This window comes from Pristis pectinata, chromosome 9, assembly GCF_009764475.1.
Source record: "Pristis pectinata isolate sPriPec2 chromosome 9, sPriPec2.1.pri, whole genome shotgun sequence".
Taxonomy (NCBI): domain Eukaryota; kingdom Metazoa; phylum Chordata; class Chondrichthyes; order Rhinopristiformes; family Pristidae; genus Pristis; species Pristis pectinata.
The window spans coordinates 5448546-5592724 of NC_067413.1; the positions used below are offsets into that span (position 1 = coordinate 5448546).

At 45.5% G+C, this 144179-nt stretch overlaps 1 protein-coding gene across 1 annotated transcript; it reads right to left on the reverse strand.

Moving 5' to 3' along the window:
- Positions 1-16248: 16248 nt before the first annotated feature.
- Positions 16249-65219, reverse strand: dsc2l (desmocollin 2 like). Its single transcript, XM_052023568.1, has 16 exons — positions 64790-65219; positions 57466-57559; positions 55672-55874; positions 53524-53652; positions 52258-52413; positions 49938-50070; positions 47963-48135; positions 44782-44916; positions 43072-43257; positions 38254-38501; positions 34177-34319; positions 28771-29001; positions 27132-27356; positions 24945-25075; positions 22994-23284; positions 16249-20088 (listed from the first exon to the last, which is right to left on the reverse strand). Exons 1-16 carry the CDS (start codon positions 64838-64840, stop codon positions 19903-19905), a joined length of 2715 nt encoding a protein of 904 aa, XP_051879528.1. The 5' UTR covers positions 64841-65219; the 3' UTR covers positions 16249-19902.
- Between the last annotated feature and the right edge of the window lie 78960 nt (positions 65220-144179).

The following is a 144179-nucleotide window of genomic DNA, read 5'->3' on the forward strand; positions in this document are numbered from 1 at the left end:
TGTACCTCAGTACATGTGACAATAATAAACCAATTCATGTATATATAGAGTAAGAGGTTGCAGCCTCTATTTAAGCATCAGAAGGGGCTGCTCCTCAAGTTCTGGCTGCACTTCAGACCCACGCTCCTGATCTTTGGTCACCCAGTGCAGAGGGGGGTGGGTCGGTCAGAGATCTCCCAGACGGTTTGCTCCTCGGCCTGGCCAAGGTGACCATTCACGGGTCCAGGCAGCGGGAAGTCAAGGGTTCTGCCCGAGCCAATTGCCTGCCCCTCTTCCGGGGTTATATCCGTGCCTGTGTGTCCCTGGAGAAGGGATACGCGGTATCCACGGGTACAATGGGGGATTTCTGGCACCAGGGGCTCGAATGTGTTCTGGATAGAGATGACTGTGTTATAATTTGAGACTGTAAATAGTGTGAATCATGGAATATTCTAGTATTGTAATAATGTGATGCTGTAATCACTGAATAAACCTCCTGTGGAAAACAAAAAAAATAAGCCTATTTGTTTCATATGATACTTTACCTGCCTAGATCAGAGTTGTGGGGCTGAATGGTCTCTTGCTCTCCTTCTGTACTGAACTCTGGTTTGTTATGCATAGAACAGAGAACATAGAACATTACAGCACAGCACAGGCCCTTTGTCCCATGATGTTGTGTCGACATTTTATCCTGCTCTAAGATCTATCTAACCCTTCCCTCCCACATAGCCCTCCACTTCTCTATTATTTATTGTGTCTAAGAGTCTCATAAATGTCCTTAATGTATCTGCCCCCACAACCTCTGCCGGCAGTGCGTTCCACGCACCCACCACTCTGTGTAAAAAAACTTACCTCTGACATCCCCCTTATATCTTCCTCCAATCACCTTAAAATTATGCCCCCTCGTGTTAGCCATTGTCACCCTGGGAAAAAGTCTCTGACTGTCCACTCGATCTATGCCTCTTATCATCTTGTACACCTCTATCAAGTCACCTCTCATCCTCCTTCTCTCCAAAGAGAAAAGCCCTAGCTCGCTCAACCTATCCTCATAAGACATGCTCTCCAATCCAGGCAACATCCTGGTAAATCTCCTCTGCACCCTCTCTAAAGCTTCCACATCCTTCCTATAATGAGGCGACCAGAACTGAAAATACTCCATGTGGTCTAACCAGAGTTCTACAGAGCTGCAACATTACCTCACGGCTCTTGAACACAATACCCCGACTAATGTAGGCCAACACACCATATGCCTTCTTAACAACCCTATTGACCTGTGCAGAAAACTTGAAGGACCTATGGATGTGGACCCCAAGATCCCTCTGTTCCTCCACACTGCTAAGAGTCCTGCCATTAATCTTGTATTCTGCCTACAAATTTGATCTTCCAAAGTGTATCACTTCATATTTTTCTGGGTTGAGCTCCATCTGCCACTTCTCAGCCCAGCTCTGCATCCTATGAATATCCTGTTGTAAACTACAGCAACCTTCTACACTGTCCACACACCACCAACCTTCGTGTCATCTGCAAACTTACTAACCCACCCTTCCACATCCTCATCCAAGTCATTTATAAAAAAAATTACAAAGAGCAGGGGTTTCAGAACAGATCCCTGTGGAACACCACTGGTCACCGACCTCCAGGCAGAATACGCTCCATCTACCACCACCTTCTGTCTTCTATGGGCGAGCCAATTCTGAATCCACACAGCCAAGTTTCCCTGGATCCCATGTTTCCTGACTTTCTGAATGAGCCTTCCATGAAGGACCTTATCAAATGACTGAGAAAAACACCATAATGCTGGAGGAACTCAGCAGGCCAGGCAGCATCCGTGGACAAAAGCAGGCAGTCAACATTTTGGGTCAGGACCCTTCTTCAGGGCTGAAGATAGAAAGAGGGAAGCCCAATATATAGGAGGGGAAAGCAGAGCAGTGATAGGTGGACAGAAGAGGGGAGGTGGGGTGGGCACAGGGTGGTGATAGGTAGATGCAGGTAAGAGATAGTGATAGGCAGGTGCGGGGGAGGAGGGGAGAGCAGATCCACTGGGGGATGGGCCAAAGGTAAGGAGAGAGAGGGGAAAAAGAAGGGCTAGGAAAGGGAAGAAGAGAAGCAGCATGGTGGGGGGGGGGGGGGGGTTGTGGGGAAAGGGGGTGGGGATTACCTAAAGCGGAATTCAATGTTCATGCTGTCGGGCTGCAAGGTTCCAAGATGGAAAATGAGGTGCTGTTCCTCCAGTTTGCGCTTGGAATTCTCCTTGCAGGGGAGGAGGCCGAGGACTGACATATCAGTGATAGTGCGGGAGTGGGAGTTGAAGTGACTGGCAATGGGGAGGTGCAGGTCTTCCCGTAAGGTCAAACGCCTTACTGAAATCCATGTACACCACATCCACTGCTCTACCTTCATCAATGTGCTTTGTTACATCCTGAAAGAATTCAGTCAGGCTCGTGAGACGCGACCTGCCGCTCACAAAGCCATGCTGACTGTCCCTAATCAGCCTATGCTTCTTCAAATTCCCATAAATCCTGTCTCTAAGAAGTTTCTCCAGTAATTTTCCCACCACCGATTTGCCTGCAATTCACAGGGTTATCCCTACTCCCATTCTTGAACAAAGGAACCACATTTGCCACCCTCCAATCATCTGGCACTACTCCTGTGGCCAGTGAGGATGCAAAGATCATTGCCAAAGGCACAGTAATCTCTTCCCTCGCTTCCCGTAACAACCTTGGATATATCCCGTCTGGCCCTGGTGACTTATCTATCCTAATATTTTTCAAAAGTTCCAGCACATCCCCTTTCCTCACATCGGCGTGCCCTAGCATATCAGTCTGTCGTACACCATCCTCACAAATGTCAAGGTCTCTCTCTGTGGTGAATACTGAAGCAAAATATTCATTAAAGACCTTCGGACTCCAGGCACGTTTCCTCTTTTATCCCTGATCAATCTTACCCTCACTTTGGTCATCCTCCTATTCTTCATATACATGTAGAACGCCTTGGGGTTTTCCTTAATCTTACTTGCCAAGGCCTTCTCATGCCCCCTTCTAGCTCTCCTTAAGTCCATTCCGAAGATCCCTCCTGGCTACCTTGTAACTCTCCAGAGCCCTGTCTGATCCTTGCTTTCTAAACCTTAGGTAAGCTTCTTTCTTCCTCTTGACAAGATATTCTACATCTCATCACTCGACCATCCTTACCTTGCCTCAATGGGACAAACCTACCCAGAAGCCCACACAAGTACTCTCTAAACAACCTCCACATTTCTGTTGTGCACTTCCCCAAGAACATCTGCTCCCAATTTACACTCCCAAGTTCCTGCCTAATAGCTGTATAATTCCTCCTCCCCCATTTAAATACTTCCCCGTATCATTTGCTCCTACCCCTCTCCAAGGCTATGGTAAAGGTCAAGGAGTTATGGTCACTGTCCCAAAAATACTCTCCCACTGAGAGATCTGAAACCTGATCAGGCTCATTGCCTAGTACCTGGTCCAGAATGGTCTGTCCTCTAGTCAGCCTGGACACTCCTAACAAACCGTGCTCCTTCTATCCCCTTTACACTAAGGAGGTGCCAATCAATATTAGGGAATTGAACTCACCCACAGCAACAACCCTGTTATTTTTGCAACTTTCCAAAATCTGCCTCCTGATCTGCTCCTCAGTGTCTCTGCTGCTATTGGGGGGTCTGTAGAATACTCCCAATAGAGTGATCGCTCCCTTCCTGTTTCTGACTTCCACCCACACTGACTCAGTGGATGACTCCTCCAGGACATCCTCCCTCTCTACAGCTGTGACACTGTCCCTGATCAGCAAAGCCACTCCCCCACCTCTTACCTCCACCCCTGTCCCTTTTGAAACATCTAAACCCCAGAATATCCAGCAGCCATTCCTCCCCTTGTGACAGCCAAGTCTCTGTCATGGCCAAAACATCATAGTTCCATGTACTTACCCATGCTCCAAGTTCATCACCCGTGTTCCTGATACTTCTCGCATTAGACACACTTCAGCCCATCCAACTGACTGCAATTTTGCCCTTTCAACTGCTTATCCTTCTTCACGGTCCTTCTACACTCTGCACCTACTTATACGCTAAATGCACCAACCTCTGACCTATCACTCTGGTTCCCATCAACCTGCCAAACTAGTTTAAACCCTCCCCAACAGTTCTAGCAAACCTGCCCACAAGAATATTGGTCCCCCTCCAGTTCAAATGTAACCCACCCCTTTTGTACAGGTCATACCTTCCCCAGAAGAGATCCCGATGATCAACAAATCTGAAACCCTGCCCCCTGCACTAATTTCTCAGCCACACATTCATCTGCCAGATCATCCTATTCTTACCCTCACTGGCACATGGCACAGGCAGCAATCCAGAGATTACTACCCTTGAGGTCCTGCTTTTCAGCTTCCTACTTAGCTCCCTATATTCCCTCTTCAGGACCTCATCTCTTTTCCTAGCTATGTCATTGGTACCAATATGTACCACGACCTCTGGCTGTTCACCCTCCCCTTTCAGAATGCTGTGGACCCGATCCGAGACGTCCCTGACCCTGGCACCCAGAAGGCAACATACCATCCAGGAGTCTCTTTCACGTCCACAGAATTTCCTGTCTGCCCCCCTTACTATGGAATCCCCTATCACTACCAATCTCCCCTTCTCCCCCCTTCCCTTCTGCACCACACAACCAGGCTCAGTGCCAGAGACCTGGTCACTGCATCTTTCCCCTGGTAGGTCGTGCCCCCCAAACAGTATCCGAGACAGTATACCTGTTATAGAGGGGAATGGCCACAGGGTACTCTGCACTACCTGCCTATTCTCCCTCCTCCTGACAGGCACCCAGCTACTTGCCTCCTGCAGCTCAGGAGTGACTGCCTCCCTGTAGCTCTTATCTAGGGACTCCTCATTCTCCCATAGGAGCTGAAGGTCATCCAGCTGCAGCTTCAGTTCCCTAACACAGTCTGTAAGGAGCTGCAGCTGGATGCACCTCATACAGATGTAGTTATCAGGGAGACTGGATGCCTCCCAGAACTCCCACATCTCACGAGCTGAGCACACCACTGACCCTGGAGCCTTTCCAAGTACTATAGCCTGGCACTAAAGGAAAAATCAAAGAAAAAAATAAAGGAACTTACCAGAGACTTGCCCTTGCCTCTGCCCAATGAAGCCCCTTGAGCCAAAGCCTCAAGTGCTCCACTCTAACGCTGGCCCACTCACACAATGGCCACGCCACCTACCTTCCCTTTATTCGCTGCTGTTAATTAGCCAATCAACGATTAACAATTTGCAAATGTGCCTCTTTTAGACTCTTGCAAGGTGTAACTCACAAGCTCAGGCACAGAGACTCATCCCTTTCCAAAGCTCCCGCTCCAACTCATGATTCTGCAAGGTGAAACGATGTGTCTAGGGTATCTGTTTCATGTGGAATGAATTGAGCTTCAACTGGGTGTTAACCAGGCTTAGCAGAACATTACCAGAATTAAAGGGTGGTGCGTATATGGAACGAGCTGCCAGAGGAAGTGGGTGAGGCAGGTACAGGAGTATCATTTAAGAAGCACTTGGATAGGTACATGGAGGGGAGGAGCCTGGAGGGATATGGGCCGAACGCAGGAAATTGGGACTAGCTGGGTGGACAATGTGGTCAGCAAGGACTCGTTCGGCTGAAGGGCCTGATTCTGTGCTGTTTTGTTCTATGACTCCATGACACTAAACTGGAAATGGCAAGGAAAATGATTTGCAAAGAGTTGCATTCTCTTGGTTTAGCTGCTTAAGGGATGATTGAATTAGTGTGTTTAAGAATGATGAAAGGATTTAATTTGTGTGGCCAAAGAACAACTCTTTCCAAGGTGGAGCACAGTCCAGAACATTAACCAAGGGGCTCAGGGTCAACAAACAATCGACTGACGGAACTCAGCGGGTCGAGCAGCATCTGCGCGGGGAGTGAAGGAAAAGGAACTGTCAACATTTCAGATCGAAGCCTTGCGTCAGGATTGAGGGTGATGGGGACGTAAGAGACTTCAGATGCTGGAATCTGGAGCAGAAACAAACTGCTGGAGGAACTCAGTGGGTCAGGCAGCATCTGTGGAGGGAAACGGATGGTTGACGTTTCGGGTCGAGACCTTGCGTCAGGACTGGGAGCACGGGGGAAGATAGCCGGTATGCAGAAGTGCGAGGGAGGGGTGAGACGGGGGCTTGTAAGTGATAGGTGGAACCAGGTGAGATGACAGGTGATGGGCAGGTGGAGCCAGCTGGGGGAGGGGATAGGAAAGGTGAACCAAGGAAGAAGAACCATTTGGATCACTGTGACCACTTGGATCCTCGCACTAAAATGAACTTTGTTTTTCTGTTCTAATTGGGTAAAAATTCTGCATAATTTATGTTTAATTTATGTTTTTCTTGTGAATGCTGCTTATCTGATGCTCTGTGCCTATGATGCTGCTGCAAGTAAGTTTTTCATCGTACCTGTGCACACATGTACCTGTCCGTATGGCAATTAACTTGACTTTGAAAAAACCCAGGCGGATAGGTAAGTGGGTGATGGGCAGAGGGTGATAAGTCTCAGTAACGAGGTGGAGGGAGGGATGGAACAGCTGAACAAAGGTAGCAGGAACCGAGGTGGACTGTTGGGAGCTGGAAAGGACACGGGGGGGAGTGGGTTACCTGAAATTGGAAAATTCAGTGCTCGTACCATTGGACTGTGGGCTAACCAAGTGGAAGATGAAGGGTCAGGGTGATGTCAGGAACTTCTTCTTCTCAATAAGGTCTGGACTCACTCTCCCCAAAAGCTGCTGAAACTGGGGGTGAGAGAAGAGAGGCAGGGGTGGGGCAAATATAACCGTAAACCTGAGTTGACGGTTTTTTGTAAGGCTGCAGGTGTACAGAAGCTGAGTCTGTCGATGAAGCAAGTACAGAGAATGCTGCAAACACACAGCAGGGCAGGCAGCATCCGTGGGGAGAGAAACTGGTTTAACATTTCACTGGAGCTCCGCGAGAGCATAAATGAATGCTGTAGCAAACTCAAGGGCCTGATGGGCTATATCTGTTCCCACCTTTCCATTTGTATGTCTATGTACATTGATGTTGCCAGGACTAGAAGGCCTGAGTTATAGGAAGAGGTTGGCCTGGCTAAGTCTTTATTCTTTGGAACGTAGGAGAATGAGGGGTGACCATATAGAAGTGTTTAAAATTATGAGAGGCATAGATAAAGTGGACAGTAACAGTCTTTTCCCCAGAGTAGGGGAGTCCAAAACTAGGGGACACAGGTTTAAGATAAGATAAGATAAGATATCTTTATTAGTCACACATATATCGAAACACATAGTGAAATGCATCTTTTTGTGTAGAGTGTTCTGGGGACAGCCCGCAAGTGTCGCCACACGTCCGTCGCCAACATAACATGCTCACAACTTCCTAACCCGTACGTCTTTGGAATGTGGGAGGAAACCAGAGCACCCAGAGGAAACCCACCCAGACACGGGGAGAACGTACAAACTCCTTACAGACAGTGGCCGGAATTGAATCCAGGTCACTGGCGCTGTAATAGCGTTACGCTAACCGCTGCACTACCGTGCCTGCCCTGGGGTGAGAGGGGAGAGATTTAAAAGGAACCTGAGGGGCAACTTTCTCATGCAGAGGGTGGTGAGTATATGGAACGAGCTGCCAGAGGAAGTGGGTGAGGCAGGTACAACAGTATCATTTAAGAAGCACTTGGATAGGTACATGGAGGGGCGGGGCTTGGTGGGATATGGGCCGAACGCAGGAAATTGGGACTAGCTGGGTGGGCACCATGGTAGGTATGGACTGGTTGGGCCGATGGGCCTGTATCCCTGCTGTATTGCTCTATGACTCTATCGCACTACATGAACATGTTTGAGATTACACACAAGGTTTGGGAATGTTGCATATAAAACCAATGTGCAGCCCCCTTTGATCCTGAGCCAGATGATTGCTAGGTGTGTACTTTATGGAACAATGTACTCTCCTCTGTGTGGTTTTAAATGATAGGGTCATATTATGGCTGACAATTAAAAGCAGACTCAGGCACTCCCTAGTGCAGAGCTGCCTTCAGGATGTGGGTTGCAGGCAGAGGAGTTCTTCAAAATGCAAAATTCTGACATGACTCGACAGGTTGGATGTGGAGAGATGGTGTCCTCAGGCTCTAGAACCAGGAATAACAATATCAGGATATAGAGCAAGACAGGTAGCACTGAAGTGTGGAGACATTTCCTCAGTCAGGAGGGGAATCGAGGCCAAGTCACTGAATATACTAAAGTAGGGAATAGATTTCTAGACACAAAAGACATTAAGGGCTCTGGGGAGGGGGCAGGAGTCTGCTAATGCAATGGAGGATCAGTCATGATCATATTGAATTGCTTGTTCTAGCACCTGTTTTCTGTTTCGATGTGACTCACATCCTGATTCAACTGATTGGCTGCATGCCCTGCAGATACAGAATTAGTAATGCAGTCATAAGGATGACAAATTTCTGCAAGAAACTGCAGAGAGTTGTGGACACAGCCCAGCACATCACAGACACCAGTATCCCCTTCTTTGTCTTTACCTCTTGCTGTCTTGGTGAAGCAGCCAGCATAATCAAAGACCCCACCCACCCGGGTCATTCTCTCTTCTCTCCTCTTCCATCAAGCAGAAGATACAGGAGCCTGAGAGCACGTACCACCAGACTTAAGGACAGCTTCTACCCCACTGTGATAAACTATTGAACAGTTCCCTTATACAATGAGATGGACTCTGACCTCACGATCTACCTTGTTGTGACCTTGCACCTTATTGCACTGCAGTTTCTCTGTAGCTGTGACACTTCACTCTGTACTGTTATTGTTTTTACCTGTACTACCTCAATGCACTCTGTACTAACTCAATGTAACTGCACTGTGTAATGAATTGATCTGTACAATCGGTATGCAAGGACAAGTTTTTCACTGTACCTCGGTACAAGTGACAATAATAAACCAATACCAATATATTGGTACAGGTAGTAGAGCTGGATTCAATCCTAGCTCCAGTGTTTTCTGCGTAGAGTTTGCACACATGGGTTTTCCCCAAGTGCTCCAACTTCCTCCTGCTTCTCAAACCTGACTGGTTGCGTCACGGTCTGGTACAGAGATTCGAGTGCGTGGGAATGTAAGAAGCTGCAGAGAGTAGTGGACTCAGCCCAATACATCACAGGCACATCCCTCCCCACCATCAGTTGTATCTACAGAAGGCACTGCCTCAAGGCGGCAACATCTGCATAGAACATTTTGTACTGTTCTATGTTCTTGTACTGTTCTATGTTCTATAGATAAGCATATGGAGGAATTTAAAATAGAGGGATATGTGGGAGGAAGGGGTTAGATAGTCTTAGGTGAGGTTTAAAGGTCGGCACAACATTGTGGGCCGAAGGGCCTGTATTGTGCTGTACTCTTCTATGTTCTATCTACCATCAAGGATCCCCACCATCCGGGCCATGCCATCTTCTCATAGCCACCATCGGGCAGGAGGTACAGAAGCCTGAAGTCCCACACCACCAGGTTCAGGAACAGCTACTTCCCTTCAACCATTCGGTTCTTGAACCAACCTGCACAACCCTAGTCACTATCTCAGTATAGCAAGACTATGACCACTCTGAGCACATTGCACTACAATGGATTTTTTTGTTCTAATTGTGATCTTTCTTATATAATTTTGTATAATTTATGTTTTTCTTTTGAGTGTTCTGTCTCTGATGCCATGTGCCTGTGATGCTGCTGCAAGTAAGTTTTTCATTGCACCTGTGTATACATGTACTTGTGCAGCTGACAATAAACTCAACTTTGACTTTGGTAGGTTAATTGGTCACTGTAAATTGCCCCTGGTGTGTTAATGAGTGGTAGAATCTGGGTGGAGTTGATGGGAATGTGGGGAGAATAAAATAGGATGAGTGTAAATGTGAGGGTGGTAGTCAGTGTGGAATGTAGCACCTGTCTCCATGTTGTACCTCTTTATGAAAACACGCACAGCCTATCCAGTCGCTCCTCAGAACCGAAACACTCCTTCCCAGGGAACGTCCTGGTGAACCTCCTCTGCACCCTCTCCAATACAATCACACCCTTCCTGTAGTGTGGTGACCAGAACTATAGTCCAGCTGCGGCCTAATCAATGTTTGATAAAGTTGCACCATGACCTCTATGATGTTATAGTCTATGCCCCAGCTAATGAAGGCCAGCATCCCAAGTGCCTTCTACACCACCTTACTTACCTGTGCTCACACACAAAACACTGGAGGAACTCAGCGGGTCAGGCAGCGTCTGTGGAGGGAAATGGACAGTTGATGTTTTGGGTGGAGATCCTTCGTCAGGACTGCAACATCGGGTCTTGACCCGAAACGTCAACTGTCCATCTCCCTCCACAGATGCTGCCTGACCCACTGAGTTCCTTCAGCGCTTTGAATGTTGCTGCAGGTTTCCAGCATCTGCAGTCTCTTGTGTCTCCCATTTACCCGTGCTGTCATTTTTAAGGATCAATGGACATATACACCAAGACTGCTCTGTTCCACAATACTCCCAAGCGTCCAATAATTCCCAATGTATGCCCTACCTGTATTAGTCCTCCCAACACAAATCATCTCACCCTTATCAGGATTAAATTCCATCTGCCATTGCTATGCCCATCTCACTAACTGATCAATATCCTTCTATAGTCTAGGACGTGCCTCCTCATTGTCAATACTATTACCATTTGACATGTCATCTGCAAATTCACTAGTCATATCTCCTACATTCACGTCCAAACAACAAAGATCCCAGCCCCAATCCCTGTGGTACACCACTAGTCACAGGTTTCTAATCACTACAGCTACCTGTCATCATCACCCTGTCTCATGTTACTAAGTCAACTTGCCTTGAATGCTAAAGTTTTGTTCCGGGTTTCCGTGTGGGACCTTTCTGCAATGATTCTGTGATTTGTTTTCATTGCAAAGTGAGAGTGGTTATTCAAGTAGATCTTGGGCTTCATAAAATACAGACGTTGAGAACAAAAACAGGTCAGTTATGTGGAACTTTTACAAACCTCCAATACCTTGGTAAAGCAGCCAACATAATCAAGGACCCCACCCACCACAGACATTTTATCTTCTACCCCCTCCAATCAGGCAGAAGATACAAAAACCTGAATGCATGTACCACCAGGCTCAAGGACAGCTTCTATCCTGCTGTTATAAGACTATTGAACAGTCCCCTAGTACGATGTGATGGACTATTGACCTCACAATCTACCTCGTCATGACCTTGCATCTCACTGTCTGCCTGCACTGCACTCTCGGTAACTGTAACACTTCACTCTGCATTCTGTATTGTTTTCCTTTGTACTACCTCAATGCACTGTGTAATGAATTGATCTGTACGATCAGTATGCAAGACACTGTACCTCAGTATGTAACAATAATAAACCAATTTACCAATTTTATGTAGATCACCCCCTGACATTCGATAAGTGATTTCAATAGGCAAGGGAAGCGTCACTCACGAGAAAGAAACTTGCAGGATCATGAGGTCAAGGAAACAGGACTGCCAGGACTCTTCAACAGAGAGCGAGCATAGACTCAATGAGCTGAACGGCTCCTGCTGTGCTTTAGTGGCTGTGAATGACCACAACAGTCCTGTTAAACAGGTTTCAGTCTGGGTTATTCAAAAGTACCCAAGGTCAAGACATGCCAATTTTTGCTCTGTATGTGAAGCAAGGGTTATGAGGAATAAGCAGAAAAGTAAAGCTAATGCCAAGACCTTATTCAATAACAGGGTGGGCTCTGGGATGGAATGGCCTCCTCCTGAACCCAATTCTTCTACTGTAGGACTGTGTGCAGCCAATCTCTATCATTAGTCCTTCCCATTCACGTTTCCATAATTGTGTCATGATTCAGACCGTGTTAGTCATCACCAAGGCTTGCCCTCTCAGCAAGTACATTGCAATCTAACCACACCCAACTCTGGTGAAAGGGTAGCTATAACCTGGCTGAACAACAAATCAGGATGTTAGGATACAGAATGTTAGGATCGGGGATGAGGATGTTCGGATACCGAATGTTAGGATAGGGGATGAGGTCTACACGAACATGTCTAAGATAGTAGGTAGCGAAGATAGTAAGAAGGATGGACAGGTAGAAAGTCAGGATAATCTGCTGATCAATAGAAGTACAATAAAATCAATAGCAGATACCAGTCTAAACGTACTATATTTAAATGCACGTAGCATCAGGAATAAAGTAGATGACCTAGTGGCACAACTACAGGTTAATAAATATGACATCGTTGCAATCACTGAGTCGTGGCTTCATGATGGACGTGATTGGGAACTGAATGTCAAGGGGTATACAGTATATAGGAAGGATAGGAGGGTAGGCAGAGGGGGAGGTGTGGCCATGATGGTTAGTAGCGATATAAAATCAATAGAAAGGAAGGACATTGGGTCAGAGGAGGTGGAATCCTTATGGGTGGAGCTAAGAAATAGCAAGGGTAAAAGAACAATAATAGCAGTCATATATAGGCCCCCGAACAGCAGTCAGGAAGTGGACCATAAGTTGCAGATTGAGATAGAAAAAGCGTGCCAGAGTGACAATGTGAAGATAATTATGGGGGATTTTAACATGAAGGTGGACTGGGAAATGCAGCAAGGCGGTAGTACTCAGGAGAGTGAGTTTGTGGAATGTCTAAGGGATGTTTTTCTGGAGCAACTTATTGAGGAGCCCACCAGGGGATCGGCTGTTTTGGATTGGGTGCTGTGTAGTGAACCCGAGGTGATTAGGGAACTAAAGGTAAAGGAACCACTGGGAACAAGTGATCACAATATGATTGAGTTTAGTTTCAAGTTTGAGAAGGAGAAGCTGATAACTGGTGTATCGATATTTCAGTGGAATAAGGGAAATTACAAAGGTATGAGAGATGAGTTGGCCCAAATTGATTGGAGGAGTAAGTTAGCTGGAGGGACGGCAGAGGAAAAATGGAAGAAATTTCTACAGGAAATAAGGACAATGCAGGACAGATATATTCCAAGAAAAAAGGTTTTGAATGGAAAAAAGGCACAGATGTGGATAACGAGGGAGGTGAAGGATAAAATAAAAGCAAAAGGGGTCGCGTACAAAGTAGCAAAAATTGGTGGGAAAACAGAAGATTGGAACGATTTTAAAAATCTGCAGAGAGAAACTAAGAAGGTCATTAGGAAAGCAAAGATGAGTTACGAAAGGAAGCTGGCGGACAACATTCGGAAGGATTCTAAGAGTTTTTTTAAATACATAAGGAATAAAAGAGAGACACGGGTTGACATAGGACCAATTGATAACGGTGCAGGAGGTATTATAATGGATGATAGTGAGGTGGCAAGGGAATTGAATGAATATTTTGCATCGGTCTTCACCGTGGAGGACATAAGCAATGTGCCCGTTAGTCAGGAGTCTCACGAATTGGAGCTGAGTTCAGTTGAGATTAATAGGGAGAAGGTGCTAGGAAAACTAAAGGGGCTTAAGGCTGATAAGTCTCCCGGACCGGATAAGGTGCATCCCCGGGTTCTGAAGGAGGTGGCTGTGGAGATAGCGGAGGCGTTGGCGATTATTTTTCAGGAATCGATAGATTCTGGCATGGTTCCGGAGGACTGGAGGGTAGCGAATGTAGTTCCGTTGTATAAGAAAGGTGGGAGGCAGCACAAAGGCAATTACAGACCTATTAGTCTGACGTCAGTGGTGGGAAAATTATTGGAGTCTATCCTCAAGGAGGAGGTTACCGAATACCTAGAGGCTCAAGGCAAGATTGGACCTAGTCAACATGGTTTTGTGAAGGGGAGGTCCTGTCTGACCAACCTATTGGAGTTTTTTGAAGAAATCACAGGTAGGGTGGATAAGGGAGAGGCGGTAGATGTTGTGTATTTAGACTTTCAAAAGGCCTTCGATAAGGTGCCTCACAAGAGACTGATTAATAAGATGAGAGGTCATGGAATTATGGGCAGGGTAGCAAAATGGGTGGAAAATTGGCTGGTTGGCAGGAAGCAAAGGGTGGAAATAAAAGGATCTCGTTCTGGTTGGTTACCGGTTACTAGTGGTGTGCCGCAAGGGTCGGTGTTGGGGCCTCTCCTTTTTACCTTGTACATCAATGATTTGGATGATGGAATAAATGGTTGTGTGGCTAAGTTTGCGGATGACACCAAGATAAGTGGAGGAGTAGGGAGCATAGAGGAAATAGAAAGAATGCAGAGGGACCTAGACAGTTTAGGAGAATGGGCAAGGAAATGGCAGATGAGATTCAATGTTGAGAAATGTGCAGTTGTACACTTTGGAAGCAGAAATAAGCGGGTAGATTATTATCTAGAAGGAGAGAAGATTGATAGTGCGGTAGTACAAAGGGACTTGGGGGTACTCGTACAAGATACCTTAAAAGTTAACCACCAGGTTGGATCGGTGGTTAAGAAAGCGAATGCTATGTTGGCATTCATCTCGAGAGGTATAGTGTATAAAAGTAAGGAAGTGTTGATGAGGCTCTACGGGGCGCTAGTGAGGCCTCATTTGGAATACTGTGCGCAGTTTTGGGCCCCACATCTTAGGAAGGATGTGCTGACGTTGGAGAGGGTTCAGAGGAGATTTACGAGAATGATTCCAGGAATGAAAGGGCTTAAGTATGATGAGCGTTTGTCGGCTCTTGGACTGTACTCGCTGGAGTACAGAAGGATGAGAGGGGACCTCGTAGCGACATTTAAAATGTTGACAGGTAAGGATAAAGTAGATGTGGCTAGGCTGTTTCCCTTGGTGGGCGTGTCCAGGACCAGAGGGCACAATCTTAGAATTAGAGGGTACAGTTTCAAGACAGAGATGAGGAGAAATTTCTTTACCCAGAGGGTGGTGAAATTGTGGAACTCCTTGCCACGCACAGCAGTGGAGGCCAGATCAGTGGGGGTATTCAAGGAGGAGATAGACTGATATCTAAATAGTCAGGGTATCAAGGGATATGGGGATAAGGCTGGAAAATGGGATTAGAATAGTTTTTTTTTCTTTTTCTTTTCTTCTTTTTTTCCCCACCCCATTTCTTTTTCCCTTTTCCTTGGAGAAGACTCGATGGGCCGAATGGCCTGCTTCTGCTCCCTTGTCTTGTGATCTTGTGAATTAATAGGCCGTCACTAAATAAATATAGTTTTTAAACAGCGGGAAAGTTAACAGATAAGCATTGGCTGCTGAATCTAGCTTGCAAGAACAGTGGGGAGATTTTTTCTTTAAATCTAGAACATAGAACTCCATAGCACAGAAACAGGCCCTTCGGCCCACGATGTATGTGCCAACTATCACGCCAATGGAACCTTCACATCTTCCTCGTCATAAACCACCCCCCTCCTGCTATTTCCTGTCTGTTCAATGTCTTTTAAACTTCCCTATCATATATGTTTCCACTCTTCCCCTGGCAGTGCATTCCAGGCACCTACCACCTTCTGTGTAAATAAAAACTCACCTCATAAATCTCCTTTAAACTTTCCCTATCTCACCTTAAAGCTATGCCCTTTAGCGTTTAGGACAGGCATGGTAGTGTAGCGGTTAGCATAACACTATTACAGTGCCAGCCACCCAGGTTCAATTCCGGCCACTGTCTGTAAGGAGTTTGTACGTTCTCCCTGTGTCTGCGTGGGTTTCCTCTGGGTGCTCCGGTTTCCTCCCACATTCCAAAGACGTACGGGTTAGGAAGTTGTGGGCAAGCTATGTTGGCGCCGGAAGCGTGGCGACACTTGCAGGCTGTCCCCAGACTACTACACAAAAAAGATGCATTTCACTGTGTGTTTCGATGTACATGTGACTAATAAAGATAATCTCTCTACATTTCCACTGTTAAAATAAGAGTATCTATCCAATCTATGTATCTAATAATTTTATATGCCTGCCAGGTCATCCCTGAGCCACCAACTCTCTAGAGAAATCAATCCAAGTGCATCAAACCCCTCTAATATTCTCAAGAACACAGAACAATAGTCTCAAGAACATAGAAACCACACCCCCACTCCCCACCTTTTCACCTGCTTCAGCCACTCCTTTTTCAGGCACCACTTTCTCCATGTTTCGATCAACAGAAGATTTAGCATTGAACTCCCTCCCAAATTATTAAATATCAACTGACTGATAACCATTTGAGGTTTAATATGCACTATGAGAAATGATAGTTCCTTCAATTTCAGCAATTCATTAGTCAATCCTGAAAGTTCTGTGCACCTTCAAGGTCAATAAATTCACAAACAAATTAACGTGAAATAAAAACTATGCATTACTACAAAGAGCCACAATTTTTATGTACAAGGGCAATTTTATTTTACAAGTATACAAAAATCAGATGTGTGTTTCAATGTACATATGACTAAAAGATATCTTATCACATTAAGGTGAACACCATTGAGAACTAATATAGCATCAGTACGACTCATTTCACTGTGTTTTGATGTACACATGACTAATAAAGATCTTATCTTACCTTCTTATCTTAACAGCTGAAACTCCCGTAGGAAGTTTGCACAAAGTTTAAAATACCTGGCAATATATAAAGGAGGCCATTCAACCCATTGTCTACGCCAGCTCACTGTAATGCAACCCATTCATTCTTTTTTCTCCAGTTATTCACAGTAGCCCTGTAAATTTTACCCAAATGCCTAGCCAATCCTTTATGAATAGCACATTTTTTCTAGGTCATTAGCACATTATTCATACCACATTATGTTTAAAAAAACAAGTTTCTCATATTGAGTTAAAAGTGGTTTGCTAGCAGTTACAGCAAAGAAAACCATGGAAGCCCAAATTGTATTTACCTTCTATTTCAAGAACAACACACAGTAAAGACAAATGTTGCAATCAGAAACACAAGTGACTACATTCATTGACTCTGCATCTACATTAGGTATCACATTTTTAAGCACTGCACCAGTAAATTACATTTTGAAGGAAAAACCAAGGGAAATATTGGGAACCAACATTGAGGGAATGGTTGCTAATGGTGCAGAGTCACAGGATCATACAGCACAGAAGCAGGCCCTTCGGCCCAACCGGTCCATGCCAACCAAGATTCCCATCTAAGCCAGAGACACAAGGGACTGCAGATCCTGAGCAACAAGCAATCTGCTGGAAGAACGCAGTGAATGGAGCAGCATCTATGGGGGAAAAGGGATTGTCGATGTTTGGGTCCTGATGCAGGGTTTCGATCCAAAATGTCGACAGTTCCTTTCCTCCCACAGATGCTGCTCGACCTGTTGAGCTCCTCCAGCAGGTTGTTTGTTCTTCCCATCTACACTAGACCCATTTGCCCACGTTTGGTCCCGTATCCCTCTAAACAGAGGCACAAGTTCAAGTCTCTACTGGGATGCACAAGTTCAAATCTCAGTAACACTGACCAAAGTCATTAAAATAAAATCTGTTTTGCCATCAGCCTTCAAGAGGAAGAATCTCCCCAACACCACGTTCAACTCCAGACCCTCAGCAATGCAGTGGACCCTTAACTGTCTGCTGGAAAGACTCAGCACAATCAGTTCAGGGCAATCAATGCCAGTCTCACCAGTGACATCCACGTCCCATGAATGAATTGGAACAGAAAGCCTACCTGCCTTTGGTGGAATCTGGGAGCACAATATGGGGACCAAGACTTAACAGTGAAACACATTTTATTTCTTAAAAAAGGGAAAGATAACATTTTGCTCTTTAATGTAAAGAATTAAGACAAGTTTCTTGCCCTTCAATAAAACAGCTGCTTACTTTTTAGTTAAGACCCAATGCCATATGCAATTATGTCAAAAAGTTATTGAACTGAAACGTTAACTGCTTCTCGTTCCTCAGCTGCTCCCTGATCTGTGGAGTATTTTTGTAGAACTGTATTGCTAAATGTGCTCATTATATTTAAAAGGCTGGCCTTTTTGCTGATTTAATCTCAACACTTGCATTTATATAACACTGTTAATGTGGTAAAGTGTCCCCAGGCACTTCACTGGAGTGAACTCAAATAGAATGTGCCATTCTGGAGAAATAAACCTTGGACAGTTTTAAAGCGTATCTTGAATCAGGGATAGAGGACAAAGAGGTTTAGGGAGATAACCTAGTTGTACCTCTACTGAGAACTTAGCTATCAGATCTTCCATTAAGAAATTTAAGCTTCCAGGAGCCCATGGCACCAATATGAACAATACTTAGATAATCTTGGTCTTGGATCATACCACAGCAGCTCTCCACTACTTTCTTAGGAACAAACAGTATGCTCAGTGGCAGCACTCACATCGAGAATAGGTAGATAACGGACAAGCTGAACACTCAAATGTGTCCTACAGTAAACACTAAATCCCATTTGACAATCACAGACCTTCCCCTGAACTCTGCTACATTGTGGATGGGAATGGGTCCTCAGGCACAGTGGTTCTTACAGTCCAGCACTCCAAGTGAATGCAAGCAGGGTAGACCTCAGCAGACCAAACTGCTTTCCCACTGAACAGCAACAGAGTGAGTTAGCAGCAAGTGGCAACAGAATGGCAACCAGAAACAGCCTCAAGAGGCTGTAGATGCTGGAATTTGGAACAACAACCAAAATGCCAGAGGAACTCAGCATCTGTGGGGAGAAATGCAACCATTTCTCTTGACCCAAAACGTCAACTGTCCACTTCCTGCTGTGGATTCTGCCTGACCTTGAGTTCCTCCAACATTTTGCTTGTAGCAATCAGGAGGAATTGGAAAGCTCCCACCCTTCACATAACCTGCTCTGGAATCCAGTCCCCAGATCAACCCATTACAAAATAAAACCTGCATTGAAAGCATCACGCTACTTCAAAAAACAATTAAGGTTACTTTGGTGACATTAAGCCAGTTTGGGCATTGAAACATATTGCTAAATCCCTTTGACATATTTGGGATTCTGAAAGAACTCACAGGGTGCATGCTGAGAGCATGTCTCCCCTTGTGGGGGAATCTAGAACCAGGAGGCAGAGTTTCAGGTCAAGACAGAAGGAATTTCTCTCCGAGGGTGGTAGATCTGTGGAATGTTTGATGTCGAAGATCTGTGGAGGTGGAGCCATTGAATACTCAAGGTTGAGATGGACAGATTTTTGGGGAGTGGCCAGTAAAGTGAAGCTCAAATCACCACCATCTTACTGTAAGGGGAAAGAGTGGTTTGAGACCCCTCTGGGCCTCGTTTCTTATAAGCAGAGTCTTACAGCACAGAAATAGGCTCTTTGCCCCACCATGTCTGTGCTGACCATCAAGGACCTGTCAACACATCCCACTTACCAGCTTTTGGTCTGTAGCCTTCTACCCTTTGGCGATTCAAAACGCTTTTCAAATGCTGTGAGTGTCTCTGCCTCTACCACCCTGTCAGGCAGTGTGTTCCAGATTCCAACCCCACCCTCTGGGTGGAAAAAAAATCCTTTCTTGCATCCCCTGCTGAACTTTACACCCCCTTACCTTAAACCAAAACCCTCTGGTTTTAAGAACCACTGCCACGGAGAAATGTGACTTACTATTAACCCTACATATGCCCCTCATAACTTTGTACATCCCAAACAGGTCCCACCCCAGCCTATTTCATTCCAAGGAAGACAACCAACTGAGTATTTCCTCACATTCCCATATAAAAATTCCTTCTATAGAAATAATATTTTACAATAGCTTTACAATTTAACATACACTTTATAGATTCAAACTAAAATGTACCAAGCCTCCTATTGTGCTGGTCAAGAGTAAAACTGTGAGATGCATCTTCATTGCAGGATTTTTTTTTTAAAAACATACTATACAGGTAAGTCAGGTAACTTGGTGAACTGATCGACTGCAGTGAAGGTATCAAAGGAATGCAAGGCAGCAACCAAGATTGCAAGCCTTCTGATTGAAGCATCCACCTGCACCGAACTTCCCCAAATAACATTTGCAAGAGTTTACAGAAGTGAAGCAGTTTGAGTTGGCTAAGGATCAAATGTGTCCGTTATTTCTTTAAAGAAATGCTGGTCATGGTTCCATGCTTGGGTACCAAATTCGGCACGTATTCCAGTCCTCTGGTGTCGAACACATCACTGCCAACGGACCCATGAACCGAATTGCGCCCTTCGTGAATATATTCATGTACATAATCATAAGGTACCCCAATCTCTTCCTGCTCCTCTTCATACACCTTGAAACGAAAAGCAAACACCAGTTAAAAATCTGTAAACACGGGAAAAAATTCACCTGTCCCTTTCCAGACACTCTCTGCTACTTAAAATGAAGTTTTCTCTCTTTGCCCGTTCTGATGAGGGAACTCTGACCTGAAATGTTAACTGTATCGCCCTCCGCAGAAGCTACCTAACCTGCTGAGTGTTCCCAGAATTTTCTATTTTTGTTTCAGATTTTGTGCATCTGCACTTGTTCTGATCTTCATTCAAATAAGTTTACTTGATATGCAAACCCTGCTGTTATGCTGTAGAAGATACAGGAGCCTGAGGGCACGTACCATCAGACTTAAGGACAGCTTCTACCCCACTATGATATGATTATTGAACGGTTCCCTTATACAATGAGATGGACTCTGACCTCATGATCTACCTTGTTGTGACCTTGCACCTTATTGCACTGCACTCTCTCTGTAGCTGTGACACTTTACTCTGTACAGTTATTGTTTTTACCTGTACTACATCAATGCACTCTGTACTGACTCAATGTAACTACACTGTGTAATGAATTGACCTGTACAAATCGGTATGCAAGACACGTTTTTCACTGTACCTCAGTACAAGTGACAATAATAAACCAATAAGAACAGACTTCTTTAATATGATAAAGATGAACTCGATCTCTCATTGTCCCTCCTCATGGCCCTTTCACCTTATTATCTACCTGCACTGCACTTTCTCTGTAACACTATATTCTGCATTCTGTTCTGTTTTTCTTTTGTACTACCTCTATGTACTTATGTATGGAATGATCTGTCCTGATGGCACACAAACAAATTTTCACTGTAACTTGGTACATGTGACAAAAACCTTCTCAGACCCCAAAATTATTTGTTATTTTAACATAATCCTTCTGGCTCTTCCTTTATTCTATAATGCTCATCAATAAGTGGTATTTTCTAAAGAAAATTTGGAAACAGAACCTGATGTGAGGAGCTAGAATTTTATTTCATACAGCAGCTTGTGATTTGGAATGCATCGTCTGAAAACTTCCAAAACAAAATAGGAAATTGGGAAATCTTCCAACTCTGGAATGAATTGCCCACCCCATAATAGAGTTGGGAACACCTTGTTTAGCACATCAGAAATGGAAGTGGAGGAATCTATTGGTGTTGGTATTGGTTTTTGTCACATGTACCGAGATACAGTGAAAAACTTAGTATTGCATGCCATCCATACAGATCAATTCAAAACACAAGTACTTTGAGGTAGTACGAGGGAAAACAATAACGGAGTGCAGAATATAGTGTTATGGTTATGGTTACAGTTACAGAGACCGTGCAGTGCAGGTAGACAATATGGTGCAAGGGTCATGACAAGGTAGATTAAGTGATTAAGAGTTCATCTCTAACGTTAAAGAGGTGCTAAACTGTCCTTGAGGCTGGTGGTGCTTGTTTTCAAGTTTTTCTATCTTCTGCCCAATGGAAAGTGGGAGAAGAGAGAATATCTGGGGTGGGAGGGGTCTTTGATTATGCTGGCTGCTTTTCCAAGGCAAGATGGAGAGGCGGCTAGTTTTTGTGACGTGCTAAGCTACATCCACAACTCTCTGCAATTTCTTGCAGTCTTGGGCAGAACGCTGCCATACCAAGCTGTGATGCATCCGGTTCAGATGCTTTCAAAGGTGCATTTATAACAATTGGTGACAATGGAGGCATGCCAAATTTCCTTAGCCTTCAGAGAAAGTAGAGGTGCTGGTACACTTTCTCAACCATAGTGTCCACGAGGTTGGACCAGGACAAGCTATTGGTGACGCTGACATCTAGGAACTTGAAGCCGTCAACCATCTCCACCTCAGCACCACTGATACATACAGGTGCATGTGCCCAGCCCCACTTCATGAAGTCAATGACTTTGGGCATTAAGGAAATCAGGGGAAATTGGGGATCAGGCAGGAGAGTGGGCAAAGGCCACAGAAACAGCTGGGAGCTTAATGAGCAGTAGAGCACGCTCAAGGGGCTGAATGGTCTATTTTGTTTATACCCTTGATTAGATTGCTACTTCAAGGAGCCAGCACAGACCCAGATAGAAGTGTGTTGCTCTTCTAGCATTCCATTTATTCCAAGTCACTTCAAGCTATTCCTTTGTCTTACCAAAAGGAAAAGGGGGAAAAAAGACAGGGTCCCTTCACAGGAAGTACCCAAGAGTTTCCCCCTCAACAGTCATATGTTCCCTAAAAGTGGCATCGCAGGGAGACAGGGTGGTGAAGGCTTTTGGCACGCTGACCTTCATCAGTCGGGGCCTTATGTACAGAAGTTGTGACGTTATGTTGCAGTTGTACAAAACATTGGTGAGGCCACATTTGGAATATTGTGTTCAGTTTTGGTCACCCTGCTACAGGAAAGATGCCATTGAGCTGGAAAGAGCACAGAGGAGATTTACGAGAATGTTGCTAGGACTCGAGAGACTATGAAGGGAGGTTGAGCAGGTTGGGACTTCTTTCACTGGAACGTAGGAGGATGAGGGGTGATCTTACAGAGAAGTATAAAATCATGAGGGTCATAGATAGGGTGGATGCGCACAACCTTTTCCCAGGGTTGGGGAATGAAGAACTAGAGGGCACAGGTTTGAGGTGAGAGGGAAGAGATTTAATAGGGACCCGAGAGGAAACTTTTTCACCCTGAGAGTGGTCAGTATATGGAACGAGCTGTCGGAGGAAGTGGTTGAGGCAGGTACATTAACAACATTTAAAAGGTACTTGGACAGGTACATGGATAGGAAAGGTTTAAAAGGATATGGGCCAAATGCGGGTAAATGGGACTAGCTTAGATGGGCGTCTTGGTCAACATGGACCAGTTGGGCCGAAGGGCCTGTTTCCGCTCTGCATGACTCTACAACAGTAAGTGCAACGTTTAACACAATAGCATTCACCTGGTCAACTTGAGATCGAAGAATCTCCATCAGACCATGACTCTTCCTTCGACCAAATGTGGCTGTTGTACCATCCACCGAGTCCACGATCATCATACCATGCTGATCATAACACACTCCATCAATTATTTCCTTGATCACCACCTGTGAACCGGAGTTGATGCCTGACGTGCCACCAACTGCAAAGCCCTGGATATCAGTCCCAATTTTGTCATCGTGTCCCGTTTGGAACCTGCCAAATTGTCCGACATTTTCACCGTGATTCCCAGTGATATCCAATGCCGTAAGATTCTGTAAAACACAAGTAAAGAAGTTGCACCTTTCAGTCCGTGGTTAGGAAACAACATTGTGGCTACAAAGCCATCCCAGAAATGAACTTTGTTTTCTTTCTGTTCTAAGATTTCTTTATTAGTCACATGTACATTGAAACACACAGTGAAATGCATCTTTTTTTTGCGTAGAGTGTTTTGGGGGCAGCCCACAAGTGCCACCACGCTTCCGGCGCCAACAATAGCATGACCACAACTTCCTAAACCGTACGTCTTTTTGGAACGTGGGAGGAAACCAGAGCACCCGGAGGAAACACACGCAGACATGGGGAGAACATACAAACTCCTTACAGTGTCCTGTCTTTGTTCTTTCTTGTAAAAATTGTGTATAATTTGTTTTTCTTGTGAATGCGGCTTATCTGAGGCTATGTGTCTGTGATGCTGCTGCAAGTAAGTTTATCATTGCACCTGTGCACACATGTACTTGTGCATGTGACAATGAACTCGACCTTGACTTTTGAATGGACTTCTTACTCCACACCTTTTCGTCTTTACGAAGTGACATGAAAAATTTGTTACGTCTGTGAAGAGGAAATTTAAAAAGTTGGGCGACATTACAAATATTAAGGATTGGGGTCAGTTGGGCTTGATTAATAGATGTAGTTCAGTTTAGTCACAGGACTTTTGATCTAAGCTCCAGTACAGTTAGTGCTAAGCTGTTGAAGAGGCCATATCTCAGGCGAGCTATCAAATAGAGGTTCCACCAGCTCTTTCAGGTAGATGTAAACAACCCACATCGGAGACTATTCAGCCCGTCATGTCCATGTTTGGCAATCCCATTCCTGTTCTCTTTTTCCCTTAACTTATTTTTCTCACGTGTCGATCAATGCTCCTTGGAGCGTAGGAGACTGAGGGGTGATCTTACAAAGATGTAGCAAATGATGAGCGGCATAGATAGTGTGAGCAGTCTCTTTCCCAGGGTAGGGGAATCGAAAACTAGAGGACGTAGTTTTAAGGTTAGAGGTGAAAGGTTTAACAAGAACCTGAGGGGCAAATTTTTTATTTTTACAGTGAGTGGTAGGTATATGGAACGAGCTGCCAGAGGAAGTGGGTGAGGCAGGTACGATAGTATCATTTAAGAAACACTTGGATGGGTACATGGAGGGGCGGGGCTTGGTGGGATATGGGCCGAACGCAGGAAATTGGGACTAGCTGGGTGGGCACCATGGACGGCATGGACTGGTTGGGCCAAAGGGCCTGTATCCGTGCTGTATTGCTCTAGGACTCTATGGCATTGGAACAGAATGATCGGAAGGGACAAACTGGGAGGATAACCAATTTTTTATTCCCAAGAAGTGGGAGATAACTGTTTCAGCCAACGTTTATGATCCATTCCTAATTACCTTCTTCGCCCTGAATACCGGAAGTCCATGTGTGAATTGTCCCAATGCTGCTGTGTGGCTTTTTATTATGGATTACAGACAAGTACTGGGATAAATTACAGTGCCATTGGCTGGGAATTAGGATTAATAGCATTTGAAAAAACGGGGAACACTAAAGCATAAAATCTTTAAGTGGGACCGGAACCACCATCTTCTCAGTTGGGGACATGATTGCTGTCCTGAGCCATGACTATTGCTCAAAACGTCTAGCACAATGCACGGGCTTGGAGAAAAACCCACCATATCTTGCTGACCACCACCCTCTTCATTGGAGACAATGAGGCTCTGCTGATATTGGCTGCTGGGAACGAATGGAGGCTTTCTACTTTTATCTCGCCCGCAGTGCAATGCGAATGCTGCTACGAGTAAGCCTGTTAAGAACAGTGGAAAAGGATTATTAGCATATTCGTTAACACAAAACATGAAATCCAATTAATTTAGCAGATTGTAGACCTGGTTACAGGCCATCCCCAGGCTGTGAACTCCTGATTTATGGACACCCCAACATACAATTGAGCTCCCGTAGTATTATTAAATTCACAATTCTGGTGTACGTACATATATGTTCATTCCTGTGAAGGCAGAACTAGTTTCTTCTCTCTCTTGACTTTTAGTAATTGTTCTCTCTTATCGGTCTTGTGTTTTTTATGCCATTCAGTACAATACAGTGGGGATGTGGTTACCATATCGAGGTACAAAGTCCCACACTTTATGACTGAGGCAGAAGCCTAAAGACCCACACCACCAGGTTCAAGAAAAGCTACTTCCCTTCAACTATTCGGTTCCTGAACCAACTGACACAACCCTAATCACTACCTCAGTATAGCAACACTATGACCACTTTGCACTGGATTTTTTTGTTCTAATTGTGTTTTGTTGTAAAAAAAAATGTGTATCATTTATGTTTAATTTATGTTTTTCTTGTGAATGTTGTGTATCTGATGCTGCAAGTAAGTTTTTCATTGCACCTGTGCGCACATGGACTTGTGCAGATGACTCAACCTTGACTTTGATTTTTGTGTATTTTCCGGCTTATGGACAAAATCGACTGTTTGTTATCCAAGCCTGTAGCTGTTACATGCGAGGGATTCTAAAAGACAATCAATTTACCAAGCCCATCCTAAATGATCCAATTGCTTGGAGCAGCATTACTGGGCATACTATTGTCACCTCACAAGCTACCTACCGCCCCTCTCTGCCAGTCACCAACTGCCCCGTGTGCAGAAGAGTCTGCTGTCCTCTCAGTAGCCACCTCAGAACCCGCAGAACTGGAATGGAAGCAAGTCACTCTCGATCCCCGGGGGGAGGGGGGTGCGGGGAGCAGAAAACATGGTTGCACAAAGGATCTGTAGACAACACTGCCTCAGAAGATGCAATTAAATCAACAGGAGAACAGGACAGAATGCAACAGCAAGGTCACCAAAAGGGTATGCAGCTGGCAAAGGAAATGGATAAGGTGAGCTTTATAAAACTCTGGTTAGGCCACATCTGAAATATTGCATTCAGTTCTGGTCGCCAGAACTGAGGCAATTGGTTTACCAGGATGCTGCCTGGATTGGAGGGTATGTGCTACAAGGAGAGATTGGACAAATGGGTTGTTTTCTCTGGAGCGGCAGAGGCTGAGCGGAGATTCGATAGAGGTTTAAAGGATTATGAGAGGCATAGATAGACAGCCAGTATCTTTCTCCCAGGGTAGAAACATCTAATACTAGAGGACATGCATTTAAGGTGAGGAGGGTAAATTCAAAGGAGATATGTGGGGCAAGTCTTTCCCCCCCCACAGAGTGGTGGGTGCCTGGAATACGCTGCCAGGGGTGGTGGTGGAGGCGTTCAAGAGGTTCTTAGATAGGGGTGAGGGCCTGTTTCTTTAACATAACTCCCTGACTCAACCAGATTGATGGGTCTGGGATCAGATACAGGCCAGACAAGACCAGGGCAGCAGAATCCCTCCCCTGAATATCTGGATTTGGCTGTTATAATGATTCACTATTACTGTGGTTACCACGGCTAAGAGTAATACCCTTGGAGGACATTGGAGACACGAGACTGCTGAAATCTGGTGCAACACACAAAGCACTGGAGGAACTCAGCAGGTTCAGGCAACATCTGTGGAGGGAAATGGACACTCAACGATTCGGGTCGAGACCCTTCATCTTAATCAGAAATGTCGACTGTCCATTTCCCTCCACAGATGCTGCCTGACCCGCTGAGTTCCTCCAGCAGTTTGATTTTTTTTAAAATATCTAACTTCATTCAATTGTGATTTTTCTTTTTAAATGTAGGATTTATTTCATTCATTGATTTTTAAATTCCCAACCTGCCTTAATAGGGTTTCAATTTACATCCCCCATAAACTAACCATCATGTCACGCACTAACCAGAGGGCAGAGCATTTTAAAAGTTAAACAATCATGATTTAAAACTTACAAAGCAGTAGCAAAGCAGCCAAAAACATCATAAGGATTCCCAGACCACCGAGAACAGCCTTTTTTGATGAAAGTCTGCCAGTGCAATGTTGCCCGTTAGGACATTCGCAGATAATGATCTTCAACGTTTCTTTGCTCTCGTGGTGTTGCTGATCCTGGACAATGATGGGAACTTCAAAGTAACCAGGGATCATATCATCCACTGGCTTCATATAAGCAAAGGATCCTGGAAGACAAGAAAGGATGAGGAGTCAGAGGTGGTCAATCAGACTCAAGACTAGTTGACAAGCTCCAATTCATCCTCCAACTTGAGCCAAAGAAGCCAAGCACTGGGCCCTCAAACGAGGAACTCAGTGGGTCAAGCTACATCTGTGGCAGGAAAGCAGTTGTTGCTATCCATTCTGCTATTCCCATCTACTGCCTCAATGTACTCATGCCTGGAATGTTGTTGCTGGTGTGCCCAGCACATCGTGGAAACCACTCTCCCCTCCATGGACTCTGTCTACACTTCTCACTGCCTCAGTAAGGCAGCCAGCATAATCAAAGACCCCAACCAAACATTCTCTCTTCTCCCCTGCACCCCCCACCAAATCGGGCAGAAGATACAAAAGCCTGAAAGCACGTACCACCAGGCTCAAGGACAGCTTCTATCCCACTGTTATAAGACTATTGAACGGTCCCCTAGTACAATAAGATGGACTCTTGACCTCGCAATCTACCTCATCATGGCCTTGCACCTTATTGTCTGCCTGCACTGCACTTTCTCTGTAACTGTAACACTTTATTCTTCATTCTGTTACTGTTTTCCCTTGTACTACCTCAGTGCACTGATATGATGAAATGATCTGTCTGGATGGCATGCAAAAGATAAGATCTTTTAGTCACATGTACATCGAAACACAGTGAAATGCATCTTTTGCATAGTGTGTTCTGGGGGCAGCCCGCAAGTGTCGCCACGCTTCCGACGCCAACATAGCACGCCCACAACTTCCTAACCCATAGTCCTTTTTTTTGGAATGTGGGAGGAAACCGGAGCACCCGGAGGAAACCCACGCAGACACGAGGGGAGAACGTACAAACTCCTTACAGACAGTGGCTGGAATTGAACCCGGGTCTCTGGCGCTGTAAAGCGTTATGCTAACCACTACACTACCATGCCTGCCTAACAAAGTTTTTTCCATTGTACCTCAGTACACATGACAATAATAAACCAATTTCAAATTTCAATCTGTTTGGATGGTACACAAACAAAAGCTTTTCACTCTCTCTCAGTACATGTGATAACAATAAACCAATTACCACAGTTACTGAGACAAGTTTTTTTAAATTCCAGATTTATTTAATTACTTGAGTTCAAATTCCCAGCTGCCATTCGAATTCATGTCCCTGGATCGATAGTCCAGAACACTTGCTGTTATTACATTATCTTAGCCATCTTGTCCTCCTACCCCACAGACACCAAACTGTCTCATACTTTAATTATATGTTATAGCTTACAAACTTCTAAGATGGCAGTCATGAAGATTTGCATTTAGTGCTGTAGACTGATCATGTACAATGAAGTATAATACCCTACAGACAGACACCTCCAAAGGCAATAAAGCCATTGGCACCAATATACGACTTTAATATAACTGTACCCATTTGGTTGAAGATCTTCCACTTGTTTTTAATCTCAGGTGGGTCATCTGCCAGGAGAAATGTAAATGGAGCAGCGTTGGGTGATGCATCAAGATCCTCCGCTGAAATATTCACAAACTGTTGATCTCCATTCTCACAAATGTGCAGGTCTTTATTGGAGATAATTGGCCTGTTGTCATTGACATCGATCAGGTTTATCACCACAGTCCCAGTGGCTGTTCTCGACGGAACTTTTAATGTAACAAGAGAAAAGACCAAGTTGTCATGAAATGTAAGACTTTCAACCATTCCAGATAACTTTTCAAATGTTCTCGTAGAAAACACAAGTGGAAGCCTGAAGTCCCACACCACCAGGTTCAGGAACAGCTACTTCCCTTCAACCATTTGGTTCTTGAACCAACCTGCACAACCCTAATCACTGCCTCAGTATGGTGACACTTTGACCACTTTGAACTAAAATGGATTTTGTTTTTTTCTTTTGTTCTAGTTGTGTCCTTTCTTGTAAGAATTATGTATAATTTATGTTTGTTTTTCTTGTGAATGCTGCTTATCTGATGCTATGTGCCTGTGATGCTGCTGCAAGTTTTTAATTGCATGTGACAGTAAACTCGACTTTTGACTTTGGATCAGTTGCAGAGATTTATCTGGGACACATTGTACTAAGTAGGAGCACCCACCCGGAAAATGGAGCTTTCATTCTCATTGCTATTTCCAGGAATATCCGTTGTACCTGCACCCCTTCCTGCCTTGGTTCCGTGTGTTTCTTTCTCCACAGATGCTGCTTAGCCTCCTTAGCATTGCTGGCATACTGCAGAGGGTAGTGGACACAGCCCAGTACATCACAGGTACGTCCCTCCCTACCATCGGTAGTGTCTACATGAGGTGCTGCCTCAAGAAGGCAACATCTATCAAAGATCCCCACCATCTGGGCCATGCCATCTTCTCACAGCTCCCATCGGGGAGGAGGTACAGAAGCCTAAAGTCCCACACCACCAGATTCAGGAACAGCTACTTCCCTTTAACCATTTGGTTCTTGAACCAACCGGCACAACCCTAGTCACTACCTCAGTATAGCAACACTGTGACCACTGCGTTCATCTTGCTCTAAAATGAACTTCGATATTTTTGTTCTAATTGTGTGTTTTTTCTTGTAAAAAAATTATGTTTAATTTATGTTTTTCTTGTGAATGCTGCATATCTGATGCTATGTGCCCGTGATGCTGCTGCAAGTAAGTTTTACATTGCACCTGCGACTTTGACTGTGTGCAGTTTTGGGCCCCACATCTTAGGAAGGATGTGCTGAAGTTGGAGAGGGTTCGGAGAAGATTTACGAGGATGATTCCCAGAATGAAAGGGCTTACATATGATGAGTGTTTGTCGGCTCTTGGACTGAACTCACTGGAGTACAGAAGAATGAGAGGGGACCTCATAGAAACATTTCGAATGTTGAAAGGACTGGACAGAGTAGATGTGGCCAAGTTGTTTCCCTTGGTGAGTGAGTCCAGGACTAGAGGGCACAGTCCTAGAATTAGAGGGTACCCATTTAGAACAGAAATGAGGAAAAATTTCTTTAGCCAGAGGGTCGTGGATTTATGGAATTGGTTGCCACATACAGCTATGGAAGCCCAATCACTGGAGGTGTTTAAGGAGGAGATTGATAGGTATCTAATTAGTCAAGGTATCAAGGGATATGGACAAAAGGCTAGAAATTGGGGCTAGATGGGAGAACAGTTTAGTCAATGGTGAGGTAGTAGAGCAGACTTGATGGGCCGAATGGTCTACTTCTGCTGCTTTATCTTGTGAATAGATTCATTTGAAATTCCTTTTCTTTCATTTATTTTAAATTAGTTCACTCAGTTGATTCTATTACCCTTAAATTGATTATCAATATGAAATTTCATAGAATCAAAGAAGCGTAGAGCACGGAAATTGGCACTTTTGTCTCACCTTGTCCATGCCTCTCTATGTTCATCCCCTTTGCCTGCATTAGGCAAATCTAATCGTTTCCTATTCAAGCACCTGTCCAAATGCCTTTTAAACCTTGTATTTGTATGTGCAATGCCTCAGTTTTGAGGATTTTCAGTTGTCCTCCACATCTCAATTTTTACCCATGGAATGGGTCAGAGATACTGTAGATGAAGAGAAGGATGATGGAAGAGATTTTCACTCCCCTTGTGCACAGGAGGCTGCAGAGGATTGTAGCTCCATCACCGGCACAACCCTCCCCACCATCGAGGACATCGTCAAGAGGCGGCACCTCAAGAAGGCGGCATCCTTCTCCAAGGACCCTCACCATCCGGGACATGCCCTCCTCTCATTACTACCATCGGGGAGGAGGTACAGGAGCCTGAAGACCCACACTCAATGACTCAGGAACAGCTTCTTCCCCTCCGCCATCAGATTTCTGAATGGTCCATGAACTACCTCATTAGAACATTACAGCACAGTACAGGACCTTTGGCCCACAATGTTGTGCCAACATTTTATCCTGCTCTCAGATCTATCTAACCCTTCCCTCCCACATAGACACATGAATGATAGAGGATAGTGGGGGGGTTATCTAAGACTCTCTTAAATGTCCCTAATGTATTTGCCTCCACCACCTCTGCCGGCAGTGTGTTCCACACACCCACCACTCTGTAAAAAAACTTACCCCTGACATCCCCCTTATACCTTCCTCCAATCACTTTCAAACTATGTCCCCTCGTGTTAGCCATTGTCGCCCTGGGAAAAAGTCTCTGACTGTCCACTCGATCTATGCCTCTTATTATCTTGTACACCTCTATCAAGTCACCTCTCATCCTCCTCCTCTCCAAAGAGAAAAGCCCTAACTCATTCAACCTATCCTCATAAGACAATATCCTCATTTTTTTTGCACTATTTTTGTAATTTATAGTAATTTTATGTCTTTGCACTGTACTGCTGCTGCAAAACAACACATTTCACGTCATACAAGTCAATGATAATAATGCTGATTTTGATGAAATGCTTTCTAACAGCCCTGAAGTCCTCAGAGGAGAGGTTAATCAGAATGGACCAACACTCCATAAAGTTTGGAGGATGAGATCTTGGTGTACAAGTACACAGTTCCCTGAAAGTGGCAACACAGGTAGACAGGGTGGTGAATGCGGCGTAAGGTGTACTTGACTTCATCAGCTGTGACACTGTGTACAGGAGTTGGGGTGTCATGCTACAGTTGTACAGATCATTGGTTAGGATGCACTTGGGGTATTCTGCACAGCTCTGATCACCACACCATAGGAAGGATGTGATTAAGCTAGAGAGGGTGCAGAATTAGGAGAGATTGGATAGGCTGGGACTGTTTTCCTTGGAGCAAAGGAGGCTGAGCAGTGACCTATAGAGGTTTACAAAATTATGAGGGGCATAGATATGGTACACAGGAGACACAAGAGACTGCAGATGCTGGAAATCTGGAGCAACACACAAAAGGAGCTGGAGGAACTCAGCGAGTCAGGCAGCATCTATGGAGGAAAATGGACAGTCGACGTTTCAGGTCGAGACCTTTATCTTATAGGGTAGATGGTCACAGTCTCTCTCTCAGGGTAAGGAAGTCTAAAACCAGAGGGCATAGATTTGAGGTGAGAGGGGAAAGACCTGAGGGGCAAGACCTGAGGGGCATGTTTTTCCACACAGAGGGGTGGTGGGTATTTGGAACGAGCTGCCAGAAGAAGTGGTAGAGGTGGGTACAATTACAATGTTTAAAAGACATTTGGACAGGTACATGGATAGGAAAGGTTTAGAGGGATGTGGGCCAAACACAGACAAATAAGATTGGCAATAGATAGGCACCATGGTCAGCAAGGATGAATTGGGCTCTAGGGCCTGTTTCTGTGCTGTACAACTCTTACGAATCTATGAGAGGTGATCTAATTGAATGTCCAGAGCTCCTATCGAGCTTGGCAGGGCGGAGGTATGCCCAGCTGCAGTATTCAGAATGAGGGCTCACAGTCAAGGATCAGCCACTTGGGATTGAGGTGAGGAGAAACCTCATGGAGTAATAGAGCAATACAGCAGGGAAACAGGCCCTTCGGCCCAACCAGTCCATGCCGACCATGGTGCCCACCCAGCTAGTCCCAATTTGCTGTGTTCTGCCGATATCCCTCCAAGCCCCGCCCCTCCATGTACCTATCCAAGTGCTTCTTAAATGATACTATTGTACCTGCCTCACCCACTTCCTCTGGCAGCTCGTTCCATATACTGACCACCCTCTGCATGAAAAAGTTGTCCCTCAGGTCCCTTTTAAACCTTTCTGCTCTCACCCTAAATCTACGCCCCCCCCCCTCCCCCAGCTTTGGACTCCCCTACCCTGGGGAAAAGACTGTTACTATCCACCTTATCTATGCCTCTCATAATTTTAAGCTCTAAGGTTACCTCTCATTCTCCTACATTCCAAGGAATAAAGACCCAGCCTGGCCAACCTCTCCCTCTAACTCAGGCCCTCGAGTCCTGGCAACATCCTCGTAAATCTTCTCTGCACTCTGTCCAATTTAACCATGTCTTTCCAGTTTAACAGGATGACCAAAACTGTACACAGTTCTCTCAAAGGTTTGGAGCTCTCTACCCAAGAGGACTGTGGAGGTTTGGTCACCAGGTTTAACCAAGACTTGAGGCTGGTGGAGTTTTGGATATTAAGGGAATCAGGGGATATGGGATTAGTGCAGGAAAGTGGTTCTAAGTAAAGATCCAAGGGACGCACCTCTTCCATGGGCACTGATTGAGCTAAACCAGACCCAGTTGGTGCAACCTGTGTACTGGATGGGAAGTACAAGAAGTAACTCTCTGCTTCACCTGGAAGGAGAGTTTGGGTGCCCAGACAACAGGAAGGGCAGGGTGAAAAAGGCAAACGTTGCACCAATTCCTGCAGTTGCAGGAGGAACATATTTAGCATCTGGTTGGAGGTACAGAGCAAGCAGAGAATCTGGCTCTAGTCTGCCTTTTATTTCCTGTAAGATATATAGATAAATCTACAGAAACAGGTCCTTCAGATGACTGAGCCCACACCAATTATACAAATCCTATAATCAGCCCAATTGATTCTTCCCACAAACTCCACCCAGATTCTACAACCCACACCATGGTAATTTACAGCGGCCAATTAACCTACCAACCCCACATATCTTTGGGATGTGGGAGGAAACTGGAGCACCCGGGGGAAATACATGCAGTCACAGGGAGGGACGTGCAAACTCCACACAGACAGCACCCAAGGTCAGGATTGAACCTGGATCACTGGAGCTGTGAAGTAGCAGTTCACTGTGCCCATTACATTGCCATTATTATACTTATCACACAGCACATCTATCCCACAGTATATTCTCTTCTTGGTTCCAGAGATACATTATCTTTAGTTTACCGACAATTGTAATCGTTGAACCTTTACTTACCATCTTCAATGGCGAGCACTGTGACATTGTACTTGTTGTTTTTTACATATGAAGACTCCCTGTCCAGTATGGCTATTGTTTGGATCTGTCCAGTTTTGGAATCAATGGAGATCCATTCTGCGGGGTCACTTAACTTGCGGTACCTGATTAACCAAACGAGATTGAGAGCATTTCAACACTGGGTCATTAGAAGTTCAGCTGAAAGATTACTGATTAAGTCAACTTTCCTCCATTCACCTTAAGTTGATGTCCTCTGGTAGTAGTCATTGCCACCATGGGGAAAAGATGCTGGCTGTCCACTCTATCTATGCCACTTATCATCTTGTACACCTCTATCAAGTCACCTCTCATCCTCCTCCTCTCCAAAGAGAAAAGCCCTAGCTCGCGCAACCTTTCCTCATAAGACATGCTCTCCAGCCCGTTTTTAATCACCATATAAATCTGATATGTGACAGATGTAAATCAAATGTGGCTTCTCTGACACATATGTTTTGGTCTTGTCCTCTTTTGGAAAAATATTGGAAAGATATTTTTAACATTACCTCAACTGTATTGAATATTGATTTACAACCTCACCCTATCACTGCAATCTTTGGATTAACAAGGACAGAGTCTGGCCACTTATCTGCTTCCGCTAACCGTATGATTGCCTTTGTCACATTAATGGCCAAACGATCCATTTTGCTTAAATGGAAGGATCCAATACCCCCTACTACTTTTCAATGGTTCTCTCAAACTATATCATGTTTAAACTTGGAAAAAATTAGGAGTGGTACTGTCAATCCTTCACTTAAATTTGAAGATATTTGAAGTCCATTTATTCAATACTTTCACATGATATAGATCCCTTTTCAATAACTTTTCAGTTTAGAGGAACAGAGTTGACAACATAATATTACTGTTTTTATTGAGAAATTTCAGTGTAGTTTTTTCTTTTTTTATCGTCTTTTTTTTTGAAATTTTCTTTTTAGTTTGGTTTGTTATATTATTTACAATTTTTTATTGATTTGGGGATTTTTTTTCTTTTCTTTTATATATATACAATAAATCTTTTTCTTTCCTTTCTTTTATATTATACTCATCTACTAAGAGATCGTGAGATCTAAAGATTTTTTTTTATATTTTATTATTCTTCATGATTATCTATGCCATGATTGTTCTCTTGTTCTCTTTGTATTACATGTACAATCATCGATGTTCTATATTAATCTGTATTAATTTGGAAACTAATAAAAAGATTGAAAAAAGACATGTTCTCCAATCCAGGCAGCATCCTGGTAAATCTCCTCTGCACCCTCTCTAAAGCTTCCACATCCTTCCTATAATGAGGTGACCAGAACTGAACATAACACTCTAAGCGTTGTTTAACCAGAGTTTGACAGAGCTGCAACATTGCCTTGCAGCTCTTGAATTCAATCCCCCGACTAATGAAGGCCAGCACACCATCCGCCTTCTTAACCACCCTATAAACTTGTGTGGCAACTTTGAGGCATCTATGGATGATGAACGTGGCAAGTTGTGAGGTCATCCAATTTGCAAAGACATATGTAAAAGCAAACTATTATTTAAATGCGGTGAGACTACAAAATATTGTGGTACAAAGATCTAGGGGTTCAGACCATAAAACAGTACAGCATAGGAACAGGCCCTTCAGCCCACCATGTCTGTGCTGACCATGACGCCACTTTACACTTAATTCCATCAGAGAGCACGTGGTCTATATCCCTCCATTCCCTAATTGCTCATTTGCCTGTTTAAATGTTTCTGAAACGGCACTATTGTATCTGCTTCCACCACCAGCCCTGGCAGCCCATTCCAGGCACTCACCACTCTGTGTAAAAAGAAACTTGCCCCACACTTCTCCTTTAAACGTCCCCCCTCTCACTTAAAAGCATGTCCTCTGGTGTTTGACATTTCTACCCTGGGGAAAAGATTCTGACTGTCTACCCTATCTATGCCTCTCATAATTTTAAAAACCTCTATCAGGTCTCCCCTCAGCCTCCAACACTCTAGGGAGAACAAATCAAGTTTGTCCAACCTCTCCTTATAGCTCATACCCTCTAATCCAGGCAACATCCTGGTGAACCTCTCCTGTACCCTCTCCAAAGCCTCCACACCCTTCCTGTAATGGGGCGACCAGAACTGCACACGGTACTCCACATGTAGTCTAATCAAAGTGAAAATGAAACACAAAGAGTTGGCATGCAGCAAGACATTAGGGTGACGGAGGGAACGTTTTCCATTAACGTTAAGGTATATGGAATATTAAAGAAGGAAGGTTTTCATGAAACTTTACAAGAGATTAATGAGGCCACAGCTGGAGTACTCTTCACGCTTTGGTCTTGATACTTGGGTAAGTATATATTTGCATTGAAGGTAGTGTGCAAACGATTCTGGGATGAATTGGTTGATGTGCAAAGAAATGTCGAGCATTGGAGTTTTGAAGAATACAAGATGAGCTGACAGGGTGGATGGTAAGAGTTCATCTTTATCATACAACAGCTCCGTTCATGTAACAGCAGGATAGAAGTTGTCCTCGAGTCTGGAGGTATGAGTTTTCAAACTTTTTTATCTTCTGCCCAATGGGAGGGAAGAGAAAAGTGAATGACCGGGGGGGGGAGGCGGGGGGGGGGGGTGGTCTTTGATTATCCTGGCTGCTTTACCGAGGAAGTGGGAAGTTCCCAAAAAGACATACAGGATAGGAGCTTGTGGGCATCCTATGTTGGCGCTGGAAGAGTAGCAACACTTATGGGCTGCCCCCAGCACATTCTCAGTAATGCAAAAAGATGCATTTCACTGTGTGTTTCGATGTACATGTGACTAATAAATAAATATCTAAAAAATATCTAAGTGTAGACAGAATCCATAGAGGGGAGGCTGGTTTCCGCGATGTGCTGAGCTGTGTCTAGAACTCTCTGCAGTTTCTTGCAGTCCCGGGCAGAGCAGTTGCCGTACCAAGCTGTGATACATCTGGATAGGATGCTTTCTATGGTGCCTCTGTAAAAATTGGTGAAGGTTATCGGGGACATGCTGAATTTCTTCAGCCTTCTGAGGAAGTAGAGGCTCTGGCATGTGAGAAGGAATTTCTTCCATCAATGGTTGTGAATTTTTGGAATTCCCTCCCCCAGAGAGTTATGAAGGCGGAGTCAGTGAATATATTCAAGGAAGAATTTGATAGATATTTAACTGCAATAAGTCAAGGGGAGTGGGGAGAGAACCAGGAAAGTGAGGCCAAGATTGGATCAGACTTGATCTTGCTAAGTGTTGGGGCAAACTTAAGGGGCTGATTGGCCTAATCCTCCCCGTTTCATTGTTTCTTTTTCTCTGGACTTTGCCCAGACATTACCACCTTACCATCCGTGTGAGCTTGCTGTGAACAATTCTGCTGTCTCATGTACAACATTACAACAAGCAACTGTTGTCATGGAAATTCAGCAGGAGGTTGCCTGGATTGGAGGACATCAGTTACTGGACAGGCTGGGACGGTTTTCCCTGGAGCAAAGGAGGCTGAGGGGTGACCAGACAGAAGTGTATAATATAGCCAGGCACAAACAGGGTAGATGGTCATAATCTTTCTCTGATAGAAAGGGGATGAAAAACAAGGAGGTTTCAGGTGAGAAGAGGGAGTATTAAAGGGGATTCGAGGAGTAAGTTTTTCTTTTTACAGAGAGTGGCTGATACCTGGAACGTGCTGCCAGAGGAGGTGGCGCTATGCTTAAGAGGCATTTAGACAAACACTTAAGTAAGCATGGCATAGAAGGGTACAGTCCTAATGCAGGCAAATGGGAGTAGTGTAGACAGGCAAAAAGGTCAGCATGGACATGATGGACCGAAGGGTCTGATTCTGTGTTGTGGACTCTGTGACTGCCTTCCACAAAAACTTAAGAGTCACAGAAACAGGCCCCATGACCCGACTTGTCCACACCGACCAAGATGCCCATCGAAGCTCACCTACGAACAATGAAGTAATCTACCATAGTTCATCGGTTGCAGAGCATATTGTGAGAACACAACATCACGGCAGGGGTTAGACAACCACCTCACCAACCAAACGCGGATACGACGGGAAGACCACACCTGATGCCTTTGCTGCTCTTTGTCTCAGGATCTTTCGCTGTGTAAGATCCCAGGACTCTGCCCAGGGGGACGTTCTCCTCTGTCCACAGCTGCTTGATGTGGGGTTCGAACTCTGGGCCTTCATCCACATTTATCACGTTGACGGTTACCCTGGTGACTTGCATCCCGGTGGAGCTCCCAACCAGAGGTGCCTCATTCTCCACTGCAACTTCCAATTGGATCAAGGAGACTGTTTCTGCATCCAGTGGCTGAACAGCAAAGCAAAAAGTCGAGTTTATTGCCAAATGCACAAGTCCATGTGTGCACAGGTGCAATGAAAAGCTTACTTGCAGCAGCATCACTGGCACAGAGCATCAGATGCACAACATTCACAAGTAAAACATAAATTATGCACAATTTTTACAAGAAACACAATTAGAACAAAAAAAAGTCAATTTTTGTGCAAAGTGGATATCGTTTTGCTAAACTGTAGTGATTAGGGTTGTGTTGGTTGGTTCAAGAACAGAATGGTTGAAGGGAAGTGGCTGTTCCTGAACCTGGTGGTGTGGGACTTCAGACTTCTGTACCTCCTGCCCGATGGGAGCTGTGAGAAGATGGCATGGCCCGGATGGTGGGGTTATGTTTGTTCTTCATCAAGAGACAAACTTCGCATGGGCTTAACATCTGAACATTTTTATTAACCGATACACCAGACTGGTTTGCTTTCCCTCTCCTTTTACAGCCATCTCCTGTTCCCCCATGTGACCCCTTGCATTGCCTATTGGGAACTGTAGTTCTTTATTATAACTACATAATAACACAGTGGGGACCTTTGATGATGGATGTTGCCTTCTTGAGGCAGCGCCTCCTGTAGATACTACCGATGGTGGGGAGGGATGTGCCCGTGATGTATTGGGCTGTGCATTCAAATTGCCGTACCAGTCCATGATGCAACCAGTCAGGATACTTTCGACAGTGCATCTGTAGAAGTTTGTTAGAGTGTTCAGTGACAAGCTGAACCTCCTTAACCTCCTAAGAAAATGAAGATGCTGGCACGCCTTCCTTGTGATGGCGTCTGTGTGCTGGGTCCAGGACAGGTCATCCGATACATTAATGCCCAGGAATTTAAAGCTGCTGACCCTCTCCACTGCCAATCCCCCAGTGTAGTCTGGTGCAGACAGGAGATCCATGAAACATCCAGAGTGTATAGATGATCCCACAACACTGCCTTATGGTGAAATATTGAAAGCTCATTACCAGAAAAGATTCAGAAGGATGTTACCAGGACAGGAGGGCTTTACTCAGTTGCCATGCTATAGGAAGACTGTGATTAAGCTGGAGAGGGTGCAGGAAAGATTCACATGGATGTTGCCAGGACTGGAGGGCTTGAGTTATGGGGACAGACTGGACACTCTGTGGCTGTTTTCCTTTGAGGTTCAAAGTGACCTTACAGAGCTTTATAAAATTATGAGGGGCATAGATATGGTGGGTGGTCACAGTATTTTTCCCAGGGTAGGGGAGTCAAAAAACTAGAGGGCACAGGTTTAGGGTGAGAGGGGAAAGATTTAAAGGGGACCTGGGGGGCAACTTTTTCCACACAGTGGTGGGTATATGGAACGAGCTACCAGAGGAAGTGGTACAATTACAATGCTTAAAAGATATTTAGGCAGGACATGGGTAGGAAAGGTTTAGAAGGGTATGGGCCAAACGCAGGCAAATGGGACTAACTCAGGTGGGCAACTTGGTCGGCATGGACGAGTTGGGCCGAAGGGCCTGTTTCCGTGCTGCGTGAACCTGTCACTCATTGGTGGGGCACCTTGGCAGGTTATTAAGTACAGTAAATGCAGTACATTCATGCAAAGTGCACCTTCACCAACACTAAACATCCATCTTCAGGATGGGATATAAACCAAAGCTTTATTCTGCTCTCCCAGATGAGCAGGGGGTTTCTCCTTGATATTCTACACAATACTAATCCCTTACTTATCATCAGAGCCAGAGAGTCACACAGATACACAGCATGGAAAGAGGCCCTTCGGCCTACCGAGTCCGTGCCAACCATCAACCATCCATTTACGCTAATCCCACCTAAACCCTATTTTATTCTCCCCACATCGTCATCAACTCCCCCCGATTCTACCACCCACCCACACACTAGAGGCAACTTACAGCAGCCAATTAACCTCCTGAACCCGCAAGCCTTTCAGATGTGAGAGGAAACTGGAAGTGCCAGAGGAGCCCCACACCATCACAGGGCGAACTCGCAAACTCCACACAGGCAGCGCCCGAGGTCAGGATCGAACCGGGGTCTCTGACGCAGTGAGGGAGCGGTCTACTAGCTGCACCACTATGTCTCCTTTTTCTGAAACAGATTACTGGCCACGATCGGGTACTGTTTATGGGAGCTTGCTGTGTGCCCACTGGGTGCCACATTTCCCTACATTTCAACACGTCTAGCATACTTCACTGCCTGTAAATGGGAATTGAGACAGACACGATAGAAATTCATGTCACCTTAGCCCAACAGAAAGATGGAAATATTTTCAGCAGAGATGATGAAAGGTGGCAGCTTCATAGAACATTGAACATCACAGTACAGTACAGGCCCTTTGGCCCACGATGTTGCGCTGACATCTTATCCTGCTCTAAGATCTATCTAACCCTTCCCTCCCACATAGACACAGGAATGATAGAGAAATGGGGGGCTATCTAAGAGTCTTTCAAATGACCCTAATGTATCTGCCCCCACAACCTCTGCCGGCAGTGCGTTCCACGCACCCACTACTCTGTGTAAAAAAAAACTTACCCCTGACATCCCCCTTATATCTTCCTCCAATCACCTTAAAATTATGTCCCCTCGTGATACCCATTTTCGCCCTGGGAAAAAAAAATCGGACTGTCCACTCGATCTATGCCTCTTATCATCTTGTACACCTCTATCAAGTCACCTCTCATCTTCCTCCTCTCCAAAGAGAAAAGCCCTAGCTCACTCAACCTATCCTCATACGACATGCTTGCCAATCCAGGCAACGTCCTGGTAAATCTCCTCTGCACCCTCTCTAAAGCTTCCACATCCTTCCTATAATGAGGCAACCAGAACTGAACACAATACTCCAAGTGTGGTCTGTCCAGAGTTCTACAGAGCTGCAACATTACCTCACGGCTCTTGAACTCAGTACCCTGAATAATGAAGGCCAACACTCCATACACCTTCTTAACAACCCTATCAACCTGCATCGCAACCTTGAGGAATCTATGGACGTGAACATAAAATCAAGGACACGTGAGCAGGAGTAGACCACTCAGCTCATCAAGTCCTTACCATTCAATACAATCGTGGCTGATCTGCCCCAGACCTTATCTCCTCTTCATAGCCTTCAATTTCCCAATCATTCAAACACTTATCAACTAAATATCTCCAATGATCCAGCCTCCACAATCCTTCAAGGTAAAGAACTCCAAAGATTCACCAGCTGTGAGAAGTTTTTATACACCTCAGCTTTAAATGACTGGCCCCTTATCTTTAGCTGTATCTCCTCATTTGAGATTCTCCCACGAGCAGGAAGAGAGGCTGCAGAGTAGTGGACACAGCCCGGTCCATCACGGGCACAACCCCCGCCCCCCCACCATTGACGGCATCTACAGAAGGCAGTTCCTCAAGAGGGCGGCATCTATCATCAAGGATCCCCACCATCCGGGCCACGTCCTCTTCTCGCAGCTATCATCGGGCAGGAGGTACAGAAGCCTGCAGTCCCACACCACCAGGTTCAGGAACAGCTACTTCCCTTCAACCATTTGGTTCCTGAACCGACCTGCACAATCCTAACCCTACCTCAGCAACAGAACACTACAGACCACCTCTTACGGCTGTGGACTTGTCTGTGTGCTTTTGCACTATTGTCTTGTTTTGCATGATCTTTTTCTTCACTGTCTTGTATGATTTATGTTCTGTGTGTTGATGGTACCTACGTGCCTGTGATGCTGCTGCAAGCATTTCATTGTACCTGCATCTTACATGCTTGAATAACTCACCCCTCATTCTTCTAAACTTCAAAGAATACAGATCCAGTTTCTTTACCTCCTCACGATAGGACAACCCTCTTTTCCCTGCGATTAACCTATTAGTGAGAACAAACTGCACATGCCCAGGCTCTTGCACAGAGCAGAGAAAGACCAGGCCAGTTGCACAACAAAGGTGTTGAAGGTGTGCGGCTAAATCAACGACTGAAAGGAACACAGTGGGTTCGCTGGAGTAGCTTGGTGCTATGGGCAGGAGCTCAAATTGATCACAAGGACTGGTTCAAGGAAACAAGGGAGAGAAGGAAATGGATACCTCCGTGTGTGCTCTATTCATTGAGTAAATAAACCAGCCAACTAATAAATTAGGGTCTCATTTTAACTCAGTGTCAGTTAGGAGTAAGTACCTATTTCAAAGAGAATCTAGCAAATTAAGATTGGTGTATTATTATCACATGTACCAAAACAGTATTTTGCATGCCATCCACACAGATCATTTCATTACATCAGTACATCGAGGTAGTACAAGGGAGAACAGTAACAGGATGCAGAAAGTGTTACAGCTACAGAGAAAGTGCAGTGCAGACAGACAATAAGGTGCAAGAGACATGACAAGGTAGATTGTGAGGTCAAGAGTCTATTTTGGGTTGAGAACCTTCTTCTGAGATAGAGGGGAGGTAGCCAGCATAAAGAGGTGAGGGGAGCAAGAGCTGGCAAGGGCCATGATGAGGTAGATTATGGGGTCAAAAGTCCATCTTACCGTACAAGAAGGATAACACTGCAAAATATAGCAGAACAAATGAAATACAATCCTTTGCTTACCTTGACAACGTACAAGAGGCCATCATTGGTTTCGGGATCAGTAGTTACGTTGAAATTCTCCTTCTCATCCCCCTTGATGATTTTGAACACGGCTCTGCTCGCACTTGTGTTTTCTACATCCTTGTCCTCAATGGGCAGTCGGAGGACCATTATGTCGCTTTCAGCTTCCTTTACATTAATGGTGTACTGACAGAAGCAAGGGAAATGTTCATGGAACACAGAACAGTGCAGCACAGGAACAGGCCCTAGGGCCTACCATGTTATGCCGAACTAATTAAACTAGTAATTAAATGCCAAATTAGAAACAGAATACAGAATAAAGTATAACAGTCACAGCTCAGAGTCATAGAATTTAGATTTAAAAGGGCAGAATGATTATGATAGAAGTAATGAGTAGATCCAGAGAAATCCACGTCAGTCCTCAGCCTCCTCCGTTGCCGGGAGAAGTCCAAACGCAAATTTTTTTACATCAAGGTATCTTTATTAGTCACATGTACATTGAAACACACAGTGAAGTGTATCTTTTGTGTAGAGTGTTCTTACAGTACAGCACAGAAGGCCCTTCGGCCCATAATGTTGTGCCAAGCTAAACAAACTAGTGTCTGGAATCTAAAGCAACAAGCAAAATGGTGGAGGAATTCAACGGGTCATCTGTGGAGGGAGACGGATAGTCGACATTTTGGGTCGAGACCCTTCGTCAGGACTGAGAGATAGAGGGGAGAGGGATGGTATAAAAAGCTAAGGAAAGGGATGGAGCAAGAGCTGGCAGGTGATGGGTGGATCCAGGTGAGGGGGGGGACGATGGGCAGATGGAGGAGGGGGGAGTGGGAGCAGCGACAGAGGCTGGGAGGTGAGAGGTGGGGGTGACAGGGGGCTGCAGATGGTGGGATCTGATAGGAGAGGAAGTTGGAGCATGGAACCAAGTAAGGGAGGTGGGGAGGGCAGATGGGAGCAGCGGGGGGGGCGGGAGAAAGACGAGATAGAAATTCACATCACCTTCATCCAACAGAAAGATGTAAATATTCCGAGTGTAGGTAATGAAGGGAGTTCTACAGCAGCAACTCCAAGATAGAATAAGGGAACATTCTAGCCTTTCCTGGGAGTATTTACTGTAGTTTCTCTCAAAGTTATGTTTCTGCTGCTATTTGATTTTTTTCAGTAAATGAATATTTCCTATACACATATGACATGAAAATATGACATTAAAAGACATTCGATAAGTACATGGGTAGGAGGGGGTCGGAGGGATAGGGCTAAATGCAGGCAAATGGGACGGACAGCATGGAACAGTTGGGCCGAAGGGCCTGTTTCTGTCCTGTATTACTCTATGACTCGAGATGCAGATTGAAACTGTGTACTTAGAGCAAGGAGGTGGAGAATGTTATTTTTAAGCACGATGAATTTTGTTTGACCCAAGATTCAATTCCCGAAGGAGCAGTGGAGAGAAAGTCAGCAGAAACTTTCAGGAGGGAATTGGATCAAGAGTGAAAAAGGTGCGTTTTTGACCCTGACTGGGGTGTCTAGAGCCAGTGAAACTGGCTGTGTGGAAAGAGAAAGCCAAGGGGTATGTACAGGACAGCTCTCTCAGAAAGCGAGTGCAGGTACAATGGGCAGAATTGTAACCTCCTGACCCACAATCTGGCGCCAAATACAGGCAACCATTTCCTACTCAGCCAAACTTCAATGACACTGCAGAGATATCAGACTTACTCTGGACTCTTTGAATGTTGGTGCGTGATCATTCATATCAGTAACTTCGATGACTACTGTCCCGGTTGAGTGTAGCCCGTAAGGCTCTCCATCCATATCTCTGACTTCAACCGTGAGGGTGTACTTTTCGTGTTCCTGAATGTATTAAACATAACATTTTTTAAAAAGCGTATAGTCCACATTCTTATTACCACACATTTGGCCCCATCAATTCTATGCAGGCTCCAAGCAGAGGAATCCCATCAGATCAGATCAGTTTATTGTCATATACAACAGGGTGTAATGAAGTTCCGTGCTCACAGAGTAATCAGTACACATGGTAACACAAGTCTAACAGTAAATACAGCAATGAGTGCAGAACAATGGAACAGTGTAAAGATGTCAGCACAATCTGAAGTGTCTTTTTCCCAGGGTTGAGGAATCAAGAACTAGAGGGCATAGGTTTAAGGTGAGAGGGGAGAGATTTAAAAATCGACCTAAGGGGCAACTTCTTCACCCAGAGAGTGGTCCATATATGGAACAAGCTGCCAGAGGAAGTGGTTGAGGCAGGTAACAACATTTAAAAGACAGTTGGGACAGGTACATGAATAGGAAAGACCTGTCTCCGTGCTGTGTGACGACGACTTCCCAGTGCAAAAAAGAAATGCTAAATTGACAATATTGGTAGCATTAACAGTCTGAGAACGTGGCAGCACCACCAGGAAGGGGATGTGAAAGAGGCGATTGGTTCAGATCTTGATTCTGATAGCAGTGGGGAAGGAGCAGTTCTGGAATCTGGTCGTCTGGGCTTTCATACCACCAGCCCTACACAGGGGGTCCCCGTTGGCCACATTTTATGCCCCGTCGTCCTGCACATCTTTCTTCCTCACGTGCCCACCAACTGCACCCTTTGGGTCTTTTGCCACCCAACTACACCCTGGGGACAATTTACAGCCACCAATTAACCCACCAACCAGCCCACCTTTGGAACATGGGATGAAATGAGCTCCCCATGGATGAGGAAATGGAAGGATGGGTTAGTAAGTTTGCAGATGACACAAAGGTTGGAGGTGTTGTGGATAGTTTGGAGGGTTGTCAGAGATTACAGCAGGATATAGATAGGATGCAAAGTTGGGCTGAGAAGTGGCAGATGCAGTTCAACACAGATAAGTGTGAAGTGGTTCATTTTGGTAGGTCAAATATGATGGCAGAATATAGTATTAATGGTAAGACTCTAGGCAGTGTGAAGGATCAGAGGGATCTTGGGGTCCAAGTCCATAGGACGCTCAAACCAGCTGCACAGGTTGACTCTGTGGTTAAGAAGGCATATGGTATATTGTCCTTCATCAATCGGGGAATTGAATTTAGGAGTCAAGAGGTAATGCTGCAGCTATATAGGACCCTGGTCAAACCCCACTTGGAGAACTGTGCTCAGTTCTGGACGCCTCACTACAGGAAGGATGTGGAAGCCATAGAAAGAGTGCAGGGGAGATTTACAAGGATGCTGCCTGGATTGGGGAGCATGCCTTATGAAAGCAGGTTGAGGGAACTTGGCCTTTTCTCCTTGATGCGATGGAGGATGAGGGGGGACCTGATAGAGGTATATAAGATGATGAGAGGCATTGATCGGGTAGATAGTCAGAGGCTTTTCCCCAGGGCTGAAACGGTTGCCACAAGAGGACATAGGTTTAAGGTGCTGGGGCGTAGGTATAGGGGAGATGTCGGGGTAATTTTTTTTTTACTCAGAGTGGTGAGTGTGTGGAATGGGCTACCGGCAACAGTGGTGGAGGCTGATACAATAGGGTCTTTTAAGAGACTTCTGGATAGCTACATAGAGCTGAGAAAAATAGAGAGCTATGGGTCTCTAAGGTAGGGACATGTTCAGCACAGCTTTGTGGGCTGAAGGGTCTGAATTGCGCTGTAGGTTTTCAATGTTCTAATGTCTGGGGTGGGAGGGGTCCTTGATTACGTTGGCTGCTTTACCAACATAAGGCAGGTGTAGATGTGTAGACGGAGAACTGTAGTTGGAATCTATGGAGGGCAGGCTGGTTTGTGTGATGGACTAGTACTCTCTAGAGTTTAGAAGAGTGAGAGATGATCTAATTGAAACACAAAATTCTTGAAATGGTTGGCATTGTAGGTACTGCCCTGACTGGGGTTTCTAGAGCCAGGGTTCACGGTGTCAAAATAGGGGGGTGAGACATTCGGGACTGAGGTGAGAAGAAACTCCTTCACCCAGAGTTGGTTGATCTTTGTATTTCTCTACCCAAGAGGGCGATGGAGGCTTGGTTTCTAGGTATGTTCAAGATGAAAATTGATTGCTTTTGAATATTAAGGGAATCAAGGGAGATGGGGTCAATGCAGGAAGGTAGCACTGAGGTAGATGATCACCCGTGATCTTACTGAACGAGACAGCAGGAACAAGGGGGCCAAATGGCCTATTCCCTACATTCTTGAGCTCCCTTGATGCTACAATGCACATTGGCAGATCATCACTCAAGGCTTTATTGGGCTACAAGTCTAGTTGCATGAGAACACAAGAGGAACTGCAGATGCTGGAAATTTGGAGCAACACACACAAAACACTGGAGGAACTCAGCGGTCAGGCAGCATCTGTGGAGGGAAATGAACAGTTGACATTTCAGGCTGAGACCATTCATCAGGACTGGAAAAATAGAGAGTGAGGGGAGGGGGAGGAGCACAAGCTGGTGGGTGATGGGTGAATCCAGATGAGGGGGTAAAATAGGAAGGGAGCTTCCCACAATCATTCCCACTTCCCCCCTTCCCCCACCTAGCTACCCTCCCCCCTCAGCTGGACTCACCTATCACCCACCAGCTCCTGCTCCTCCCCTTCCCCCCACCCTTTTATTCCGGCTTCTGCCCTTTTTCTTTCCAGTCCTGACGAAGGGTCTCGGCTGGAAACGTTGACTGTTCATTTCCCTCCATAGATGCTGCCTGACCTGCTGAGTTCCTCCAGCGATTTGTGTGCATTAAACCTAGTTACATAACCACCATGCTACATTGGCCCTTTGACTAATAGTCCGATTGAATGAGAAAGTCTTCCTGACCAACTGTAATAACAAACAGTCAACAGCTTATGGGAGGTAACCCAAGTTACTCTTTTCCAGGGCACTTAGCCTGCTATTTTTACACTGTTTTTTTTGAGATCCCAGATTACACGGTGGGATGAGAGAAAACTTACCTCTCGATTTAGCTTATTGCTGTTGGTTTTGATTTCGCCTGTCTTTTCATTGACGGAGAACAGCACCCCAAATTTGGAGGAAGGTACCTGGGTCACAATCCGATACCTCAGCATTGTATTTAGGGTTCTGGGTTCATCTCGGTCTGTGGCAGTGAGGTTCAGCACTGATGTACCTATAATTGCAAGTACATGGCTATCACAGTCATATAGCACACTATCATGACCAAGTCAGTACTGGCCACCAGGCACCTATTGACAGCAATCCCATTTTATTCCCCCACACTCATACAGCACAGAAACAGGCCCTTCGGCCCAACAGTTCCATGCTGACCAAGGTATCCATCCAAGCTAGTCCCATTTGCCAGCATTTGGCCTATAACCTTCTAAACCTTTCCTATCCATGTACCTGCCCAACTGCCTTTTAAATGTTGTTATTGTGCCTGCCTCAACCACTTCCTCTGGAAGCTCATTCCACATACATACCACCATTTGTGTAAAAAAATTGCCCCTTAAACTCCTATTAAATCTTTCCCCTCTCACCTTGAACCTACGCCCTCTAGTTCTTGATTCCCCAACCATTTTTGAACAGTCCATGAACCCATGAATTGCTTTGTTACTCCTTATTTTGTAATTTATTGTAATTTTATGTCTTTGCTGCCACAAAACAAATTTCACATCATCCAAGTCAGTGACAATAAATCTGATTCCTACCCTACAAGGAATAGAGTCTTAACCTGTCCAACCTCTCCCTATAACTCAGTCCCTCAAAGTCTTGGTACCATCCTTGTAAATCTTTACTGTACTCTTTCCAGCTTAAAAACATCTTTCTTACAGCAGGGTGACCAAAACAAAACACAATACTCCAAGTGTGGCTTCGCCAGCGTCTTGTACAACCTCACTGTGACTTCCCAACTTTTACACTCAATGCTCTGACTGCTCCGAATCCCAGCGACTTCTCCCAGATAAGATATCTTTATTAATTACATGTACATCAAAACACACAGTGAAATACATCTTTTGCGTAGAGTGTTCTGGGGGCAGCCCGCAAGTGTTGCCACGCTTCTAGCGCCAACAGAGCATGCCCGCAACTTCCTAACCCGTACGTCTTTGGAATGTGGGAGGAAACCGGAGCACCCAGAGGAAACCCACGCAGACACGGGGAGAATGTACAAACTCCTTACAGACAGCTGCGGGAATTGAACCTGGGTCGCTGGCGCTGTAATAGCGTTACGCTAACCGCTACACTACTATGCCTGCCCACACTTTCACATGTCACTCACCTTCACATTTAGGGTAATTAACCTACCGAGCCGCACATCTTTGGGAAACCGGAGCACCTGGAGGGGAGCACAATCTCGACTACAGGGAGAATGTGCAAGTTCACATCAGCAGCTCCGGAAGTCGGGACTGAACCTGGGGTCATTGGAACTTTGTGCTACTGCCGGTGATATTGAATAGGTGGGATGACTTACGAGGGAAGTTGGACAGGGTGGGCTTGTCTCTTGCTGGAGTTTAGAAGAGCAGGAGGACTGACTGAAACACAGATCCTGGGGTCTTGACAGGAGGACATGACGAGGATATGGGAGAATCTAAAGCTAGGGATATAGAAGGCCTGATCATTTCAGACAGAGGCATGGTGTTTTTTTTATTTCTCTCAGAGAGTTCTACGCCTTTGGAACTCTTGACACCAAACAACAGTAAAATGTCAAAACATTATTCAGTTCTAACACTGATACATCTTCAAGGAATAACAGGATGGAGTGGAAAAGTAGACAAGGCGCAGGATTAACGAGGATCTTATTGCACAGTAGAACAAGCAGCTGAAGGCCCTGCGCTCTCCCATTTCACACGTACTCCCTCACACCGCTAGCTTCCATTTGGTTTCTGATGAAATCACAAAACACTGCGTCATGTGGTAATTACAATATCGGTTTTTGCAATAAATTATAGAAGCTTTAAGTCAATGCATCCTTACCAATTGCTGAACACTCAGGCACTTGCGCTATGAACACCCTCTCATTAAATTCAGGGACATTATCATTCACATCAAGGATTTTAATAGTCAGATCGAGAGGTTGCTCAGGGGAAAACCTTGCAAATCCAGTCAGCTGAGGAATTGAAAAGAGAAGCATTTAAATTTAACATTGGTTCGCAAACTAATCGGGTAGATGGTGCTGCCTTCTGGCTGGTAGACAACAACTGGTCATTTGTAGCACGTTCTGAACTTCCACATCTACGCACCACTGAATGTAACAACATTCTATAAGCGCTGAACCAAATGACTGGACGCCCTTTGTATACAGATCCACACTATTTGGATGAAGATGTAGCTGCCCTGATTAGTGAGTTTGCAGATGACATGAAAAATCGGTAGAGTGATGCATAGTGAGGAAGGTTGTCAAAGGACACAGAGAGCTAGATCAGTTAGAGATCTGGGCAGAGAAATGGCAGATGCAGTTTAATCCAGAAGTGTTGCATTTTGGTATTTGTATTGGTTTATTATTGTCACTTGTACTGAGGTACAATGAAAAACTTGTCTTGCATACCGTACGTACAGATCAGTTCATTACACGGTGCATTGAGGTAGTACAGGGTAAAGACAATAACAGAATGCAGAGTAAAGTGTCACAGCTACAGGGAAGTGCAGTGCAGGCAGAAAATAAGGTGCAGGTCATAACAAGGTAGATTGTGAGGTCAAAAGTCCATCTCATTGTATAAGGGAACCGTTCAATAGTCTTATCACAGTGGGATAGAAGTTGTCCTTGAGCCTGGTGGTACATGACCTCAGACTCCTGTATCTTCTGCCTGATGGGAGGGGGGAGAAGAGAGAATGACCCAGGTGGGTAGGGTTTTTGATTATGCTGGCTGCTTCACCAAGGCAGTGAGAGGTATAGACAGTTCCATGGAGGCTGGTTTCTGTGATGTGCTGGGCTGTGTACACAGCTCTCTGCAGTTTCTTGTGATCCCGGGCAGAGCAGATGCCATACCAAGCCGTGATGCATCCAGATAGATGTTTTCTATGATGCATCTGTAAAAGTTGGTGAGGACAAAAGGGGACATGCCAAAGGTCTTTAGCCTCCTGAGGAAGTAGAGGCACTGGTGAGCTTTCTTAATGCAAGGTGAAAGTATACCGTAAATGGCAGAACCCTTAGGAGCATTGATGTACAGAGAGATCTTGGGGTGCAAGTCCACAGCTCACTGAAACTGGCAACATAAACCGATAGAGTGGTAAAGAAGGCGTACGGCATACTGCATTGGTCAGGGTGCTGAGTATAAAAGTTGGTAAGTCATGTTGCAGTTATGCAAGACTTCGGTTAGGTCACATTTGGAGTATAGTATGCAGGTTGCCACATTACAGGAAATATATGGAGGCTTTGGGGAGGGTGCAGAAGAGTTTCACCAGGATGTTGCCTGGATTAGAGAGTATTAGCTATACAGGGAGGTTGGACAAACTTGCATTGTTTTCTCTGAGCATTGGAAGCTGTGAAGCAACAGTACAGAAGTATATAAAATTACGAGGGGCATAGATAGTGGAGACAGTCAGGAGTCTTTGTCCCAAAGTGGAAATACTAGAGGGCATAGCTTTAAGGTGAGGTGGGAAAGTTCACAGGAGATTTGAGAGTCAAGTATTTCCAACCCCCCCCTACCCCCCCAAACACAGAGTGGTGGGTGCCTGGAATGTGCTGCCAGGGGTGGTGGTGGAGGCAGATACGATAGAGGCGTTTAAGAGGCTCATGAATGTGCAGGGAATGGAGTGATATGGACCTTGTGCAGGCAGAAGGGATTCCGTTTAATCTGGTGTCATTAGTTTAATTAGTTCCGAACAACAGTGTGGAAGGAGATAAAATAGCAACACTTGAGTCATAGACAGGCACATGAACAGGCAGGAAATAAGGGGATGCAGACAAGTGGGATTAGTTTAGTCTGGCATTATAGTCAGCACAGACATGATGGGCTGAAGGGCCTGTTACTGTACTATAGTGTTTTGTGGCAAACTGGAGCCTCTGACAAACAGAGACAGAAGAATTTACAATGGGAAACAAGGAAGTGGCAGGGGAATTAAACATTACTTTGTATTTTCTTCACAGAAAATCTGCTGGAGGAACAACAGTGAAACGCCAGTTAGCCTATTTCCATTTTTATTTCATATGTTCTTACGTTAAGTCAGTTAACACAACCTCTAGCAGCAGCAAACTCATGTACTTCAGGATGGACTCTTTCAGAATGCAGTGCAGCTCCCTGGCTAACCAATTCCTTACCAGAACAAAATAAAAAGGCCTCTATCTGATACTTACTTTTAATACTGGATATTCCTCTCGATCCACAGACCTCATCGCCTGAATTTCACCAGTTTCGGGATTTATAGTTAACAGGCCAACTGGAGAAAGTTCAACCCCTTGACCCGATATTTCGTATCTTATTTTGTAATCCTTCTCAAATTCCGACTTTATCTGTAAAAATATAAAGAGCTTTGTGAATTTTTTTTTGAAGAAGTTCTTCACAGCGAACTACTATAGATGCTGCGAATCGGAAAGAAGAGAGAATGTTGGAAATGCTCAGAAGGTCAGGCAGCGACTGTGGGGGAAAGAATGGTTAACATTTCTATTTTATGTTGCGGAGAGAAGTGCGCATGGGGCAGTGGGTGTTGCAGGCTAGGATAGTGGAAAGGAATGTCTCCGATAGAGGGGAGAACAGGAGGAAACTGGATGATACAAGTGACAGTGGTGCTGGTTGAGGGATGATGGTGAAGACTGAGGAATGACGCAAGGCATGTCTGAGGGACGTGTGACTAAGGAAGCAATGAATGAGATCAGAAGTCACCGGAGGAGAGAAACTGAACGTTGGAAATTTAAGATACATGACTGGAATTACTGCTTGTCCGAAGTTAATAAATTCGAAGCTAAGGTTTGAGGCACATAATATGCCCAGTCAAAGATGAGGTGCTGGTTCCTTGAACCGATGGAGGGCTATGTTGAAATAGCGTAAGAGATCAAAAAGAAGTCAGAGTGGGACTGGGATAGAGATTTAAACTGAGGGGCTACCCTCAGGGCCACCCTTGTGGACCTCTCTGCAAAGTGGCCACCTAATTGCCTTTCTAATGCAGAGGAGACCACATTGTTCACAAACACTGCAGTATACAAGAACAAAAAGAGCATGCAGCAGTAGAATTAGGAAGATTCAGCACAGAACACCTCCATCAGGTTTGCAAGGGTATTGGTTTATTATTGTGACATAGTTTGTGTGCCATCCAGACATATTGTTCCATACGTAATTACATTAAGGTAGTACAAAGAAAACAGAATGCAGGATAGAGTGTTACAGTTACAGAGAAAGTGCAGTGCAGGCAGACAAATAAAATGCAAAGGCCACAATGAGGTAAACTGAGAGATCAAGAGTTCATCTTAGGCATGTGAGAGGTCCGTTCGAGAGTCTTCTAACAGTGGGATAGAAGCTGTCCTTGAGCCTGGTGGTAAATCTTTTCAAGCTTTTGTATCTTCAAGGCCAATTTTCTCTCACTTATATATAGATTTATTCAAACTAAAATAAATATTGCAACTTACAAGTTGAACACGCTTGGGGAAAGGACCAATGTCATTCTCAGTGATGGTGAAGGGACGAGGTCTCCAACGTCTTTTCTGACGGCGCAGTAGGACAGCTCGCCGCTTCCGAACCTGCCTCTGCAAAACAGACTGAAACACAGAGAACGCGTTACTGGTAAATTTCCGGAGACACAAGAGACGATCGATGCTGGAACCTGAAGCAAAAAACAAGAGATGCTGGAGGAATTCAGCGGGTCAGGCAGCATCTGTGGAGGGAAATGGACAGTCAACATTTCGGGTCGAGACCCTTCATCTGGGTTGGAAGATAGAGGGGAAATAGCCAGTATAAAGAGGTGAGGGGTGAGGCAAGAGCTGGCAGGTGATAGGTGGATCCAGGTGAGGGGGGTGATAGACAATTGGAGGAAGGGAGAGTGGAGATAACAACAGAGGCTCGGAGGTGACAGAGGGCTGCAGATGGTGGGATCTGATGGGAGAGGAAGGTGGAGCATGGAACCAGATAAGGGAGGTGGGGAGGGCAGGTGGGATTGGTGGGTGGAGGGAGGGGTAGAAAACATTACCTTAGCCACACTCGGAGTATTGCCTGCAGTTCTGCTCACCCCATTGAAGCAAGGATGTGGAGGCCTTGGAGGGGGTGCAGAAGAGGTTCACCACACTGTTGCCTGGATTGGAGTGTATTAGCTACAAGGAGAGTTTGGACTAACTTGGACTGTTTTTTTCTGGAATGTCAGAGGCTAAGGAGTGACCTAATAGAAGTATATAAAATTATGAGAGGCATCGATAAAGGTAGACAGTAAGAATCTTTATCCCAGGGTTGAAATGTCAAATACTAGAAGCCACAGCTTTAAGGTGAGGGGGAAATTTTTTAAAGGGGATGTGCTTTCTTTTTAAAACAGAGATTGGTAGCCTGGAATAGGCTGGTAGGGTTGATAGTCGAGGTAGATATGATGTTGTTCAAGAGGCTTTTAGATGGTCAAGTGAATATGCAAGGAATGAAGTGATATAGGTCATGTGCAGACAGAAGATATTTAATTTAATTTGGCATCATGTTCAGCACAAATACCATGGGCCAACATATCTGTTCCCGTGCTGCACTGTTCTATGTACCTCGATGACCCTGCTAATGTGCAGCCATCAAATTACTGGCCCCTTCACATGCAGAGGAAGGTCTACTAGAGAACAGACCACTGGAGGCTAAAGCAGTGCAAGAAGTCTTTCCACCAGGGAGAAAAGATAGCAACATTTAAGAGGCATTTAGACAGACACAGGAAGAGGCAGGGAATAGAGGGATATGGATCATGATGGATATAGATATGCAGTTGATATTGGTATCATGGTCAACACAGACATAATGGGCTGAAGGGCCTGTTCCTGTGCTGTACTGTTCTATGTTGTAAGTTCACCATTGAAACACTACCTACAGTATTGTTGAAGCAGGCAGCTGTAAATTACACTATATATTGAAATTATCTGAGAGTAAACATACCAGGCAGTAATGTCATAGAGTCAACTGGTCCATGCCGACCAAGATGCCCATCTGAGCTAGTCCCATTTGCCTGCATTTGGCCCACATCCCTCTAAACCTTTCCTATCCATGCAACTGCACAAATGGCTGTTAAATATTGTTGTTGTACCTGTCTCAACCACTTCTTCTGGCAGTCCGTTCCATATCCGCACTGTGTGTGGAAGAAATTGCCCCTCAGGTCCGTTTTAAGTCTCTCCCCTCTGACCTTAAAGCTATGCCCTCTAGATCTTGATTCTCCAACCCTGGGAAAAAGACTGAGCACATTCACCCTATCTGTGCCCCTCATGATTTTATACACCTCTATAAAATCACCTGTCAGTCTCCTACGCTCCAAGGAATAAAGTCCTAGCCTGCCCAACCTCTCCATATAACCCAGTCCCTTAAATCCTGGCAACATCCTCAAATCTCCTCTGCACTCTTTCCAACTTAATGGCATCTTTACTATAGCAGGGTGACCCAAACTGAACACAGTACTCCAAGTGTGGCCTCACCACCATCTTGTCTAACTGTACTTCTGTACTCAGTGTCCTGACTGATGAAGGCCAATGTGCCAAGTGCCTTCTTCACCACCCTGTCTACCTGTGATGCCAACCTTGGAGCAAGATTAAGGGGAGTTGGTTACCCACCTGTAACTGCTGAAACTGCAGCTGGACTTGGATAATCCATGTCTTCAGTGTCACCGAATCTTGGAGCTGGACATTGAAGGTCATTGGATCAGAAGTAACATGGAGGTCACGAGCTGCGTACAATGAGCCATCAAGCTCCACATTGATAGCAGGATCATTGGTGCTGATCAGCAAAGTCTCATGTTGGCAGTTATCCAAATCCACTAGATACATAGATAAAGGAGCTAGTCAATAAAAGTGAACACTTACAAAAACAGCAACACTATGCCAAATTGTTCTATAAAGGAGAGTTTGGACAAACTTGGGTTGTTTTCCTCTGGAGCAGCGGAGGCTGAGGGGAGACCTGATAGGAGTGTAAAAGATTATAAAAAGCATAGAGTAGACAGTTGGTATCTTTTTCCTAGGGTCAAATGTCTAACACTAGAGAGCATGTATTTAAGGTGAGGGGGGAAAGTCCAAAGGAGATGTGTACGGCAAGTTTTTGTTTTAAGTCTGTGGTGGGTGCCTGGAATGCACTGCCAGGGGTGGGGGTGGAGGCAGATGGGATAGAGGCATTTAAGAGGCTGTTAGGCTCATGAATATGCAGAGAATGGAGGGATATGGACGTTGTGTAGCCAGAAAGGATTTGTTTAGTTAGGTGTTTAATTAGTAAACCTACCATGAGAAAGGATCCCTGTCGCACTATTTATTACCAACACCGCATTTTTCTCAATGAGTTCAGTACAAGAAGGACGGCGATGGTGCTAAAGGAAACATTTCAATTGCCTTAGCACTTTTCACATCCCTGTCATGACACCACGAAGAGCTTTACAAATCAACAAAGTATTTTGGGAATAGAAAACACGATAAATAATTTACACACAGCAAGTTCCCACAAAGAGCAAAGTGATAATGATCGGATAACCTGCTTTTGTGATGTCAATTAGTGGATAACTATTGACCTTAGTGAATAAAAAGAGTGTCCAGGGATCTTTCATGTTCACCTGAGAGCCTTGGTTTAGAATCACAGAGTCACACAGGCCCTTCTGCCCACTGAGTCCGTGCTGAACAACAACCACCCATGTACACCAATCCTAAACTAATCCCATTTCATTTCTCCCCACATTCCCATCAACTTCCCCCAGATCCTACCACCCAGGAGAAAAGTGGACACATCTCCAGCACCCATATCCAGGTGCCTTTCCTATTTGCAGCCACTGCTAAATCCCACACTCATACAAGTAATCAGAACTCTCTTTAATGATCAGCAGTTTCAGAAGGACAGGGTAATGATTAACATAACAAAAATAATTCTAGGTGCTCTCCAATATACTTTCTGATTTGAAAAGTTGACACTACAGCAAAAGAACGAGCAGGGAACCCATGGTTCATCTGGAGGGATGAGCTAAGATAGCCTTGCTCATCCCAAATACTTCTTACTGCCTTTGAGATCACCTCATACCAGTGTTTCATTATTAATTGAAACAGACATATCCAGTCTTCCTTACAATGTGCCCAGAGGGCTGAATTAAACCAAAATTATTTTTTTTGCTCAGGTTTACTTTCAAAAATACTCACCAAGTAAAATTCCAACCCAACCCACTCTCCTATCCCATTATCAGAACTTGATATGTGCAAACTTGCAGAAAATTGGAAAATACGGTAACAACATTCCATTTGAGATGATGTGAGCCACAATACCTTTTGCAATCCAGACTCTAGTTAGTTTTCCAGAGTTTAGGATTCAGCAGTCAATAATGAAGCAATTCCAGGACATAACTAACCAACCTACTGTCGGATGCAGGCATAAATTACCTTTTGAAATTAGATCTCCTGCTTTAATTGTACGACGGTGTATGACCACAACCATGGAATCGCTGACGCACGCTTCGTCAAGTTGAGCAAGCCCCTAAAATTGTAGCATATAATTTTAGTTCAGCAAATAAACTAATTTATGGTACAGAGTGAATTTTGAAACAATGTAGAAATTTGACATACTATTTTGCAGTAAGCATTTGAACTCATATTTTCAGAAGTTTATTTAACTAATTTAATATTTCTTAAATTAAATGGTAGAAATAGCAGGTCGAAAGGAGAGGCTAGATAGAGTCAGAGTCATATAGCACAGGAACAGGCCCTTCGGCCTGCTGAGTCCCTACTGACCATCAACCACACATTTACACTAATCCTACATTACTCTCAATTTTATTCTGCCCATATTCTCATAACTTCAACCACCCCCCCCCCCCCGAATTGTACCCCTCAGCTACACACTAGGGACAATTTAGTGGCCAATTATCCCACCAAACCACATATCTGTGATGTGGAAGGAAACCGGAGCACCCAGAGGCAACCCACGTGGTCACAGGCAGAGCGTGCAAACTCCACACAGGCAGCACCCGAGGTCAGGATCGAACCTGGGTCTCTGGCATGCTGTGAGGGAGCGGCTCTACCAACTTTAGCACTGCGCCTTCCCTTTCTGAAATAGATCACATGGCCATGATCAGGCACTGTTTATGGGAGCTTGCTGTGCACCCACTGGGTGCCACACTCCCTAAATTATGGCAGGTCGAATGTACACCGACTGCAAAGGGCATTGTGAAAGATGCAATGAAAATTTACGTCACCTTAATCCAACTGAAAGATGTAAACGTTTTGAGTAAAGATAACAAAAGTCAGTTGCACCGTGGCAGCTTCAAGACAGAATACAAGAACATAAAAACATAAGATCGAGAGTAGACAACTCAGACCCTCAAGCCCACCCCACCTTAACGCATGGGAGGAAGCTGGGGCACCCGAATGTGCGCATGAACATAGAACACTACAGCACAGTACAGGCCCTTCGGCCCACAATGTTGTGCCGACATTTTATCCTGCTCTGAGATCTATCTAACCCTTCCCTTCCACATAGCCCCCAGTTTTTCTATCATTCATGTGGCTATCTTAGAGTCTCTTAAGTGTCCCTAATGTATCTGCCCCCACAACCTCTGCCGGCAGTGCGTTCCACGCACCCACCACTCTCCGTGTAAAAAAACTTACCCCTGACATCCCCCTTATACCTTCCTCCAATCACCTTAAAATTATGTCCCCTCGTGTTAGCCATTGTCGCCCTGGGAGAAAGTCTGACTGTCCACTCGATCTATGCCTCTTATCATCTTGTGCACCTCTATCAAGTCACCTCTCATCCTCCTTCTCTCCAAAGAATAAAGCCCCAGCTCACTCAACCTATCCTCATAAGGCATGCTCTCCAATCCTGGCAACATCCTGGTAAATCTCCTCTGATCCCTCCCTAAAGCTTCCACATCCTTTCTATAATGAGGCGACCAGAACTGAACACGGAACAAGTGTGGTCTGACCAGAGTTCTTTCGAGCTGCGACATCACCTCGCGGCTCTTGAACTCAGTACCCCGACTAATGAAGGCCAACACACCATACGCCTTCTTTAACAACCCTATCGACCTGCGTGGCAACCTTGAGGGATCTATGGACGTGGACCTCAAGATCCCTCTGTTCCTCCACACTGCTAAGAGTCCTGCCATTAAGCTTGTATCCTGCCTTCGAATTTGATCTCCTGAAGTGTATCACTTCACACTTATGGTTCTTTGATTCTATCTTGACAAGCACTTGAATTGTCAAGGCACAGAAGATTATGGACCAAGTATTGGTAAATGCGATTAGTATAGATGGGGACGATGGATAGTATAGATGTTGTGGACTGAAGAGCCTATCTTCTGAGCAAATGAACAGTCTCAATATGAAATCTTCATTGAAAACAGTCACCCAGCTACCTCTGTCAAGTTCCTTTCTGTCCCCAGCCCTAATAAAAAGTTTGCTTGCTGGTATCTGCACTGAGTTCAGCCCCAATCTTAAATTTTATATGCAAAAAAAAGAAAATGCTGGATACTCTCAGGTGAGGCAGCATCTGCAGAAAGAAACAGAGTGAAGGCTTCAGGTTGAAGACCCTTTGTCAGAACTGGGGAAAGAGAGAAAACAAATGAAGTTTAAGTTATAGAGGGGGTGGGAGAGCGGTGAACAGGACAACAGGAATCTCTCGAAGGGGTGCGGCGTAAGTTGTTGATGGAAGCCATTAGCTGATTGTTCATTGGGAGAACTTAGAGAGAGCAGACACAAGCAAAGGAATAAGATAAAGCTGTGAAATACATCTTGTTGTTCGCGGGTATGGTTACAGCAGTTAAAATCCTGCTGGTCAACTATCCAGAGGCTTAGAAAATTAATCCAGGGACATCAGTTCATTGAGATGGAGGAGCAAACAAAATGCTGGAGGAACTCAGTGGGTCAGGCAGCATCTGTGGAGGGAAGTGGACTGTCGATGTTTCAGGTCGAGACCCTTCATCTGAAAGCTAGAGGGGAGGTAGCCAGTATAAAGAGGTGTGGGGAAGGGGTGGAGCAAGATCTGGCAGGTGATGGGTGGATCCAGGTGAGGAGGGGTGACGGGCAGATGGAGGAGGGGGGAGTGGGAGCAGCGACAGAGCCTGGGAGGTGAGAGGTGGGGGTGACAGGGGGCTGCAGATGGTGGGATCTGATAGGAGAGGAAGGTGGAGCATGGAGGTGGGGAGGGCAGGTGGGAACAGTGGGGGAGAGAATTGTAGAAAACTTTAGTTAGGCCACACTTGGAGTATCTGGTTGCCCCATTACAGGAAGGATGTGGAGGCTTTGGAGGGGATACAGAAGAGAATGCTGCCTGGATTAGAGGGTGACAGATAATAAGGAAATGTTGGACAAACTTGGGTTGTTTTCTCTGGAACATTGGAGACTGAGGGGAGACCTGATAGAAGTTTATAGGAAAGGTGAAGCAGGGAATTAAGAGAGGGAGATGGGAACAGTGGGGGGGGGGGGGGGGGGGGGCGGGGACCCAGTGGGAGGGGTGTGTGGGCGGTGGACAGATGGAGTGGGTGGGGGGAGGGGAAACAGGGCGATGGGGGTGGGGGGAGGGTGTAGGAGGAACTGGGGAGATCAGGAGGAGAGAGAAAAGGGACAGAGGGGGAGCAGGTTGCCTGAAATTGAAGAATTCAGTGTTTATGCCCTGGTGTTGTTGACTGCCCTGGCAGAATACAAGGTCAGGAATATTGCAATGAGGGATTTATTTAGAGTAATGGATTGTTTCAAAAGTCTGCCAAGTTTACCAAAGCTCATTAGCAAAGGAAATCTGCCATCCTTCCCCTGGTCTGTCTCTACGTAGCTCCAGTGAACAATGTGGTATCTGATGGGGCAGTGAGACAGGTTCAACAGCAGTCTTCAAAAGGGAGTTTGACAGACACAAGCAAGGGGGAAAATGTAGGAATACTGGAAGGACAGGATTGCTCTTGGAAAAAGCTGAGCGAGATGGCCTCCTCCCCTGCTGCACTACTTTGAGAGACAATAAATGTGGATGGTATACTTAAGTACAGATAATCCCACTCAAATTGTGTGTCACTGGAGTCTGCCATTTAAACATAAACCTCAAATGTTTCCCCTGAAGGTGGAATGGGGGATAGGGTGTGGAGAAAAAACGCGAGAAGGGGGACAAAGCTTGCAATGTTAGACATGGTGGTGTAGCGGTTAGCATAACGCTATTACAGCGCCAGCGACCGGGGTTCAATTCCCACTGCTGTCTGTAAGGAGTTTGTACGTTCTCCCCGTGTCTGCATGGGTTTCCTCCGGGTTCTCCGGTTTCCTCCCACATTCCAAAGACGTACGGGTTAGGAAGTTGTGGGCACGCTATGTTGGCGCCGGAAGCGTGGCGACGCTTGCGGGCTGCCCCCAGAACATTCTATGCAATGGTGCCCTTCGATGTACACGTACATCGATAAAGATATCTTATTTCCAGTCTTTGCATCGGTATGTATTGAGCTGCAAAAATACAGGTTATTAAATCCTTTGCACACGTACAAAAGGGAATCAAGGTCAATTACATGTTTTTTCCCCCTCTCTAATCTCGTGAGGTGGGAAAAACATAAATGGTACATTAAGTCATTCAAATCAGACCCCACTGATATAACCCTGGGCACTGAGACTTGGATGAGGAAAGTGCAGATTGAACATAAATTGAAGGGTTAAATTAAGAAGCATATTGCACAAGGTTTGTTTGTACTTCCTTGTGTATAGAAGATGGGCAGCACAGTGGCACAGCTCGTAGAGCCCCTGCCTCACAGCGCCGGAGACCCGGGTTCAAACCTGACCTCGGGTGCTGTCTGTGTGGAGTTTGTACATTCTCCGTTTCCTCCGGGAGCTCCGGTTTCCTTCTATGGCTCAAAGACATGCGGATTGGTAGGGTAATTGGTCGCTGTAAATTGCCACCCCCCCCCCCCCCCCCCGCCAGTGTGTAGGTGAGTGGTAGAATTTGGTGGAAAATGATGGGGAGAATAAAAAAAAAGTGGGATAAAGCCAAGTTTAACGTAAATGGACGATTGATGGTCCCCACAGACTCAGTGGACTGAATGGCCTGTTTCCATTCTGTCTCTCTCCATGACTCTATTGATTGTGTTTAAGACAAAAGTTTACAGCAGAATAAATATAAAAAAAAGTAATTTCCTTTAACGTGTAAACTGGACAATCTAGGACATTCAGAATTGAAAGCAAAAAGCACTTTTTTTTCTTGACAATAGCAATAACATTCTGGAAAATTAATCTTTGCAAAACTTCCTGTACAAGATCAGCTGAAATTTTCAAGACGGACAGTTCAATAATTTCATTTTCTAGTCAAGACGAGTTCCAAACAACCAGACAATGTAAATTCAAAACATAATTTGAGAGTTTATATTAAGATGAAAATTTCAAAACAAGTGTATTATTCCCAGGAAGCAAAATTCATTGCGGCAAAAACCCATAAAGATTAGAATCAGAGAGCAATACAGCACAGAAACCGGCCCTTCAGCCCATTGAGTCTGTTCCGACCATCAATTACCCATTTACACCGATCCCATTTTATTCTCCCCATATTCCCATCAACTGCCCCCAGATTCTACCCCTCACCTTCACACTAGGGGCAAGTTACAGCGGCCAATTAACTTACCCAACCCGCACTTCTTTGGGATGTGGGAGGAAACCGGAGCACCCGAAGGAAACACACACAGTCACAAGGAGAACGTGCAAACTCCATACAGACAGTGTCTGGTCAAGATTGAACCTGGGTCTCTCTGAGGCAGTTATTTTTAGCTGTTTCTGTACTTCTGTAAATTAAACCTTCATACACATCTATCCCCATCCTCCTTTCCCCATCTAAATGTTGACTCCTGGGAGAAATGTACACATTCTTGACCTCACTCCAAAAAAAAATAAAACTATATTTGTTTTTTTAAAAGATTGTGCATAGAGAGATTCCACCACCCCCCACAGGAATCATGATCAAGATTAATTTTACGGATAATCCAATGCTTCAGAAGTATAGTGACTTGTAACACTGGAGCTAAGCAGTGGAACTATAGAGTCATCGAGTATGGAAACAGGCCTTTGGCCCAACTCGTCCATGCTGCCCTTGGTGCCTACTGAAGCTGGTCCCATTTACCTACGTTTGGCCCATATCCCTCTAAACCTTTCCTTTCCATGTACCTGTCGTTAAATGTCATTATTGTACCTGCCTCAACCATTTCCTCTGGCAGCTCGTTCCATATACCCACCAGGCTCTTGTGTGAAGAAGTTGCCCCTCGACTCCCTTTTAAATCTTTCCCCTCTCACTTTAAGCCTATGCCCTCTCATTTTTGGTTCCCTTTCCCTGGGGAAAAAAACTAAGTGCATTCACTCCATCTATGCCCCTCATGGTTTTCTACACCTCTATAAAATCACCTCTCAGTCTTCTACATTCCAAGGAATAAAGACCTAGCCAAGCCAACCTCTCCCTATAACTCAGGCCCTCCAGTCCTGGCAACATTCTAGTAAATGTTCTTTGCACTCTTTCCAAGCCTTTCCTATAACATTGTAACATTTCTGAAATCCACAAAAAGTTAAATTTTGAAAATGTTTGATTGTTATCTCCTTTCCAGCTCCAACTCAAAGCACGCAACAAAAAGTCTGGGCATTTTTTGGGGCGGAGAGTAATAACCAAGTTCTGTACTGTAAATAGTTTTGTAGACTCCCAGTACCAAGTTAATATCTCTATATTATTAACCAAATAATTGTTTTGTCCATTAAAAAGATTAACAGCTTTTAAGCAAAGAAAAACTTACAATTAAAAACTATAATTAAATATTAATAGCAAAAGACAAACGAATTAAACTGGGGCATGGATTACGAAATATCAAACGGAGCAGTCAGAATTATTCAACTGTGTAATATCCTAATTCCACAATGCGCAATGAAAAAAAACTTCTCCAATCTACATCCAATGTTCCTTCAATTTTCCTGAAAATTTCCGTAGAGGCAACAGACCAACAATATTGAAATTTCAGGAGTATTGGGAGCTAGAAGCATTTTACATCCTTGATCAGGTCACAGTTGAAATGTCGAGTAAGTTGAAGAGCAAAAGCCAAGATACTGAATTACAAAACCAGACAAAAAAAAGCGGTTTATAAATTTTGACAGTTGTTTGATGAACCATTTTACACCCTGGGTATAAATCAATTTTCCACAGGAAAAAACTGTTGCTATATCAAGCTAAACACAATTAGTGTAGACACAATTAAATAATAAAACCCCCTGAGTGTGAGAATTGAAGCCTAAATGATTAAGAAACAAAATTAAAGTTCTCAAGCTAGCAAAATGTTGGTGTGTTTCAGGGACTTTCCAGGACAAACTATACTAAACTCAGACACAAAAGCAAGGTCTTAAACTATGTAAACATTAAGTGCAAATCTATTTAATGAGTAACTTTTTTTAAAAACAAGTGTATTGACCGTGGAATGAACGTTGGAACAGGTCTGGTGAAACTGTTTTTTTTATTTAAAAGGACAGGTTTAACAAGACAATAATAATTGCACGATCTATAAGGGGAGCTCTCTAATGAAACAGCAGAAGATAATCGCTTTAAAGAAAACAGTTTGGGGTTTAACACAAATATTAAGTGTCCAAACAGTGTTGAGTGTAAGAAGCTCCGGTTAGGCACGGCTGCTTACAACTTGCTCCCGGTCGCCTCGGGAGAGGGGCGACCTCTCCCACCAATTCCCAACACGCTACCAGATTCTAACAGGGGGTGTCCCCCTCTTACCAGAAGCAGCGAGGCGAGAAGAGCGGCCGTCCTGCAGTCGCGGCCACACATGTTTCCCCCTGTCCCGCTGATCGACGAGCGGCGTCGGGTCTTCCTCCGGGAACAGCCCGCTGGAGAATAACCTGTTAAAACGTGTTGGTGCGGTGGAGGGGGGGGAAGTTGGGTTTGAAAAGTCTCTGCGGGTGGGGAACAAAGCTTGCAGGTGTAGAAGTGAGTTGTTGTCTGTAAGTGTGCCGGAGTTCTGCGTGGAAATGTTGAGAGGAGTTGGTGGCTGTGTGGTGTGTCAGAGAGCGTTCAGCCTGCCAGTGAAACGATGCCCCGCTCCCAATGTTACAGCCGCTCTACAGGAGCCCGGCTTCGCGATGCTGCGGCACTTATCGATCCCGGCTGATGTCTTTGAGTTTCAGCTGCTCCACCCAGCCCAGCCCAGCCCAACCCAACCCAGATCTCGACGCACTTACCTGGCCCAAACACCACACCCCTGCACTCTCTCTAACCCTGGACGCTCACCTGGCGCAGACTCCGCCCCACCGTCACTCACCTGGCGCAGACTCCGCCCCCCGTCACTCACCTGGCGCAGACTCCGCCCCCCCCGTCACTCACCTGGCCCAGACTCCACCCCCTGACACTTACCGGGCCCAGACTTCCCCCCTCCCCACGATTCACCTGGCCCAGACCCCCCCCCCACGATTCACCTGGCCCAGACTCCGCCCCCGTCACTCACCTGGAGCAGACTCCCACTTCCCCGACACTCACCTGGCCCAGACTCCGCCCCCGTCACTCACCTGGCCCAGACTCCGCCCCCGTCACTCACCTGGAGCAGACTCCCACTTCCCCGTCACTCACCTGGCCCAGACTCCGCCCCCGTCACTCACCTGGCCCAGACTCTTTCCCCCCCCCCCCCCCGCCATTCACCTGGCCCACACTCCGCCCCCGTCACTCACCTGGCCCAGACTCTTTCCCCCCCCCCCCCCCGCCATTCACCTGGCCCAGACTCCGCCCCCGTCACTCACCTGGCCCAGACTCCCACTCCCCCATCACTCACCTAGCTCAGATCCCCCCCCCCAACATTCACCTGGCCCAGACTCCGCCACCTGACACAACCCAGCACAGATTCCGCCCCACCCCCATCATATACATGGCACAGACTCCACCCATGTCCAACCCTGGGGCCTCCTGAGCTTGTATCAGCTGCTAGGTGGAGTCCTGCAGAGTGGTTACAGAAATAACTGTCTCCATGGTATCAGTGTGGGAGCCCAGGTCAGTGCAACAAACTGCCTTGGTAACTAGCCAGCTTTGCACGGATAGTTTCAGTATGTTTCTGAATGAAACCAAGGGGGGAGATACAATGAGATCTGAGCCAAACTTATCTGTTTACAACAGAAACAGAAAATGCTGGAAATACACAGCAGGTCAGGTCACATCTGTAGGAAGAGAAACAGAGTCAATATTTCAGGTCAGAGACCCTTAGAATTTTGAAGGAATCAGATTCAGAATCAGATTTATTATCATTGACTTAAATGACATGAAATCTACTGTTTTGTGCAGAAGTGCAGTGCAAAGACATAAAATTACTATAAATTACAAAATAAATAAATAGTGCAAAAGAAAGGAATAACAAGGTAGTGTTCATGGGTTCATGGACCATTCAGAAATCTGATGGCGGAGGGGAAGAAACTGGTCCTAAACCTCCCCAATGGTAGTAATGAGAAGAGGGCATGTCCCGGATGGTGAGGGTCCTTAGTGATGGATGCCGCCTTCCTGAGGCACCGCCTTGAAGATGTCCTCAATGGCAGGGAGGGTTGTGCCCGTGATGGAGCTGGCTGAGTCTACAACCCTCTGCAGTCTCTTGCGATCCTGTGCATTGGCCTCCATATGAAGCAACCTGTCAGAATGCTCTCCATCTTATAAGAGAAGCTCGTTAAGCTGCAGGGGGAGGAGGGAATATCTCTGATAGGGTAAAACTAGACCATCAATGGGTGAATGGGAGCAGTTGGAGAGTGAGAATATGGACAACAGAATGTAGGAGTTGTGAAATGTAGAGCAGGAAGATGTGCCCGGCAGGTCAGACTGGCTACATCCTCCAAGATAAGATAAGGTATCTTTATTAGTCACATGTACATCAAAACACACACCAGTCATTGGTTTCAATAGCCTGAAAGTATCAGTTGAAATTGTGAACAGGTTTTACTTCCTGAAGACTGGTTCTCATTTTAATGAATGTGTGTAGCGACTCACCGTCCAGGTAAGCAAACCGGCTCGGCAGTCGGGTCGCACGGCGTCGGAGCGGCGAGGCCCAAGATGGCGGCGGGCCTTCGTCTTCCCCGAGCAACGGGGAGAACCCGTGCGCAGGAAAGACTTGATGACATAGCATATATGTCATTGCCGGTTGCATTGGGTGGAACATTCTCCCTTAAAAGGCCCGCACAAGGCAGGAAAATAAACCAGTTCTGTTCTGAAACTCTACGACTCGCGTCTTGTGTTCATTCCACGGTAGCAACCACTACATTGGTGACCCCGACGGTCCAAACGGATTTTGGACCTGCACAATGGACGGCAATGCAGCATCCAATGCAGTGGCACTCAAGCTGCCCACCTTTTGGACGCTTCGTCCCAGCATCTGGTTTCACCAGGCCGAAGCGCAATTCCACCTTCGGCGGATCACCTCCGACTCCACAAAGTACTACCATGTGGTCATCTCTCTGGACCAGGAGACAGCCACCCAGGTCAGTGATTTCATCCAGTCCCCTCCGGTGGAACATAAGTACCCGGCTTTCAAAGACCTTCCGATTCGGACCTTCGGCTTCTCCCGTCGTGAGCGCGCCACCCGCCTGCTTCATCTCGATGGTGTAGTATGAAAGGCCGGGGGTCAGATGACAGTAACAACACTACTGACCCCCATGTTCGGATGATAGCATTGCCTATTAGGTCGGAAGCTATACCACTGTCAATCAGGGGTCCGGCTCCTCCCCATTAGGTAAACACCTTTGTCTTGCTGGACCACTTGGATTGGCCTGTTTAAAACACCTTTATCCTTGCTGGGCTACCCAGCCCCCCAGCAGCATAAAAGTGCTGCATGTTTGATTTCTCTTTCTCTTTTTCTGTCTCCGAGGATGTTGAGGTGAGCTGTGCACTACTTCAGTGCAGTTAGTTAAGGACTCCCGAGACCAAAGAGCCAATGTTTGTCCAGGATCAGGGTGTCCAAACATTGTATAGTTTATTCCTTGATCATTTGTACCCAGTTATTGTGTGTGTGTGTGTGTGTGTGTGTGTGTGTGGGGGGGGGGTGGGTGTGGGGGTGTGGGGGTGTGTGGGTGTGTGTGTGTGAACCTCACCCTCTGTCGCGATTTCCCTCACATTCATGATCTCATGCTTGAGAGTGTGTGAGTGTGCATCTGTTCCTATTCATTCTGTCCCACGTTTGTCTTTGTTAATAAATCATTTTTAAATTACAAAGACTGTGTGTCCAGACCTTTATCTTTAAGATACCAAAAGAACCTTTCTCACAACAGATGGCCTGGGGGACAGATCCCCATCCGCACTAATGAATGAGTTGCTGGCATTGGCCGAGGGGCACAAGTCCTGCCTAATGTTCGAACAGGCCTTCCTCGAACGACTACCCGATGACATTCACCTGCTGTTGGCCGACGCTGATTTCAGCAACCCGCGTGAGGTGGCTGCCTGGGCAGATGTCCTGTGGAAGGTCAAACACGAGAGCGGTTCGTCCATCGGCCAAATCGCCAGGCCACGAGCCCAACGTCCGCCTGAACCAGTCCCAGCAACCGGGCGACCACACCCCAGAAACACAGACGACGACACTGCCAACCAACTGTGTTTCTACCATCAGCGGTGGGGCGCAGAGGCCCGTCGATGCCGCCCACCCTGCAAGTCAGGGAGACGCCAGCACCAGCCACCGCTAACAGCTATGGCGGCTGGCCACCAACAAAGCCTCCTATTCGTTCAGGACAAGCAGTCCGGGCGGCATTTCCTCATTGATACTGGAGCAGAGGTCAGTATTTTGCCTCCAACCGGCCGCGACACTCGTAACAGGCAACAAGGTCCGGTACTCAATGCTGCAAATGGCACAACATACAGACTTTCAGTACCCGTACGCTTCAGTTACAACTCGGCGGCAGCCATTTCACCTGGACCTTCACCCTTGCCACCATCGCCCGACTACTCCTAGGAGCCGATTTCCTTCAGGCGCACAACCTGTTAGTTGACCTGCGAGGGAAACGGCTAGTCCACTCCACAACATTCCAGACCTACCCCCTGGGAGAAACCAGCCTACCAGCCCCGCGCTTGGACTCCATTTTCCTGTCCGGTAACGAGTTCACCAAGCTCCTAGCTGAATTCCCATCAGTATTGGCACCTCAGTTTACGAATTCTATGCCCAAACACGGGGTCCAACACCACATCATTAACACAGGGCCACCACTTCATGCCCGAGCTCGACGCCTACCTCCAGACAAGCTCTGCCTGGCAAAGGAAGAGTTCCGTCGCATGGAGGAGCTGGGGATTGTTCGCAAGTCAGACAGCCCCTGGGCCTCCCCCCTGCACATGGTCCCCAAAGCCACCGGCAGGTGGAGACCCTGCAGCGACTACCGCAGGCTGAATGACGCCACCACCCCAGACCGCTATCCCATCCCTCACATCCAGGACTTCGCAGCGAACCTACATGGGGCCCGCATCTTTTCCAAAGTGGACCTCGTTCGGGGATACCACCAAATCCCGGTCCATCCGGATGACGTCCCCAAAACTGCAATTATCACCCCATTCGGCCTTTTCAAATTCCCTCGAATGCCATTCAGCCTTAAGAACGCCGTGCAGACCTTCCAGCGGCTGATGGACGCGGTAGGCCGAGACCTGGACTTCGTGTTCATTTACTTAGATGACATACTGATCACCAGCCGTGACTGCCAAGAACACCTTTCCCACCTCTGCCAGCTGTATTCCCGTCTCCGTGATTTCGGCCTCACAATCAACCTGGCCAAGTGCCAATTCGGGCTTGACTCGAATTCCTCGGCCACAGAATCACCAGCAACGGAGCAACACCCCTACCTGCCAAGGTGGACACTATCAGCCATTTTGCCCACCCCAGTACGGTCAAAGGCCTACAGGAATTCCCGGGGATGGTCAACTTTTACCATCAGTTCATCCCCGCAGCAGCCCGTATCCTGTGCCCTTTGTTCGCGCTGATGGCTGGTAAGGGCAAGGACATTGCCTGGAACGACAAGGCTGCGGCTGCCTTTGTTAAGACCAAGGACGCCCTGACAGACGCCACGATGCTTGTACACCCTAGGACAGACGTCCCAACCACCCTCACGGTGGATGCATCCAACACCGCGGTGGGTGGGGTACTGGAACAACTAATCGAAGGCAGTTGGCAACCCTTAGCATTTTTCAGCAGGCACCTTAGACCACCAGAGCTGAAATACAGCGCTTTTGGTCGGGAACTTCTAGCGCTGTACCTGGCGGTCCGGCATTTCCGGTACTTTTTGGAAGGCAGGCCTTTCACCGCCTTCACCGACTATAAGCCTTTGTCCTTCGCCTTCTCCAAAGCCTCTGATCCCTGGTCAGCTCGTCAGCAGAGACATTTGTCCTGTATTTCCGAATTCACAACAGATGTCGATCATGTCTCTGGGAAGGACAATGTCGTTGCTGACGCACTTTCCAGACCAACCATCCACAGCTTGTCCCTGGGTATCGATTACAAGGCCCTGGCTGCCACACAGCAAGCCAACGACGAGCTGCCCAGCTACAAAGCCGCAATCTCGGGCCTGCAGCTCCAAGATTTCTTGGTTGGTCCTGGTCAGCAGACCCTCCTTTGCAACATCGCAACAGGTCAACCCCACCCTATAGTTCCTGCAGCCTGGCGGAAACGCGTTTTTGATTCGATACATGGGTTGGCGCACCCGTCCATCAGATCCACTGTCTGGCTGGTCGCCAGCAAGTTCATCTGGCATGGCCTGCGCAAACAAGTCAGAGAGTGGGCCAGGAATTGTCCGCACTGCCAGACATCGAAAATCTAACGACACACCAAGGTTCCGCCACAGCAATTCGAGCCTACCCGTAGAAGGTTCGACCATATCCACGTCAATCTTGTAGGCCCTCTGCCGGTTTCAAGAGGGGCTCGGTACCTCCTTACCATCGTGGACCAGCTCACAAGGTGGCCAGAGGCAACCCCTCTATCTGACATCACGACTGATTCCTGTGCCCAGGCGCTGCTCACAACTTGGATCTCACGTTTTGGTGTTCCAGCCCACATCACTTCAGACAGAGGCACACAATTTACCTCCAGCCTCTGGTCTGCATTAGCAAACATGCTGGGGATGCAGCTGCACACCACCACGGCCTACCACCCTCAATCAAACGGGTTAGTGGAACGTTTTAACCGCCATCTGAAATCAGCCTTGATGGCCCGCCTGAAGGGTCCTAACTGGGTTGACGAACTGCCTTGGGTCCTGCTCGGCATATGCACTGCCCCCAAAGAAGACCTCCGCACTTCGTCAGCTGAGCTTGTGTACGGGGCGCCCCTAGTTGTCGCAGGAGATTTCATACCTGCTGGAAGGGGAACAACCCCCAGCAGTCCTACAAAGACTGCGCGAGAAGCTTGGCAACTTGGCCCCGATCCCCACCTCGCGGCATAGTCAAGCCCCATCCTGTCAGCCCAAAGAACTACAAGACTGTAAGTTTGTTTTCGTTCACAGGGGCACACCTCGGGCGCCGTTGCAACGACCATATGAGGGACTGTTCCAAGTCATCAGGAATAATGGATCTACCTTTATTTTGGACGTTGGGGGCAGGGAACAGGTTTTCACGACGGACCGCCTCAAACCAGCCCATTTAGATCTGCAACAACTGGTCGAGGTTTCAATGCCGCGATGCAGAGGCCGACCCCCTAAGCGGCGGCTGGCACAGCCAGCGGACCTTGGGGACTGTATCGCCGGTTCTGGGGGGGGGGGGGGGGGGGGGTTGTGTAGCGACTGACCGTCCGGGTAAGCGAACCGGCTCGGCAGTCGGGTCGCACGGCGTCAGAGCGGCAAGGCCTTCGTCTTCCCCGAGTGACAGGGAGAACCCGCACGCGGGAAAGACTTGATGACATAGCATATACGTCATTGCCGATTGCATTGGGAGGGAACAGTCTCCCTTAAAAGGCCCGCGCAAGACGGGAAAATAAACCAGTTCTGTTCTGAAACTCTACGACTCGCGTCTTATGTTCATTCCGCGGTAGCAACCGCTACAGTCTGCTATAATTTCATTACTCCAGAATAATCCATAACAGTTACTAAGGAAATAAAGAAGGATTCGGGTAAATATTTTCAGAAGTTTGGGGACCTGAGGGGTAAGTTTTTCACACTGAGGGTGGTGGGTATGGAGGCATGGAACGAGCTGCCAGAGGAAGTGGTAGAGGTGGGTACAATTACAACGTTTAAAAGACATTTGGACAGGTCCATCGATAGGAAAGGTTCAGAGGGATATGGGTCAAACAAAGGCAAATAGGATTAGCTCAGGTAGGAACCTTGGTCGGCATGGACAAGTTGTGCCGAAGGGCCTGTTTTCATGCTGTATGACTCTATGACTTTGCAGGAAAGAATTGTAATATGGTACAAACTTGAATGTCAATGTTGTTCGGGATGAAATACAGCCAGGGTTCATTGTGATCCAATTCACTGAACGCTCAATGGATCAAAGGGGGAATTTAGCCATGTTGCTAACAGTTAAACTTCTTCAAGCTTGATGGGAAATTAAATCAACTCTGCATGAACTCCAGTCTGCTATAGAGAGGAACGTGGAGTCAGACAGCTGGCTAAATAGATGTCTGATGTGAAGGCTTGCTCACCCTTGCTGAAGGAAAGGGTTACTAAATTAAGGATGGATAAGAGAATAATGGCACAGATGTATCTTGTTTACCCCACCTTTGAACAAATGATCTCAGAATCAAGAGGGTCCTGGACAGGAGTACATCAATGAACATCCTGGAGGATTGGAAGAAAACGTACAATAGAAGGACCATTGAGGACAACTCGGGAACAACTATCGCAGAACGAAGATCCTGAGCTTGGAACCCAAAGAAGTCTACAACCCCCATCGGAGTGAGGTTGGCCAATTCACCTTGCATTTAGTTCCAAGCCGTGAGCCATGTGATTCAGCGTAATAAGCGATAAGCTAGAACAGTGAATAAAATCTGGAGTTATTAAGAATTAATTGAACACTTGCATACCTAAGTCTTTTGAGTACTAATAAATTACTACTTCCCTGAAATGCCTTTGGAGGCTTTGCTATGTGAGAGGCATAATGTACTGTTGAGTTTGATTTTAAGAGATGTTGTGTTGGAGGAGAGAGTTGTAGAGTCATTGAGACACAAGAGACTGCAGATGTTGGACTCTGGAGCAAAAAGGTTGTGCTGGACCTTAGTTTGAGAGTCTATTTTGTCCAGCACACAAGTTGACACCCTACAGAGGTAATAGGATCAGTATGAGATCATGAAAGGCATAAATCTGGCAGATTGTCCTGTTGTAGGAGTATCAAAACCAAGATAGTGTAGGTTTAAGGTTAAATGTAGGAGTTTTAAAGGGGACGTGAGGGATAAGTTTTTTACACAGAGAATAGTTGCTGCCAGAGGAAGTGGTAGAATCAGGTACAATTACTACATGCAAGGTAGTGTAATGGTCAGCGTAACACTATTACAGCGCCAGCAACCCAGGTTCAGTTCCTGCCGCTGTCTGTAAGGACATTGTATGTTCTCCCCGTGTGTCCACGTGGGTTTCCTCCAGGTGCTCCGGTTTCCTCCCACATTCCAAAGACGTACGGGTTAGGAAGTTGTGGGCATGCTGTGTTGGCGCCAGAAGGCTGGCGACACTTGCGGGCTGCCCTCAGAACACTCTACGTAAAAGATGGATTTCACTGTGTGTTTCGATATACATGTGACTAATAAAGATGTCTTATCTTATTTAAGAGGCATTAGACAGACACTGTAAAGGCAAGGCAGAGCAGGACATGGTCCTAATGCAGGCAAAATGGGATTAGTGTAGAGGGTCAAAATGGTCGGCATGGAAGTGGTGGGCTGAAGGGCCTGTTTCTGTGCTGTACAACTCTATGACTCTATGGAGGGTCAACGTTTTGGGTTGAGACCCTTCACCTGGACTTCTTCAGTCCAAATGAAGAGTCTCGACCTGAAACGTCGACTGTCCATTTCCCTCCACAGATGCTGCCTGACCCGCTGAGTTCCCCCAGCAGATTGTTTCTTTTTGCTCCAGATTCCAGCATCTGCAGTCTCTTGTGTCTAAATGACTCTACAACTCTCTCCTCCAATACAACATCCCTTAAAATCAAACTCAAGCAACAGCACATTACGCCTCTCACAAAGCAAAGTCTCCAAAGGCATTTCAGGGAAGTGGAGACAATCAAATCCTGACACTGCGTTGTAGATGCTGTTTAGGAAGGTGAGGGTTACTTGTGGATCACTCTGCAGAGTACCCATACCCAGTCCACAGGGGTGATCATGTCAACAATTCCATCCCCACCCCCCCAATGCTGCCTGACCCACTGAGTTCCTCTGGCAGTTTGTTTTTAGGTAGATAATAGATAGATGAGATCTTTATCAGTCACACGTACATCAAAACACATAGTGAAATACATCTTTTGCGTAGAGTGTCCTGGGGGCAGCCCGCAAGTGTCGCCACACTTCCGGCGTCAACGTAGCATGCCCACAACTTCCTAACCTTTACGCCTTTGGAATGTAGGAGAAATCTGGAGCACCCGGAGGAAACCCACGCAGACACGGGGAGAATGTACAAACTCCTTACAGACAGTGGCCGGATTTGAACCCGGGTCGCTGGTGCTGTACAGCGTTAATTGCACCAGATTCCAGCATCTGCAGTCTCTTGTGTCAGCAGGCCATTTCAATTCGAGATCCCACTCCTGTCTGGCCAGTCTGGGCACTTTGCTGGAATGAACAGTGAATTTTCAAACTCCAAGTAAACTGCTCTCTCATTCAGTATCATTATCATTCTCACCCTGTTTCAGAATCAGAATTAGATTTATTATCACTGACTTATAATCGATGCACCATAGAAAGCATCCTATCTGGATGCATCACAGCTTGGTATGGCAACTGCTCTGCCCAGGACCACAAGAAGCTGCAGACAGTTGTGGACACAGCCCAGCGCATCACGGACACCAGCCTCCCTTCCTTGGACTCTGTCTTTACCTCTCACTGTCTTGGTGAAGCAGCCAGCATAATCAAAGACCCCACCCACCCAGGTCATTCTCTCTTCTCTCCTCTTCCATCGGGTAGAAGATACAGGAGCCTGAGGGCACGTACCACCAGACTTAAGGACAGCTTCTACCCCACTGTGGTAAGACTATTGAACGGTTCCCTTATACGATGAGATGGACTCTGACTTCACGATCTACCTTGTTGTGACCTTGCACTTTATTGCACTGCACTTTCTCTGTAGCTGTGACACTTTACTCTGTACTGTTATTGTTTTTACCTGTACTACATCAATGCACTCTGTACTAACTCAATGTAACTGCACTGTGTAATGAATTGACCTGTATGATCGGTATGCAAGACCAGTTTTTCACTGTACCTCGGTACAAGTGACAATAATAAACCGATACCAATACTTGTCTCAATACAGTCAGCACGCAAGCTCCTTACCACCTGATCTGTCCACACTGGTCTCTGTGTAGCCTTTTGTCTTACACCTCACCCTTCCCCCAGCTCTGCTTTGAAAACTGACACCTTCCACTCTTTCCTGTGGTTCCGAGGAAAGGTTCCTGACTGGAGACATGACCCAGCTTCTCCTCAAACGTTGAAAGGGTGTATCACCCAAGAGGGCCACATGAGTGGCAATGGTGCTCCAGTTTAAAAAGAAAGTGCTAACACTACTGAATGATTTGACCATATGACACCAAGAGTATAAAAAATTTTCCATAAATTCATACAGCAATGCAGCACAGATACAGGCCCTTCGGCCCAACCAGTCCATGTCGACCACGGTGCCACCTAGCTAGTCCCAATTTCCTGCGTTCAGCTCATATCCCTCCAAGCCCCACCCCTCCATGTACCTATCCAAGTGCTTCTTAAATGATACTGTTGTACCTGCCTCACCCACTTCCTCTGGCAGCTCGTTCCATATACTCACCACCCTCTGCGTGAAAAAGTTACCTCTCAGATCGCTTTTAAATCTTTCCCATCTCAATCTAAACCTATGGTTTCTAGTTTTGGACTCCCCTACCTTGGGGAAAAGACTGTAACCATCCACCCATCCACAGTAGTGTATGGGCAGGCACGATAGTGCGTGGGCAGGCATGGTAGTGCAGTGGTCAGTGTAACGCTTTACAGCGCCAATGAACCGGGTTCAAATCCGGCCGTTGTCCATAAGGAGTTTGTGTGTTCTCCCAGTGTCTGCGTGGGTTTCCTCCGGGTGTTCCGGTTTCCTCCCACATTCCAAAGACGTACGGGTTAGGAAATTGTGAGCATGCTATGTTGGTGCCGGAAGTGTGGCGACACTTGCGGGCTGCCCCCAGGACACTCTACGCAAAAGATGTATTTCACTGAGTGTTTCGATGTACATGTGACTAATAAAGATATCTTATCATATCTTATCTAATTTTAAACACTTCTATAAGGTTACCCCTCATTCTCCTACGTTCTAAGACATAAAAACCTAGACTGGCCAACCTCTCCCTATAACTCAGGCCCTCGAGTCCTGGCAACAACCTCATAAATATTTTCTACACTCTTTCCAGTTTAACCATGCCTTTCCTATAACAGGGTGACCAAAACTGTGCACAGTGCTCCAAATGCGGCCTCACCGACGACTTATACAACTGCAACATAATGTCCCAACTCCTATATTCAATACCCTGACTAATGAAGGCCAGCATGCTAAACACCTTTTTCACCACCCCATCTACCTTGCAGGCTTTTGTATCTTCTGCCCGATAGGAGAGGGGCGAAGAGGGAACTTTCAGGTGTGAGGGGCCTTTGATTATGCTGGCTGCTTCATCAAGGCAGTGAGAGGTATAGACAGAGTCCATGGAGGGGAGGCTGGTTTCCGTGATGCACTGGGCTGTGTCCACTGCTCTCTGCAGTTTCTTGCGCTCCCAGCAGAGCAGTTGCCGTACCAAGCCGTGATGCATCCAGATAGGATGCTTTCTTTGGTGTATTGACAAAAATTAGTGAGTGTCAAAAGGGACATGCTGAATTTCTTTAGCCTCCTGGGGAAAGAGAGGTGCTGGTGAGCTTTCTTGGCAATGGCGTCTACGTGGTTGGACTAGGACAGGCTATTGGTGATGTTCACTCCAAGGAACTTGAAGCTCTCAATCGTCTTGACCTCAGCACCATTGATGTAGACAGGTGCATGTGCACGGCCCCCTTTCCTGAAGTCAATGACCAGCTCTTTTGTTTTGCTGACATTGAGTTAAAGGTTGTTGTCATGACACCATGTCACTAAGCTCTCTATCTCCTTCCTGTACTCTGACTCATCGTTATTTGACATACAGCCCACTAAGGCAGTGTCATCTGCAAATTTGTAGATTGAGTTAGAGCAGAATCTGGCCACACAGTCATGAGTGTATAGGGAGTAGAGTAGAGGGCTGAGAATGCAGCCTTATGGGGCACCAGTGTTGAGAATATCATGGCAGATGTGTTGCTGCCTATCCTCACTGATTGCAGTCTGTTGGCCAGGAAGTCAAGTAGTCATTAAGGGACCTTGTTTTTCTTAGGTACCGGGATGATAGTGGTCTTCTTAAAGCAGGCAGGCAGGAATCTCAGATTGAAGCAGGGATAGGTTAAAAATGTCTGCAAATACCCCCGCCAGCTGATCTGTACAGGAATCTAAGGACACGGCCAGGGAAACAATCCGAGGCAGATGCCCACCATGGGTTCACCCTCGGGAAGACTGACCATACGTCCACAATGGTGACTGCGGGTTCAGGGGCATTGGAGGCTGTCGGGGTGGGTGGTGACATTCCAGTCTCCTTCTGTTCAAAACGTGCATAGAATGCATTAAGCTCATCGGGAAGGGGTGCACTGTTGTCGACAATGCTGTCCGACTTCGTTTTGTAGCCCGTTATAGCATGTAAACCCTCCCGCAACTGACGGCTGATCTGGGACTTCATTTTGGACTGATATTGTCTCTTGGCATCCCTGAGAGCTTTTCTGAGGTCGTATCTCGATTTTCTTGCATAGGTCAGTGTCATCTGATTTGAACGTCGCAGTCCTAGACTTCAGTAGGAAATGGATCTTCCAGTTCGTCCATGATTTCCGGTCTGGGAAGACCCGTATTGTCCTCTTTGATACATAGTGTTCAACAGACTTGCTGATGAAGGAAGGCGGGCAGCATATCTATGCATCACTGACTGGTTCAACTGCTTCCCCTCCACCAACACCCACCCAATCTGTCATGAGAGCTATGTTTATCTGCATGGTGTGTGAGTGGAATGCAGGAGGGGGTAGGGTGTAGCGGCCTTTGTCTTACAATTGAGTGACTAACTTGAGGCCCGATCTGAAAGATGTAAATGCTGTCACAGCACAATTTCTGAAATTTAATCTTGGTGACAGAGGCTTACATACACCCACTGATATTATCTGCCAGGATTCCCACGTCACAACTCATCTCACTGGCAATGAGATAATGAGGTGGTCAGGGCCGGGGAACTGGAAGTTGTTGACGTGACGAAGAGCATGTGAAGTGTCATGGACATATATAGGGAGGGACTGAACCAAGTGGGACAAAATGGAGTCAAGATATGAGCACACAAGTTCAGCGGAGCAGGAACAGGCAGAAGCAATGGGTCTACCAGGGCTGTTGGGTTTGGTATTGGTATTGGTATTGGCTTATTATTGTCACTTGTACCGAGGTACAGTGAAAAACTTGTCTTGCATACCATCCGTAGTACGGCAGGCACGGTAGTGTAGCAGTTAGCCTAATGCTTTACAGCGCCAGCGACCCAGGTTCAACTCCGGCCGCTGTCTGTAACGAGTTTGTACGTTCTCCCTGTATCTGCGTGGGTTTCCTCCAGGTGCTCCGGTTTCCTCCCACATTCCAAAGACGTACGGGTTAGGAAGTTGTGGGCATGCGTGTCGACACTTGCAGGCTGCTCCCAGAACACTCTAAGCTAAACACTGAGTGTTTCGATGTACATGTGACTAATAAAGGTACTTTATCTTATCATTACACAGTGCATTGAGGTAGTACAGGGTAAAAACAATAACAGAATACAGAGTGAAGTGTCACAGCTACAGGGAAGTGCATTGCAGGTAGACAATAAGGTGCAAGATCATAACAATGTCGATTGTGAATCTTGTGTAGGAGGTAGAAACGGGAATTGCGAGGTAGGGGAACTGTGAGGCTGGAAGCTGTGGAAGGAAGGTCTCCGGAGGTGATGAGGTAAGTGATAGGCAATGGCCTGATGCTCCTTGGTGGGGTCCAGGCTGAGTGATAAGTCAGGGGAGGTGTCCGAGATTTGACATCTGACCTCGGCGATGTAAAGGTCAGTCCGCCAGAATACAACGGCACCACCCTTGTCTGTGAGTTTGATAGCGATATTAGGATTGATGCGGAGGGAGTGGAGGGCAGTGCGTTCAGAGGGGGCGAGGTTGCAATAGGTGAGGGGAGTGGTGAAGTCAAGATGGTTAATGTCCCGTCGGCAGTTAGAGGTGAAGAGATCTAGAGCGGGCAGAAGGCCAGGACGAGGCGTCCAAGAGGAGGAAGAGGGCTTTAGGTGAGAGAAGGGGTCACCGGTGGGGGGTGGGGGATCCTTGACAAAGAAGCAGGCCGGGAGATGGAGGTGGCGGAAGGAGAGCTCAGCATCATAGTGGGCATGGAACTCGTTGAGGTGCGGGCACGGGGGGACGAAGGTCAGGCCCCTGCTGAGGACACAACGTTCAGCCTCAGAGAGGGGAAGGTCAGAGGGGAGAGAGAAGATGCAGCAGGGGTTGGGAGCTGGGGTCAGGGAAGGGTAGAGGGATGGAGGGGTCGGAGGAGAGAGGAGAGTTAGAGGGGTCAGGGAAGGTGGGGTGGGAGGAAGTAGAGGCCTCAGAGGAATGAAGGGGGGTCGGGGGAGAGGGGAGGCTTGGGTGACCAGGGAAGGGCGGGGCGTGGTAGTGAGAGTGAGGTAGTGGAGCAGTAGGACCCTGCTGAGGTCTCAGCCTCGGGGTGACCGGGGCCACAATTGGAGCTGGAGGCAGCAGGGGTCACATCCCGGGGGCAGCTGGGGCTGAGGTCAGCGGCGGGGGTCACATCCTGGGGGCGGCTGGGACCAAGGCCTGATGAAGGGTCTCGGCCTGAAACGTCGACTGTTTATTTCCCTCCATAGATGCTGCCTGACCCGCTGAGTTCCTCCAGCATTTTGTGTGTGCTGCTCCAGATTCCAGCATCCGCAGAATTTCTTGTGTCACTGGCTGTGAAGAGCTTTAGGAGCATGAAGCAAGCAAGATACAAACATATCTTCCATTCTGATATTGAATCAGTTTAACAAATCATTATCAAATAAGCAAATTTTATTGGTATTGGTTTTGGTATTGGAATTGGAATTGGTTTATTATTGTCACTTGTACCAAGGTACAGTGAAAAACTTGTCTTGCATACCGTTCGTACAGATCAATTCATTACACAGTACATTCAGGTAGTACAGGGTAAAAACAGTAACAGAAAACAGAGTAAAGTGTCACAGGTACAGAGAAGTGCATTGCAGGTAGACAATAATGTGCAAGGTCATAACAAGATAGATTGTGAGTTCAAGAGTCCATCTTATCATACTGTCCTTGAGCCTGGTGTTATGTGTCCTCAGGCTCCTGTATCTTCTGCCTGATGGGAGGGGAGAGAAGAGAGAATGTCCGGGGTGGGTGGGGTCTTTCATTATATTGGCTGCTTCACCAAGGCATCAAGAGGTATAGATGGAGTCTATGGAGGGGAGTCTGGTTTCCGTGATGTGCTGGGCTGTGTCTATAAATCTCTGCATTTTCTTGCAGTCCTGGGCAGAGCAGTTGCCATACCAAGCCATGATGCATCCAGATGGGATGCTTTCTATGGTACATCGATAAAACTTGGTGAGGTTCAAAGGGGACATGCCAAATTTCTTTAGCCTCCTGAGGAAGTAGAGGTGCTGGTGAGCTTTCTTGACTGTGGTATCTACGTGGTTGGACCAGGACAGGCGATTGGTGATGTTCACTCCAAGGAACTTCTTAAAGCAGGCGGGAACCTCAGATTGAAGCAGGGAAAGGTTAAAAACGTCTACAAATCCCCCCGCCAGCTGATCTGCACAGGATCTAAGGGCACGGCCAGGGACACCATCCGGGCCAGATGCTTCCCATGGGTTCACTCTCTTACATCCGCAACGGTGACTGTGGGTTCGGGGGCATTGGAGGCTGTCGGGGTGGGTAGTGACATTCCAGTCTTCTTCTGTTCAAAACATGCATAGAATGTGTTAAGCTCATCGGGAAGGGGTGCACTGTTGTTGACGATGCTGTCCAACTTCATTTTGTAGCCCATTATAGCATGTAAACCCTCCCGCAACTGATGGCTGATCTGGGACTCGGTTTTGGACTGATATCGTCTCTTGGCATCCCTGAGTGTTTATCCGAGGTCGTATCTCGATTTTCTTGCATAGGTCAGTGTCATCTGATTTGAACGTCGCAGTCCTAGAGTTCAGTAGGAAATGGATCTTCCAGTTCATCCATGGTTTCCGGTCTGGGAAAACCCGTATTGTCCTCTTTGATACATAGTGTTCCACAGACTTGCTGATGAAGGAAGGCAGGGCAGCATATCTACGCGTCCCTGACTGGTTCAACTGCTTCCCCTCCACCAACACCCACCCAATCTGTCGTGAGATCTATGTTTATCTGCATGGTGTGTGAGTGGAATGCAGGAGGGGGTAGGGTGTGGTATTGATACTGGTATTGGTTTATTATTGTCACTTGTACCTCGGTACAGTGAAAAACTTGTTTTGCATACTGATCGTATGGGTCAATTCATTACACAGTGCAGTTACATTGGGTTAGTGCAGAGTGCATTGAGTTAGTACAGAGTGGATTGATGTAGTGCAGGTAAAAACAGTAACAGTACAGAATACAGTGTCACAACTACAGAGAAAGTTGTCACGACACCATGTCACTAAGCTCTCTATCTCCTTCCTGTACTCCAACTCATCGTTATTTGAGATACGGCCCACTACGGTGGGATCATCTGTAAACCTGTAGATGGAGTTAGAATGATGGCTTTGTTGCAACATAGAATGTAAATCACCAATCGCCTGTACTGGTCCAGCCACGCAGACGCCACGGCCGAGAAAGGTCACCAGCACCTCTACATCCTCAGGTGGTTAAAGAAATTTGGCATGTCCCCTTTGACCCTCACCAATTTTTATCGATGCACAATGAAAGGCATCCTATCCAACAAGATGCTGGAGGAACACAACAGGCCAGGCAGCATCCGTGGAGAAAAGCAGGCGGTCAACGTTTCGGATCAGGAGCCGTCTTCAGGACTGAAGGTAGGAAAAGGGGAAGCCCGATATATAGGTGGGAAAATCAGAGCAGTGATAGGTGGACAAAAGAGGGGAGGGCTGGTGAGCACAAGGTGGTGATAGGTAGATGCAGGTAAGAGATGGTGAGAGGCAGGTGCGGGGAAGGAGGGGAGGGCAGATCCACCAGGGGTTGGGTCAAAGGTGTGGAGGCAGGTGGCCCATGGGGGGAGGGGAGGAAAGGAAAAGGAGAGAGAAAGAAAATGGCGAAGAAGAAAGAGAGATAGGCTGGGAAGTGGAAGAAAAGAAGAGACGAGGTTTTGGGTTACTTAAAGTGGGAGAATTCAATGTTCATGCCATTAGGCTGTAAGGTCCCAAGACGGAAAATGAGGTGCTGTTCCTTCAGTTTGCATTTGGGCTTCTCCTGGCAGTGGAGGAGGCCGAGGACTGACATATCAGTGGTAGTGTGGGAGGGGGAGTTGAAGTGGCCGGCAACGGGGAGATGCAGATCGCGGTTACGGACGGAGCACAGGTGTTCTGCGAAACGGTGACCTAGTCTGCGTTTAGTCTCGCCAGTGTAGAGGAGGCCACTCTTGGAACACCGAATACGGTAGATGATATTAAGGGAGGTGCAGGTGAATCTCTGTCTCACCTGAAAGGACTGTTTGGGTCCCTGGATGGAGGTGATGGATGTGGTGTAGGGGCAGGTGTTACACCTATGGCAGGGGCAGTGGAAAGTTCCCAGAGTGGGAGCGGGATGGGTGGGGGGGCGGGGAGTGAACTGGGGAGTCATGGAGAGAGCAGTCCCTACGAAAGGCTGAAGGGGGTCGGGGGGGTGGGAAGATATGCTTGGAGGTGGGGTCCTGTTGGAGATGGCGGAAGTGGCGGAGAATGATGTGTTGGATACGTAGGCTGGTGGGATGAAATGTGAGGACAAGGGGAACCCTATCCTTGTTGGGTCTGGGAGGGGTGGGGGCCAGAGCAGATGTGCAGGAAATGGCAGAGATATGGGTGCAAGCTCTCTCGACCACAGTAGTGGGGAAGCCACGGTTGGACATCTCGGATGTCCTGGGGTGGAAAGCCTCATCATGGGAGCAGAGAAATTGAGAAAAAGGGATAGTGTCCTTACAAGAGACAGGATGGAAGGAGCTGTAATCGAGGTAGCTGTGGGCGTCAGTGGGTTTGTAGAAGATGTCAGTGGATAAGGAATCTTCTGAGATGGAGATGGAGAGATCGAGGAAGGAGAGAGAGGTGTCAGAGATAGTCCAAGTGAATTGGAGAGCTGGGTGAAAATTAGTGGAGAAATTTATGAAACTGTTGAGTTCCACATGGGTGCAAGAGGGGGCACCAATGCAGTCGTCGATATAGCGGAGAAAGAGTTGAAGAATGGGGCCGGAGTAGGCTTGGGACAGAGACTGTTCAACGTAGCCAATGAAAAGGCAGGCATAGCTGGGGCCCATGCGAGTGCCCGTGGCTACGCCCTTGGTCTGTAGAAAGTGAGAGGAATCAAAAGAGAAGTTGTTTAAGGTGAGGACAAGTTCAGCCAGGCAGAAGAGAGTGTTAGTGGAAGGGGACTGGTTCTGTCTCTGGTCAAGAAAGAAGTGGAGGGTGGTGAGGTATGGAGGTATATAGGGACTGGATGTCCATGGTGAAGATGAGGTTGTGCATGCCGGAGAACTTAAAATGGAAGAGTTGGAGAGCGTGTGAGGTGTCATGGATGTGGATGGGAAGGGATTGGACCAGGGGGACAGAATAGTGTCCAGGTATGAGGCTATGAGCTCAGTGGGGCAAGAGCCCGCGGAGACAATAGCTCTGCCCTCTCTCCTGCAAGGACGTTATCCCCTTCTCTCAATTTCTCCGCCTCCACCGCATCTGCTCGCGTGATGAGGCTTTCCACTCCAGGACATTTAAAATGTCTCTTAACTGTTTTTCTTGGACCTGCCTGAACCACTTCCTTGGGAAGCTCATTCCAGATATTCACCACCCTCTGCATCCCTTTCAAATCTTTCACCACTCACCTTAAACATCTGCCCTCTGGTTATATCGAGATCTCCATCACCCTGTTACAGAATGAAACCTCCATTTTCTCAAAACCTCCGTCTGAGCTAAACTTGAACAATAGAATGTAATTTAGATATCTATTATTCATTTAGCTTTAGTGTCAGTTGTTATCTGATTGCTACACATTCCCTTTAAATGATCACATTTCCATTTTGAAAAGTTTAACCCTCAACTGGCTGAATTCAATTAATCCAAGCCAGTTCATGCAACCACTTCCCATAACTTAACCCTTTATGCCCCTGTTGTTCAGTTTCTGTGAGGCAGAGTCTTCAACTCTGTTCCTCTCTCCACTGATGCTGCCTGACCTGTTAGTTATCGGTTTATTATTGTCACATGTACTGAAATACAGTGGAAAGCATTTGTTTGCGCACCATCCAGACAGATCATTCCATGCATAAGTACATCAAGGTAGTAAAGAGGAACAAAGAATGCAGAATTACAGTTACAGAGAAAGTGCCATACAGATAGACAAATAAGGTGCAAGGGCCACGACAAGTTAGACTGGGAGATCAAGCGTTCATCTTTAGCATATGAGAGGTCTGTTCAAGAGTCTGATAACAGTGGGATGGAAGCTGGCCTTGAGCCTGGTGGTACGTGCTCCCAAGCTTTTTTATCTTCTGCCCAACAGGAGGGGGGAGAAGAGAGAATGCCTGGGGTGGGAGGGGTCCTTGATTATGTTGGCTTTATTCCTGAGGCAGCAGGAAGTGTAGACAGAGTCAGTGGAGGGGAGGTGGGTTTACGTGATGGACTGGTCTACATTCACAACTCTCTGCAACTTGCGATCTTGGGCAGAGCAGTTGCCATACCAAACCATGATGCATCTGGATAGGATACTTTCTGTGGTGCATCTGTAAAAATTGGTAAGAATCATCATGTACATGCTCAATTTCCTTGGCCTTCTGAGGAAGTAGGGGTGCTGGTGCACTTCCTTGGCCACAGCGTCCACGTGGCTGGACTGGGACAAGTTGTTGGTGATGTTTACACATTGGAACTTGAAGCTCTCAACCATCTCCACTTATTGCCATTGACACAGGCAGGAATGTGTACTCCACCCTGCTGCCTGAAGTCAATGACCAACTCCCTTGTTTTGCTGACATTGAGGGAAAAGTCATTGTCTTCACACCATGCCACTGGACCATATATCTTCTTCCTGTACTCCGTCTCATCGTTGTTGAATGTTTGCAGAATCTTCTGCTTTTATGTCATGGAGTGATATCTCATGGAAGCAGGCCTTTCAGCCCACTGAGTCCATACCCACCAAACACCCAGTCCTACACCAATCCTATATGGCTAACACGAGGGAGACATAATTTTAAGGTGACTGGAGGTAAGTTTTTTACCCAGAGAGTGGTGGGTGCACTGCCAGCAGAGGTTGTGGGGGCAGATACATTAGGGACATTTAAGAGACTCTTAGATAGATACATGAATGATAGAGAAATGGGGGGCTATGTGGGAGGGAAGGGTTAAATAGATCTTAGAGCAAGATAAAATGCCGGCACAACATTGTGGACCGAAGGGCCTGTACTGTGCTGTAGTGTTCTAAGTTCTACGTTCATCAACTCCCCACTTAGCATCTGCAAGCTGTTTGCTTTTCACAACTGACGCACCTTCTCTGCAAGTATGACCCAATGCTCCATTAAGATCAGTCTGATTCTTTCCTTCCTTCAGATCGATTTCATAGAGTCATAAATACAATAATACAAAGAGAAGCCATTTGGCCCATTAACCCTACACACACCCACCCCACAGCCCTGCCAATTTTTATCCACAAATACTTAGTTCAGCTGCCTTTCCAAGTTCACAGAAAATCACCACCTAAGCTTCTTCCTTCACAGTTGAAGCCGTGTACATATTTCATGCCTCAGGAAAGTTCTTGGGAGAATCCTTTTGTTTGGGTTAGGACAGCAGAGTGGTGCAGCTGGTAGAGCCACTCCCTGACCTCTCCAGTGACTTGGTTTCAATCCTAACCTCAGGTCCTGTCTGTATGTCCTTTGCATGTTCTTCCCATCCCTGGGTGGGTTTCCCCCAGGTGCTCCAGTTGATAGAACATGGAACAGTACAGAATGAGCCCGTCAGCCCACAATGTCTGTGCCAAACACAATGCCAAATTAAACTAGACCTCTTCTGTCTGCCTCCATTCCCCGCATATTCACGTGCCTATCTAGAAATCTCCTAACCTCCACTGTCGTACCTGCCTCCACCACCACCCCTGGCAGCCCGTTCCAGGCACCCACCACTCTCTGTGTAAAAAACTTGCCCCACACGTCTCCTTTAAACTTACCCCCCTCACCTTAAATGCATGTCCTCTAGTATTTGACATTTCTACTCTGGGGAAAAGACTCTGACTGTCTACCCTATCTATGCCCTTCATCATTTTATAAACTTCTATCAGGTAAGAGTCTTAATGGTAGGACTCTTGACAGTGTGGAGGATCAGAGGGATCTTGGGGTCCGAGTCCATAGGACGCTGAAAGTGGCGGCGTAGGTTGACTCTGTGGTTAAGAAGGCATATGGTGTATTATCCTTCATCAATCGGGGAATTGAATTTAGGAGCCGGGAGTTATTGTTGCAGCTATATAGGTCTCTGGTCAGACTCCACTTGGAGTATTGTGCTCAGTTCTGGTCTCCTCATTACAGGAAGGATGTGGAAGCCATAGAGAGGGTGCAGAGGAGATCTACAAGGATGCTGCCTGGAATGCGGAGCATGCCTTATGAAAGCAGGTTGAGGGAACTCGGCCTTTTCTCCTTGGAGAGACGGAAGATGAGGGGGGACCTGATAGAGGTGTATAAGATCATGAGAGGTATTGATAGGGTAGATAGTCAGAGGCTTTTCCCCAGGGCGGAATTGATGGCCACAAGAGGACATAGGTTTAAGGTGTTGGGGAGTAGATATAGAGGAGATGTCAGGGGTAAGTTTTTTACTCAGAGAGTGGTGAGTGCGTGGAATGGGCTGCCGGAAACGGTGGTGGAGGCAGATATGATAGGGTCTTTCAAGAGACTGTTAGATCGGTATATGGAGCTGAGTAAAATAGAGGGCTACGGGTAAGCCTAGTAATTTCTAGGGTAGGGACATGTTCAGCACAGCTTTGTGGGCCAAAGGGCCTGAATTGTGCTGTAACTGTTCTATGTTCTATGTTCTATCCCCTCAGCCTCCGACACTCCAGAGAAAACAACCTAGATTTGTCCAACCTCAATTTGTACCTCATGCCCTCTAATCCAGGCAGCATCCTGGTGAACCTCTTCTGCACCGTCTCTAAAGCCTCCACATCCTTCCTGTAATGAGGCAACCAGAATTGCACAAAATACTCCAAGTGCAGCCTAACCAAAGTTTTATACAGCTGCAACATGATTTCCTAACTCTTATACTCAATGCCCCGATTGCTAAGCTTACCTACTTGATGAAGGTTGTAGAACATAGAACAGTACAGCACAGTACAGGCCCTTTGGCCCACAATGTTTTGCTGAACTATATGAACACCTCCTTCACAAAAAAATCTAACCCTTCCCTCCTGCACAGCCCATGACCCTCCATTTTATTTACTTCCAAATGCCTAAGAGTCTTTTAAATGTTCTTACTGTACCACCACCCCCGGCAGTGCGTTCCAGGCACCCACCACTCTGTGTAAAAGACCTACCTCTGACATCTCCTCTAAACTTTCCTGCTCTGAACTTAAACTGATGTCCTCTGGTATTGTCCATTGCCGCCCTGGGGAAAAGGTGCTGACTGTCCACTCTGTCTATGCCCCTCATAATCTTATACACCTCTATCAAGTTGCCTCTCATCCTCCGTCACTCCAAAGAGAAAAGCCCTAGCTCGCTCAACCTTTCCTCATAAGACATGCCCTCCAATCCAGGCAACATCTTGGTAAATCTCCTCTGCACCCTCTCTAAATCTTCCACATCCTTTCCTATAATGTGATGATCAGAAATGAACACAATATTCTAAGTGTGGTCTAACCAGAGTTCTATAGAGTTGCAACATTATCTGGCAGCTCTTGAACTCAATCCCCCGACTAATGAAGGTGAGCACCCCATACGCCTTCTTAACAACCCTATCAACTTGCGCGGCAACCTGGAGTGATCTATGGACTTCAACCCCAAGATCCCTCTGTTCCTCCTAAGAATAGCAGTATGGAGGAACAAGGCGTTCTTGGGGTCCAAGTCTTCACATTCTTAAAGGTGTTCACCCTATCTTAATTAGTCTCCCCATTCAGATGATTGGGGCCTCACTTGGGGCAAAGGTGAGGGGCAGATTCCAAGTTTATCCAGCCTCAGGTCTAATGATAGCAACAAAAAATAAAGTTGCTGCCTGACCCACTGAGTTCTTCCAGCGTAGTGTTTATTGTGGTAGTAGATAAATTGGTGGATCACAGGCAGAGTTTCAAAGTGAGGGGAAGATGGAATCAGATACAATCGCTCCACTTAACAGACATTTAGCTGGGCACTTGAAGAAGCAAGGCATAGAAGGATACGGACCTGATGCAGGCATGTAAGTGGACAAAAAGGTCGGCATGGATGTAGTGGGCCGAAGGGCCTGTTTCTGTGTTGTATGACTCTATGACACTATAACTCCATGTGTGATTTAGTCCAGTGTATGAAGTCAAACAGGAGTCTATTGTGTCCTAACTAGTAACAAATATCACTTGCTGTTTCTTGCTAGTTCTTTTGTGTTAACTCACTGAACACTGTCACTAAATCTGTGGACAGAATGAAGTTACTTTGATCAATATTAATTCAAAGGTTCAAAGAAAATTTAAAAAGAGAAGACATGAGAATTGGGGAACTAGAAGCCATGAAGGAGTTTTCATGTAGATGAAAATTAAAGGAAAAATTTACAATTCAACGGCAGGACATTTGGCTTCAGAGCCAATGAGATACTTATAAAGTTGAGTCATTAAACATGGTATGAGAGATGCGGCAACCAACTTGCTCAATGCAAGCTCCCTCACACAGCAGTGTGGTCAACAGGGTCGTCTGATCCTTCAGTCATCAACTATACAATCCATACGAAACTTCGGTTAGGCCACACATGGAATATTGTGCGCAGTTCCGGTTGCCCCATTATAGGAAGGATGTGGAGGCTTTGGAGAGGGTGCAGAAGAGATTCACCAGGATGCTGCCTGGATCAGAGGGTATGAGCTATAAGGAGAGGTTAGACAGACTTGTGTTGTTTCTCTGGAGCGGTGGAGACTGAGGGGAGACCTGATAGAAGTTTATAAAATTATGACAGGCATAGGTAGAGTGGACACCTTTTTCCCAATGTAAAACAGCCCAGCGCGTCACAGAAACCAGCCTCCCCTCCTTGGACTCTGTCTTTACCTCTTGCTGTCTTGGCGAAGCAGCCAACATAATCAAAGACCCCACCCACCCAGGCCATTCTCTATTCTCTCCTCTCCCATCAGGTAGAAGATACAGGAGCCTGAGGGCACGTGCCACCAGGCTTAAGGACAGCTTCTATCCCATGGTGATAAGACTATTGAACAGTTCCCTTATATGATGAGATGGACTCTGACCTCACGATCTACCTTGTTGTGACCTTGCACCTTATTGCACTGCACCTTCTCTGTAGCTGTGACACTTTACTCTGTACTGTTATTGTTTTTACCTGTACTCCCTCAATGCACTTTGTACTAACTCAATGTAACTGCACTGTGTAATGAATTGACCTGTACAATCGGTACACAAGACAAGTTTTTCACTGTACCTCGGTACAAGTGACAATAATAAACCAATACCAATACATGCATTTAAGGTGAGAGGAGAAAGTTTAAAGGACATGTGTGGGGCAAGTTTTTTACACAGAGAGTGGTGGGTGCCTGGAATGCACTGCCGGGGTGGTGCTGGAAGATATGACAGTGGGGTCTAAGAGGCTGTTAGATAGACACATGAACATGCAGGGAATGGAGGGATATGGATCATGTTCAGGCAGAAGAGAGTTAGTTTAATTTGCCATCTTGGGCCAAAGGACCTGTTCCTGTGCTGTACTAAGTAGTTATGTTCTGAGTAGTTCATGAGTGTATTCAATAAATTAATGGAGGAAAAATTAGACTGACTAGTTCATGATAGGATTAGTTTATTTAGCAGTGAAATCCACCAACCCGCTGAGCTAGATTCGTCCCTCAGGAAAGGTCGTTCAGGTTCTCGTTTAGAAGAATGAGAGGTGATTTTATTGGGACAGACAGTAAATACTGAGTGGATGTTTCCTCCCGTGGGAGAGTCCAGAACCAAGGACATGGTCTCAGAGTAAAGGGGAGCCCATTCATGACTGGGAAGAATTTCTTTTTTTCAGAAGGTTCTGAATCTTTGGAAATCCTTGCCACAGGAGCACTGGAGGTGGAATCCTTGGGTACATGTAAGGTTGAGAAAGATAGATTTCTAATCAGTGAGGGAACCAAGGGCAGTGGGGAAAGAGCAGGAGAGTGGACGAGGAACGTCAATCACCCATGGTCCTATTGAACGACAGGGCAGGGTTGGGGGGCTGAATGGCCTCCCCCGGTTCCCATTTCTTACAATCTAATGGTTTTAGGGCACAATCTAGGTATGTCTGTCCACTTTGCTTTGATGCCATCAACTTGACAGGATAAGACTCCAAGAAGAAGCAATATCAGCTATTCAAACTCAATGTGGTTGCATTGGAAGCTTTGGTGTGTACATTGGATTGCGTGAACTCTTCAATTCAAATATTGAATGCATGGAAATTTTTTTTAGAGTCAATACTCTAGTGGAGGTTGATGGTAATGCTGAGGAGGACAGACATACAACGGAGACACAAGAGACTGCACACCCTGGAATCTGGAGCAACACACAAGATGCTGGAGGAACTCAATGGGTCAGGCAGCATCTGTGAAGGGAAATGGACAGTCAACGCTTCATCTGAACTGAAGGGTAGAGGGGAGATAGCCAGAAAACAAAGGTGGAAGGAAGGGGTGGGGCAGGAGCTGGTAGGGAGGTGGATCCAGGTGAGGAGGGGTGATAGGGAGATGGAGGGGCGGGGGGGGGGGAGCGGAAATAATGACAGAGGCTGGGAGGTGAGAGGTGGAGGTGACAGGGGGCTGCAGGTGGTGGGATCTGGTAGGAGAGGAAGGTGGAGCCTGGAACCAGATAAGGGAGGTGGGGAGGGCAGGTGGGAACAGTGGGGGGGGGGGAGGGGACCCAGTGGGAGGGGTGTGTGGGCGGTGGGCAGATGGAGAGGGTGGAGGGGGAAGAAACAGGGCGATGGGGGCTGGGGTGGGTGTCGGTAGATCAGGTGGAGAGAAGAATGGGACAGCAGATGATTGGAACTTGGCGAATGCAATGTCAATTGGTAAGTTGGTAAATTGTACAGTGAAAAACTTTGTTTTACATGCAATGGCAGAGAACGGTGAGCACAAGGGAGCTATTCTTCTGCAGATTCCAAAGTGTACGTTGGTTGGTAGGACAGTGGTGCAGTTGGTACACCTGCTGCTTCAGAATCCAAGCAACCTAATTTCAATCCTGACTTCCGGTACTGTCCGTGTGGAGTTTGCACGTTCTCCTTGCGACCACGTGGATCTCCTCTGAGTGCCCTGGTTTCCTCCCCCATCCCAAAGGTGTGCAGGTTGGTAAGTTAGTTGGCCGCTGTAATTTGCCCCCAGTGTGTAAGTGAGTGGGTGAATGTAGACACAATTGACCACAGACGCAGGAATCTGAAGCAATGAACAATCTGCCGGAGGAACTCAGTGGGTCGAGCAGCTTCTGTGGGTCGATGTTTCAAGCTGAGACCCGGTATCAGGACTGAGAGTGGAAGTGATGGAAAGGGTGTGGACCAGTAGGTGAATAGGGGACTGAGGAGAGGTGAAGGACAGTGGTCGGATCTGGGGGGAGTTGATGAGAATGTGGGGAGAATAAAAAAGGTTTAGTATAAATGGGTACTTGATAGTTGGTGTGGGCTCAGTGGGTCGAAGACCCTGTTGCCCGATTCCTGCCTCTGTGACTCTACAAATCCCTTAATGCCATAAAAAGCAAAAGATGGGATGTTTTGATAGCTGCAGCAGGGAGCAAGCTGAACTGCAATGGAGCTGGCTGATTATACAACCTAACCAACGTTAATGGGTAACGGTTGATACAGAACGTTAAAGATGGAGTGAGAAAGGGGTTGTCCACGGATGCTTCACAAATACACCTTGACACACCATTGGAAAATTTTGCAACAATACCACATATTTATTACACAGGGAGTGGTGGGTGCCTGGAATGCACTGTCAGGGGTGGTGGTAGAGGCAGTTACAATAGAGGTGCTTAAGAGGCTCTTAGATGGGCAAATGAATATGCAGGGCATGGAGGGATATGGACCATGTGCAGGCAGAAGGGATTAGTATAATTAGGCGTCATTAGCTTGAGTATTGTTACTGGTATTGGTTTATTATCGTCACTTGTACCAAGTTACAGTGAAAAACTTATCTTGCATACCGATCGTACAGATCAATTCATTACACAGTGCAGTTACATTGAGTTAGTAGAGAGTGCATTGATGTAGTACAGGTAAAAAACAATAACAGTACAGAGTAAAGTGTCACAGCTACAGAGAAAGTGCAGTGCAATAAGGTGCAAGGTCACAACAAGGTAGATCGTGAGATCAGAGTCCATCTCATCATATAAGGGAACCGTTCAATGGTCTTATCACAATGAGGTAGAAGCTGTCCTTAAGCCTGATAATATATGCCCTCAGGCTCCTGTATCTTCTGCTTGATGGAAGAGGAGAGAAGAGAGAATGACCTGGGTGGGTGGTGTCTTTGATGATGCTGGCTGCTTTGCCAAGGCAGCGAGAGGTAAAGACAGAGTCCATGGAGGGGAGGCTGGTTTCCCGTGACGCGCTGAGCTGTGTCCACAACTCTCTGCAGTTTCTTGTGGTCCTGGGCAGAGCAGTTGCCGTACCAAGCCATGATGCATCCAGATAGGATGCTTTCTGTGGTGCATCGATAAAAGTTGCTGAGTGTCAAAGGGGACATCGAGAGTCCTGTGCTGTACCATTTTCTGTTCCATATTTCGAGGTTATCATGTCCATATCTGTATCCCGTCAACTGCAAAACCAATCTACCATAGGCCACCACCAGTTGCATATACAGAGAAAGAGTTGAATCAATTCAAATGAACTAGAATCTTGGTTAAGAACAGTTACAGTGACTGGGTAGTATCAATTGGAGAAATTATGGAAAGCAGACAAAAATGTTTGACTGTGTGTTGATTGCAAGGCGATGTATGATCCCGACACTGTCAATTAATGACTTTTGTATTTAATTACTTCTTTCATAATACTTATTTACAGAATTAGCAGGTGCCAATGTTTCAGTGCCGAGAGAGATGAGCCTGCTGAGCGCAGATGAAGATAGTAAGGAATATTTCAGTGAATACGCTTGAGGGTCTTTACTGCTTATCATGTGAAATCACCACCAAAAACCCTATAAGCGGCAATAGACAGGATCTCCAGAGTACCGATGGTTGCCAAGGCGATCACGTGGAAGTCTAAAGACAAAACATTGCAGGTGCTTGCATCTGAAACAAAATCAGCACATTGAAAATACACAGCAGGTCAGGAAGGATCAGTGGGGAGAGAAGCAGGGTTGAGTTTCGAGATCGATGACCTATCATCGGGGCTGAGGAAGGTTAGAAATGAAACATCATAAGCTGAAGAGAAAGGGGGAGGGGAGGAGGGAGATCTGTGATTGGTTGGAGACCAGAAGAAACTGCATGATACAAGTGCAGGTTCAGGAACAGCTACTTCCCTTCAACCACTCGATTCTTGAACCAACCGGCACAACCCTGATCACTACAGTTTAGCAACACTATGACCACTTTGATCACTTTGCACTAAAATAGACTTTTTTGTTCTAATTCTTGAAAAATTGTGTATAATTTATATTTAATTTATGTTTTTCTTGTGAATGCTGCTTATCTGATGCTATGTGCCTGTGATGCCGTAAGTTTTTCATTGCACCTGCGATACATGTACTTGTGCATACGACAATAATCTCGACTTTGACTTTGACTTTAATTTTGGTGTTGGTGTTGGCTGAGAGAGAGAGGTAAAAGTTGAGAATCCATCCTCCACTTGCCTGGATGAGTGCAGCTTCAACAACACTCAAGAAGCTTGACACCATACAGGACACACCAGCCTACTTGATAGGCACCCCATCCACAACCATTCACTCAGTCCACCACCGACACACAGTGGCAGCAGTTTGTACCATCTACAGGATGCACTGTAGCAACTCACCAAGACTCCTCAGACAGCACTTCCCAAACCCACCACCTCTACCAGCTAGGCACAGTACGGCTGCGTAGCGGTTAGCGTAACACTATTACAGCACCAGAGACCCGGGTTCAATTCCGGCCACTGCCTGTAAGGAGTTTGCATGTTCTCCCCGTGTCTGCGTGGGTTTCCTCTGGGTGCTCCGGTTTCCTCCCACATTCCAAAGACATAGGGGTTAGGAAGTTGTGGGCATGCTGTGTTGGCGCCGGAAGCGTGGCGACACTTGCGGGCTGCCCCCAGAACACTCTACGCAAAAGATGTACTTCACTGTGTGTTTCGATGTATGTGTGACTAGTAAAGGTATCTGAAAGGACAAGGGCAGTAGGAGCACGGGGAACACCACCCCCTGGAAGCTGCCCTCCAAGCCTCACACCGTCCCGACTTGGAAATATGTTGCCATTCATTCACTATCATTCAGTCAAAATCATGCAACTCCACTCCAACCCCCCCCCCTCACCCCCAAAGGAGGCAGCTCACCGCCGCCTTCTCTTTGCGGCCAAGTTTGCAGACAATACAAAGACAGAAGGAGGGACAGGTAGTGTTGCAGAGGCAGGGAGTCTATAGAAGGACTTGGACAGGTTGGGAGAGTGGGCAAAGAAGTGGCAGATGGACCACAGTGCAGGGAAGTGTGAGGTTATGCCCATTGGTAGGAAGAATAAAGGTATAGTCTATTTTCTAAACGAGGGGAGCATTCAGAAATCAGAGGTGCAAAGGGACTTGGGAGTCCTCAAGATCACAAGATCACAAGATAAGGGAGCAGAAGCAGGCCATTCGGCCCATCGAGTCTGCTCCAAGGAAAAGGGAAAAAGAAATGGGGTGGGAAAAAAAGAGAGAGAAAAAAAACTATTCTAATCCCATTTGCCAGCCTTATCCCCATATCCCTTGATACCCTGACTATTTAGATATCTGTCTATCTCCTCCTTGAATACCCCCACTGATCTGGCCTCCACTGCTGTGCGTGGCAAGGAGTTCCACAATTTCACCACCCTCTGGGTAAAGAAACTTCTCCTCATCTCTGTCTTGAAACTGTACCCTCTAATTCTAAGATTGTGCCCTCTGGTCCTGGACACGCCCACCAAGGGAAACAGCCTAGCCACATCTACTCTATCCTTACCTGTCAACATTTTAAATGTCGCTACGAGGTCCCCTCTCATCCTTCTGTACTCCAGCGAGTACAGTCCAAGAGCCGACAAACGCTCATCATACTTAAGCCCTTTCATTCCTGGAATCATTCTCGTAAATCTCCTCTGAACCCTCTCCAACGTCAGCACATCCTTCCTAAGATGCGGGGCCCAAAACTGCGCACAGTATTCCAAATGAGGCCTCACTAGCGCCCCGTAGAGCCTCATCAACACTTCCTTACTTTTATACACTATACCTCTCGAGATGAATGCCAACATAGCATTCGCTTTCTTAACCACCGATCCAACCTGGTGGTTAACTTTTAAGGTATCTTGTATGAGTACCCCCAAGTCCCTTTGTACTACCGCACTATCAATCTTCTCTCCTTCTAGATAATAATCTACCCGCTTATTTCTACTTCCAAAGTGTACAACTGCACATTTCTCAACATTGAATCACATCTGCCATTTCCTTGCCCATTCTCCTAAACTGTCTAGGTCCCTCTGCATTCTTTCTATTTCCTCTATGCTCCCTACTCCTCCACTTATCTTGGTGTCATCCGCAAACTTAGCCACACAACCATTTATTCCATCATCCAAATCATTGATGTACAAGGTAAAAAGGAGAGGCCCCAACACCGACCCTTGCGGCACACCACTAGTAACCGGTAACCAACCAGAACGAGATCCTTTTATTTCCACCCTTTGCTTCCTGCCAACCAGCCAATTCTCCACCCATTTTGCTACCCTGCCCATAATTCCATGACCTCTCATCTTATTAATCAGTCTCTTGTGAGGCACCTTATCGAAGGCCTTTTGAAAGTCTAAATACACAACATCTACCGCCTCTCCCTTATCCACCCTACCTGTGATTTCTTCAAAAAACTCCAATAGGTTGGTCAGACAGGACCTCCCCTTCACAAAACCATGTTGACTAGGTCCTATCTTGCCTTGCGCCTCTAGGTATTCGGTAACCTCCTCCTTGAGGATAGACTCCAATAATTTTCCCACCACTGACGTCAGACTAATAGGTCTGTAATTGCCTTTGTGCTGCCTCCCACCTTTCTTATACAACGGAACTACATTCGCTACCCTCCAGTCCTCCGGAACCATGCCAGAATCTATCGATTCCTGAAAAATAATCGCCAACGCCTCCGCTATCTCCACAGCCACCTCCTTCAGAACCCGGGGATGCACCCCATCCGGTCCGGGAGACTTATCAGCCTTAAGCCCCTTTAGTTTTCCAAGCACCTTCTCCCTATTAATCTCAATTGAACTCAGCTCCAATTCGTGAGACTCCTGACTAACGGGCACATTGCTTATGTCCTCCACGGTGAAGACCGATGCAAAATATTCATTCAATTCCCTTGCCATCTCACTATCATCCATTATAATACCTCCTGCACCGTTATCAATTGGTCCTATGTCAACCCGTGTCTCTCTTTTATTCCTTATGTATTTAAAAAAACTCTTAGAATCCTTCCGAATGTTGTCCGCCAGCTTCCTTTCGTAACTCATCTTTGCTTTCCTAATGACCTTCTTAGTTTCTCTCTGCAGATTTTTAAAATCGTTCCAATCTTCTGTTTTCCCACTAATTTTTGCTACTTTGTACGCCGCCCCTTTTGCTTTTATTTTATCCTTCACCTCCCTCGTTATCCACATCTGTGCCTTTTTTCCATTCAAAACCTTCTTTTTTCTTGGAATATATCTGTCCTGCATTGTCCTTATTTCCTGTAGAAATTTCTTCCATTTTTCCTCTGCCGTCCCTCCAGCTAACTTACTCCTCCAATCAATTTGGGCCAACTCATCTCTCATACCTTTGTAATTTCCCTTATTCCACTGAAATATCGATACACCAGTTATCAGCTTCTCCTTCTCAAACTTGAAACTAAACTCAATCATATTGTGATCACTTGTTCCCAGTGGTTCCTTTACCTTTAGTTCCCTAATCACCTCGGGTTCACTACACAGCACCCAATCCAAAACAGCCGATCCCCTGGTGGGCTCCTCAATAAGTTGCTCCAGAAAAACATCCCTTAGACATTCCACAAACTCACTCTCCTGAGTACTACCGCCTTGCTGCATTTCCCAGTCCACCTTCATGTTAAAATCCCCCATAATTATCTTCACATTGTCACTCTGACATGCTTTTTCTATCTCAATCTGCAACTTATGGTCCACTTCCTGACTACTGTTCGGGGGCCTATATATGACTGCTATTATTGTTCTTTTACCCTTGCTATTTCTCAGCTCCACCCATAAGGATTCCACCTCCTCTGACCCAATGTCTTTCCTTTCTATTGATTTTATATCGCTACTAACCATCATGGCTACACCTCCCCCTCTACCTACCCTCCTATCCTTCCTATATACTGTATACCTAGTGCAGGATTCGCTAAAGGTTAACTTGCAGGTTGAGTCAGTAGTAAGGAAGGCAAATGCAATGTTAGTATTCATTTCGAGAGGACTAGAAGATAACCAGATCAGTGGGGGCGTTCAAGAAAGAGATAGATAGATATCTAAATAGTTGGGGTATCAAGGGATATGGGGATAAGGCAGGAAATTGGGATTAGAATAGGTTTTTTTTCTTTCCCCCCCCCCCCCATTCCTTTTTTTCCCCTTTTCCTTGGAGCAGACTCGATGGGCCGAATGGCCTGCTTCTGCTCCCTTGTCTTGTGATCTTGTGATATAGAAGCAAGGATGTACTGGCTTTAAGGTGTTGGTCAGACCACATTTGGAGTATTGTCAATAATTTTTGGCACCATATCTAAGGAAAGATGTGCTGGCCCTGGCCCAGATATGAAAGGCCTGGATAGAGTGGATGTGGAGAGGATGTTTCCATCAGTAGGTGAGTCAAGGATCCAAGGGCACAGCCCCAAAATAAAGGGACGTCCCTTTAAAACTGAGATGAAGAGGAATTTCTTCACCCAGAGAGTGGTGAATCTGTGGAATTCGTTACCACAGAGGGCGGTGGAGGCCAAGTCATTGGGTGTATTTAAGGCAGAGATTGATAGGTTCTTGATTGGTGAGGGGGGGGGGGGGTTAAGGGTTACAGTGTGAAAGCCGGAGAATGGCATCGAAAAAGATTTCAGCCACGCAGAGCAGACTTGAGATTCTGCTCCTGTACCTCGTGAAACATGTCCTCATTCTTGTCCACAGGTTACAGTCCATGTTAACAATGGAGCAGGAGACTTCAACACATCCGTCACACCACCCTCACTCTGCGATGGACAGTGGCACAGAATAGCAGGTGAGAATCTTTCCAAGGCAGTTATCCTCCAGAAGTCAGCAGCCAGAGAATGTTTTGTTAAAAGTACAGTCAATCAAATGGCCTCCTATATCTTACGATCTTGTCGTCTTCTCAAGGGCAATTAGGAATGAACAATCAAATGCTGACTCAGCCTGCGGAGTCCACAGCCCTTGAATGAATATAAAACAAAAGAGAAGGTGCTTTGAACAAAGTTATGTTGAAACAAAGTAATAAAGATTTCATAACAAGTGCATTGAGATGAAAAATGTTAGACATTCATAGTGAACATTCTTGTATTGTGAGCATGAAGCCACTTGTCAGAAGTTTCCATTACATTGGTCTGGATTAAATAAAGATTTGGTAGAGATGTGCAATGTGTTAAGGTTTCAGAGCCAATTTAATGAAACACATTCAAATGGCCAATGACCCGCTGAGTTCCCTCCAGCGGATTGTTTGTTTCACCTGATGATCCACCTACTTATTACAATGTTCTCCGGCAATTTTCTTCTTCATGGAGCAGGTGCAATAAATCCAACTAAGGCAAAATGGCTCAGCTCAAGCTAAGCATTTGCAAATGAATTAAAGAAAGAGCTGCATTTCTACAGATGGATCAACTTTACACTGCTGACTTCATTGGCTTGGAAGGACAGGTCTCAATGCTGGTGCTCCCATGTGCATAGTTCTGACAGCACAAATTAAATATCTTGCTTAAGAAAGAGCTTATAAAGGCTCTGTTGCATCATAATCAATCATCAATTTCTGTCTCACAGTTCAAAGGAGACTGGCAAATAATTCTGCATTCTAGAGGTGAAACCTGTTATTATCTCTCAAGTTGACAGTTCCAATACACCCTTTACCATCCCTTGTTCTGTTCTCAAAAATGTGGGCATGTTCAGAAGTCTAACTCATTCTTTGACCATTTCACCCCCCCCCCCCCCCACCCTGCATCAGCACAGACCCCAGCAAGGACTCACCCCTCCTGGTCTCTGTAATCTCCCACAGAGTTCCCACAATCTTTCACTCTTCCACCCCTGAATGCTTACACATTAGGTTGAGTATGATCAAGACCCTATGGCTCCACAGGGATACAAAGTCAAAGTCAAGTTTATTGTCATATGCACAAGTACATGGGTGCAATGAAAAACTTATTTGCAACTTGATGTTTCCAGTAGTGGGAGAGTCTAGGATCAGAGGGCTCAGCCTCAGAATAGAAGGGCGTTCCTTTAGAACGGAGATGAAGGGGAATTTCTTCAGCCAGAGGGTGGTGAATCTGTGGAATTCATTGCCACAGACGGCTGTGGAGGGCAAGTCATTGGGTATATTTAAGGCGGAGGTTGAAAGGGTAGTAAGGGTGTAAAAGGTTACAGGGAGAAGGCAGGAGAGTGGGGTTGGGAGGGAAAAATAAATCAGCCATGATGGGCTGAATGGCCTAATTCTGCTCCTATGCCTTATGGTTCTATGGTCTTATAGCAGCATCACAGGCAAATACATAACATCCACAAGGAAAGCATAAATTAAACATAAGTTATACAAGAAAGAATACAATTAGAACAAAAAATACAAAGCCCATTACAGTACCAAGTGGTCCATTGCAAAGTGGTAATGGTGGTGTAGTGGTTAAGTAACAAGGCTAGCAGTGAGAGTTCTGAACTAATAATCAAGTGAAATTCAAGTCCCATCACGATACCTGGGTAGCTAAATTCGGTTAATTAAATAATTGGATAATTAAAAGTACAGGTAGTTCTGCCATAATGTGGAAGTTATGTTCCTAAGAAACCTTGTGTTATAGAAAGCGATGTTACAACACAACAGGCTGTAGTTGCCTTCAAAGCACAGATTTAAACAGGTTTTCCCAATCGCGATTCCCTAATCCATCAATTATGTTATAACCAATTTGCGTTATGGAAACACATTACAGCAGAACTACCTCTATCAGTAATGGGGAAACATGTAAGCACCTGACTACTTTTAAAAAACATTTGGTTCACTAATTTCCTTGAGCAAAGACTGTATTGGCTAGGACTTTTTTTTCCTTGGTGCAGTGGAGGGGTGATTTATAGTTGAGGGGCTTAGATAAGGTCTTTTCCCCAGGGTGAGGGAGTCCAAAACTACAGGGCATAAGTTTAAAGTGGGAGGGGAAAGATCTAACGAGGACCCAAGTGGCAAGTTTTTTCACATGGATGGTGGTGGGAATATGGAACGCATACCTGTGTGTATAGTTTTTGGTCACCCTGCTTTAGGAAAGATGCCATTAAGCTGGAAAGAGTGCAGAGGAGATTTACGAGGATGTTGTCATGACTTGAAGGACTGAGATATACAGAGAGGTTGGGCAGGCTAGGACTATATTCATTGAAGCATAGGAGAATGAGGGGTGATCTTATAGAGGTGGATAAGGGCATAAGGGGCATAGATAGAATGAATGCACTTGGTCTTTTTCCCAGGGTTGGGAAATCAAGAACGAGAGGACATAGGTTTAAGGTGAGAGGGAAGGGATTTAATAGAGAATTGAAGGGCAACTACTTCACCCAGAGGGTGATCAGTATATGGAACGAGCTGCCAGAGGAAGTGGTTCAGGCAGGTACATTAACGTTTAAAAGGCAGCTGGACAGGTACATGAATAGGAAAAGTTCAGAGGGATATGGGCCAAACACAGGCGAATGGGACTAGCTTAGATAATCTACTTGGTCGGCATGGACGAGTTGGGCTGAAGGACCTGTTTCGGTGCTGTACTGTTCTATGTTCTTTGACTCTGTGCCTCTATAGAAAATCTGCCGTCTTCATCTCGTTGTGGATCCAAATTCCAGTGATGCGTTTTCTCTGAAATGCTTAGCAAGGCGCAAATTTCAAACAATTATGAATCGCTGACATTAAATTAAAAACGGCAGAAATCAACTCATTAAGCAAATCAGGTGTGGTCGGACTACAGTCAGCAGTTTTGCAATGAATCAAAGAGGTGTTTGCCTCTTGTCTTTCGAAATAGCAAACATGCCAAAATTTGAACAGTAATAATAGGCAAAAGAATGAGAAAAGTAGAAAATCTGGAAAAGAGTTCCACTCCACCAGGTTCAGGAGCAGCTACTTCCCTACAGCCATCAGGTTCTTAAACCAACCTGCTCAACCCTAACCCTACCTCAGCAACAGAACACGAAGGCAATTGACAATTGGTAATTGATAATTGGACCACTTCCTGCACTATCAACTTGTCTCTGATTGGGTCTTTTTTTTCTGCACTATGTCTTGTTTTTGTAGTCTTTTGTTCCTCTCTCTCCACTGTCTTGTATGATTTATATTCTGTGTGTTGTCTGTACCTACGTGCCTGTGATGCTGCTGCAAGCTTTTCATTGTACCTGTACCTCACCGAACTTGTGCGCATGACAGTAAGCTCGACTTGACTTCAGTCGACAGATCTATCACTTTCTGAAAATGAAGGCAAGGTGAACTTATCAAGGGGACATCTTTGTAAGAATTAAGATATTAAGGATGGTGGTTCCCTTACAGAACTGAGCAACGATGGCAGGGGAGAGGTAGAAGGATGATACAAACCATGACCCAAATACATCCCATGCAGTGTACAACCAATAAATTATTGTGAAGCACAGTCACAAAAGACAATGCAACTAATTTATTGCAATCACATCAACGATTAGGACCTTACACTTTAATTTATTGATGTTACCTGAGTAAATAATATTAAGCAAAGAACAGGGAGAAATCTCCAGGGTAACAACTCTTTGCATGTTCTGCATGGCCTGTTGTGCTGTTAAGTTTGGTTCCAGAGAATGCAACACCATGCCTTAAAGGTTTTTTGAAAGTAAAGATACATTACATGAAGGGTCTTGACCTGAAATGTTGACTGTCCATTTCCTTCCACCAATGCTGCCTGACCCACGGAGTTCCTTGTTTTTTGCTCCAGATTCCAGCACCTGCAGTCGCTTGTGTTACTAATATTACATCCACACTTCTTAGATGGTCCTTTGTGGTCGAGGATATCTTGTTTCCACTCCAGTTGCAGGGTCCTGGGATGGCTGATGAAACCAATATGGGATCCACAAACTCCGCAACAGATGGGGCAGGAGGTGAGTGATGGGGTAGGTGGGTGGGTACTCTGTGAATCAAGTCATAGAGAAATACAACATGGATACAAACCCTTTGGCTCAACTAGTCTATGCCGACCAAGGTACCCACCCATCTAGTCCCAATTTCCTGCATTTAGCCCATATCTCTCCAAGCCCCACCCCTCCACGTACCTATCCAAGTGCTTCTTAAATGATACTATTGTACCTGCCTCACCCACTTCCTCTGGTAGCTCGTTCCATATACTCACCACCCTCTGTGTGAAAAAGTTGCCCCTCAGGTCCCTTTTTAAACTTTTCCCCTCTCACCCTAAATCTATGACCCCTAGTTTTGGACTCTCCTACTCTGGGGAAAAGACTGTTACCATCCACCTTATCTCTGCCGCTCACAATTTTAAACATTTCTATAAGGTCGCCCCTCATTCTCCTACATTCCAAGGGATAAAGACCTAGCCTGGCCAACCTCTAAGCATTAGAAGTGAGAGTCATATAAAGAGGTGAGTGTCGGGACCCAGTTCTTTTCCAGGCCAATACAAGAGACACAGCTGCAAATTGTTAGGTGATAATTGAATGGGAAATTAGCCAATTGGCAACAACCGATAAAAAGGTAGGGTCAGGCAGAATGGCCGGTTTGGAGTGGACCAAATGTTAGATGAGGGAGCTAAGGCTTTGGCAAGGAGAGGCTAAGGTAAGTTTATTTCTTTGTCTATTTGTGCCCAGCTAAAGTAGTGCCAATGGATCCAGGGTCAGTGGTGTTTCCTTCCTACCAGATTTGGGAGATCTCAAGTCTCCCTGATTAATACATCTGTGGGAGATACATCCAGCTGCAGCTCCTTACAGTGTCAGGGAGCTGGAGGAGAAGCAGCAGGATGACCTTTGGCTCATTATGGGAGCATGAGGAGGTGATAGATAAAAGCTACAGGGAGGTAGCCACACCCAGGAGGCAGGTAGCTGGGTGACTGTCAGGACAGGGGAAGTGAATAGGCAGTGCAGAGTACCCCTGTGGCCATTCCCCTCAATAATGTATAGTATATTGGGTACTGTTGGTGGAGGGGACAACCTACCAGAGGAAAGCTGCAGCAGTCAGATCACTGATACTGTGTCTGGCTCTGTAGCTCAAGTTTGGGGGGGGGGTGGTGTGGAAAGAAGAGGATAGTAAAAGTGATAGGGGACTCTACAGTTAGGGGAGCAGACAGGAGATTCTGTGGACGTGGAAGAGACTCCCGGATAGCATGTTGGCTCCCAGGTGCCAGGGTCACGGAGGTCTCAGATTGGGCCCATGGCATTCAAAAAGGGGAGGGTGAGCAGCCAGAAGTTGTGGTACACATTGTCCTACCTATGTCGTTGGTACCAAAGGATGAGATCCTGAAAAGTACATCTGGGGAACTAGCTTAAAAAGTAATCCTTGGATTGCTGCATGTGCCAGTGAGGGTAAGAATAGATTGATTTGGTGGATGAATGTGTGGCTGAGAAATTGGTGCAGAGGGCAGGGTTTCAGATTTTTCGATCACTGGGATCTCTTCTGGGGAAGGTATGACGTGTACAAAAGGGACTGGTTACACCTGAACTGGAGGGGGACCAATATCCTTGCGGGCAGGTTTGCTAGAGCTGTCGCGGAGGGTTTAAATTAGTTTGGCAGGGAGATGGGAACCAGAGTCAGATGATGGAGCAGTTGGTGTACAGGCTGATGCAGTGTGTAGAGAGACTGTGAGGAAGGACGAGCATCTGGGCAAAATTGCAGTCAGTTGGATGGGTTGAAGTGTGTCTATTTTAATGCAAGTAGTATCAGGAACACGGGTGAACTTAGAGCATGGGTCAGTACATGAAACTACAATGTTGTGGCCATTACAGAGAATTAAGTGGTGCAGTCTTTCTGTTGCTAACATGGGGCTTCTACTGTACTCCCCTCACATGGACTCAAGGATCTTGGTGCCATCCTGAAATCAGTCATCTCCTCTTTGAATGGTTATGTGCCAGGGACTCATTGAGTCAGTGTGGATGTTTTCAAGGAGACTATAAAATATCCTTGAAGCCTTTGGTAATCCCTTGCCACAGAGCTCAGAACAGAGTGTCCATTTCGGGAGACTGCTGAATGTCACAGACAGCCCAATGGAGCTGATTGCATGTAATCAGTCATGGAGTTGTACAGCACAGAAGCAGGCCCTTTGGCCCACCACGTCCATACTGACCTTTTAGCCCATCTACACTAATCCCATTTGCCACACTAGGACCATATCCTTCCATGCCCTGCCTACTTAAGTGTCTGTCTAATTGTCTCTTACGGATAGTGATTGTATCTGATTCCACCATCTCCTCTAGCAGAGACTTCCAGATATCAGCCACTGCCCCTGTAAACAAAACAGTCTTGCAGATCCCCTTTGAAACTCCCTCCTCTCTTTGTTAAATTAAGGCTTCAGGGCTGGGAGTTGTCTGGGGAAAATAAGTCGATACCACCTACATGGTATCATGAATACACATACACATGCCTCGTGTGTGTGTGTGTTTGTCCCAAAAAACAAGCAGCTGGAGGAACTCAGTGGGTCAGGAGGCATCTCTGGAGGGAAATGGACAGTCGATGTTTCGGGTCGAGACCCTTCATCTGGACAGACAGACGGGAGAAGGCCAGTATAAACAGGTGAGGGGGAGGGCAAGAACTTGCAAGCAATAGGTGGATTCATCTGAGGAGGAATTGATTGGCAGGTGGGGTCATGTGGTGGAGGGAAGGGTAGAGATAGCAACAGAGGGTGTGAGGTGATTGGAGACAGCGACGGGCTGCAGAGGATAGAATCTGATAGAGGAAGGTGGAGCATGGAACCAAATAAGGCAGGTGGGGACAGTGGGGGGAGGGAGGGGACCCAGTGGGAGGGGTGTGTGGCTGATGGGCAGATCGAGTGGGTGGGGAAGGGGAGTTGGAATTGGTTTATTATTGTCACATGTACCGAGATACAGTGAAAAATGTAGTTTTGCATGCCATCCATACAGATCATTTCAAAACATACCTACATCAAGGTAGGAAAAGCAATAAGATACCTTAGTCACATGTACATCGAAACACGCAGTGAAATACATCTTTTGCGTAGAGTGTTCTGGGGGCAGCCCGCAAGTGTCGCCACGTTTCTGGTGCCAACATAGCATGCCCACAACTTCCTAACCGTACGTCTTTGGAATGTGGGAGGAAACCGGAGCACCCGGAGGAAACCCACACAGACACACGGAGAATGTACAAACTCCTTACAGACAGCAGCTGGAATTGAACCCAGGTTGCTGGCGCTGTAATAGTGCTACACTAACAGAATGCAGAATATAGTGTCATAGTTACAGTAACCGAGAAAGTACAGTGCAGGTAGACCATAAGATGCAAGGGCCACGATGAGGTAGATCGTGAGGTCAACAGTTCATCTTTGACATACAAGAGTTCTGTTCAATAGTCTTATAACAGCGGGATAGAAGCTGTCCTTGAGCCTGGTGGTACGTGTTCTCAAGCTTTTGCATCTTCTGCCTGATGGAAAGGAGAAGAGAGAATGTCTGGGGTGGGAGGTGTCTTTGATTATGTTGACTGCTTTCCTGAGGCAGCAAAGAAAAATGTGGGGGATGGGGTGGGGATTGGAACGAAGGGGAGTATGAAAGGACCTGGGTGGATCAGAGGGACTGAGAAAGGGACAGGGGAGAGGCAGTTTACCTGAAACTGGAGAATTCAATAAGTTCCTTCAGCTCATTTTTTTACTCCAGTATTCCAGCATCCACAAGTTCTTGTCTCCTTTCTGTGTATTCTGCAGCTCAATGACAGAGTTACCTTGGTTCTTGAGTGGAGGCAACATACATTAAATAGCTTCCCATTTGTCCCATAGATTATCTCCATTCCAGAAGGAAGTTTGTTGGAGGTGAGTTGGAGCAAAGTGGTGAGAAGGATTGGAATTGAAGTTGGTTTATTGTTGTCACATGGTACACTGAGAAGCTTGTCTTGTATTCTGTTCATACAGATCAATTCATTACACAGTGCACTGAGGTAGTACAGGGTAAAACAATAACAGAATGCAGAATAGTGCTACAGTTACAGAGTGCACTGCAGGCAGACAATAAGGTGCAAGGTCATAATGAGGTAGATTGTGAGGTCAAGAGTCCATCTCGTCATACTGGGGGCTATTCAATAGTCCAACAGCAGGGTAGAAGCTGTCCTTGAGCCTGGTGGTACGTGCTTTCTGGCTGTTGTATCTTCTGCCTGATGGGAGGGGGTAGAAGAGAGAATGTCTGTGGTAGGTGGAATCTTTGATTATGTTGGCTGCTTTACCTAGGCAGCCAAGTGTAGAGAGTCCATGGTGGGGAGGCTGGCTTCCGAGTTGTGCTGAGCTGTTTCCACAGCTCTGCAGTTTCTTGCAGATTGCAAAAGGGATTGGGTCTTGCTTGACACCGCTGCACGAAGATTGGACATGTGATGAACCCATTTCGTTAAGACCACAGCTTTCATTCACCCATGAGGCAGATACAAGATGGAGACTATTTTCTGCAGCCCGGTTTGAGAAAGATGTTTCTCAATCCCACTCGACTGACAGAATCAAAGGATTGAGTAAGGTTGGACAAGGCAAAGTTTAGTGAATGGACTGCTCTCTGCATTTCTCCTAGAGCTGTCATGCAGAGACAATGATGTCCACTGTGGCTTTGGATGACGGTAATCCACACGTGACTTTGGCCAGTGGCAGGAGATGAGTGTGGAGGACACTGGTGATATCTACTATGCAGATCCCTCTGTGGTTACTACAGTCAGATTTGCCTCCTTTCTTCAAGTCCTGATTACTCTGAGGACCCCAGCATGTCCTTCTCTACCCAGATATGGATGATGGGGCTGTGAATTTGCATCTAATATTCCTCACCTTCAGGTTTTAGAACTTCGTCTGGGACCACATACTCCTAAGGCCTTGTTTTCAATTGGCATATGTTCAGCTTTTTGGTCAGGGTGACAATAAGGCTAGACCAGGCAGCTCCTATGGAATGGGGTCAGGGGCATTCACATCAACAACAGGTTCACAGCTGAGGAATCCTTCAATGTTATCCTTCCAGCAGGAGCTGACTGCCCCTCTGTCCTTGGATCTGAGTGGAATGGGCCCTTGAATATTTGGGCTGTAGGTGGTCTTCATTGTATTGTAACAGTCGGTCAAGTTTATTGACATCTGCACAAGTACATGTCTCCACAGGTGCAATGAAAAACTTACTTGGAGCAGCATCACAGGCACATAGCATCTGATGAGAAGCATTCACAAGAAAAACATAAATTAAACATAAATTACACACTTTTTTTTACAAGAAACAACACAATTAGAACAAGAAAAAAACCAAAGTCCATTTTAGTGCAAAGTGATCAAAGTTATCATTGTGTTGCTATACTGAGGTAATGATCAGGGTTGTACCAGTTGGTTCAAGAACCGAATTGTGGCAGGGAAGTAGCTGTTCTTGAACTTGGTGGTGTGGGACTAAAGGATAGCTGAGAATGCAAGGGTTAATGACTGGCAGTGTAAGGGTTAATAGTATGCTTTTTAGTATGGTTCTCACTGAAAGGATTCTCAAAGTAAAGAATGATCTCATTATGGTGATTTAGTTATGTCTAGTTCTAATAGCAGGTGCAAGTAGGAAGACATAGTTTTTTACCTATATCTTGTTATGTTTGAAACTTTATGTAAACAATTGCCTGTGTAAGAGTAGTTTCTCACCTAGTTTTCCCACGAAAAAGGATATAAAAATACACTATAGCCGAGCCTTCTTTGAGTGGGTTTCAGTATAGAGTTAATGGTTTACGCTGCCTCTTTATTTTCCCACTCCTAGCGAAAGCTAATAAAGCATTTATTGCAAGTTCTTCAGTTCTGTTGTTGTCTGATTCTTTCCAGAAGTGCAGGTCTGCGTCGACATTTGGCGTTTGTCAGTGGGATTTCACAGGGACCTGGACACCTCCGGACTGAGTAAGTGGCCGACAGCATTTGGAAGATCAGCTGGAGAAGAAGGTGCCTTCAGACCCTTTGTGTCTGACTCTTACATTGACCTCTGGGAATATTGTGGTCCTTCATCTGAAGGTTGATCAGGTTCCCCTGTCGAAATCCCAAAGAACCAGCTTTATTCTTATACATCCCATTTCTGTGTGACCTATATAAATTTGCATTTATAAAGCTCCTTTAAGATGATGAAAACAGTAACAGAAGTGTGTTCAAACATAAATTTACACTGGAAATTGGTACTGGTTTATTATTGTCACTTGTACCAAGGTACACTGGAAAAACTTGTCTTACAAACTGGGTCCATTCATTACACAGTGCAGTTACATTGAGTTAGGACAGAGTGCATTGTAGTAGTACAGGTAAAAACAATAACAGTACAGATTAAAGTGTCACAGCTACAGAGAGAGTGCAGTGCAATAAGGTGCAAGGTCACAACAAGGCAGATCGTGAGGTCATAGTCCATCTCATTGTATAAGAGAACCATTCAATAGTCTTATCACAGTGGGGTAGAAGCTGTCCTTAAGTCTGGTGGTACGTGCCCTCAGGCTTCTGTATCTTCTACCCGATGGAAGAGGAGAGAAGAGAGAATGTCCCGGGTGGGTGGGGTCTTTGATTATGCTGGCTGCTTTGCCAAGACAACGAGAGGTGAAGACAGAGTTGACATCAAAGGCAAGATGATCAAAAGCTTAGTCAGAGATGGGTTATTGACTCATCCTTTGAGAGAGAGTTAGGGAATGTCTGTTCAGATTAAGAATTATATTAGTATTCATAAGGGGAAATAAAGCATTGGCGCAATGCACACTCATTCTTAAATTTTACACCCCTAACCTGTCCAGCAATTAATTTCTATAGGGGGTCAACATCCATGCTCTGGACCATTGATCCAGAGACACAAGTTCAAATCCCATCACAGCAACTGGGGAAGTTAAATAAATCTGCAATTTAAATCAAAAATGGATAACACTACCCAAATTGAAAACTGATCTGGTTTACTAACCTCCTGCAGGGGAGGAATCTGCTGTTCCTTCCCAGTTCTGGCTTATCGTAAGATTATAAATGAAGGCTGGGGGAAGAATAAATATTCTTCACTAGTTGGACAACGGATTTAAGACTGCAAATGCAGTTGGAGAGTTTAACCACTTTCCCACCGGAAAAGAACTCCCTTTTATGTGGTTTTCCTGTGTCTCCAGGCCCACTGATGTGTTTGACGCTTATCTGCCTTCACCAATCAGGCAAGATAAGGATGGACAATAAATATTGTCACAGTGAGTCACATCCAGATGCTGTAAATTAATTTAAAAAGATGTCTTCACAGCAGCGAACAATGAGTCATGTCTTGTTGCTTCGCACAGACTGTCCAGGTTGGGATGGTTTCTGTCAAAACAAGAGGTTGTGGGGAATTTTAACTGCGATTTAAAAAAAATTAGAGAATCAGAGTGTAAACAGGACTGTTTTCTTCAGCTCTAACATCAGTAGCCAGAGGGCAGAGATTTCCAAAGATGTATGGGTTAGGAAGTTGTGGGCATGCTATGTTGGTGCCAGAAGCATGGCAACACTTGTGGGCTGCCCCCAGAACATTACACAAAAGATACATTTCACTGTGTTTCAATGTACATGTGACTAACAAAGATCTTATCTTAACATATGGAATCAGGTAGCTGTTACAGCTGGTGCCTCACATCTCCAGAGAACCAGGTTCAATCCTGACCTCCAGTACCGTCTCTGTGTGTGGAGTTTGCACACACTCCCTATGACCGCGTAGGTTTCTTCCAGGTGCTCAGGTCTCCTCCCATGTCCCAAAGGTGTGTGGGGTTGGTGGTGTAAATTGCCCCTAGGTATCAGGGGTGGGAACTGGGAAATGCTGGAGGTATTCAGCAGGAGAGGCAACATCTGTGGAGAGAGAAACTGTAATGTTTCAGGTTGACAGGACCTGACCAGATGATGCCTGAGGTTGGGTGTTTCCAACACTTTCAGCTTTTATTTCAGAAGTTAGAAACATAGAAAACCTACAGTACAATTCAGGCCCTTTGGCCCACAAAGCTGTGCCAAATATGTCCCTACCTCAGAAATTACTAGGCTTACCCATAGCCCTCTATTTTTCTCAGCTCCATGTACCTATCCAAAAGTCTCTTAAAAGACCCTATCGTATCCGCCTCCACCACCGTTGCCGGCAGCCCATTCCATGCACTCACCACTCTGAGTAAAAAAAACTTACCCCTGACATCTCCTCTGTACCTACTCCCCAGCACCTTAAACCTGTGTCCTCTTGTGGCAACCATTTCAGCCCTGGGGAAAAGCCTCTGACCATCTACCCAATCAATACCTCTCATCATCTTATACACCTCTATCAGGTCGCCCCTCATCCTCTGTCTCTCCAGGGAGAAAAGGCCGAGTTCCCTCAACCTGTTTTCATAAGGCATGCTCCCCAATCCAGGCAGCATCCCTGTAAATCTCCTCTGCACCCTTTCTATGGCTTCCACATCCTTCCTGTAGTGAGGTGACCAGAACTGAGCACAGTACTCCAAGTGGGGTCTGACCAGGGCCCTATATAGCTGCAACAATACTACTCGGCTCCTAAGTTCAATTGATGAAGGATAATACACCATATGCCTTCTTAACGATAGAGTCAACCAGCGCAGCTGCTTTGAGCATCCTAATTTCAACATGTCAACATCAGCATTTTTTAACATATCAATTAGTATAATTTGCATATCCTTTTGGTTAATTTTGCATTGCTTATAGTGAGATTGTAAATTAAGGCTGGGGCAAGAATAAATATTCCTCACTGGTTGGACAACAGATTTAAGACAGAAAAGGCAGCTCTCTTGCTGGGAAGAAGACACAGCCACTCTGTTCCTATCACTCCTCTTTCCCACTAGAAAAGAACTCCCTTTTGTGTGGTCTTCCCATGTGCACTTGTTGGAATGCATGTTTCAGACTGTTCCTGGGGTAGAGTTCTATTGGAGACATAATCTGAAGTCCCACACCACCAGGTTCAGGAACAGCTACTTCTCTACAACCATCAGGTTCTTGAACCAACCTGCACAACCCTAACCCTACCTCAGCAACGGAGCACTATGGACCACCTCTTGCACTGCTGTGGACTGATGGTGTTTTTGCACTGATCTTGATTTAGCTGTGTTTTGCGGAGGTAATTTTTTTTCACTGTCTTATGTAATTTCTGTATAATTCATGTTCTGAAAATAAAGTCAATTTAAAGTTTAACAGGTGGGGGGGGGGGGGGGGACTGAAACTGCAGCAACTTCTTCCAATGAAAGCAGGGTCATTTCTCCAGAAAATTAGTGAGTGCAGGACACTTATTTGTAATGGATTTATTAATAATTTACAGTGACATAATGTGGTCACCACTTGACTGAGTGAAATTATGTAATTATCTCCACTCTCTCTGCTATAGAAATGTCACTATATGTAATCTTCATTTAAAGCTGTATGTATTTGGATGTAAGTGCACAGAAAAGGCAATTATTTTTCAGATTTGTTTACTGTTGGCTTTGCAGTTGGCAGTTTCCTTCGAAATCTTTCATGAACTGGATTGTCAGGTGGGGTCCAAAAGTAAAATGACTCAAAATTCTTCCCATGGATTTGGACCTGTGCCTTGACCCTTGGAATTAAGTGATTTCATTGGATTAACTTGAGATGATGGTGAACTCTGTGTAATGAGGGGAAAATGTAGTTTAGTCGGTTTGCCATACCTATGTGCCTGTGATGCTGCTGCAAGCAAGATTTCATTGTGCCTGTACCTCATATGGGCAGCAGATACAAAAAGCCTGAAAGCACGTACCACCAGGCTCAAGGACAGCTTCTATCCTGCTGTTGTAAGACTATTGAGCAGTCCCCTAGTACAGTAAGATGGACTCTTGATCTCACAATCTACCTTGTTATGGCCTTGCACCTTAGTGTTGATCTACTCTGCACTGTACTTTCTCTAACTGTAACACTATATTCTGCATTCTGTTAGTTTTTCCCTTGTACTACCTCAATGTGCTGTTGCAATGAAATGATCTGTATGGATGGCATGCAAAACAAAGATTTTTTTCCACTACCTAGGTAATGTGACAATTATAAACCAATTTACCAATTTACTTGTGCACATGATAAGTCACTTGACTTAAGCAATCCAGACAAAATAATGGGCTCTAATCAGGATGACTTTTCCCAAAGTCTTGCTCTAGTTCACACACAAACTCCCAGGAGTAACCACACACCTTTCACGAAGCCACACACCTTAACAGCATTGTAAAATATAATCATTCTTTTTGCTTTAATTTGAATATATCCCATGATTAGGGTTTTAGATTCCATTTACTCACTTTGTCTTGAGTTTGGGATGTTCTTGTAGGTTTTTTCCCCTAATAATTAAAAAAAAATTTCCACACGAGATGCATCAACTTTCAGACCCAAGAAACACTGCTAAATCAAAATCTATGACTCTGTATAGATTTATATAGTGTAGCGGTTCAATTCTGGCCACTGTCTGTAAGGAGTTTGTATGTTCTCCCTGTGTCTGCATGGGTTTCCTCTGGGTGCTCCGGTTTCCTCCCACTTTCCAAAGACATGGGTTAGGAAGTTGTGGGCGTGCTATGTTGGTGCCAGAAGTGTGGCTACCCTTTCAGGCTGCCCCCAGAACACTTGACACAAAAGATGCATTTCACTGTGTTTTGATGTACATGTGACTAAAAGATATGTTATCTTAATCATGTTTACCAAGACACTGCAGATACTGGAAACCTGGAGCAACACACAAAGGAACTGGAGGACCTCAGCAGGTCAGGCAGCATCTGTGGAGGGAAATAGACAGTCGACGTTTCAGGTCGAGACCCTTCACGAGGACTGGAAAGAGAGGAGCAGGAGATCATCACTCAGTCCATCGAGCCCACTCTACAATTTAATCACAGCTGATCTGTCTGTGGTTTCAACTTTGTATTCCTTTCTACATCACACTCCTTGCTTACCTCTGCCTTAAATGTTCAAAGATTCTGTTTCTACTGTCCTTTGAGGAACAGTTCCAAGTGGAGATGTAATAGACTGCAGATAATGACCACTGTCTCACTCATCCCTCTTTCCCCCACACATGCTGCTCGACCCGCTGAGCTCCTCCAGTAGTCTGGTTCCAAGTGGGTGGCACGGCAGGTGCAGCAGGTAGTGCCACTGCCTCACAGCTCCAGGGACCCGAGTTCAATTCTGTCCTTGGGTGCTGTCTGTACAGATTTTGCCAGTTCTTTCACTGACTGCTGGGCTTTGCTCTGGTTTCCTCCCATATCCCAAAGGGTTGGTAGGTTAATTGGTTTCTGTAAAGCCCTCCATGTGTGTAGGCTGGTGTCAAAAGCAAAGTAAGGGGAGTTGAAGGATTCTCACTGCCTCGGTAAAGCAGCCAAGGAATGAACTGAGGGTGCAAAGACAAAAATCTATATATTACAAAGTAAATAGTGCAAAAAAAAATAATGAGGTAGTTTTCATGGGTTCATGGACTGTTCAATCATTCACCTAGCTCAGTCGGACAACTTGGTTGGTGCAGATGATTCAGGTCAAAGGACCACTTTCTGTGTTGTACAGCTCTATGACTCTCTGCTGTTGAAAGTAGGTTTCACCCCAGAATTAAGCATTTCAAAGATTTCTCATTCACCCATTGTATGGAATCTAATTTTTAAGTTGCTAAAAATATTTTATAAGATCTACACTGAGCTGTCCAATAGTTTCGTGACGTTGCAGAAATTCATTAGTAATTTTAATAATATGCTGAAATATTTTCAAAATGTGACATTGAGTCTAAAATTCACGCACAGCATTTACTTCCTGTCATCTGTCCCAAATAAGTGCAGCTTAGGAAGGTGATTAATTCGCATTTTGGGCATGAACAGTTCTGTGGGCGGGGTTGCTTCTCAAGATTGTCGAAACTGGATTTTTAGATGCAATAATTGTATGAGTTTCTCCAACCTTTTACCTTGGCTGGGCTGATTTGAACTCTGCAAATAGGGCAGAAGCTCTAGCGATTCAAATTCAGAGTTATACAGCAAGGAAACATACCATTTGGACCAATTTGTCCATGCTGACCAAGATGCCTATCGATGGTGGTCCCATTTGCTTGCATTTTGTCCCATATCCCTCTAGCTCTTTCCTATCCATGTACCTGTCCAAAGGCAGTCAGCATGATCAAAGATCCCTCCCACCCCAGACATTCTCTCTTCTTCCCCCCTTTCCATCAGGTAGAAGAAACAAAAGCCTGAAAGCACGTACCACCAGGCTCAATGACAGCTTCTATCCCGCCGTTATAGGACTATTGAATGGACCTCTTGTCTGTTAAAGATGAACTCGACCTCAATCTACCTCATCGTGGTCCTTGCACCTTCGTGGCCACCTGCACTGCACTTTCTCTAAGTGTAACACTATATGCTGCATTGTGTTATTGTTATTCCCTTGTACTACCTCAATGTACTTAGTTTTGCAAACCATCCATACAGATAATTTCAAAACATAAGCTTTTCACTGTACCTAGATATATATGACAATAGTAAATGAATTCCAATTCCATTTAAAAGACACTTGGACAGGTACATGGATAGGAAAGGTTTAGAGGGATATGGGCCAAATGCAGGCATATGGGACTAGCTTAGATGGGGTTCTTAGTTGGCAAGGACTAGTTGGGCCAAAGGTCCTGTTTCTGTGCTGTATGACTCTGACTCTATGGCTCTGTACAGAATTAAAAATCACCCTTACTGAATTTATATGGAGAAGTAAGTAAATAGATGATAGATAGATGGGGGGAGGGGATGGGGGAGACAGAGACACACATACACAATGTATACAGAGAACTAAACTAGTTTACCAAGGATAAAGATTGCAGGCTGCCGGTTCACGGTGGGAGGCCACTTAAGGGATTTGTTTTGGAAACTGACAGGGCAATCTCTTCTATTAACTGCAGAGCTTCGAAGACTCACTACCATCTTCTCAAGGGGTAATTAGGGATGAGCAATAAATGCTGGCCTTGCCCCTGATGCCCAGATTCTGAGAAATTAAGAAAATATATCTCTGCCATTTGCCTTAATCCCTTCCTGTGAGAGTGAGATCCACATTATAGAGAAGTACAACACAAGAACTTATGTGGTCACCTGAAGAATGTGCAAGCTCCACACAGGAGGTTGCATCTAGAGCACCAGATGCAATAAAGGACACCAGTGGATTATAGTGTGGATTGGAGAGGGTAATGAACACAGCCTGGTCCATCATGGACACAGCCCTCCCCACCACTGACAGCATCTACAGGAGGTGCTGCCTCAAGAAGGCAGCAACTATCATCAAAGAACCACACATCCAGGTCATGCCCTCTTCTCACTACTACTGTCAGGTAGGAGGTACAGAAGCCTGAAGTACCACCAGGTACAGGAATAGCTACGGAACACTGTGGACCATCTCGTCCACTACCATGGACTTGTCTCTGTGTTTTGCTTTGCACTAATGTCCTGTATTGCACTGTCTTTTTTTTTCTCTTCACTGTCTTAAATTCTGCATAATTTACATTCCATGTGTCATGTGTGCCTACGTGCCTGTGATGCTGCCGCAAGCAAGCTTTTCATTGTACTTGTACCTCGCCCTACTTGTGCACGTGACAATAAACTTGACAATTTGGTTTCGAGGGGGGTTATGGTTCGAACATTACTTGAGAGCAGATATTGTAAGATTCTTCCTCCTGAAACCAGCAAACAAAAACCCCAGGGGGAGTTAATAACCAAGCAGTAGTGTAAATTTATCCCACAAGGGATATGTGTCAGGAAAGGGGAATTGTTAGAAATATTGCAGCGCATTAGAGTGGATAAATCCCCAGGGATGAATGAGATATATCCCAGGATGTTAAGGGAGGCAAGGAGGAGATTGCTGGGGCTCTTACAAAGATTGTTGCATTTTTCAATAGCCATGGGTGAGGTACCAGAAGACTGGGAGCCAACGTTGTCCCCTTGTTCAAAATGAGCAGTAAGGATAAACCTGGAAACTACAGGCCGATGAGCCTTACGTCAGTGTAAGGTTCTGAGGGACACGATTCACGTTCACTTGGAAAGGCAGGGACTGATTCGGAGATATCAATGTGGTTTTGTGCAGGGGAAATCATGTCTCACAAATGTGATCGAGTTTTTTTGAGGCAGTAACCAAGGAGATTAATGAAGTCAGGGCAGTAGATGTGGTTTACATTGAAGGTTTTTGACAACGTCCCATCTGGTAGGCTGGTCCAGAAGGTTAAGGCACAATTGATCCAATGTGTGTTGGTGAATTGGATCCAAAATTGACTGGGTGATCAGAAGCAGAGGGTAAAGGTAGAGGGGTGTTTTACGGACCGGAAATCCATAACAAGTGGTGTACCACTGGGATTGGTGCTGAGTTCGTAATATATATAAATGATGTGGTGTTCCGATGAGTAAGTTTGCAGATGAGGTAAAAATCAATGGAGTTGTTGATAGCAAATAAGGTTGTCTAAGGATACAGATGGACATAAATCAGATAGAAAGCTGGGTGGAGTTGTGGCAGGTGGAACTTAATCCAGACAAGTGTGAGGTAATGCACTTTGGGAGGTCAAATTCTGGTAGGATATGCAGAGTAAGTGGCAGGGACATTAGGAGCTTTGATTGTGCTTGCTTTCATAGACCAAGGCATTGTACATAAGAGTTGGAAGGTCATGTTGCAGATGTACAAACCGTTGGTTGGATCACACTCGGTATTGTGTACAGTTCTGGTCGCCACACCATAGGAAGGATGTGGTAGCAACAGAGAGTGCAGAAGACATTCACTAGGACGTTGTCTGGAATGGAGGGTGTAGTTATGAGGAGAGATTGGAGAGGCTGGGTTTATTCTCACTGGAACGTGGGAGGCTTAAGGTGAGAGGGGAGAAATTTAAAGGATATCTGAGGGAGAGGTAAGTTTTTCATAGAGGATGGTGAATACCAGGATCGAGCTGCCAGAGGAGGTGGTGGAGGCAGATGCAATTACAATGTTTAAAGGTCATTTAGCTACTTAAATAGGAAAGGCGTAGAAGGATTCGGGCCTTCTGCAGGCAAATCGGATTAGTGTAGATAGACATCACGGTCGGCATGGATGAGGTGGTCAAAAGGCCCATTTCTCTGCTGTACATTTCCATGATTCTAATGTTGACCAAATAGTAGAAGTGTTTGTCAAATGCCTTGAGGTCATACGATCTTACTGTTGCTAAGGTGGTGCATTGGGTGGATCTCTCTGTCAAATATGGTGCTAAAAATAATACATAGTGAACGGAATAAAGTGTAGAATCAGCCAATCTAACATGACTGCACAAGTATACCAAATCACACTGAAAGGATAAGCAAGGTTCTCTCAAACAACTATTGAATTCTAGGAACTAAGGAAAATTATCGTTAATCTCATAGAACATGGAAGCAGGCCATTGAGACTTTGCCCATTCTCAGAGCATTCCCATCAATTCCCTTCCACCATTTCGTATGTGTTAAGGTGCAAAAGCTAAATCGAGATACGAGAGACTGGAAATCTGGAGTAACACACAAAATGCTGGAGGAACTCAGTGGGTCAGGCAGCGTGTGTGGAGGGGAATGGACAGTTGATGTTTCTGATCGAGACCCTTCATCAGGACAGGAAAGTAAAAGGGTGAGATAGCCGGTATAACGAGGTGGGGGGAAGGGGTGGAGTGAGAGCTGGCAGGTGAGGAGGGTGGTGATAGGTGGGGGGGGGGGGAGAGTGGGAATGGTGTAAGAAGCTGCGAGGTGATGGGTGGAGGTTACAAAGGGCTGAAGAAGATGGAATCTGATAGGAGCGGACAGTGGACCATGAAGTAAAGGGAATGAGGTGAGGAGGGGAACAGGAGGGAGGTGTGTGTGGGTGACGGGAAAATGGAGAGGAGAAAGAAAAAGGCTGATGGGGGCTGGTGAGATAAGGAAAAAAAAAGTTGGGGAACAGAGGGGAGTGGTCACCAGAAGTTAGAGAAATCGATATTCATGCCATCAGGTTGGAGACTACCTAGGCGGAATATGAGGTGCTGTTCATCTAAACTGTCTAGCAGTAGTAACCTGGCATTAGAGGCTGTGGACAGATATGTTAGTGTGGGAATGGGAGGTGGAATTAGAATGGCTGGCCACCGGGAGATCCTGGCAGTTACAGCAGATGGAGCGAATGTGCTCAACGAAGCGGTCCCCCAATCTGCGTCAGGTCTCAGCGACGTAGAGGAGGCCGCACCGGGAGCACCAGATGCAAAAAATGACCCTGATGGATCTGCATGTAAAGTACAGTAAGTCCCTGACTTACGAACGTCCGTAGTTTCGAACTGACCTTCGTGGTCCCCGGGCCAAGTGCATATGTGTGGCCGGGGCCATGCGCAGCCGCGATCCCCGGGCCAATTGCACACGTGCAGACACTGTTCCGAGTTACACACAAAATCAGGTTATGAACAGTCTCAAAAACAGAACCCGTTCATAACCCGGGGACTTCCTGTACTGCCTCACCTGGAAGGACTGTTTAGGACAAAAGCTAAATCTCTGTGATATTTGTATCCAGTATTGGTTTATTATTGTCACTTGTAACGAGGTACAGTGAAAAACTTGTTCGTACCATTCATACCGATCAATTCATTACACAGTGCATTTGAGGTAGTACAGAGTAAAAACCATAACAGAATACAGAGTAAAGTGTCACAGCTACAGGGAAGTGCATTGCAGGTAGACAATAAGGTGCGAGGTCACAACAAGGTAGATTGTGAGGTCAAGAGTCCATCTCATCGTATAAAGGAACTGTTCAATAGTCTTATCACAGTGGGATAGAAGCTGTCCTTGATCCTGGTGGTACGTGACCTCAGGCTCCTGTATCTTCCGCCTGATGGGAGAGGGGAGAAGAGAGAATGTCCGGGGTGGGTGGGGTCTTTCATTATGCTGGCTGCTTTACTGAGGCAGCGAGAGGTATAGACGGAGTCCAAGGAGGGGAGGCTGGTTTCCATGATGCTGTGTCCACAACTCTCTGCATTTTCTTGCTGTCCCAGGCAAAGCAGTTGCCATACCAAGCGGCAGACTCTGATCTAGTGACATACTCTGACCTGGTTATTGACTGGATTATCTTTATTGGTTTCGTCTTTGTTTTATATTTACATGGTGAGTGACTTCACCCATAAATCAGATGGAAATGATTGCATTCCAAGAGTTTATATAACCACAGATCTCAAAGGAAAAAGCCTGAAAAGAAACTGTAGATCTTAATCTTGCAACGTTCCTGGAAATGTTTTTGTTCCTTCATCACTCATCTAAAAGCTGGAAAACTCTTCCCAAAGTTGTGTTGGTAAATTGACTTGGAGATAGAAGACAGAGGGTAGTGCCGAGGGGTTGTATTCTGGCTGGAGGGCTGTGACCAGGGGTCAGTGCTGGCACCTCTGTCATTTGTGGTAAAGATAAATGACTTGGACGAAGCTGCGACCTCCGACTTGGACGAAAATGTGGACCGGTGGGTTAGTAAAATTGTAGATTACATGATAATTGGTGGAGTTGCAGACGAAGAAGGTCATCAAAGGACGCATGAGAACATAAGACCACTAGATATAGGAGCAAAATTAGGCCATTCAGCCCACTGAGTCTGCTCCGCCATTCCATCATGGCTGATTTTCTTTTCAACCCCATTCTCCTGCCTTCTCCGCATAACCCTTAACCCCCTTTACCAATCAAGAACCTATCAATCTCTGCCCAATGACACGGCTTCCACAGTAACGAAATCAGAATCTGGTTTATTATCACGTTTTATATATATCTATATGTCGTGAAATTTGTTGTTTCGTGGCAGCAGTACAGTGCAAGACATAAAGACATAAAAACTACTATAAGTTACAAGAATAAATAGCGCTAAAGAGGAATTTTACAGATAACCTTCTAAACAGGTATCCTAAACAGTAGGATATAGCTCAGTTACAGTTATGGGCAGAGAAATTGCAGATGAAGTTTAATCCGGGCAAGTGTGAGGTGTTGCACTTTGGGAGGTCAAATGTAAGGGGAAAGTACACAGTTAATGGAAGGACCCTTAACAGCATTAAGTATAGAGGGATCTTGGGGTCCAAGCCCATAGCTCCTTGAAAGTGGCAATGCAAGTAGATGGGGTTGTAAAGAAGGTGTATGGCATGCTTGCCTTCATCCCTAGGGGCATAAAGAGTCAGGAAGTTGTTTGAAACTTTGGTTAGGCTGCACTTGGAGTATCGTGTGCAGTTCATTACAGGAAGGATGTGGAGCTTTGGAGAGGGTGCAGAAGAGATTCACCAGGATGCTGCCTGGATTAGAGGGTATTAGCTATAAAGAGTTGGGTTGTTTTCTCTGGAGCGTTGGAGACTGAGGAGAGACCTGATGGAAGTTCATAAAATTATGAGAGGCATAGATAGGGTAGATGGCCAGAATCTATCTACCGAGGGTAGAAATGTCAAACACCAGAGGACACGCTTTTAAGGTTAGAGAGGGGAAATTTAAAGGGGATGTAAAGGTCAAGTTTTTTACGCAGAGAGGGTTAGGTGCCTGGAATGTGTTACCGGGGTAGTGCTGGAAGCAGGCAGTTTGGTGGAATTTAAGAGGCTTTCAGATAGACACATGAATATGGAGGGGTATGGATGGTACACGGGGAGAACATTTCGTTTAAATTGGCATCAAGGTTGTGTCCTGTACTGTTTTATGTTCTACAATATAAAGCAGATAACACGGCACGGTAGCGTAGCGGTTAGTGCGAAGCTATTACAGCGCCAGCGATCGGGGTTCGATTCCCACCACTGTCTGTAAGGAGTTTGTACGTTCTCCCCGTGTCTGCGTGGGTTTCCTCCGGGTGCTCTGGTTTCCTCCCACATTCCAAAGACGTATGGGTAGGTTAATTTGTGTTTAGAATGGGCGGCGTGGACTCGTTGGGCTGGAAGGGCCTATTACCACGCTGTAAATAAAATCTTAAAAAATTTTAAAAAGAAATTATTAGAAGAATGCTTGTAACATAAAATGCAACAAAATACACAGCCTTAACCCTTGACTGTAACTGCAACTTCAACTCACTCTGCCAATCTAATTCAGAAGCCAACTCACGCCAGCGATCGCTTGAAGCATTTTTTCCCATTAATGCAGATGATCAATCCTATTTACAATCACCTTGCAAGTTGCTCTGAGCTTGTTCCGCCACACATCCCTTTTTCAAACAAATGTTACACTATACCAATTGATGCAAGCAAGCTGTGTCCAAATCTCTCGTCCAAGACTGCTTGAACTAAGGGAGCTGGGGCTTTACTCTTTGGAGAGAAGGGGGATGAGAGGAGACATGATAGAGGTGTACAAAATATTAAGAGGAATAGATAGAGCGGACAGCCAGCGCCTCTTCCCCAGAGCACCAATGCTCAATACGAGAGGGCATGGCTTTAAAGTAATGAGTGGGAAGTTCAAGGGAGATATCAGAGGAAGGTTTTTTACCCAGAGAGTGGTGGGGGCATGGAATGCACTGTCTGCGGCAGTAGTGGAGGCAGGTATATTTAAGTTAAGAATGCTAAGGATTCTTAAATATGCTTAAATAATGCTAAGAATTTAACCTCTTACATTAATTTCCTCCATATGCTAAGAGATTACTAGATAAGCATATGGGGGAAGTTAAAATAGAGGGATATGCGGGAGGAAGGGGTAAAGATGGTCTTAGGCGAGGTTTAAAAGTCAGCACAACATTGTGGGCCGAAGGGCCTGTATTGTGCTGTACTGTTCTATGTTCAATGTTCTAACTCATGAGTCTCAGTCAATGATTTTAACAATTAAGTTGTTTCTAAGAACTAGGGATGTGAAATGTTTTACTCGTGAACCCGTATCTGTTGATATGACAGTCATACCACTTGACAAGTTGGGCCGAAGGGCCTGTTTCTGTGCTGTATTCTCTATGACTCTACGCTTTGTAAAGAGAGTAAATTGAGCCCTTGCATATAACTATAAAAATAATCCCTACTTCAATTCCTCCAATGTTTTTAAGTTTCTATAAGAAGTCTTATATTTCCTCATTGAAATATTATTCAATTTTTAGTCAATGTTGATTTAATATTGGTTTAACAGGAGTTAAATCTGTGAGAAACAAATGACTGCGGATGCTGGAATCTAGATGAGAAACACGATGATGCTGGAGGAACTCAGCAGGCCAGGCAGCATCCGTGGAGAAAAGCAAGGGGTCAACATTTCGGGTCAGGACCCTTCTTCAGGACTGAAGATAGGAAAAGGGGAAGCCCAATATATAGGAGGGAAAAGCAGAGCAGTGATAGGTGGACAAAAGAGGGGAGGTGGGGTGGACACAGGGTGGTGATAGGTAGATGCAGGTAAGAGATAGTGATGGGCAGGTGCAGGGGAGAGCAGATAGACCGGGGGACGGGTCAAAGGTAAGGGGAGAGAGGAAAAAAAGTCTTTTTAAAAAAAAGAGGCTAGGAAAGGGAAGAAGTGAAGAAGCTTGGTGGGCGTGGGGGGAATGTTCTTGGGGAAGGGGGGGTAGGGATGACCTAAAGTGGGAGAATTCAATGTTCATGCCATTAGGCAGCAAGGTGCCAAGATGGAAAGTGAGGTGCTGTTCCTCCAGTTTGCGCTTGGAATTCTCCTGGCGGTGGAGGAAGCTGAGGACTGACATATCAGTGACAGTGTGGGAGGGGGAGTTGAAGTGACTGGCAACGGGGAGATGCAGGTTGTGGTTATGAACAGAGCGCAGGTGTTCTGCGAAATGATACTTGCTGCAAGGTTGGCTACAGATCTTGCATGAAGATGTGGTCTGCATCATCTACTGGGGAGTGTCAAATGGAATTGAGTATTGGTATTGGTTTATTATTGTCACTTGTACCCAGGTACAGTGAAAAACTTGTCTTACAAACCGATCTTACAGGTCAATTCATTACACAGTGCGGTTACGTCGCGTTAGTACAGAGTGCATTGATGTAGTACAGGTAAAAAAAACAATAACAATACAGAGTAAAGTGTCACAGCTACAGAGAAAGTGCAGTGCAATAAGGTGCAAGGTCACAACAAGGTAGATCGTGAGGTCATAGTCCATCTCAGTGAATAAGGGAACTGTTCAATAGTCTATCACAGTGGGGTAGAAGCTGTCCTTAAGTCTGGTGGTACGTGCCCTCAGGCTCCTGTACCTTCTACCCGATGGAAGAGTAGAGAAGAGAGAATGTCCCGGGTGGGTGGGGTCTTTGATTATGCTGGCTGCTACACCAAGACAACGAAAGGTAAAGACAGAGTCCAAGGAGGCGAGACTGGTTTCTGTGACGCACTGGGCTGTGTCCACAGCTCTCCGCAGCTTCTTGCAATCTTGGGCAGACCAGTTGCCATACCAAGCCGTGATACATCCTGACAGGATTGTGTAACCATTAACGAACATCCCCACTTCTGACCTTATGATGGAATGAAGGACATTGATGAATCAATTGAAGATGGTTCGGCCAAGAGGAGATTGCCCTGATGAGCACCTACAGTGTTATCCATGAACTAGAATGATTGACTTCCAGCAACCATATTCATCCCCCTTTGTATGAGATATGACATCAAATAATGGAATGTTTTCAAAACTAAGCCACGCTTATTCAAATGGGACCATGATATTAAAGTCAGTCACTCAAATTTTAGTTTATTGCCATATGCACAAGTACATGTATGCACAGGTGCAATGAAAAACTTACTTGCAGCAGCATCACAGGCACAGAGCATCAGATAAGCAGCATTCTCAAGAAAAACGTAAATTAAACATATACATAATTTTTACAAGAGCACAATTAGAACAAAGGAAAAAAAGTCCATTTTAGTGCAAAGAGGTCACAATGCTGCTAAACTGATAACATAACAAAGTATTAGAAGAAACTCAAGAATGCTTGTAACATAAAATGCAAGCAAATACACAGCCTTAACTCTTGACTGTAACTGCAACCTCAACTCACTCTCCCAATCTAACTTGAAAGCCAACACACGCCAGCAATCGCTTGAAGCATTTTTCCCCATTAATGCAAATGACCAATCTCACCTTGCAAGTGGCTCTGAGCTTGTTCCACCACGCACCCCTTTTTCAAACAAATATCACACTATACCAATTGATGCAAATAAGCTGTGTCCAAATCTCTCGTCCATGACTGCTTGAACTCATGAGTCTCAGTCAACTACTTTAATAATTAAGTTAATGGTTAGGGTTGTGCCGATAGTTTCAAGAACTGAATGGTTGAAGGGAAGTAACTGTTCCTGAACCTGGTGATGTGGGTCTTCAGGCTTCTGTACCTCCTGCCCGATGGTAGTTGCGAGAAGATGGCATGGCCCAAATGGTGGGGATCTTTGATGATGGATGTTGCCTTCTTCAGGCAGCGCCTCCTGTAGATACTACCAATGGTGGGGAGGGATGTGCCCGTGATGTTTTGAGCAGAGTCCACTACTCTATGCAGTTTCCTACATTCCGGTGCATTCGAATTGCCATACCAGACCGTGATGCAACCAGTTGGGATACTCACCTCACCTCTGGAACTCAACTCTGTGTTCAATGTTTGGACTGAGGCTGCAATGAGTTCTGGAGCAAATGGCCACGGCAAAACCTAACCTGGACATCGGTGAGCATGTTATCCGTCTCACACCTTTCATTACTTTGCTTATGATTGAGAGGAATGAGCCAGATTGGATTTGCTCTGCCTGAGAAAAACCCTTGTGGGCAGTTTTCCACATTGTTAGGTAGATGCCAGCATTGTACCTGAACTGGAACAGTTCCACGAAAGGCATGGTTAGTTCTGGAACGCAAGTCTTCAGTACCATATCTGTGACGTTGCCTCAGCCATTACTTAATATCATGCAGAGGGAATTAAGTCAGTTAGGTACCATGTTCCCCTTGTGGTGGGATAGGACTTACCCAGGAATTGTGATGGAGGAGTCTGGGATGGTGTCTCTAAGGTATGAATCTGTGATGGCATCGATATTGGTTTATTATTGTCACATGTAATGAGATACAGAGAAAAGCTGTTGTTTTGTGTGCCATCCAGACAGATCATGCCAAATATAATGACACTGAGGTCATAAAAAGAAACAATGCAGAGTAGAGTGTTACAGTTACAGAGAAAGTGCAGTTAAGGTAGACAAAATAAAATGCAAGGGCCACAATGAGGTAGATTGAGCGATCAAGAGTTCAGGAGTTCATCTTTTAACATAAGCATTCCATTTAGGAGTGTGATAACAGTGGGATAGAACCTGTTCTTGAGCCTGGTGAATTGATAAATTGGTTTATTATTGTCACATGTACAGAGGTACAGTGAAAAACTTGTCTTGCATACCGTTCATGCAGATTAATTCATTACAGAGTGCATTGTGGTAGTACAGGGTAAAACAATTGCAGAATGAAGTGTTACGGTTACTGAGAGAGTGCAGTGCAGGAAGACAATAAGGTGAAAGGCCATAATGAGGTAGATTGTGAGGTCAAGAGTCCATCTTTTTGTACTAGGGAACCATTCAATAGTCTTGTAACAGCAGGATAGAAGCTGTCCTTGAGCCTGGCGGTACATGCTTTCAGGCTTTTGCATCTATCCCTCGAAGCAGTGAGAAGTATACACAGAGTTCTTGGAGGGGAGGCTGGTTTCCCTGATGTGCTGAGATGTGCCCACAACTCTCTTCAGTTTCTTGAGGTCACGAGCAGATGCCATACCAAGCTGTGATTTATCCAGATAGAAGGCTTTTTATGGTGCAGCTATAAAAATTGGTGAGGGTCAAAGTGGACATGCCAAATTTCCTTAACCTCCTGAGGAAGTAGAGGCACTGGTGCGTTTTCTTGGCCGTGGCATCTACGTGGTTGAACCAGGACCGGCTGTTGGTGATGTTCACTCCTAGGAACTTGATGCTCTCAACCCTCTTGACTTCAGCACCTTTGATATAGACAGGAGCGTGTGCACCTCCTTCCCTTCCTGAAATCAAAGACCAGCTCTTTCATTTTGCTGACATTGAGGGAAAGGTTGTTGTCATGACACGTCACTAGGCTCGTGCTCTCAAGCTTTTATCTTCTGCCCAATGGGAGAGGGGGGAAGAGAGAATGGCCAGGGTGCAAGGGGTCATTGATTATGTAGGCTGCTTTCCGAAACAAGCTGGAAGTGTAGATGGAGTCAACAGAGGGGAGGCTGCTTTCCATGATAGACTGAGTTGTGTTCACAGCTCTGCAATTTCTTGCGTTCTTGTGCAGAGATTACCTCAGCCTGTTGCTTGAGTAGTTATTGGGATAGAGCTCCCAATTTAGACACCAATCCCCAGGTATTTTTGACGAGGATTTTGAAAGGTGGACTGGACTGGAGGCAAATTTGCCAGGTCTTAATTTAGCACCTTGGTCAGTTCCAGGTGGTCTTTCTCTTATTTGGTATCCCTGTTTCGCCATGGTGATAACAGTACAACTGTTGTCTTGCTAGGCCTTTTCAAAGGGCATTTAAAAGTCAAACATAGGTGGTTCTGAAGTCACATATCAGCCAGTCTGGGTAAAGAGGGGAGATTTCTTCCCCCAAATAGTAGTGGGCAGGCACAATAGTGTAGCGGTTAGCATAACGCTATTACAATGCCAGCGACCCAGGTTCAATTCTGGCCGCTGTCTGTAAGGAGTTTGTACATTCTCCCCGTGTCTGCGTGGGTTTCCTCCTGGTGCTCCGGTTTCCTCCCACATTCCAAAGACGTATGGGTTAGGAAGTTGTGGGCATGTTATGTTGGCGCCGGAAGCGTGGTGACACTTGTGGGCTGTCCCCCCGGAACACTCTACGCAAAAGATGCATTTTACTGTGTGTTTCGATGTACGTGTGACTAATAAAGATACTGTATTATCTTATAAGGGAATCAGTTGGGTTTTTAAAGCCATAACTTTGTGGTCATTACATATGAACATCAATTTCCTAAAATTTCTGATTATGAATTTGTTGCACATCTACCAAAGCAGGGTTTGAACTCACACCTCTGGACTGGCAATTGGTGTATTATTGGTACATGTACTGAGATACAGTGAGATACTCTCTTCTCTCCTCTTCCATCAGGTGGAAGATACAGGAGCCTGAGGGCACATACCACCAAACTTAAGGACAGCTTCTACCCCACTGTGATAAGACTATTGAACGGTTCCCTTATACAATGAGATGGACTCTGACCTCACGATCTACCTTGTTGTGACCTTGCACCTTATTGCACTGCACTCTCTCTGTAGCTGTGACTCCTTACTGTTATTATTTTTACCTGTACTACATCAATGCACTTTGTACTAACTCAATGTAACTGCACTGTGTAATGAATTGACCTGTACGATCAGTTTGTAAGACAAGCTTTTCACTGTACCTCAGTACAAGTGACAATAATATACCAATACAAAAAAGCATTTGTGTGCATGCCATCCAGAACATCAGAACATCAAGGTAGTACAAGGGAAAAGCAATAACAGAATGCAGAATAAAGTGTTACAGTTACAGAGAAAGTGCAGTGCAGGCAGACAACTAAAGTGCAAGGGCCATGTTGAGGTAGATTGAGAGATCAAGAATTTATCTTTAGCGTATAAGGAGGTCTGTTGAAGATTCTGATAACAGCAGGGTAAAGCTGTCTTTGAGTCTGTAGGTGCTCTTGAGCTTTTGTATCTTCTGCTTGATGGGAGACGGGAGAAGAGAGAATGACCAGGGTAGGAGGGGGTGTTTTGATTATGTTGGCTGCTTTTCCGAAGCAGCAGGAAGTGCAGACAGAGTTAATGGAGGGGAGGCTGGTTTCCATGATGGACTGGACTGCATTCACAACTCTCTGCAATTTCTTGCGGTCTTGCGAGAGCAGTTGCTGTACCAAGACGTGATGCATCTGGATAAGATGCTTTTTGTGGTGCATTCTTTTCAATCTTTTTATTAGTTTCCAAATTAATACAGATTAATATAGAACATTGTACTTGTTCTCTTGATCTCTTTGTATTACAATCATGGCATATAATCATAAAGAATAAAATATGAAAAAATCTTTAGATCTCACGATCTCTTAGTAGATGAGTATAATATAAAAGAAAGGAAAGAAAAAGATTTATGTATCTAAAAGAAAAGAAGAAAAAATCCACAGATCAATTAAAAAAATTGTAAATTAACATAACAAACCAGACTAAAGAAAATTTAAAAAAAAAGACAAAAAAAGGAAAAACTGAACTGAAATTTCTCAATAAAAACAGAGCAATATTATGTCGTCAACTCCGTTCCTCTGAATTGAAAAGTTATTGAAAAGGGATCTATATCAATGCATTCTTAAAAATTGGTGAGGGTCATCAGGGACATACCAATACTTCTTAGCCTTAGTCCAGGCCTCTGGATTACAAGTCAGGTAATCTAATCTCTGCATCACCAGCAGAACATTAAAACTAGGATCAGTAACGGTAATTGTGAAATTAATAGGCAGTTGTTACAACCCATCTGGCTCACTGATGCCCTGCAGAGAAGGACATCTGCTAAACTCCCTTAGTCTGGGGATATGTGCAACCCCCAACACTGCAATGTGGTAGACTCTTAACTGGTTTGCAAAATATAAATAAAACAGTCAATAGGATAACATTAAATGTCTTCCTTCTTGTTAAAGATATAACAGAAAGAAATAAAGATTCTCCCCTCTCATTTCCTAATTTTCAAAGTCGTACAGCATGGAAACAGGCCCTTTGGCCCACCACATCCATGCTGGCCTTTTTGCCGATCTACACTAGGCATTAGGACCATAATCCTTCTATGCAATGTCTATTTAAGCCCCTGTCTTAATGCCTCTTAAACATAGCTATTGTATCTGATTGCACCACCTCCTCTGGCAGCACATTCCAGATATCAACCACTCTCTGTGTGAAAAACTTACTCCTGAATTCCCCTTTAAAATTCCTTCCAATCACATTAAACCTATGCCCTCTTGCTTTTGAAACCTTTACCGTGAGGAAAGGATTCTGACTATCTACCCCATCTATGCCTCTTATAACTTTATATTCCTCTTTCTGGCACCTCACCTGTGACTAACAAAGGTGCAAAGATCTCCATCAGGGCCCCAACAATCTCTTCCTTGCTTCCAGTCGGAACCTGCGATAGATCTGATACAGCCCTGGGGATTTCTCAGTGGTATCAAGATGGATCGGGAAAATAAGCTAAGAGAGTTCAGTAGATGAACAGTAGCAGATCTTGAAACAGCTGGTCCATAACATTCATCAGGAATTTATCCCAATTGGAAAGCCAGATTCCACGGTAGTGTAGTGGTCAGCGTAATGCTATTACAGCACCAGCGACCCAGGTTCAATTCCACCAGCTGTCTGTAAGGAGTTTGTACATTCTCCCCGTGTCTGCGAGGGTTTCCTCTGGGTGCTCCGGTTTCCTCCCACTTTCCAAAGACATATGGGTTAGGAAGTTGCGGGCACGCTATGTTGCCGCTGGAAGCGTGGCGACACTTGTGGGCTGCCCCAGAACACTCTATGCAAAAAGATGTATTTCACTGTGTGTTTTGATGTACATGTGACTAATAAAGATCTCTGATAGAGACACTATCTGTGGTTTACAAGGAGGTCAGGGATAATGTTAAAGTGCAAAGTAGGGCGTACAAAGTGACAAGGCTTGTGATGGGCTTTAGGATCCAGAGGCAAAGACTAAAAAGCTCATAAGAAGGGAGAAAACGATTTTGAGGGAAAATGCATACAATAGCAAAACAAATAGTAAGAGCTCCTGTGGATATATAAATAGGAAGGAGGCTGCAGAGGTTGGAGACATAAGGTGATGTTTGACCCGTTAAGTTCTTCCAGTAGTTATTACTTGCAGGCAGCCATGGTTGGTGTGGGACCTCTGGAGAGCGAGGCTGGTGAATTAATAACAGTAAACAAAGAAATGGCAGATGTGTTAAATCATTGCTTTTCATCAGGCTTCTCCGTGGGGGACATTGCAAATATCCGTAAGGTAACAGATAAGCTAATTTCAAATGACAGAGAGGAGCTGGTAATAATTCTCACTCAGGTATTAAAGAAACTCATGGGGCTGTCAAATCAGTGGGACTTGGTGGTCTGCACTCAAGGGAGTGGCTGCAGAGATAGTTGTAAGATTTCTTTATTAGTCACATGTACATCGAAACACACAGTGAAACACATTTTTTGCGTAGAGTTTTCTGGGGCAGCCCGCAAGTGTCGCCACACTTCTGGCACCAACATAGCGTGTCCACAACTTCCTAACCTGTACGCCTTTGGAATGTGGGAGGAAACCGGAGCACCCGGAGGAAACCCACACAGACACGGGGAGAACGTACAAACTCCTTACAGACAGTGGCTGGATTTGAACCCGGGCCACTGGCACTGTAAAGCGTTACGCTAACCGCTACACTACTGTGCTGTTGGCTGAAATTTTTCAGAACTCACTAATTTCAGAGAAGGTATCAGAAGACCGGAAAAGAGCCAATGTAGCTCTCTTGTACTAGGCCAGTTTTATTTTGGCAAGATGCTAGAATCAACAATCAAAAATGAAATAACTAATAATATAGGAAAGCTGAACATAATTAAATGTTGTCAAAGGTAAATAACAAATTTGCTCAGATTCTTTGAAGGTGAGACAGGGAGAGTTGATGGGGGGAACCTGTAGATGTCACGTATTTAGATTTCCAAAAGGCATTTGACAAGGTGCCACATAAGTGGCTTGTACATCATTTAAGAGAGATTTCACAACATATATCAGTGATAATAAACCTGATTCTGAAGAGCCCAGGGTATTGGAAGAAGTGAAGCTAACATGGATTGAAAACTAGCTGTCACATAGAAAACAGAGTTGGAATAAATGGGCCCTTTTCAGACTGGAGGGAGGTAACTAGTGGAGTACTTCAGGGATTGGTTCTCAGTCCTAATTGTTTACTATTTATATTAATGACCTGGAGGAGGGAATGATGATACGAAAATAGGTTGAAGGGAACATTGTGATGAGAACATCTGCAATTCTGCAATGGGATAGAGATAGATTGCATGATTGGGTGAAAACCTGTCCTGGGCCCAAAACTCTGATGCAATCATGAAGAAGGCATGATAAAGGCTCTACTTTATTAGGACTTTGAGGAGATTTGGTACGTCACCAAAGACTCTTGCAAATTTCTATAGATGTATGGCGGAGAGCATTTGGACTCGTTGCATCAGCACAGAGGGTTGTAGACTCAGCCAGTTCCATCACAGGCACAACCCTCTCCGCCATCGAGGACATCTTCAAGAGGAGCTGCCTTAAGAAGGCGGCATCCATCACTAAGGACTCTCACTATCCAGGACATGCCCTCTTCTCGTTGCTACCATCAGGGAGGAGGTACAGGAGCCCGAAGACCCACACTCAACATCTCAGGGACAGCTTCTTCCCCTCCGCCATCAGATTTCTGAATGGTCCATGAACACCACCTCATTATTTTTCTTTTTGCACCATTTCTTTGGTAATTTATAGTAATTTTTATGTCTTTGCATTGTACTGCTGCCACAAAACAATAAATTTCACGTCATATGTCTATGACAATAAATCTGAGTCTGATTCTGAGATGGAGTTTAATGTGGGGTAGTGTGAGGTCATGCACTTCAATAAGAAGTATTAAAAAGCAGACTATTGTCGAGGTACAGAGTCATAGTCATACAGCACGGAAACAGGCCTTTCGGCCCAACTCATCCATGCCAACCAAGGTGCCCATTTTAGCTAGTCCCATTTGCCCACATTGGGCCTATATCCCTCGAAACCTTTCCTATCCATGTACCTGTCCAAGTGTCTTTTAAATGTTGTAATTGTACCTGCTGAAACCACTTCCTCTGGCAGCTTGTTCCATATATGGGTGAAGAATTTGCCCCTCAGGTCCCTTGTAAATCGTTCCCCTCCCACCTTAAACCTATGCCCTCTAGTTTTTGATTCCCCGGCCCTGGGAAAAAGACTGAGTGCATTCACCCTGTCTCTGCCCCTCATGATTTTACACACCTCTATAAGGTCACCATTACCGTGTGAGTGGAGCAACTGTAAATGAGTGAAACACAGATGGATCTAGGTGTTCTAGTGCATTGTTACAAGCCAGGTTGCAACTTGGTGAATGTCCCTTTAAGGCACCTGGACTTATCTGATGTTGTTATTATCTGTGGTGTTATCTGATGACTGCAAGACTATAACTGGAGTGTACTGGCTGTTGCACAGGAAGAGAGAAAGAGAGAGAACGAACTACATTGCAAGTAATTATTAATAAGTAGATTCTAACATTTTTACATGGCTCGTTGTGTTTCTATTGTTGCTGGTATGTAACAGCATGAATCACCAAAAGTTAGCAGGCAGGGTCAACAAGCAGTTAAGAAGGTAAATGACATGTTGGCCTTTATTGAAAAGGGATTGGAGTTTACAGTTATACTGGGTGTTGTTGAGGCTACACCTAGAAAACCCTGCATGGTTTTGGTTCCCTTATATAAACAGGATATCGTAACATTGAAGGCAACCCAAAGAAGATTCACCAGGCCAAATTCCTGTCGTTCCAGTCCTGATGCAGGGTCTTGACCCGAAACGTCAACAATTCCTCGCCTCTCCCCACCCCCCACGGATGCTGCTTGATCTGCTGAGTTCCTGCGGCAGTTTGTTTTTTTTTGCTCCTGATTCCAGCATCTGCAGTCTCCTGAGTCTCTAGTTCCTGGGATGACAGGGTTGTCCTATCAAGAAAGGCTAGACAGTATGAGTTTGTATTCCTCGGAGTTTAGAAGAATGAGTGTGATCTTATCCAAACATATGAAATCTTAAGAGGGTTTGACAGGGTAGACGTTGAGATGTTTTCACTTGTGCAAGAATCACATACATGGAATCCTGGGTTAGATCACATGGAATCTAGGGAGAGCCAGCTAATTGGATACACAATTAACTTGATGGTAGGAAGCAGAGGGTGATGGTTGAAGGTTGTTTCTCGGACTGGAGGTTCGTGACTAGTGGTGTTCCCCAGGGGCCAGTGCTAGTCTCTTTGTTGTTTGTCATCTATATCAATGACTTGGATGAGAATGTACGAGGTATGGTTAGTAAGTTTGCAGATGACACTAAAGTAGGTGGTGTAGTGGATGGTGAAGAAAGTTATCGAAAATTACAGAGGGATCTTGACTACTTGAGTAAGTGGGCCAAGGAATGGCAAATGGAGATTAACTCAGATAAATGCAAGGTGTTGTATTTTTGAAAGTCAAAGACTTTAGAAAGTCAAAAAGCATCCTATCTGGATGCATCACAGCTTGGTACGGCAACTGCTCTGTCCAGGACCGCAAGAAACTGCAGAGAGTTGTGGACACAGCCCAGTGCATCACAGACACCAGTTCCCCTCCTTGGACTCTGTCTTTACCACTCGTTGCCTTGGTGAAGCAGCCAGCATAATCAAAGACCCCACCCACCCAGGTCATTCTCTCTTCTCTCCTCTTCCATCAGGTAGAAGATACAGGAGCCTGAGGGCACGTACTATCAGACTTAAGGACAGCTTCTACCCCACTGTGATAAGACTATTGAACGGTTCCCTTATACAATGAGATGGACTATGACCTCACGATCTACCTTGTTGTGACCTTGCATCTTATTGCACTGCACTTTTACTGTAGCTGTGACACTTTACTCTACTGTTATTGTTTTTACCCTGTACTACCTCAATGCACTCTGTACTAACCCAATGTAACTGCACTGTGTAATGAATTGACCTGTACAATCGGTATGCAAGACAAGTTTTTCACTGTACCTCGTAACAAATGACAATAATAAACCAATACCAAAATAGTGGACGGTGAAGAAAGTTATCGAAAATTACAAAGGGATCTTGATTACCTGAGTAAGTGGGCCAAGGAATGGCAAATGGAGATTAATTCAGATAAGTGCGAGGCATTGCATTTTAGAGAGTCAAATCAAGGTAGGACTTTCACACTGAACGGTCGGGCCCCGGGGAGCGTTGTAGAACAGGAGGACCTTGGAGTTCAGATACATCGTTCCCTGAAAGTGGCATCACAGGTAGACAGGGTGGTGAAGAATGCTTTTGGCATTAATATAGATGACAATGCTGGCCTTCATCAGTCAGGGCGTTGAGTATAGAAGTTGGGAGCTTGTTTTTCTCCAACAGCCAGAGCAGCAGCGGGGAGGAGTTGGCAACTTTTTTTTTAAGTTGTGTGATTGGCTAAGTGTGTGGCAATTCAGCCAATAAAAGGAAGGTAAGGTAAAGCAGAGTAGCCATTTTGGACCGGTGTAGCAGTGGGAATCTGAGGCTTTGGCTCAAGAGGCTTCGGCGAGGAGGCACAGGTGAATGGCAGGTAAGAACAGATAATTTTTTTAATTTAAAAGACACCAAATTACAACTAATTAAATAAAGTAGGGATGCAGGATCAGGTGATATGTTGTAACTGCATGATGTGGGAGCTGGTGGACCCCACTGTGGTTCCTGGTGAGCACATCTGTAGAAAGTGGTTGCTCGAGGAACTCAGGCTCAAAGTTGATGACCTGGAATCTGAGCTTCAAACCCTGCGACGCATCAGGGAGGGGGAGAGTTACCTGGACGTTGTGTTTCAGGAGGCAGTCACACCAGGTTAACTACTTCAAATTCAGTCTGTGGTCATGGACAAGTGGGTGTGACTGCGATTGAGACAGGTAGGTGGGATCCAAGAGATAGTGCTGGAGGATCCTCAGCCCTTGAGCTTTTCCAACAGGTCTGAGATTCTTGCTCCCTGTGCGGATGAGAGTGGGGGCTGTAGGAAGGACGAGCAACTGAACCATGGCACCGTGGTTCAGGGAGCCATTCAAGAGGGGCAGGCAAGAGAAATGTAGTTGTGATTGAGCATAGTACAGTCAGGAGGATAGACAATTCTCTGTCGCAAGGATCGAGAATCCCGAAGGCTGTGTTGCCTGCCTGGTGCCCGGTTTCAGGACACCTCAGCTGACCTGCAGAGGAATTTGGAGCGGGAGGGGAAAGATCCAGTTGTCATGGTCCATGTGGGTACCAACGACGTAGGTAGAACAAAGAAAGAGGCTCTGCTGAGGGAATTTGAGCAACTTGGGACTAAATTTAAGAGCAGAACCAAAAGGGTAATAATGTCTGAATTGCTACCTGAGCCACGTGCAAATTGGCACGGGGTCAATAAGATCAGAGAGTTAAATGCATGGCTCAAAGATTGGTGTGGGAGAAGTGGGTTTGAATTCGTGGGACATTGGCACCAGTATTGCGGAAGGAGGGAGCTGTTCCGATGGGACGGGCCAGGGTCCTGGTGAATTGCATAACTAGGGCTGTAGATGGGGGTTTAAACTAAATAATAGGGGGGTTGGTTCAACAGATTGTAAAAGTATGGATAAAGTAAAAGGGAGGGAGAGTGCAGGAGAGCTTACTGAAGTCTCCAGAATAAGACAGAAAGTTTAGAAAGGGATAAGAATTTAACTTCAGGCAACATGGAGACAAATTTGAGAAGAGGGGTGGTGAATGCAGGACTGAAGGTGTCGTATTTGAATGCACGCAGTATACGAAATAAGGTTGATGAGCTCATAGCGCAGTTAGAAATTGGCAGGTATGACGTTGTGGGCATCACAGTGTCGTGGTCGAAAGAAGATCACAGTTGGGAGCTAAACATCCAAGGACACACATCCTGTCGAAAAGACAGGCAGGTGGGCAGAGGTGGTGGGGTGGCTCTGTTGGCAAAAAATGAAATCAAATCCTTAGCAAGAAGTGACATAGGATCAGAAGATGTAGAGTCCTGTGGGTAGAGTTAAGAAGCTGCAAGGGTGAAAAGACCCTGTTGGGAGTTATATACGGGCCGAATAGTAGGCAGGATGTGGGGTACAAACTACAACAGGAGATGGAAAACGTACGTAATAAGGGCAATGTTACGGTGGTCATGGGGGATTTCAATATGCAGGTAGATTGGGGAAATCAGGTTGGTGCTGGATCCCAAGACAAGGAATCTGTAGAGTGCCTACGAGATGGCTTTTTAGAGCAGCTTGTGGTCGAGCCCGCTAGGGAAAAGGCAATTCTGGATTTGGTGTTGTGCAATGAACCAGAATTGATTAGGGAGCTTTGATTAAGGAACCTCTAGGAGGCAGTGATCATAATATGATAGAATTCACCCTGCAGTTTGAGAGGGAGAAGCTAAGATCGGATGTATCGATATTACAGTTGAGTAAAGGTAACTGCAGAGGCATGAGACAGGAGCTGGCCAAAGTTGATTGGAAGGGGATCCTAGCAGGGATGACGGTAGAGCAGCAAAGGCAGGTGTCTCTTGAAGAAATTTGGAAGATGCGGGATCATTTCATCCCAAAGGAGAAGAAGTGTTCTAAAGGGAGGATGAGGCAACCGTGGCTGACGAGGGAAGTCAAAGACAGCATAAAAGCAAAAGAGCAATACTGCAAAAATACATACAATATTGCAAAAAATTAGTGGGAAGCTAGAGGATTGGGAGGCTTTTAAAAACCAACAGAAGGGAATAAAAAAGCAATAAAGGGAGAAAAGATGAAATATGAAGGTAAGCGAGCCAATAGTATAAAAGAGGTTACCAAAAGTTCTTTCAGATATATGAAGAGTAAAAGGGAGGCAAGAGTGGACATCGGACCACTGGAAAATGATGCTGGAGAGGTAGTAATGGGGAACAAAGAAATGGCGGACGAACTGAATAAGTATTTGTGTCAGTCTTCACTGTGGAAGACACCAGCAACAATCCAAAAATTTGAGAGTCAGGAGACAGAAGTGAGTGTAGTCGCTATTACTAAGGAGAAGGTGCTTGGGAAGCTGAAAGGTCTGAAGGTGGATAAGTCACCTAGACCGGATGGACTACACCCCAGGGCTCTGAAAGAGGTAGCTGAAGAGATTGTGGAGGCATCAGTAGTGACCTTTCAAGAATCACTAGATTCAGGAATGGTTCTGGAGAACTGGGAAATCACGAATGTCACGCTGCTCTTTAAGAAGGGAGGGGGAATAAAAGACAAGAAAAATAAATCAGCCATGATCGAATGGCAGAGCAGACTCGATGGGACAAATGGCCTAATTCTGCTCGTATGTCTTATGGTCATGGTGTGGTTCTACCAGTGAGGCCGCACTTGGAGTATTGTGTTCAGTTTTGGTCACCCTGCTATAGGAAAGACGTTAATAAACTGGAAAGAGTGCAGAAAAGGTTTACAAGGGTGTTGCCAGGACTCGGGGGACTGAGTTACAGGGAGAGGTTGGACAGGTTAGGACTTTATTCCTTGGAGCGTAGGAGACTGAGGAGTGATCTTATAGAGGTGCATAAACTGATGAGGGGCATAGACAGGGTGAATGCACTTAGTCATTTTCCCAGCATTGGGGAATCTAGAACTAGAGGGCATAGGTTTAAGGTGAGAGGGAAGAGATTTAACAGGAAATTGAGGGGTAACTTTTTTCACCCAGAGGGTGGTCAGTATATGGAAGGAGCTGCCAGAGGAAGTGGTTGAGGCAAATACAATAACAACTTTTAAAAGACAGTTAGACAGGAATATGAATTGGAAAGGTGTAGAAGGTTATGAGGCAAATGGGACCAGTTTGGATCAGCATCTTGGTCAGCATGGACCAGCTGGGCCGAAGGGCCTGTTTCCATGCTGTGTGACTCTATGAATCTAAGAATGAGAGGACACAGCTACAAGATAGAACATAGAACACAGAACAATTATGCACAGGAACAGGCCGGACCTTTTTGGTACTTTCTCCAAAGCCTCCACATCCTTCATATAAACGCCTACCTAAACTAATCCCTTCTGCCTACACAATGTCCACATCCCTCCACTCCCTGCACATCCATGTGCCTATCTAAGAGCCTCTTAAACGCCTCTATCGTATTTGCCTCCACTGGCAGTGCATTCCAGGCACCCACCACACTCTGCATTAAAAAAAACTTGCCCTGCACATCTTCTTTGAATTTCCCCCTCTCACCTTAAATGCATGCCTTGTAGTATTAGACATTTTGACTCTGGGAAATAAATACTGGCTGTCTACTCTATGCCTCTCATAAACTTATAAACCTCTATCAGGTCTCCCCTCAGCCTCTGCCACTCCAGAGAAAACAACCCAAGTTTGTCCAACCTCTCCTTACAGCACATGCCCTCTAATCCAGGCAGCATCCTGGTGAACCTCTTCTGCACCCTCTCCAAAGCCTCTGCATCCTTCCTATTATGCGGCGAGCAGAATTGAATGCAATACTCCAGATGTGGCCGAACTAGATTTAAGGCACTGGTCATTTAAACTCTAGTTTAAATTTCTAACTGTGTAGAAATCTTTTCTCTCAGATATAGAGGGGGAGGAGAGAGAGAAGAGAGAAAGAGAGAGATTTATGTAGCATAAGATGTGGTCTTCAGCAGCCCAACTGTCAGTGGTGGAGTGATTGAAAAGTAGGGATGTGCAAAAGGCCAGATTGGAGAAGCCATTAGTTAATTAGCAAGCAAAATGAATGACTCTAAACATTTGTTACTAATTTAGAACTGTGGTGATTTTACCAGTCATTTTAAAAACAGTTCAGTCTGGATTATTGAAACACAAGTATTGGTTGCAACCTTTGAGATTAATAAGGTAAATCATTTACAGAAATATGAACAATTCTTGAATCTCAAAACTAAGTAACTTCTGCTGAGGAGATTCTGTGTCCACTTGGATATTAGATATTCTGGATATTAGATATTTATTAGTCACATGTACATCGAAAAACGCAGTGAAATGCATCTTTTTGCGTTACTGAGAACGTGCTGGGGGGCAGCCCACGAGTGTCGTCACTCTTCCGCTGCCAACATGGCATGCCCACAGCTCCTAACCTCTGTGTCTTTGAAATTAATTGTAAGTAATTGAAATAACTTTTCTTCAGAAATGAATCAGTGAAAGGGTGTGTATAGTTTCAGAATAAAATAGAAATGTTTGTGTAAGCATTATATAATTATCACCCCACCCTAATACACTATTATTGCTGCATCCCCTAAAAATATCTTCCCACATCAAGATGTCCACATGTGAAGTACAACCACTCAGACTCCCAGGTGCCTTACATTATTAAATTTTATTTCAATCACTGCAGTTTAGCAACACGACTGCTTCGATCATTTTGCACTAAAACGGACTTTGCTTTTTTTTGTTCTGTGTTCTTTCTTGTAAAAATTGTGTATAATTTATGTTTAATTTGTTTTTCTTGTGAAAGCTGCTTATCTGATGCTATGTGCCTCTGATTCTGCTGCAAGTTTTTCATTGCACCTGTGCACACATGGACTTATGCAGATGACAATAAACTCAGTTTTGACTGATTTGACCTCTACCATGGTGAAACTGTACTAGAAATCATTTACAACAACTCCTCAATTTATAAAAGGGATAGCCTTCCTGAAGAATATATTAGAGTCATAGGATCATTGAGTCGTACAGCATGGAAACAGGCCCTTATCCAGAGCTTTCCTCAAATATATCTTTTTGTCCCTGGTGGCAGCAAATTTTGCAAAGTCTTCACGATCTGCCTGAAGAACTTTCTCCTGAATTCCCTGCTGGAATGCTATCTAATATTCACAGCCCCTAGTTCAGGTCTGCCCTACATCCTTGCCTTCTCAAGCCTTCATGGATTCTTCAATCAGATCGATGTACATCGTCCTCTACAAGACATCCTCAGGATGTGGAAGGCGCTATGTAATTCCAAACCAACTGCAGATGCTGGAAATCTGAAACAAAACAGATAATACTGGAAATACTCAGCAGGTCAGGCGGTGTCTGAAGAGAGGGGAACAGAGTTAATGTTTCACATCAGTGACTGACCTTCAGAATATGGGCAGGCACGGTAGTGTAGCGGTTAGCGTAATGCTATTACAGCACCAGTAACCCGGGTTCAATTCCCGCCACTGTCTGTAAGGAGTTTGTACCTTCTCCCCGTGTCTGTGTTGGTTTCCTCCGGGTGCTCCAGTTTCCTCCCACGTTCCAAAGACGTCCAGGTTAGGAAGTTGTGGGCATGCTATGTTGGCGCCGGAAGCGTGGCGACACTTATGGGCTGCCCCCAGAGCACTCTACGCAAAAGATGCATTTCACTGTGTGTTTTGATGTACAAGTGACTAATAAAGATATCTTATCTTGCTGTTTTATTATTCAATATAATTCATAGAATCAAGATAAATATAAAGTGGAGAACATTTGACTCATCAAATCGCTGACAGACTTTCTGGATCATGTGCCGATAGAAGAGATTTAGTTTAATTTGACATTGTTTGGCGCAGACATTCTGGGTGAAAGGGCCTGTTCCTGTCCTGTTCTGTTCTATGTTCTGTGTTTTCTATGTTCTATTCCCAGCCTTCTGTAAACATAGGTAGGCAGGGTGAAACACGACCAGAGAGGGACATGTGATGACAAAGAAAGAAAGGCGTGAATTGCCTTTGGATACACAGGTGGTAATGTTATATCCCTGATAAATCACTACTCAAAGATGTGTGCGTATTATTCTTGAAGTTCAAATTCCTGGGCGTCAACATCTCAGAGGATCTATCCTGGGCCCAACACATTGATGCAATCACGAAGAAGACACGCCAGCAGCTCTGCTTCGTTAGGAGTTTGAGGAGATTTGGTATGTCACCAAAGACTCTTGCAAATTTCTACAGATGTACAGTGGAGAAAATTCTGACCGGTTGTATCACTACCTGGTATGGAAGCTTCAATGCATGGGATTGAAAGAGGCTGCAGAGGGTTGTAGACTCAACCAGCTCCATCATGGGCATAACCCTACCCGCCATCAAGGACATCTTCAAGAGGCGGTGCCTCAAGAAGATGGCGTCCATCACTAAGGACCGTCACCACCCGGAACCTGCCCTCTTTGGGGAGGGGGTACAGGAGCCTGAAGACCCACACTCAACAATTTAGGAACAGCTTCTTCCCCTCCGCCATCAGATTTCTGAACAGTCCATGAACACTACCTCGTTATTCCTTTTTCTTTGCACTATTTACTTATTTTATGATCCATAATAATTTTGTCTTTGCACTGTACTGCTGCTGCAAAACAACAAATTTCACATCAAGTGTCAGTGATAACAAAACTGATTCTGATTCTGACCTGAAAATCCATCTGCGTCCTGTCAGTGCACCGGATGCATGAACCGGAGGTGATTAGGGAACTAAAGGTAAAGGAACCACTGGGAACCAGTGATCACAATATGATTGAGTTCAGTTTCAAGTCTGAGAAGGAGAAACTGGTAACTGGTGTATCGATATTTCAGTGGAACAAAGGAAATTACAATGGTATGAGAGAGGAGTTGGCCCTAATTGATTGGAAGAGTAAGCTGGCTGGAGGGACGGCAGAGGAGAAATGGAAGGAATTTCTACAGGAAATAAGGAAATTGCAGGAAAGATATATTCCAAGAAAAAAGGTTTTGAATGGAAAAAAGGCACAAATGTGGATAACGAGAGAGGTGAAGGCTAAAATAAAAGCAAAAGGGGCGGCGTACAAAGAAGCAAAAATTAGTGGGAAAACAGAAGACTGGGAAGCTTTTAAAAACCTGCAGAGAGAAACTAAGAACGTCATTAGGAAAGAAAAGATGAATTATGAAAGGAAGTTGGCGGATAACATTCGAAAGGATACTAAGAGTTTTTTTAAACACATAAGGTGTAAAAGAGAGACACGGGTTGATATAGGACCAATTGATAACGGTGCAGGAGCTATTATAATGGACGATAGAGAGATGGCAGAGGAATTGAATGAATACTTTGCATCGGTCTTCACCGTGGAGGACATCAGCAATGTGCCGGTTAGTCAGGAGTCTCACGAAATGGAATTGAGTTCAGTTAAGATTACTAGGGAGAAGGTGCTAGGAAAACTAAATGGACTAAAGACTGATAAGTCTCCCGGACCGGATGACGTGCATCCCCGTGTTCTGAAGGAGGCGGCTTTAGAGATAGCGGAGGCATTGGCGATAATTTTCCAGAAATCGTTAGATTCCGGCGTGGTTCCAGAGGACTGGAGGGGCGCAAATGTAGTTATGTTTATATAAGAAAGGAGGGAGGCAGCGTAAAGGAAATTACAGACCTATTAGTCTGACGTCAGTAGTGGGAAAGTTATTGGAATTGATCCTCAAAGATGGGGTTACGGAATACCTAGAGGCGCAGGGCAGGATAGGTCCTAGCCAACATGGTTTTGTGAAAGGAAGATCCTGCCTGACCAACCTATTGGAGTTTTTTGAAGAAATCACAGGTAGGGTGGATAAGGGAGAGGCAGTAGATGTTGTGTATTTAGACTTTCAAAAGGCCTTTGATAAGGTGCCTCACAAGAGACTGATTAATGAGATGAGAGGTCATGGAATTACGGGTAGGATAACAGAATGGGTGGAGCATTGGCTGGTTGGCAGGAAGCAAAGAGTGGAAATAAAAGGATCTCGTTCTGGTTGGTTACCGGTTACTAGTGGTGTGCCGCAGGGGTCGGTGTTGGGACCGCTCCTTTTTACCTTGTACATTAACGATTTGGATGATGGAATAAATGGTTTCGTGGCTAAGTTTGCGGATGACACCAAGATAGGGGGAGGAGTAGGGAGTATTGAGGAGATTGGAAGGTTGCAGAGGGACCTAGACAGTTTAGGAGAATGGGCAAGGAAATGGCAGATGAGATTCAATGTAGGGAAATGTGCAGTTGTACACTTTGGAAGCAGAAATAAGCGGGCAGATTATTATCTAGGAGGAGAGAAAATCCAAAGCACGGAAGTACAAAGGGACTTGGGGGTACTCGTGCAGGATACCTTAAAAGTTAACCACCAGGTCGGATCTGTGGTAAAGAAAGCGAATGCTATGCTGGCATTCATTTCGAGAGGTATAGTGTATAAAAGTAAGGAAGTGTTAATGAGGCTCTACGGGGCACTAGTGAGGCCTCATTAGGAATATTGTGCGCCGTTTTGGGCCCCACATCTTTGGAGGGATGTGTTGACGTTGGAGAGGGTTCAGAGGAGATTTACGAGGATGATTCCAGGAATGAAAGGGCTTAAGTATGAGGAGCGTTTGTCGGCTCTTGGACTGTACTCGCTGGAGTACAGAAGAATGAGAGGGGACCTCATAGCGACATTTAAAATATTGGTAGGAAAGGACAGAGTAGATGTGGCTAGGCTGTTTCCCTTGGTGGGTGAGTCCAGGACCAGAGGGCACAATCTTAGAATTAGAGGGTACAGTTTCAAAACAGAGATGAGGAGAAATTTCTTTAGCCAGAGGGTGGTGAATTTGTGGA

Coding starts and splice junctions, on each gene's coding strand:
- dsc2l (XM_052023568.1), bottom strand. CDS start 64,840: ATGTGTGGCCGCGACTGCAGGACGGCCGCTCTTCTCGCCTCGCTGCTT. Junction 50,071..52,257: donor AGGAATATCCAGTATTAAAA/GTAAGTATCAGA, acceptor TCAATTCCTCAG/CTGACTGGATTTGCAAGGTT. Junction 29,002..34,176: donor AGTGCTCGCCATTGAAGATG/GTAAGTAAAGGT, acceptor TTACATTAAAAG/TTCCGTCGAGAACAGCCACT.